Source organism: Pristiophorus japonicus, chromosome 3 (genome assembly GCF_044704955.1).
Source record: "Pristiophorus japonicus isolate sPriJap1 chromosome 3, sPriJap1.hap1, whole genome shotgun sequence".
Lineage (NCBI taxonomy): Eukaryota > Metazoa > Chordata > Chondrichthyes > Pristiophoridae > Pristiophorus > Pristiophorus japonicus.
Genome location: NC_091979.1, coordinates 234,540,778 through 234,652,443, shown reverse-complemented (window position 1 = coordinate 234,652,443; position 111,666 = coordinate 234,540,778). Strand labels below are relative to the sequence as shown.

Genomic DNA, 111,666 nt, shown 5'->3' with positions numbered 1-111,666 from the left:
TATCACCATCCCTGGGTATGTCTTGTCCCATCGGCAGGACAAACCCATCCGAGGTGGTGGCACAGTGGTATACAGTCGGGATGGAGCGGCCCTGGGTGTCCTCAACATTGATTCTGAATCCTGTGAAGTTGCATGGCTTCTGGTCAAGCATAGGCAAGGAAACCTCCTGCTGATTACCACCTACCCCTTCCCTCAGCTGATGAATCCGGCCTCCTCCATGTTGAACACTAGTGTCTCTGCACCTTGTTACAACCTCACACGAGGCATGTATATATCAGACAAGGTCACTCTGTGACCTTCACTTTATTCCCAGGACCAAGGAGTGCTGACCCTGGGTGGGACCTCCCCTTTTATACCTGGAAACCCAGGTGAGGAGTGTCTCCTGCAAGCTCACCCCCTGTGGTCAGGGTGTGCATTTCAAGGGTACAAGTACAGTGTGCATGAGTTACAGTTGCATAACTATTGTCATTGTAAGATGGTGAAATACATGACATCACCTCCCCCCTTAAGTCTTTTAGTTTCAGAGGTTAAGTCTATCGGGTGGTTGACGCGCTCTCGTGGAGCGCCACAGTTGTGGCTCTGGTGGGTGATTCTGGGCTGACTGCCGGGACTGTGCATGCTGTGAGGGCTGTCTTTGTTGCTTGTACGCTGGCAGTGGTGTGGGTGCTATCTCATCATGCTCTTCTTCCGGTTCTTCCGTGTCTATGCTGAACCTTGTCTTTACTTGGTCCAAGTGTTTGTGGCATATCTGCCCATTGTTTAGTCTGACCACCATGACCCTGTTTCCTTCTTTGCTGATTACAGTGCACTCAAGCCATTTGGGTCCCAAAGCATGGTTAAGAACAAATACCGGGTCATCTATTTCTATACACCTCCCCCTTGAGCCTCGATCATGGAGCCTGGTTTGGGACTGGCGCTTGCCCTCAACAATGTCTGCCAGGTCTGGGTGAATGAGGGACAGCCGCGTCTTGAGCGTGTGTTTTATGAGGAGTTCCGCTGGCGGGACTCCTGTGAGCGAGTGCGTCCGGGACCTGTAGGCCATCAGGAGGCGCGATAGGTGGTACTGAAGGGAGGGCCCTGCTTTATGACTTGGACCGCCCGTTCCGCCTGGCCATTGGAAGCCGGCTTGAACGGCGCTGTCCGGACTTGCTTGATACCATTGCCCGACATAAACTCCTGGAATTCATGGCTGGTGAAACTCGGGACATTGTCGCCGACCAGGATGTCCGGCAAGCCATGGGTCGGGAAAACTGTACGCAGACTCTCCACGGTGATGGATGTCACGCACGAGTTCAATATGATGCACTCGATCCACTTCAAGTATGCATCGACAACGATCAGGAACATTTTCCCCATGAACAGGCCCGCATAGTCTACGTGAATGTGTGACCAGGGCCACGGGCTGAGTGGAGCCTCCCTGGGGGCATTGCCCAGCTGAGCACACGTCATGCACCTACGAACCCAGTGTTCCAGATCTGAGTCAATCCCCGGCCACCATACATGTGACCGAGCAGTGACCGAGCAATGGCCTTCATTAACACGATGCCAAGGTGCTTGCTGTGGGAGTTCCCTGCTGAACGCTTCTCTTCCTTTCTGGGGTATGACTACTCAGCTGCCCCATAACAGGCAGTCGGCTTGGATGGAGAGTTCATCCAACCGTCTCTGAAATGGCCTGACTTCCTCGGCGCCCAATTCCCAGTCAGGACACATTTCTTTATCATGGATAGGAGGGTGTCCCTGTTAGTCCAGAGTTTGATCTGTCGGGCTATGATGGGAGAGCCCGCAGTGTCAAAAGCCTCAACGGCCATGACTCTCTCAGCGCTCTGCTCCGATGCCCCCTCGGTGGTGGCCAGTGGGAGCCTGCTGAGTGCGTCAGCGCAATTTTCGGTGCCTGGCTGGTGCCATATGGTGTAGTCATACGCAGCCAGCGTGAGGGCCCATCGCTGTATGCGAGCTGACGCATTAGCATTGACGGCCTCGCTGTCGGGACAACGGATGTTAACGGCTTGTGGTCCGTCTCTAGTTCGAACTGTCTACCGAAAAGGTACTGGTGCATCTTTTTCACACCGTACACACACCCGAGTGCCTCCTTCTCGACCATGCCGTTTCCATGCTCTGCCTGGGAGAGTGACCTGGAGGCGTAAGCCACCGGTTGGAGTCGGCCGTCATCGTTACCCTGCTGCAACACACACCCAACCCCGTAGGATGACGCATCGCATGTTAAAACCATTTTTTTTTTTTTACAGGGGTCATACAAAATCAACAGTTTGTTGGAATACAGCAAGTTCCTTGCCTTATTGAAAGCCCGTTCTTGACAATCCCCCCAAAACCATTCACAAACTTTACGGCTCCAACAATGTGCTTAAGTTCGGCAGAAAGCTCCCAAAATAGTTCAAAAGTCCCAGGAATGATCGCAACTCCGCCGTGTTGCCGGGCCTGGGCGCCCGGCGAATCGCCTCAGTTTTTGATTCAGTGGGCCGGATCCCGTTTGCGGCAACCCTCCTGCCCAGGAACTCAACCTCTGGGGCCAAAAACACGCACTTGGCTTTTTTCAGCCGCAAGCCTACCCGATCCAATCGACGTAGCACCTCCTCCAGGTTGCAGAGGTGTTCCTCGGTGTCTCGACCCGTTATAAGGATGTCGTCTTGGAATACGACCATTCCAGGGATGGACTTGAACAAGCTTTCCATGTTTCGCTGAAAGATAGCCGCTGCTGAACGAATGCCAAACGGGCACCTGTTGTAGATAAATAATCCCTTGTGCGTCGTGATGGTGGTCAGAAGCTTGGAATCTTCAGCCAGTTCCTGAGTCATGTAGGCCGAAGTGAGGTCCAGCTTCGTGACAGCTTTCCACCTGCCAGCGTGGCAAAAAGGTCCTCGGCTCTCGGAAGCAGGTATTGGTCTTGCAGCGACACTCGGTTGATGGTGGCTTTGTAGTCGCCACAAATCCTAACTGAGTCATCTGCTTTGAGGACGGGAACGATGGGACTTGCCCAGTCGCTGAATTCAACGGCCGAAATTATGCCCTCTGAGTAGCCTGTCCAGTTCACTTTCAATTTTATCACGCATCACGTACGGCACCGCTCTGGCTTTGTGGTGCACTGGTCTGGCGTTCGGAGTGATGCATATCACTACTTTAGTGCCCTTGAACGTTCTGACCCCGGGTTGAAAGAGTGACTCGCATTTTTGCAATACCTGCGAGCATGAACTTTGCTCCACAGATGAAATGGTGTGCACATCCCCCCCCCCCCCCATTTCCAATTCATCTCAGCTAGCCAACTCCTCCCCAAAAGCACTGGGCCATTTCCCAGAACAATCCAGAGTGGCAGCCGGTTCTGTAATCCATTATGTGTTACCGCCAAGTTTGCACTGCCCAGCACTGGGATTATCTCTGGTGTACATACATAGCTGCGTCTCAATGCATTCCAGTTTGGGCCTGCTAGCTCTGTGTGGCCATAGTCTCTCATTGTTGGGCGCTCATGAGTGACTGGCTAGCTCCCATATTCAGCTCCATGTGCACCGGGATGCCATTCAGTACGACTTTCATCATCGTGGGTGGCATTTTAGTGTATGAGCTGTGGATGTCAGCCACATGAACTCTCTGAACTTCAGCATCCATGGTTGTTCCCTAGGCCTCATCCTGCATTTCAGACCCCTCGTCTGCTTCCTCTGTCTCGCAGACTAGCCTCGCTGCTGCCTTTTTGCACATCCTGGCCAAGTGTCCACTGACATTACAAATCCTACAGGTATAAAGCTGGAACCTGCAGCTTTTGGCAGTGGGTATACCCCCACACCTCCAGCATGAGCTGAGAGTGCTGTTAACAAAAGGACGATTCCCAGGCATTCCTCTGATGGCCCGTTTAGCTGTTTCGAAGCACTTTGATGGAGGGTGTTAATGATCCCATCACTGGATGCATTGTTCCGCGTGATGGCATGAATTGCCGATCCCCTTTCCATTGTCCCTGTTGCGGACCCACCCTGGAGCTTACTGGCTGGGCGGTGTCGAATTGCCCTTGCCTGCCTGCCTGGGCGGTGTCGGATTGCCCTTGCCTGCCTGCGGGGTTCTGTATCATTTTTACAACAATAACTCCCTGGTTCATCGCAATGTTAAAACCAGGGCTGCGTGTGTAAATTAGCTTGGTCTGCCCTTCCCCTGCCATAAAGATCTGAGCCGCCCCTTTTAAAGTCAGGTCCTTGATCTTTTATGAGCTTCCTGAAAATGCTGGCATGATTAATGCTCTTGGAAGAGAAAGTCCCTCCTGCAGGCATCGGAGAACTTAGAGACTGGCCAAATGCCACAGTTCTGCCACGAAGTCAGAGACGTTTTGACCCTCCCGACGCCGGTGAGAGTAGAACTGGTGCCAGGCCATGTGTACGCTACTGGCCGGCTTGAGATGCTCACTGATCAACAGGCTGAGCTCTTCGAAGGACTTGTCCGCTGGCTTTTGGGGTGCGAGCAGGTCTTTCATCACCGCATACGTCTGTGGACCGCAGCTTGTCAGTAGATGTGCCCTCCGCTTGTCAGCCGCTGTCTCTTCCAGCCAGTCCTTTGTGACAAAGCTCTGCTGGAGTCTTTCCACAAAGTTGTCCCAGTCCTCACCCACACAGTCCTCTGTGCCACCGATGGCCATCCTCGTGGTTCGGTGATTCCTGTTTCTCGTCACCAAATGTGGTGTCTCTGCACCTTGTTACAAACTCACACGAGGCATGTATATAGCAGACACGGTCACTCTGTGACCTTCACTTTATTCCCAAGACCAAGGAGTGCTGACCTGGGTGGGACCTCCCCTTTTATACCTAGAAACCCAGGTGAGGAGTGTCTCCTGCAAGCTCATCCCCTGTGGTCAGTGTATGCATTTCAAGGATACAGGTACAGTGTGCATGAGTTACAGTTACATAACTATTGTCATTGCAATATGGTGAAATACATGATAAACACCACATGGAAGAAGTAATGACAGTAGCAAGGACACAGAATGTACTCTGGGTGGGGGACTTCAATGTCCATCACCAAGAGTGGCTCAATAGCACCATGACTGATCGAGCTGGCTGAGTCCTGAAGGACTTGGCTGTCAGACTGGGCCTGTGGCAGGTGGTGAGAGAACCAACACGAGGGATAAACCTACTTGACTTTATCCTCACCAATCTACATGTCTTAGATGCATCTGTCCATGACAATATTGGTAGTACTGATCACTGCACAGTCATTGGGGAGACAAAGTCCCATCTTCACACTGAAGACACCCTCCATCATGTTATGTGGCATTACCACCGTGCTAAATGGGATAGATTGAGAACAGATCTAGCAGTTCAAAACTGAGCATCTATGAGGTACTATGGGCCTTCACCAGCAGCAGAATTGTATTCCACTACAATCTGTAACCTCATGGCCTGGCATATCCCCCACTCCACCATTACCATCAAGCCAGGGGACCAATCCTGGTTCAATGAGGACTTCAGAAGAGCATGCTAGGAGCAGCGTACCTGACAATGAGGTATCAAGCAAGGGAAGCTACAACACAGGACTACGTGCATGCTAAACAGCGGAAGCAGCATGTTATAAACAGAACTAAGCGATCCCACAATCAATGGATCAGATCAAAGCTCTGCAGTCCTGCCACATCCAGTCGTGAATGGTGGTGGACCATTAAACAACTAACTAGAGGAGGAGGCACCATGAATATCCCCATCCTCAATGATGGCGGAGCCCAGCATGTGAGTGCAAAAGATAAGACTGAAGCGTTTTCAACCATCTTCAGCCAGAAGTGCTGAGTGGATGATCCATATCGGCCTTCTCCTGAGGCCCCCACCATCAATCAAGCCAGTCTTCAGCCAATTCAATTCACTCCACGTGATATAAACAGCTGAGCGCACTGGATACAGCAAAGGCTTTGGGGCCCGACAACATCCTGCCTGTCGTGCTCCAGAACTAGCCAAGCTGTTCCAGTACAGCTTCAACACTGGGATCTACTGGGCAATGTGGAAAACTGCCCAGGTATGTCCTGTCTACAAAAAGCAAGACAAATATAATCTGGCCAATTATCACCCTATCAGTCTACTCTCAATCATCAGCAAAGTGATGGAAGATGCCGTCGACAGTGCTAGCAAGCGGCACTTACTCCCAATAACCTGCACATCAGTTTGGGTTCTGCCAGGACCACTTGGCTTCAGACCTCATTAGTCCAAACATGGATAAAGGAGCTGAATTCCAGAGATGATTACCCTTGACACCAAACTCAATCAAATGCTGCCTTGATATCAAGGAGCCCTAGTAAAATTGAAGTCAATAAGAATTGGGGAAAACTCTTCTGGCTGGAGTTATACCTAGCACAAAAGACAATGGTTGTGGTTGTTGGAGGTCAATCATCTCAGACCCAGGACATCGCTTCAGGAGTTCCTCAGGGCAGTGTCCTAGGTCCAACCATCTTCAGCTGCTTCATCAATGTCGTACCCTCCATCATAAGGTCAGAAGTGGGGATATTCGCTGATGATTGCACAGTGTTCAGTTCCATTCGCAACTCCTCAAAAAATGAAGCAGTCCATGCCTGCATACAGGAAGATCTGGACGACATTCAGGCTTGGGCTGATAATTGGCAAGTAACATTCGCACCACACAACTGCCAGGCAATGACCATCTCCAACAAGCGAGAGTCTAACCACCTCCCCATGACATTCAACAGCATTTCCATTGTCAAATCCCCCACTACCAACATCCTGGGGGTCACCATTGACCAGAAACTTAACCAGCCATATAAATACTGTGGCAACAAGAGCAGGTCAGAGGCGGAGTATTCTGCAGCGAGTGACTCACCTCCCGATGACTCAAAGCCTTTCCACCATCTACAAGGCACAAGTCTGGAGCGTGATGGAATACTCTCCGCTTGCCTGATTGAGTGCAGCTCCAGCAACACATAAGAAGCTCGACACCATCTAGGACAAAGCAGCCCGCTTGATCGTCACCCCATCCACCACCTTCAACATTCACTCCCTCCACCACTGGTGCACCGTGGCTGCAGTGTCTACCATCTACAAGATGCACTGCAGCAACTCGCCAAGGTTTCTTCGGCAGCACTTCCCAAACCCTCGACCTCTACCACCTAGAAGGACGAGGGCAGCAGGAGCATGGGAACACCATTACCTGCAAGTTCCCCTCTAAATCACATACCAACCTGACTTGGAAATATATCGCTGTTCTTTCATCATTGCTGGGTCAAAATCCTGGAACTCCCTTCCTAACAGTACTGTGGGAGAAGCTTCACCAGATGAACTGCAGCGGTTCAAGAAGATAGCTCACCACCACCTTCCCAAGGGCATTTGGGGATGGCAATGATTGTCAGCCTTGCCAGCGATGCCCACATCCCGAGAATGATTAAAAATAAAGATGTGCTACATCTATATCATTTTACTTCACAATACAGACGATTAAACTTTTTTTAACATTTACGAAATTAATTGTTTTTTCACTGGTATGTTCCTGAGGTTCTTGATCTCGAAATTGGTTTCTTACTTACAATTGTAAGTCTTTGTCACGTTGTGGGAGTGTTGGACCATTTTTCTACAGAAAAAAGAACTTAGATTTATATAGCACCTTTCCCATCCTGAGGACATCATAAAGAATTGCTTTTGGTGTGCAGCCGCTGTTTTACAGCCAAATAAGGCAGCCAGTATGCAATACAGCAAGATCCCACAGCCAGTGCTGAAATAAATTACCCGCTAGTCTGTCAGATGGTGATTGAGGGATAAATGTTGGCAGGGGGCCGGGTACTATTCTTTGAATAGTGCCTTGGGCTTTTTTACGTCCACCTGAACATGCAGACAGTACCTCGCTTTAACATCTCATCCAAAAGAAGGCACCTCTAACAATTAGACATTTAGAGACGGCATGGATGAACTACAACAATTGTACATCCCTGTCTGGCATAAAAATAAAAAAAGGAAGGTGGCTCAACCGTGGCTATCAAGGGAAATCAGGGATAGTATTAAAGCCAAGGAAGTGGCATACAAATTGGCCAGAAATAGCAACGAACCCAGGGAATGAGAGAAATTTAGAACTCAGCAGAGGAGGACAAAGGGTTTGATTAGGGCAGGGAAAATAGAGTATGAGAGGAAGCTTGCAGGGAACATTAAAACGGACTGCAAAAGCTTCTATAGATCTGTAAAGAGAAAAAGGTTAGTAAAGACAAACGTAGGTCCCCTGCAGTCAGAATCAGGGGAAGTCATAACGGGGAACAAAGAAATGGCAGACCAATTGAGCAAGTACTTTGGTTCGGTATTCACTAAGGAGGACACAAACAACCTTCTGGATATAAAAGGGGTCAGAGGGTCCAGTAAGAAGGAGGAACTGAGGGAAATCCTTATTAGTCGGGAAATTGTGTTGGGGAAATTGATGGGATTCAAGGCCGATAAATCCCCAGGACCTGATGGTCTGCATACCAGAGTACTTAAGGAGGTGGCCTTGGAAATAGCGGATGCATTGACAGTGATTTTCCAACATTCCATAGACTCTGGATCAGTTCCTATGGAGTGGAGGGTAGCCAATGTAACCCCACTTTTAAAAAGGAGGGAGAGAGAAAACAGGGAATTATAGACTGGTCAGCCTGACATCGGTAGTGGGTAAAATGATGGAATCAATTATTAAGGATGTCATAGCAGAGCATTTGGAAAGAGGTGACATAATAGGTCCAAGTCAGCATGGATTTGTGAAAGGGAAATCGTGCTTGACAAATCTTCTGGAATTTTTTTAGGATGTTTCCAGTAGAGTGGATAAGAGAGAACCAGTTGATGTGGTGTATTTAGACTTTCAGAAGGCTTTCGACAAGGTCCCACATAAGAGATTAATGTGCAAAGTTATAAAGCACATGGGATGGGGGTAGTGTGCTGACGTGGATTGAGAACTGGTTGGCAGACAGGAAGCAAAGAGTAGGAGTAAATGGGTACTTTTCAGAATGGCAGACAGTGACTAGTGGGGTACCGCAAGGTTCTGTGCTGGGGCCCCAGCTTTTTACATTGTACATTAATGATTTAGACGAGGGGATTAAATGTAGTATCTCCAAATTTGCGGATGACACTAAGTTGGGTGGCAGTGTGAGCTGCGAGGAGGATGCTATGAGGCTGCAGAGTGACTTGGATAGGTTAGGTGAGTGGGCAAATGGATGGCAGATGAAGTATAATGTGGATAAATGTGAGGTTATCCACTTTGGTGGTAAAAACAGAGAGTCAGACTATTATCTGAATGGTGACAGATTAGGAAAAGGGGAGGTGCAACGAGACCTGGGTGTCATGGTACATCAGTCATTGAAGGTTGGCATGCAGGTACAGCAGGCGGTTAAGAAAGCAAATGGCATGTTGGCCTTCATAGCGAAGGGATTTGAGTACATGGGCAGGGAGGTGTTACTACAGTTGTACAGGGCCTTGGTGAGGCCACACCTGGAGTATTGCGTACAGTTTTGGTCTCCTAACTTGAGGAAGGACATTCTTGCTATTGAGGGAGTGCAGCGAAGGTTCACCAGACTGATTCCCGGGTTGGCAGGACTGACATATCAAGAAAGACTGGATCAACTAGGCTTGTATTCACTGGAGTTCAGAAGAATGAGAGGGGATCTCATAGAAACGATTAAAATTCTGACGGGGTTAGGCAGGTTAGATGCAGGAAGAATGCTCCCAATGTTGGGGAAGTCCAGAACCAGGGGTCACAGTCGAAGAATAAGGGGTAAGCCATTTAGGACCGAGTTGTGGTGAACCTGTGAAACTCTCTACCACAGAAAGTTGTTGAGGCCAATTCACTAAATATATTCAAAAAGGAGTTAGATGTAGTCCTTACTACTAGGGGGATCAAGGGGTATGGCGAGAAAGCAGGAAAGGGGTACTGAAGTTGCATGTTCAGCCATGAACTCATTGAATGACGGTGCAGGCTCGAAGGGCTGAATGGCCTACTCCTGCACCTATTTTCTATGTTTCTATGTAATACAGCACTCCCTCGGTACTGCAAAGAAAAGGTATCCATCTCAATGAGGTGTTGCGGTGTCTGGAGGGGGCTTTAAAGGATCTTAAAGGTTATTAATATGTTAATAGAAGCTGTTTCATGTCAGACCATAAATAATCAATTCATTAGGCTATCTTGGTCATGGGTAAACAATCACCCCCATTGTGTTGGGAAGTCTCTGGTCCTAGCATCTGTGAGGACATGTGTGAAGGGCACGATATCCAGTTCATGTGTCAAGCCTTGTTACATCCCCTGGGTTATGCTACCTACAAGTAAATATCAGGCAGAGTGACTCAACTCTGGCACATAGGTGTGGGATATGCTAACTGGAGCAACTGATGCCAGTGAGCTGGAGCAGGTTTTCCTTGTGTTCTTTATGTTGCCGTCACTGGTATGGCTGACCTTTACTGCCCATCCCTCGTTGCCCTGAGGTGGTGATGGTGGGCCTTCTCCCTGAACCTCTGCGGTCCATCTGCCAAGGTGCCATCTTTCGGATGAGACGTTAAACCGGAGCCCCGTCTGCTCTCTCGGGTGGATGTAAAAGGTCCCACGGCACATTTTCGAAGAAGAGCAGGGCAGTTATCCCCGGTGTCCTGGGCCAATAATTATCCCTCAATCAACATAACAAGCAGATAATCTGTTTAATGATCACATTGCTGTTTGTGGGAGCTTGCTGATTGTAAATGGGCTGCCGTGTTTCCTACATTTCAACAGTGACTACACTTTAAAAGTACTTCATTGGCTGTAAAGCGCTTATAGAAATGCAAGTCTTTCTATAATGTTTATGACCTATGAACAGCAGAGGATACAGAGGCATTCTCCAGAGCTGGGTTCTCCTTGAACTAAAACATAAGGACATGTTTTTGCTTAAGACAGCTTAAATATATTTTTTGTGCTGTTCGTTGCACAGTCTTCCTCCGTTACGCTCTGGAGATCTAATCATTTAGCAGACTCCCATCAGAAACCACTGGAATGGATGTGTAAAGATACACCACACCTTCCAGCATTTGCAGTAAAGAGCTCTGGCAAATTTAAGATCTGGACCGTGTCAAAACCTTATAATTAATAGGTTTGACAGTAGTTTCAGCAATTTTAATGTTTGATAAAGAGTTACATAGAATTTACAGCAGAGAGATGGGCCGGGACCCATCGAGTATAATCAATCATTGCCAACAAACAACTGATAGACATTTATATACTTACAAGCAGACAGGCAATCCTTTGGATGAATCTAGGATGCCCCGAGCTTTACATCTAGTGTCTTTTCAGTCTAAGCTGCCCACAAGATGCATCAACTTTTATATTCCCCAGTAAACAACCTGTGTTACCCGACAGGTTCCTGTTCTCGTAACTGTTTCAGTGCAAAACTATAGCTACCTCTGGGGCCCCATTCTTATCTGTGCTACTCAAGGTCGCATCCTTGCACTGACTCATTCCTTTTCCTCCGTTTCTTTCCCTTGTCCCTAAACTAGGTTACCTTGTGTTAGGTAAGGTAACATAGTGGATATGGTACAAGACCAATAATCCAGAGGCCTGGCCTAATGACCCAGGGACGTGAGTTCAAATTCCACCACGGCAGCTGGGGAATAAATTAAATTAATTACATTATTATGGAATAAAAAGCTATCATCAGTAATGGTGACCATGTAACTACCAGATTGTCAGAAAAACCCTATCTGGTTCACTGATGTCATTTAGGGAAGGAAATCTGCCGTCCTTACCCGGTCTGGCCTATATGTAACTCCAGACCCACAGCAATGTGGCTGACTCTTAACTGCCCTCTGATTTGGCCTAGCAAGACTCTCAGTTGTATAAGGCGGCTCACCACAACCTTCTCGACGGCAGTTAGGGATTGGCAATAAATGCCAGCCTTGCCAGCAACACCCACATCCTGTGAATGAGTCAAAAATGTTATTTTATTAAAATCATATCTAATCTATTGTTCATTCTCGATTTCAGTTTGCATTGTGGCTAACCATTGACTGGCTCACTTTGTTTTCTGCTTTCTTATTAATCTTCCCTTTTCTAACAGTGTCCCTTATCTGTACTGTGTCAGCAAACGTTGACTGGGCTATCTGTCTGCAGTACATTTCTTCCATTTGGGAAATACTGCAGGAAGAAGACCCATGTCACCATGTAGTTTGTGTGGAATTTCGCTACACTTGAACACGTTGAACACAATGTCGAGATGTTGATTGGTGGATACGTTATTGAAATTTTAGATTCTTTCCTTTTGTGTTAAAAAAGGTGGTTTTGGCTGTAGGTTGTGTGTTTCCAGTGTCCTCCTACCAGCTGACCCCACCAGTGAGGTCATTGACAACTTTCCCTTTCACCAAAGCAGCCAGGAAGAGTTTTTCTCCATTCACATTGTGCACAGCCTGGATGTTCATCATATCCATCCGCACAGTTTCATAATAGTGCAGAGGAAGGTCGGGGCGGCTCATGTCATAGCCAAAGCCAGCGAGGTTCACCTCATCACATAGGTGCAAGGCAATGATGATGGAAGTCACTCCCAGTGTTGGAACCACCTGGGGAAAAAACATAAAACGGGAGATGAGGGAAAAAAATGACCGAGTTACGCTCTGGAACGTACCGCCTGAAAGGGCGGTGGAAGCAGATTTAATAACTTTCAAAGGGGAATTGGATAAATATTCAGGGCTATGGGGGAAAGAGCAGGGGAGTGGGGCTAATTGGACAACTCTTTCAGAGAGCCGGCACAAGCATAATGGGCTAAATGGACTCCTATGCTAGATAGATTTTTGAACGATAAGGGAGTCAAGGGTTATGGGGAGAGGGCAGGGAATTGGAGTTGGGGCCAAAATCAGATCGGCCATGATCTTATTGAATGGTGGAGCAGGCTCGAGGGGCCAAATGGCCTACTCCTACTCCTATTTCTTATGATTCCATGACTTGTATAACAGTAGTTTCGCTGTTTGGATGTGTGGAACTTCAGCAGCGACTATGTGGAGTTTAAAGGTCATACCTGCTTCCACCTCCACTGGTTGTGGCGTGGCTCTGGGTAGCCCAAGAAGGTCAGCGCAGTTTCCCTTACAATATCTAAGTTTAGTATTCGATAGTTCTGTGGTTCTAAAGGGACTGACTCAACCACCGATTGCCAAAACCACATCTTCTGCCAAAGATTCTACAGAGGAAAAAAAATGAAATGGAACTCTGAAGATCTGCAAATCAGCACAGGCAAATGGGAGCATTTCACTTGGATTGAAAGAAAGGCTTGCATTTCTATAGCGTCTTTCACAACCACCGGATGTCCCAAAGCGCTTTACAGCCAATGAACTACATTTTGAAGTGTAGTCGCTGTTATAATGTGGGAAAAGCGGCTGCCAATTTGCGCACAGCAAGTTCCCACAAACAGCAATGTGATAATGACCAGATAATCTGATTTAGTGATGTTGATTGAGGGATAAATATCGGCCCCAGGATACCGGGAAGAACTCCCCTGCTCTTCTAAATAGTGCTATGGGATCTTTTACGCCCAACTGAGAGCAGACGGGGCCTCAGTTTAAGTTCTCATCCGAAAGATGGCATCTCTGACAATGCAGCACTCCCTCAGCCTAGATTTTTGTGCTCATGTGCCTGGAGTGGGACTTGAGCCCACAACCTTCTGATTCAGAGGTCAGAGTGCTACCCAGTGAGCAATGGCTAAAAGTGCATATCAGCGCGCTCCTGTAAATAGTGCCTCAGGCCATCCGTTACTGGAACCCATACCAATTCTTTTGTTAACTCCAGACCCGACTATTCCAATACTCTCCTGTAGACATGCAGTATGCAAATGGGAGTAATCTTTTATCGATGCTGTGTATGCCAGTGCACTAACTCCATATATGTACAATATATACCAGATAAAAGGGATACAATTTATCCACATCTGGTACTGTATGACTTGTGGCACTCCTGTATGCTGTATAGAAACATAGAAAATAGGTGCAGGAGTAGGCCATTCGGCCCTTCTAGCCTGCACCGCCATTCAATGAGTTCATGGCTGAACATGCAACTTCAGTACCCCATTCCTGCTTTCTCGCCATACCCCTTGATCCCCCTAGTAGTAAGGACTTCATCTAACTCCTTTTTGAATATATTTAGTGAATTGGCCTCAACAACTTTCTGTGGTAGAGAGTTTCACAGGTTCACCGCTCTCTGAGTGAAGAAGTTTCTCCTCATCTCGGTCCGAAATGGCTTACCCCTTATCCTTAGACTGTGACCCCTGGTTCTGGACTTCCCCAACATTGGGAACATTCTTCCTGCATCTAACTTGTCTAAACGGGGCACCTGTACTAAAATGCAGAACCTACTTCACAATACTCAATTCACACAAGAATTGGGACTGTAAACTATACCCCACTGTTTAAAATGGCTCTTGGCAGCTCCTGCATTTACTAAAACGCACACGCACCTCAATATAGCTGCTGAGGGTTACCAAGTGTTTGCCTAACAACTCTGTAGGATGTAATGTTAAGCGATTATCAGTGTGAGCTGCAATATGACAGAACAATAGTGCTCCTTCAACTCAGCAGCACCTGTCAAGTTTGACTAAGGTGATAGAACAAGAGTTGGTTTGGGACCAGCAAGATGTTTTTCATTAAGAACCCTAGGTAGGGGGTTAGGCCAAGGGTGCAGGACACCAGCAAAGGGCTAACATATGGCAATGACGGACAGGGTGGGTGGGTCCCGCTGGTCCCGCCAGCCTGGGTTGAAAAGTATAGGCAAGATGATTAAGTATAATGAGATGCAGTGGCTAGATAATGCCAAACTTGGGTTGTACAATCCTGTAAATTGTAGGATTATAAATTGCAGAACTGATCAGTTTTGAGGGCCTGAGAATGATTGAGTTGGGAGACTAGGCAATGACTCTTGATTTCAACACGAGAGAGAAGGGCGAGGAGACAAGAATGGTGTGCTTGCTGCTTGGAAAAGAAGGAAAGTTTAGAGGAGCATTGACTAGCAGCATCTATAAATTAGATGGAAACAAGAATGGTTGCAAAAGCAAACTACTGTGGATGCTGGAATCTGGAAAAAAAACAAAAAATACTGGAAATAGCGGATTAGGCAGAATCTGTGGAGAGAGAAACCGAGTTAACGTTTCGGATCAACGACCCTTCGTCAGAACTGGAGAGAATTTGGAAAGAACAGATTCTTAACAAGCACAAAGTGGGAGGGGAAGAAAGAACAAAAGGGAAGGTCTGTGATAGGGTGGAAGGCAGGAGAGATTAGAGAGACAAAAGGGATGATGGGCCGAATTGAAATAGTAATGCCAGGAGTTAGAAAAACATTAGTCAAGATAGGGTGTGAATGGCGGAATAATGACCAGCTGCCATTAGAGACAAGGAGAAAAAGGAGAAAAAAGAGAAAAAGGCTCCGGGCAGGGAAGGGAGACAAAGATTAGCAGCGGTTACACTCAGATTGTTGAACTCGATGTTGAGTCCAGAAGGCTGTAGAGTGCCTAAACAAAAGGTGGGGTGCTGTTCCTCAAACTTGTGTTGAGCTTCATTGGAACAGTGTAGGAGATTGAGGTCAGAGTGGGAGTGGAGTGGACAATTAAAGTGACAGGCGAATGGAAGCTAAGGATCACACTTGCAGACTGAACGGAGGTGCTCCGCAAAGCGGTCACCCAATTTACGCTTGGTCTCCCCGATGTATCTCCTGCGCTTGCATGGAAAGGTGCCGTGGGAAGGGGAGGAGGTGCTGGGGGTGACTGCGGAATGGATCAGGATGTCGCGGAGGGAGCGATCCCTTCGGAATGTTGAGAGGGGAGGGGAAGATGTGATTGGTGATGGGACCATGCTGGAGATGGCGGAGGATAATCTGTTGAACGTGGAGGCTGGTGGGGTGAAAGGTGAGGACAAAGGGAACCCTGTCATGGTTCTGAGAGGTGGGAAGGGGTGAGAGCAGAGGTGCGGGACATAGAACGGACACGGTCGAGGGCCATGTTAACCACAGCGGAGGGGAATCCTGTTGAGGAAAAAGGAAGACATGTCAGAGGCACTAGTATGAAAAGTAGCGTCGTCAGAGCAAATGCGACGGAGACAGAGAAACTGGGAGAATGGAATAGAATCCTTACAGGATGCGGGTTGGGAGGAAATGTAGTCCAGGTAGCTGTGGGAGTCAGTGGGCTTATAGTGGATACTAGTCGAAAGCCTATCTCCAGAGATGGAGACGGAAAAGTCGAGGAAGGGAAGGGAAGAGGCGGAGATGGACCATGTGAAGGTGAGGGAAGGGTGGAAATTGGAAGCAAAGTGAATGAAATTTTCTAGTTCAGGGCGAGAGCAGGAAACAACACTGTTACAGTCATCGATATACCGGAAAAAGAGGTGAGGGAGGGAACCTGAGTAGGACTGGAACAAAGAATGTTCCACATATCCCACAAAAAGGCAGGCATAGCTAGGACCCATGCGGGTTCCCATAGCAACACCTTTAATTTGGAGGAAGTGAGTGGAGTTAAAGGAGAAGTTGTTCAACGTGAGAACAAGTTCAGCCAGGCGGAGAAGGGTGATGGTGGATGGGGACTGGTTGGGCCTCTGCTTGAGGAAGAAGCGGAGCACCCTCAGGCCACCCTGGTGGGAAATGGAGATGTAGAGAGATTGGTGATGTCCATGGTGAAAAGGAGATGGTTGGGGCCGGGAAACTGGAAACTGTTAAAGTGTTGGAGGAGTTGCGGATGTAGGTGGGAAGAGAGTGGACAAGGAGAGAAAACTGGGGCAAGAACAGGCTGAAACGATGGGTCTACCGGGGCAGTCCTGTTTGTGGATCTTGGGAAGGAGGTAGAAGTGGGCTGTGCAGGAACTATGAGGTTGGTGGCTGTGGAGGGAAGATCTCCAGAGGAGATGAGGTCAGTGACGGTCTGGGAAATGATGGCTTGATGTTCAGTAGTGGGGTCATGGTCCAGGGGCAGGTAGGAGAAGGTGTCAGAGAGTTGGTGATCAGCCTCTGCAAGGTAGAGGTCAGTTCACCAAAACAACAACAGCGCCACCCTTGTCAGGACAGCTCTGAGACAGAGTGAGTCGGTGCTGCTGAAGAGAGAGGTCGAGAGTGTGCATATGGTGGCACATAGCATTGAGTGTGGATCCCAGGATACAGCGAGAGCAGTAGTTTGAGGAATGTTGAATATCTCGGAGATATCTGTAATCCTGGGTGGATCCAAAACATGAAGGGTGGAATTTCAGTTGGAATCCAAGCGGATTAAGTCTGAGGTGGAGACAGCTACTGAGGAAAGAGATGTGGCTGTGAAAGCGAGTCTTGGCAGATACTTGATCAAACACGAGAAGGGAAACAGAAAGCAAAGAAGATGAAAAGAGACAAGCGTAAATCCCACCTGAGGGAAGAGCAGAACTTTTGCAAGAATGGTTGGTTGCAGATGGGATTGGAAGCTGGAAGTGAGATCATTCAACAGACTTTCTATTGCATGCCGAGCTCGGTTACAAAATGGCAGCGGCGATGCAAGATTTTGGTTAAAAAGATAAGTTTCTGAAGGGGAAAAGAAATGCTTATTCACCATTGGCTCCTTGCTGACCATTGCGTTTAACCAATCAAGATCCATGCTTTTGTACGGTGCCACCACAAACAGCGAGCTCGGGTCATATTCCCGGGGAGACTTGGGAGCACCTTCTGGGTACGTAATCCGCAAAGTGGTCTTCCATCCCACATCGGCCGCATGATCCGCCACAGGCCCGTTATTCATCCTGGTGAAATCAAAGAAACAAAATCCCTCCATCACTGAATATGTGTCTGTGTCATACATTACTAAAAAAATCTTTCATATGTGTTTACTTCGTGTACACATTAACCTTACTTCCTATGTCACACTTAAAATGGAAAACCTGCATAATCAGCATCTCACAGTGGAAAAACCCAACGTCAACATTTTATAACGACGAAACCACATACAAACTTTTGTAGTCATGAATCATAGAAATTTACTGCACAGAAAGAGGCCATTAGGCCCATCGTGTTCGTGCCGGCTGTAAAGGCTATCCAGCCTAATCCCACTTTCCAGCTCTCGGTCCATAGCCCTGTAGGTTACTGCACTTCAAGTGCATATCCAAGTACTTTATAAGTGCGATGAGGGTTTCTGCTTCTACAAACCTTTCAGGCAGCAAATTCCAGAACCCCACCATCCTCTGGGTGAAAAAGTTCTCCTCAACTCTCTTCTAATCTTTCTACCAATTACTTTCATGGTTTGCTGATGAAATAAATTACTGAAAATGCTTTCTTAAAAATCGGTTCGCTATTTCTCAGTAACTGAAATTCTTCATGTCCAAAATAAGGTTTGAAACAATATAAACATTTCCAATAACGTGATTCAATGTTTCACTTGAATTGTTTTTGTGTCACAACACAAAAAGCATAACAAAAATAGTGGGAAGCCAAGGGGCCAATAAGAATGAGGAACTTAAAGCAATTAATATCAGTAGAGAAAAAGTACTTGAGAAACTAATGGGACTAAAAGCCGACAAATCCCCGGACCTGACGGCCTACAACCTAGGGTTCTAAAAGAAGTGGCTGCAGAGATAGTGTAATTTATCCAAGGAGGGAGAGAAAAAAGCAGGAAATTGCAGGCCACTTAGCCTGACATCAGTTAGCCTGACAGGAAGTGGTAAGGAAAATCATAATATGATTAGGCAGAGTCAACATGGTTTTATGAAAGGGAAATCATGTTTGACAAATTTATTAGCGATTTTTGAAGATGTAACTAGCAGGGTAGGTAAATCATCATCATCATCATCATAGGCAGTCCCTCAGAATCGAGGAAGAATTGCTTCCACTCTTAAACTGAGTTCTTAGGTGGCTGAACAGTCCAATACGAAAACCACAGTCCCTGTCACAGGTGGGATAGATAGCCGTTGAGGGAAAGGATGGGTGGGACAGGTTTGCCGCACTCTCCTTCCGCTGCCTGCGCTTGATTTCTGCATGGTCTCTGTGATGAGACTCGAGGTGCTCAGCGCCCTCCCCGATGCACTTCCTCCACTTAGAGTGGTCTTTGGCCAGGGACTCCCAGGTGTCAGTGGGGATGTTGCACTTTCAGGGAGACTTTGAGGGTGTTCTTGTAACGTTTCCTTTGCCCACCTTTGGTTTGCTTGCCGTGAAGAAGTTCCAAGTAGAGCACTTGCTTTTGGAGTCTCGTGTCTGGCATGCGAACAATGTGGCTTGTCCAGCAGAGCTGATCAAGTGTGGTCAGTGCTTCAATGCTGGGGATGTTGGCCTGGTCGAGGACGCTAATGTTGATGTGTCTCCCAGGGGAGTCATCGTTGGTGGTATTTCTCCAGCGACTTGAGGTGTCTACTGTACATGGTCCATGTCTCTGAGCCATACAGGAGGGCAGATATTACTACAGCCCTGTAGAGCATGAGCTTGGAGGCAGTTTTGAGGGCCTGGTCTTCAAACACTCTTTTCCTCAGGCAGCCGAAGGCAGCGCTGGCGCACTGGAGGCGGCGTTGAATCTCGTCGTCAATGTCTGCTCTTGTTGATAAGAGGCTCCCGAGATTTGGGAAATGGTCCACGTTGTCCAGGGCCGCGCCGTGGATCTTGATGACTGGGGGGCAGTGCTGTGCGGCGAGGACAGGCTGGTGGAGGATCTTTGTCTTACGGATGTTTAGCGTAAGGCCCATGCTTTCGTACGCCTCAGTAAATAAGTCGATTATGTCCTGGAGTTCAGCCTCTATATGTGTGCAGACACAGGTGTTGTCCGCGTACTGTAGCTCGACAACAGAGGATGGGGTGGTCTTGGACCTGCCTGGAGACGGCGAAGGTTGAACAAGTTCCCACTGGTTCTGTAGTTTAGTTCCACTCCAGCGGGGAGCTTGTTGACTGTTTGAACCAGTGAATGTAGTATATTTGGATTTCCAAAAGACATTCGATAAAGTGCCACATAAAAGGTTGTTATGCAAGATAAGGGCTTATGAGGTTGTGAGTAAAATATTAGCACGCATAGAGGATTGGTTAACGGACAAAAAACAGAGTCAGGCTAAACGGGTCACTTTCTGGTTGGGAGGCTGTAACTAGTGGGGTGTCACAAGGATCAGTGTTTGGCCCTCAGCTATTCACAAACTATATTAATGACTTAGATGAAGCGACCGAGTGTAATAATTTGCTGATGATACAAAGCCAGATGGGAAAGTAAGCTGTGAGGAGGACACAAAAGTCCGCAAAGAGACAACACCTCCCAAATCCGCAACCTCTACCACCTAGAAGGACAAGGGCATCAGGCACATGGAACACCAGTACCTTCAAGTTACCATTCTGACTTGGAAATATATCGTCGTTCCTTCATCATCGCTGGGTCACAATCCTGGAACTCCATCCCGAACAGCACCTTCACCACACGGACTGCAGCGGTTCAAGACCACCACTTTCTCAAGGGCGATTAGGGATGGGCTATAAATGCCAGCCGCGCCCACATCCCAGGAATGAATCAAAAAAAAGACAGGTTGAGTAGGCAATAATGTGGCAGCTGGAGTATAACGTGAGGAAATGTGTGGTTATTCACTGTGGTAGGAAGAACAGAAAAGCAGGATATTTTTTAAATGTTGGTGTTCAGAGAGATTTAGGTGTCCTAGTACAGGAAACACAGAAAGTTAGAATGTAAGTACACAAGCAATTAGGAAGACAAATTTCATATTGGCCTTTATTGCAAGTGGCTTGGAATACAAGGGTAAGGAAGTCTTACTACAATTGTACAGAGCTTTGGTTAGACCACACCTGGAGTACTGTGCACAGTTTTGGTTATCTGAGAAAGTACATACATGCCTTAGAGGTGGGTGCAAGAAAGGTTCACTAGATTGACCCCTGGGATGAGGGTTGTCCTACGAGGAAAGATCGAAAAGATTGGGCCTATACTCTAGAGTTTAGAAGAATGAGAATTGATCTCATTGAAACATACAAGATTCTGATTGATAAGGTAGATGGTGAGAGGTTGTTTCCCCTGGCCGGAAAGTCTAGAACCACGGGTCACAGTCTCAGGATAAGGGGTCGGTCATTTAAAACTGAGATGAGGAATTTCTTCACTCAGAGGGTGGTGAATTTTTGAAATTCTCTACCCCAGAGGGCTGTGGATGCTCAGTCTTTGAGTATATTCAAGACTGAGATCGATAGATTTTTAGACTCGAAGGGAATCAAGGGATATGGGGATCAGGTGGGAAAGTGGAGTTGAGGTCGACGATTGGCCATGATTTCATTGAATGGCGAAGCAGGCGCGAGGGGCCGGGCTGTATGGCCGACTCCTGCTCCTAATTCTTAGGTAATGTTTCAGGTACGTGACCTTTCGTCAGAACTGTCAAAAGTTAGAGATATAACAGGTTTTAAGCAAGTATAGCGTCGGGGAATGGAGGGCTGGCGGGAGGAAAGAACAAGAGGGAAGGTCTGTGATAGGGTGGAGGGCAGGAGAGATTAATTGGCAAAAGGAATGATTGTACAAGGCAAAAATAGGATGGTAGTGGGACAACTAAAGAGGGTCTAGGCCACCTGCTGTCAGAAAAAATTGCAGCAGTGGTTATGATCTGAAATTGATGTTGAGTCCGGAAGGCTGTATAGTGTCGAATTGCCCTAACTCTGTGATCTTATTGAACCAAAGCCAGGGCCAAGACCACCCCAGCCTCTGTCTTCGAGTTACAGTACGCGGACGATGCCTGTGTCTGCGCACATTCAGAGGCTGAACTCCAGGACATAGTCGCCGTATTTTCTGAGGCGTACGAAAGCATGGGCCTTACACTAAACACCCGTAAGACAAAGGTCCTCCACTAGCACAGCACTACCCCCCCCCCCCCAGTCATCAAGATCCACGGCACGGCCCTGGACAACGTGGACCATTTCCCATACCTTGGGAGCCTTTTATCAACAAAAGCAGATATTGATGATGAGATTCAACACTGCCTCCAGTGCACCAGCGCAGCCTTCAGCCGCCTGAGGAAAAGAGTGTTCGAAGACCAGGCCCTCAAATCTACCACCAAGCTCATGGTCTACAGGGCTGTAGTAATTCCTGCCCTCCTGTATGGCTCAGAGACATGGACCATGTACAGTAGACACCTCAAGTCGTTGGAGAAATATCAACGATGCCTCCGCAAGATCCTACAAATCCCCTGGGAGGACAGACGCACCAACATTAGTGTCCTCGTTCAGGCCAACATCCCCAGCATTGAAGCACTGACCACACTTGATCAGCTCCGCTTGGCAGGCCACATTGTCTGCATGCCAGACACGAGACTCCCAAAGCAAGCTCTCTACTCGGAACCCCTTCACGGCAAACGGGCCAAAGGTGGGCAGAGGAAACGTTACAAGGACATCCTCAAAGCCTCCTTGATAAAGTGCAACATCCCTACTGACACCTGGGAGTCCCCGGCCAAAGACCACCCTAAGTGGATGAAGTGCATCCAGGAGGGCGCTGAGCGCCTCGAGTCTCAACGCCGAATGCATGCAGAAATCAAGCGCAGACAGCGGAAAGAACGTGCGGCAAACCTGTCCCACCCTCCCTTTCCCTCAGCGACTGTCCCACCTGTGGCAGGGACTGTGGCTCTCGTATTGGACTGTTCAGCTACCTAAGGACTCATTTTAAGAGTGGAAGCAATTCTTCCTCGATTCCGAGGGACTGCCTATGATGATGATAACTCTGTGATCTTCCACAGTCCCGCCGAGATGTCTGCGCTCCTCTAATTCTGCCCTCTTGAGTATCCCTGATTGTAATCGCTCAACCATTGGAGGCCGTGCCTTCTGTTGCCTAGACCCCAAGCTCTGGAACTCCCTCCCTAAACATCTCCATCTCTCTACCTCTCTTTCCTCCTTCAAGTCGCTCCTTAAAACCTACCTCTTTGACCAAGCTTTTGGTCATCTGTGCTAAATTCTACTTACGCGGCAAATTTCTATTGCATGATACTCCTGTGAAGCGTCTTGGGATGTTTCACTACGTTAAAGGTGCTATGTAAATACAAGTTGTTGTTGTTGTTGTAAATGATGTTTGTTTATTTGGACACCAGCAGTACACTTGAACTGTACCTTAATGTACTGACATTTTGGTCACCTGATAACAATGTTGTGTTGGTCAATATAGGGGCCGAGCCTACTGCCACGCAGAATGCCACCATTTCCCACCACAATGCATCTCCTGCAGCTGGTTGATGCCAGGTTCTTCGGAAGCCCTGTTTGTGGCAACATCGCCATGACCTTCCGAAGTTGTTCCTCGCAACCTCTGAACCCAAAGGGCGGTTGGTAAAATGTGTTGCCCGGACGAGGGATCTTGCCTTTTTCCACAAACACTGGAATCCTGCCGAGTGGTTTCCCTGGATACAACACAGAGAGTTCTAACTGGCTGGAGTTTGGTTTGCAAGGGCTGGAAACTATCCTCTGACTTTGATTGTGGAGTCGCTAAAGAAAGAAAGAGGACATTTCGGTTAAAGTGACAATGTGTGCAAAAAAAAGAAAGACTAGGATTTATATAGCGCCTTTCACGACTACTGGATGTCCCAAAACACTTTACAGCCAATGAAGTACTTTTTGGAGTGTAGCCATTGCTGTAATGTGGGAAACGCAGCAGCTAATGATGCACAGCAAGCTCCCACACACAGCAATGTGATAATGACCACATAATCTGTTTTGTTATGTTGATTGAGGGATAAATATTGGCCCAGGACACCGGGGAGAACTCCCCTGCTCTTCTTTGAAATAGTGCCACGGGATCATTTATATCTATCAGAGAGCAGATGGAGCCTCGATTTAACGTCTCATCTGAAAGACGGCACCTTCGACAGTGCAGCACTCCCTCAGCACTGCACTGGGAGTGACAGCTTAGATTTATGTGCTCAAGGCTCTGGATATCGCATCCTCTGATGAGCTGAGCACCAGCTTAACGAGCTTAACGAGGGAATCCCAGTCTAGAAGAGAAACGGTCAGGGCCTATCACTTCAGTTAACCTATCTGGGCTGGTGAGTACAAGTAATAGGGTTCATGACAGAGTGGGCCAGTTTCTGCTGAATGCAATTTGTTGAATGATCCTTCTGTCACTTCGATTGGGCGGATGGACGTTCTCACTCCACTCCGCTCACAACAGTAGCTTGAGGCTGAGAATCCCAGGCCTTGACCGTTTCTCTGAATCACAGCCAGTTCCAGACCTAAACTCTAACACCAGCTACAGATTGCCTGATCCTCCCTAATGTTCCTCACTACCCCCGCCCTCACCTCTCACACCCTCACTACCCTCATCCTCACTATCCTCACCCTCACCACCCCAGCCCTATCCGAGTCGTAGTCTGCAACGTACCGCAATGCAGTCCTGTGACATGGTGTAATATCTCCAGATGTCCTGCTGTTTGTGGTAGGATGGGTAGAGCAGGACCAGGTAACAGATGGGCAGGAGCACCAGCGATGCGAGCAGTGACTGCTGCCTGGAGGGATGAGGAAGAAACTGAAGCGGGCACACAAGAGGCTCCGTGCGATCTGGTACCCACCCCAAAAGACAAAACAAGAATCAAACCTACCGAAAAATGGGTCTAATAAAGAACTGAGAAATACTAACAGACCTTCTGTGACATCTTCCACCCTGAGTCATAGGGTGTTTATAACACCAGGGCGGTGGGGCCAAGTAACACACAGTGCATTATTTGCACTGCTTTATAATGCCTGAATAAGCCAGATTCTGTTGTCTGATGTGGTCTTCATGAATGGAGAGGTTACACTTGCTACCTTCCAATCCACAGAGACTGTGTTAGTAGCTAGAGATGTTTGCAAGATCTAAACCAATGCATCCACTTGCAGCCACTTCTTTTAAAACCCTAGACTGTAGGCCATCAAGTCCAATGGATTTCCCATTAATTTCTCCAGTAGTATTTCTTTACTAACACTAATTTCTTTAAGTTCCTCATTTTCACTAGACCCTTGGTTCCCCATTATTTCCAGAATGTTTTTTGTGTCTTCCTTGGAGACAGATATAAAATATGTGTTTAATGTCTCTGCCATTTCCTTATTCCCTATTATGATTTCTCCTGTCTCTGCCTGTAAGGGACCCATGTTTACTTTCACTAATCTTTTCATTTTTACATACCTATAGAAGCATATAGAATCTGTTTTTATGTCTCTTGCTAGTTTACTCTCATTCTATTTTCTCTCTATCAATGTCTTGGTCCTCCTTTGCTGAATTCTAAAATCCTCCCAATCCTTAGGCTTACGGCTCTTTTCAGCAACATTATAAGTCTCTTCCTTTGATCTAATATTATCTTTAACTTCTCTTGTTAGCCACAGTTGGACCACATTTTCCGTGAGGTTTTTATTCCTTAAGGGCATGTATCTTCATTGCGAATTATGAATTCTTTCTTTAAACTTTTGCAATTGCTTATCAACTGTCATAGCTTTTCGTCTAGTTTCCCAACCTATCTTAGCCAACTCGCCCCTCATAGCTACATAGAATTACACAGAATATACAACAGGCCATTCGGCCCAACTAGTTGTGCTGGTGTTTATGCAGTTAAGGGAATAGACGGTGTTCCAGCTGACCGATTATTTCAACTAAATAGGCTAGGCAGGACCAGGGGGCACAAATTTAAGTTGTATAAAGCTAGATCTAGGTTAGACGTCAGGAGGTGGTTCTTTTCACAGAGAATAGTGGACCTTTGGAACAGGCTGCCGTCTCGCGCAGTGGATGCAGATTCGCTGAACTCCTTTAAACAAAAGCTGGATTTGTTTCTGGCTGCGGTGGAGATCACCTCTTACAGAAGGGTAGGTACTGCAGGGAATTTAATGGCCAGAGTGATCTCCTGGACTAGTTTCGATCGCCTGGCTGGGTTGGAGAGGAATTTCCCAGATTGTTTTTTTTCCCCAATTGGCCTGGATTTTTAAAATCTATTTTGTTGCCTCTCCCAGGAGATCACATGGTTTCGGGTGGGGTGGGGAGTGTAAATGTCGTGATACACAAGGTATCGCAATTGTATGGGACAGGCTCGATCGACCAGATGGTCTTTACCTGTCCGTCATTGTTCGTATGCACCACATGAGTCTCCTCTCATCCCATCTACCGCATCCCAGCCTTTTAGCATATCTTTCTATTCCCTTTGTGGTGGCTGGGGTGCAATGGCCACCACATGTTTTTAAAAAAATCAATGCACAGGCATCTTCCACCCTTCAAGATGTAGGTCGGGACCTGGATTATCATTGAAACACCTGTGAACTGATCCCTTTTGGCGTGGAAGCAAGTCATCCTCGTTTCGAGGGACTGCCTATGATGATGATGATTCCCTTTGCTCTCGTACTCGTCTAGTTTCCTTTTGAAAGTATCTAAACTATTCACCTCAACTACTTCCTGTGGTAGCAAGTTCCACATTCTTACCACTCTCTGAGTAAAGAAATTTCTCAATTGGATTTATTAGCGACTATCTTGTATTTATGGTGCCTAGTTTTGGATTCTCCCATAAGTGGAAACATTCTCTCTACATCCATCCTGTCCAACCTATTCATAATTTTAAAAACCTTTATCAGGTCTCCTCTAATTTTTCTCTTTTCTAAAGAAAAAAAGCCCCAAACGGTTAAGTCTTTCCCAATAGCTGTAATCTCTCAGTTCTGGTACCATCCTTGTAAATCTTTTTTGCACTTTCTCCAGTGCTTCTCTTTCCTATTACAGTACGGAGACCAGAACTGCGCACAGTGCTCTGTGTGGCTTGACCAGGGTCCTGTACAAGTTTAACATAACTTCACTGCTTTTGAATTCTATACCCGGAAATAAATCCCAGTGCTTTGTTACCATTTCTAATTGCTTTGCTGACCTGCAATGCTGCTTTTAATGATTTGTTCACCTATATCACCAGATCCCTTTGCTCTTCTACCCCATTCAGTTTCTTACTTTCTATGGTGTACGAGGAGTTGCCTAGGTTCTCTTGAGTAATATAACTGTGCTTACCTGTTACTGAACCAGATTTTCAGCGGACACATCCTCGTGAATTTCATCTTTTCAGAAGAGCCTGAGAACTAGAGGAAGCCTTTAGAAAGAGACATTCAGTGATAAAAGAACTTAAGAATTAGGAGCAGGAGTAGACCATTCGGCCCCTCGAGCCTGCTCTGCCATTCAATAAGATCATGGCTGATCTTTGACCTCAACTCCACTTTCTCGCCTGATCACCATATCCCTTGATTCCCTTAAGAGTCCAAAAATCTTATCTATCTCAGCCTTGGATATACTCATTGACTGACACAGCTCTCTGGAATGGAGAACTCCAAAGATTCACAACCCTTTGAGTGAAAAAATTCCTCCTTTTCTCAGTCCTAAATGGCTGACCAATTATTCTGAGACTGTGAACCCTTGTTCTAAACTTTCCAGCAAAAGGGAAACAACTTCTCTGCATCTACCTTGTCAAGCCCTCTAAGAAGTTTATATGTATAAACCAATTGCGCGCCTCTAACTTTCTGTCCTCCTCTTAAAGTTTCTGGATCATGCTGGGTCCATTAGGAACCAGCAGCCATCAATACTTTACCCAGCTGGCCATTATTTGCACACAAGCCTATGACAGTGACTCTCGGTAGGCTATTCCTCCATTGGAGAAGGGGGGTGGGTGCAGAATCTGTTTCGTCTTTAGATGCTCTGATAATGACTCCACAAGGCAATGTGTTGTACTTGAACTGTAGTGACCTTAGTCCTTTATTGATAACTCCAAAGTGAGGATCACACATGGTGGCCTGCCTTTTATATTAGGCCAGACACACTTGTACAAGTAACCTGCAAGTCTCCCACTGCCGTGCCCTCTGGTGGCACACCTTGTAATAGTAGAAGCAGGAACTATGTAGGATCACTCTCTCCTCAAGCCTTTAGTGCAAATCACCTCTGCATTGAGTGTGCTCTGGGCTTAGCTCTATCTGGTTGACCCTTGGCGGGTCGTTTCTATCTTGGGTGAGTGGTTGGTGTTTCGTTGGTAGTAGAGTGCTGGTGGTTTCTGTTTGTGTGTCCGTGACCACTCCATTCTCTTCCACCCCCCCCCCCACATATAGATTATGCCAGAGGCTCATTACATATATATACATTCAAGTCCAGAAAAAAAAGTTTGCATTAACAGCATTACATTTGTGGTTCAGTTGTGAGGCAAGTACATTCGACTGGTGAGATACATTCTTGATTCGTACTAGGGATCGGTAACTGCTGCGTAAGGACAAGCTAGTTCCAGAACTGCTGGATGGTGTCCAGGTAGTCTGGTGGCGGCGCGGTGCCCAGTGCTGGCAGTGGGAACCCGGTTGGCTCAAATTGTCTGCTCTCGGGGCTCTTGCCGTTGCTCCTAGCATCGGGCAGGTTCACAGATGCCTGTGACCTCCCCGTCCTTTCTTTGCACCCTGGGTCGCTGCTGCTCCCTGAGGAGCTGTCATCTAGCAGTACACAGGGAACTGCTGACTCGCTTGCCTGGGAGTTGTTTGGTTTGGGATCCTGGCTGGTCCCGGTCCCATTTGGGGGAACTGTTGCGGGTGACCCTTCGTTCCTGGGTATGGCTTTGGTGGCGATGGGGGTCTAGGGGCTGCACCTTAGCACAGTTCTTTCAAGCTCGTGGCGGTTGGTGCCATTGGGTGCCTGAGAGGTGGAGCCGATCAGGGGCAGGGTATCGATACCGGTGCCGTTGCCCTCCTGAGATCGCTTGCTCTGCAGCTCGTATGTATTGGCTGCTTGCGGCCACACTCCATGATGCATAACTCTGGTCCCAGGGATGCAGACTACTACATTAGGTAGCTCGCTGGACCTGTGTGCTCCCGATGGATGTCTGCCCGCTCCATTGACTGAATGCAGTTGAAATCCTACATCGCACAACGTTTCATTACACATTGTAAATAACTTGTAGCTCCGATCGCGCACCTTTTCATTGCTTATTGCATGTACACAATGCTGATCATCAGTTACACATCGTACATCTAACTCACAGTTGCTGTTACATTGAGACTCTTCTTTGCTTATTGCATGTACGCAATTCTGATCATCCATTGCACATTTTACATCTAACTCACAGTTGCTCTTACATTGTTTGAAAATGTTGAACTGTCCCTTTAAGTGTGGTGGGTTGCAGGTCTCCTTTAAGAGAGCCTTGCTAACTTTACTCCAATCCTCTTCTCCATTTGGTGCCACGAGTTGCTCCATCAGCGCTGCACCGGAGGGTCTAGTAAGGAGGAGGAACTGAGGGAAATCCTTATTAGTCGGGAAATTGTGTTGGGGAAATTGATGGGATTGAAGGCCGATAAATCCCCAGGGCCTGATGGACTGCATCCCAGAGTACTTAAGGAGGTGGCCTTGGAAATAGTGGATGCATTGACAGTCATTTTCCAACATTCCATTGACTCTGGATCAGTTCCTATGGAGTGGAGGGTAGCCAATGTAACCCCACTTTTAAAAAAAGGAGGGAGAGAGAAAACAGGGAATTACAGACCGGTCAGCCTGACATCGGTAGTGGGTAAAATGATGGAATCAATTATTAAGGATGTCATCGCAGTGCATTTGGAAAGAGGTAATATGATAGGTCCAAGTCAGCATGGATTTGTGAAAGGGAAATCATGCTTGACAAATCTTCTGGAATTTTTTGAGGATGTTTCCAGTAGAGTGGACAAGGGAGAACCAGTTGATGTGGTATATTTGGACTTTCAGAAGGCTTTCGACAAGGTCCCACACAAGAGATTAATGTGCAAAGTTAAAGCACATGGGATTGGGGGTAGTGTGCTGACATGGATTGAGAACTGGTTGTCAGACAGGAAGCAAAGAGTAGGAGTAAATGGGGACTTTTCAGAATGGCAGGCAGTGACTAGTGGGGTACCGCAAGGTTCTGTGCTGGGGCCCCAGCTGTTTACACTGTACATTAATGATTTAGACGAGGGGATTAAATGTAGTATCTCCAAATTTGCGGATGACACTAAGTTGGGTGGCAGTGTGAGCTGCAAGGAGGATGCTATGAGGCTGCAGAGTGACTTGGATAGGTTAGGTGAGTGGGCAAATGCATGGCAGATGAAGTATAATGTGGATAAATGTGAGGTTATCCACTTTGGTGGTAAAAACAGAGAGACAGACTATTATCTGAATGGTGACAGATTAGGAAAAGGGCAGGTGCAAAGAGACCTGGGTGTCATGGTACATCAGTCATTGAAGGTTGGCATGCAGGTACAGCAGGCGGTTAAGAAAGCAAATGGCATGTTGGCCTTCATAGCGAGGGGATTTGAGTACAAGGGCAGGGAGGTGTTGCTACAATTGTACAGGGCCTTGGTGAGGCCACACCTGGAGTATTGTGTACAGTTTTGGTCTCCTAACCTGAGGAAGGACATTCTTGCTATTGAGGGAGTGCAGCGAAGGTTCACCAGACTGATTCCCGGGATGGCGGGACTGACCTATCAAGAAAGACTGGATCAACTGGGCTTGTATTCACTGGAGTTCAGAAGAATGAGAGGGGACCTCATAGAAACTTTTAAAATTCTGACGGGGTTAGACAGGTTAGATGCAGGAAGAATGTTCCCAATGTTGGGGAAGTCCAGAACCAGGGGACACAGTCTAAGGATAAGGGAGAAGCCATTTAGGACCGAGATGAGGAGGAATTTCTTCACCCAGAGAGTGGTGAACCTGTGGAATTCTCTACCACAGAAAGTTGTTGAGGCCAATTCACTAAATATATTCAAAAAGGAGTTAGATGAAGTCCTTACTACTAGAGGAATCAAGGGGTATGGTGAGAAAGCAGGAATGAGGTACTGAAGTTGCATGTTCAGCCATGAACTCATTGAATGGCGGTGCAGGCTAGAAGGGCCGAATGGCCTACTCCTGCACCTATTTTCTATGTTTTCTATGTTTCTACCTCGTGGTCTGGCCGCCGCCATCTTTTTCTTCAGCGCATCATCTTGTGGTTTGGGCGCCATCTTTCCTCCATCCACGATGTCGCTTGCGGTGATCCTCTTCTCCCCGGGTTCTGCCACCGAAGCTGGGAAGTCGCCTTTGAATCCGATTTTCTTCCTCCGGAGTCCTGCCACTGGAGCCTGGAAGGTGCGTTCAGGTCATCTCAGCTGGATCATCAGCTGCAGTCGTACTGAGCGGTCTGTGCCTCGGGTGCTGTGCTGGTCTGCTCGCTGGTGCCGCGTCCACCCTCAGATGAGGGCTCTGAGCGCGGAGGACGTCGATCGCTGGAGGGGTGAAGTCTTCCCAACTCCAATGGATCTTCTCCATCTACCTTCTTCCGAGTAGCATTGGTCCATCACCTGCAACAATTCACAGAGGTAACTTGTGCACCACGCCATCATGGAGTACCTTTACATCCGCACTACCAACGACTGGGATAAGTTCATCAGGTGTAGGTGCGCAGCTTTGCCTGAACCGGGACCAACGTGGGTCGTTCAGTTTGACTGTCCTCTCAAAGGCTTCTTGATTCATTACTGACTGGCTCGCCCCCATGTCGACTTCCATGAAGAGTGGAACGCCATTTATCTCGACTTCCTTCCTCAACGGGGAACACTCGGTGGTGCAGGTAAACAGGCTATATGCCTCATCGTGGGGCTGAGCTGCCTCTCTGCCTATCCGCGCTGGATTCGTGGCCATCTGCAGACTCTTAATCAACACAGTCATATTTCTCTTACACATTCGCTGGAGGTGGCCCTTTGTGCTGCAGCCTTTACACACATAGTCTTTAAAACAGCACTGGTGAGCCCTGTGATTCCCTCCACAACACCAGCATGGAGCTACTCGGTTAGCCCCCCTTGGCGAACTCTGAGTTAAGGGCCTCAGGGGGGCCTGTTCTCTCTTCCCTGAGAAGGTTTGCGTTCTACAGTCCAGCCTCTAAAAGGCACCACTCTGTGCACAGTACTTGCCGGGTTTGATGCCAAAAATTGCTGGTCACGGGAATGTGGGAAGGGAGGACCTTGAGACAATCACTATCACTAGGGAGGTAGTGCTGGACAGGCTAATGGATCTCAAGGTAGACAAGTCCCCTGGTCCTGATGAAATGCATCCCAGGATATTAAAAGAGATGGCAGAAGTTATAGCAGATGCATTTGTTATAATCTACCAAAATTCTCTGGACTCTGTGGAGGTACCATCGGATTGGAAAGCAGCTAATGTAACGTCTCTGTTTAAAAAAAGGGGGCAGATAAAAGCCAGGTAACTATAGGCCAGTTAGTTTAACATCTGTAGTGGGGAAAATGCTTGAAGCTATCATTAAGGAAGAAATAGCGGGACATCTAGATAGGAATAGTGCAATCAAGCAGACGCAACATGGATTCATGAAGGGGAAATCATGTTTAACTAATTTACTGGAATTCTTTGAGGATATAACGAGCATGGTGGATAGAGGTGTACCGATGAATGTGGTGTATTTAGATTTCCAAAAGACATTCGATAAGGTGCCAAACAAAAGGTTACTGCAGAAGATATAGGTACGCAGAGTCAGAGGAAATGTATTAGCATGGATCGAGAATTGGCTGGCTAACAGAAAGCAGAGAGTCGGGATAAATGGGTCCTTTTCGGGTTGGAAATCGGTGGTTAGTGGTGTGCTACAGGGATCGGTGCTGGGACCACAACTGTTTACAATATACATAGATGACCTGGAAGAGTGGACAGAGTGTAGTGTAACAAAATTTGCAGATGACACAAAGATTAGTGGGAAAGCAGGTTGTGTAGAGGACACAGAGAGGCTGCAAAGAGATTTAGATAGGTTAAGCGAATGGGCTAAGGTTTGGCAGATGGACTACAATGTCGGAAAATGTGAGATCATCCACATTGGAAAAAAAAACAGTAAAAGGGAATATTATTTGAATGGGGAGAAATTACAACATGCTGCGGAGCAGAGGGACCTGGGGGTCCTTGTGCATGAATCCCAAAAAGTTAGTTTGCAGGTGCAGCAGGTAATCAGGAAGGCAAATGGAATGTTGGCCTTCATTGCGAAAGGGATGGAGTACAAAAGCAGGGAGGTGTTGCTGCAACTGTATAAGGTATTGGTAAGGCCGCACCTGGAGTACTGCGTGCAGTTTTGGTCACCTTACTTAAGGAAGGATATACTGGCTTTGAAGGGGGTACAGAGACGACTCACCAGGCTAATTCCGGAGATGAGGGGGTTACCTTATGATGATAGATTGAGTAGACTGGGTCTTTACTCGTTGGAGTTCAGAAGGATGAGGGGTGATCTTATAGAAACATTTAAAATAATGAAAGGGATAGACAAGATAGAGGCAGAGAGGTTTTTTCCACTGGTCGGGGAGACTAGAACTAGGGGGCACAGCCTCAAAATAGGGGGGAGACAATTTAAAACCGAGTTGAGAAGGAATTTCTTCTCCCAGAGGGTTGTGAATCTGTGGAATTCTCTGCCCAGGGAAGCAGTTGAGGCTAGTTCATTGAATGTATTCAAATCACAGATAGATAGATTTTTAACCAATAAGGGAATTAAGGGTTATGGGGAGCGGGCGGGTAAGTGGAGCTGAGTCTACAGCCAGATCAGCCATGATCTTGTTGAGTGGCCGAGCAGGCTCGAGGGGCTAGATGGCCTACTCCTGTTCCTAATTCTTATGTTCTTATGTTCTTAGAGTCCTGAGGATGAGTCATCTGCCTAGAGCCACAGGTCGAGGTCATGAATACCTGGCTCACGGAGATGGCTTTCTGCAGTGTGACTGCAGTATCCGCAGACAGTAGCTTATGAAGAAGGCCCTCATGGCCGATTCCAATGACAAAAATGTCCCACAGCGCTTCGGTGAGCTGGTTGCCGAAATCACACGGTGCCGCCAGCTTCCTGAGGTCTGCAGTGTATTTCACGATTTCCTGGCGTTCGGGCCATTAGTGGGTGTAAAACCGGTGTCTGGCTGCGAGGATGCTCTCTTTGGGCTTGAGTTGCTCTTGGATCAGCTTTACAAGCTCCTCGTACTTCTTGGTCGTTGTCTTCGCTGGTGCCAGCAAGTCCCTGACGAGGCCATAGACAGTGGGCCCACAACTAGTTAGCAGGATAGCTCTGCGCTTATCAGCCAGTGTGGCCGGATTGTCGCCTGCCAGATCATATGCTGTGAAGAAATGGTCGAGCCTCCCCACAAAGGCGTCCCAATCATCACCATCGGCAAACTGCTGCGACGTATTAGGGGTAGCCATTTTTGCGTGAAAGTCCGTAATCTCGTCGCCATGTCTTTAGATACTCTGATAATAACTTCACGAGGCAATGTGTTGTACTTGAACTGTAGTGACCTTAGTCCTTTATTGATAACTCCAGAGTGAGGATCACACATGGTGGCCTGCCCTTTATACTAGGCCAGGCACACCTGTGCAGGTAACCTGCAAGTCTCTCACTGTGGTGCCCTCTGGTGGCATACCTTGTAACAGTACAAGCAGTAACCATGTAGGATACATGACAGAATCACAACCAGATTCTGTCCTGCCCTCACCAGATGCACACACGTGAACTTTTGTAGCGGGGTGGGGGGGTCACTGTTCGAGCTTTGGCTGATGTTTCTTCCCCTCTCTAGCCCAGCAATGCTGAGGGGGATTGTAGCAGTTGTCCTGCAAACTGCGATCATCTTATTGAGCGCCTAATGTTGTACCTCTATCCGTATCCTCCTGGTTTTAGGAATGCTACCTTTTTCCATGTATAAAGAGGACAGGGCGAGGAGAAGGGGTCCAACCAGGACTCGTGATATTCGTTTTTCTGATAAGAATTCGTCGAAGACCTGGATGACTCCAGATCAGTTCCCGGACCCTACAATTACCCCCGAAATCCTGATTCCCATATTGCGTTCACTGAAGTCACGTGACGATCACGTAGAGAACCAAAAAACAACAACTTGCATTTATATAGCACCTGTAACGTAGTGAAATGTCCCAAGGCACTTCACAGCGGCGTTATCAAACAAAATTTGACACTGAGCCACATAAGGAGATATCAAGTCAGGTGACCAAAATCTCAGTCAAAGAGATAGATTTTAAGGAGTGTCTTAAAGGAGAAAAGAAAGGTAGAGAGTTTTGGGGAGGGAATTCCAGAGCTTAGGGCCCAGGCAACAGAAGGCATAGCCGCCAATGGCGGAGCGAGTAAAATTGGGGATGCGCACGTGGCCAGAATTGGAAGAGCTCAGAGATCTCGGAGGGCTTTGGGGCTGGAAGAGGTTACAGAGATACGGAGGGGTATGGGCTTGGAGGGATTTGAAAATGAGAATTTTTAAAATCGAGGCGTTAAAAGGAACCAACTCTGATCCGTCTTGGGCCCATTTCGGTAAAGTTTTATCGTACAAATATATATCTTGTGTGTAGAATGGAGATGTATTTTGAGCAAAATAGTCTCCCTTCCCCCTTCAAGCTGTATTTCCTCAGGCAAATCATCTTTTAATCATCCCCCTAAATGGCTGAGTGGCATCTCCTGGTCCCTGTCTTCTTATGTCCTGCTAGGATGACTTTGGCTAAAGTTGCTGGGTGAAGAAGGACCAAGGGTGGAACCATTCAGGTCCAAGTAGGAGGTGGGGAGTTGCCGGGCAGATTTGCGAGAGACCTGACTGAAGTGTTTCTTTGAAGAACTGAAAGGAATAAGATTTTTATTGCCCCAGTGAACAGCAGTGAGAAAGGACTAGAGGTTGTGCACTCGGAGGGCTTGCAATCTGAGTGATTAATTAAATCAAGAGAAAATAAGAACATAAGAAATAGGAGCGGGAGATGGCCATTCGGCCCCTCGAGCCTGCTCCAGCATTCAATAAGATCATGGCTGATCTGACCTTGGGCTCAATTCCACTTCCCCGCCCGCTCCCCATAACCCTTTGACTCCCCTGTAGTTCAAAAATTTGTCTATCTCCACCTTGAATATATTTAATGACCCAGCCTCCTCAGCTCTCGAGTAAAGAATTCCAAAGATTCACGACCCTCAGAGAAGAAATTCCTCCTCATCTCTATCTTAAATGGGTGACGCCTTATTCTGAAATTATGCCCCTTAGTTTTAGATTCTCCCACGAGGGGAAACATCCTCTCGGCATCTACCCTGTCAAGCCCCCTCAGAATCTTATATGTTTCAATAAGATCACCTCTCATTCTTCTAAACACCAATGTGTATAGGCCTAACCTGCTCAACCTTTCCTCATAAGACAACCCCTTCAACAACCTCGATAAAACTGACCATGGACCAAATTTGAAGTATTTAACCTAAGGGGTGTGACTGCCTCCTGGAACAAAATGTCCAGGTAACTCTCCCCCTCCCTGATGTATTGCAGTGTCTGAAGCTTGGAATCCAGCTCATCAACTCTGAGCTGAAGTTCCTCGGGCTGCAGCTACTTACTGCAGATAAGAACATAAGAAATAGGAGCAGTAGTTGGCCACCTGGCCCCTCGAGCCTGCTCCGCCATTTAATAATGGCTGATCTGATCTGATCTGCTCCCCATAACCCTTTATTCCCTTATCGCTCAAAAACCGCCTTAAATATATTCAATGACCCAGCCTCCACAGCTCTCTGGGGCAAAGAATTCCACAGATTTACAAACCTCTGAGAGAAGAAATTCCTCCTCATCTCAGTTTTAAATGTGGTTGTCGTGGATCACACTGGTGTCTGACAGCTCCCACATGCTAAAGCTGCAACATATCACCTGCCCTGCCATCTCTATTGTATTTTATTGAACTAATTAGGTTTTCAAGTTTTGAAATCACTCAGTTGTCTATTTATAGTTTTTAATCTAGGTAATAACCTTGTTTAATTCATTAAATTTAGTTATATGCTTTAGGTCTTTATTGTAACTTAGCTCACAGTCCTATGAGAAAATAGAGAAATACTCACCAGCCAAACACTTACCTGCTTTCCTGTGATGTCACATGTTGATTTATGCTGGTGTCTCCAATGTTGATGGCGTTTTGGAGACTAGAGAAACTGGGATTGTTTTCCTTAGAGCAGAGAAGGTTAAGCAGAGATTTAATAGAGGGGCTCAAAATCATGAAGGGGCTTTGATAAGTGTAAATCGGGAGAAACTATTTCCACTGCAGGAGGGTTGGTAACCAGAGGACACAGATTTACGGTAAGTGGTAAAAGAACCAGAGGGGAGGTGAAAATAATTTTTTGTACACAGCGAGTTGTGATCTGGAACGTGCTGCCTGAAAGGGCGGTGGAAGCAGATTCAATAGTAACTTTCAAAAAGGGAATTGGATAAATACTTGAAAAGGAAAATTTACAAATCTATGGGGTAAGAGCGAGGGAGTGGGACTAATTGGATCGCTCTTTCAAAGTGCTGGCACAGGCACGATGGGCCGAATAGTCTCCTGTGCTGCATCATTCTATGACTGCCCTGGATTGTGAGCGGATCAGACCTACACAATGGCAGACGATTCACCGAAGAGCTGAGCAGGAGAGTTCCCGAAGTGTGTAATGTAGAGTTAATTCTTCCAAACTCCTTTCGAATGTTATTGATACCTATATTGCAGACAATATTGAAGCTGTACCAGTAACCCACCACAAGCAACTGAACAAAGACATATAGGAGGGACCTGCCTGTGTCCGTACGGTTGTAAGTTGCTGAGACCACACTATTGGTGATAAGCACTCCCAATAATGGATTGAAAATTGTGGCCTCGCCGGGTGCGTACGATGTGTGCACGGACCTGGCGAGGCCTCGCAAAAGCTGGTTCTCAGGGCGCCATGCGCATGCGCCGGGAACCGGCTTTTTCCATCTGTTATTTTGACAGATCCAACGCATTCCCACAGGAAGGGCATCTGCGGGGCAGAGATTTGGGCTATTTGCCCGAATGTCCTTCAAACTCTTACGCCTGGTAAAAGCAGGACCACCAGTTATTTTCGTAGATTTTATTCGGATTGGAGGCGTTCGTCTGAAGGAAGCCTCCGACCGCAATTTTCCCCCCATTTTTCCACCCAGTGAAAGTGTAAGTGCAAGAAGTTTCATTCACAAACGCTAGCTCGATGGTTATAATTCCAAGACATGAGAGCTGAATTATTATCTTTTTAAAAAGATCAGCGCAAATAGATTCCTTGTCCAAAACTGAAGCTCTCAGATACCCACCGGAGTTTTCCAAAGGTTCTTTGCTGAGCCCCGCGCAGATTCATGTCTCTTACGTTGCCCCCTCTTTCTAAGAAACAGGGTAAACTTTAAAAAATGAAGGCTCCCTGTGTGGAATCTCATTCCAATGGAGGGGGAGGGGCATATCGGGAACTTGTGCCAACCCTGCTCCTCCCCACCACTTTTTATCCATTAAAGGTGCCACATTCAGAACATTTACCCCGTGTGTCCTCTCTAAGTAGGGAGAAAAATATTCAGATGGTGGTCATTTTACTGTGATGTCCCTGTCTCTCCGTCCCTGTCTCTCTCTCTGTCTGTCTCCCTCTCTCTTCCTCTCTCCGTCTGTCTCCCTCTCCCACTCTCCATCCGTCTCCCTCTCCCTCTCTCTGTGTCTATCTCTATCTATGTATCAACATAAAAACAGATGATCTGGTCATTGTAACATTGCTGTTTGTGGGAGCTTGCTGTGCGCAAATTGGCAGCCACGTTTCCTACATTACAACAGTGACTACACTTCAAAATGTACTTCATTGGCTGTAAAGCACTTTGAGATGTCTGGTGGTCGTGAAAGGCGCTATATAAATGCAAGTCTTTCTTTCTCTGTCTCTGGGTAAAATGTCAGATATGGCTGATATCCATTCTAATTGGTCTATGGGGAACTGACAGAATCAGGAGCAGCAGGGAGATAAAACACTTACAATATACAGTCTCTAGCAGCAGGTATCGGCTTATCAAATAAAAACACTCCTGCTTGCCTAATAAAGAAATCACCTTTCACACTTTATACAACGTAAATAAAGCAGTTGCCAGTGTCAGCATAATATTGTTTTTCCTGTAAAACAGGTGGATGGAGAAAGCACAGGAGATACAGCAACTGGCCGGCAACAATGATGTGCGAGGATTCTTCATCGCAGTCAAGGCCACCTATGGGCCAAACACCCAAGGCCTCACCCCACTGTTGGCCACGAACGGGGAAACACTCATCAAGGACACCGAGGCAGTCATGGCCCACTGGAAGCAGCACTTTGAAGATCTCCTCAATCGAGACTCTGCCTTTGACTCGAGTGTTCTCGACTCCATCCCACAGCATGCTATCCGCCACTACTTCAGTGAGACCCCAACATTGCACGAGGTAGAAAAAGCCATAAGACAGCTTAAAAACAAGGCTACGGGTGAGGATGGAATCCCTGCTGAGGCATTGAAGTATGGTGAAGTATGGTAAGCACTGCTGTCACGAATACACGACCTCATCTCTCTCATCTGGAGGGAGGAGAGCATGCCCGGGGATCTCAGAGATGAGGTAATCGTGACCATCTTTAAAAAGGGGACAAGTCCAACTGCGGCAACTACAGAGGAATCTCCCTGGGAAAGTCGTCGCTAGAGTCCTCAACTGTCTTCTTCCCATGGCCGAGGAGCTCCTCCCGGAGTCACAGTGCGGATTTCGTCTCCTACGGGACACAATGAACATGATTTTTGCAGCGCGACAGCTACAGGAGAAATGCAAGGAACAGTGCCAGTCCTGATACATGGCCTTCTTTAACCTTACAAAGGCCTTTGACACTGTCAACCATGAGGGTCTATGGAGTGTCCTCCTCCGTTTCGGATGCCCCCAAAAGTTCGTCACCATCCTCCGCCTGCTCCACGGCGACATGCAGGTCGTGATCCTTAACAACGGATCCATCACAGACCCAATCCACATCTGGACCGGGGTCAAACAGGGTTGCGTCTTTGCCCCAACCCTCTTAATCTTTCTCACCACCATGCTCCACCTCACAGTCAACAAGCTCCCTGCTGGAGTGGAACTAAACTACAGAACTAATGGGAACCTGTTCAACCTGCGCCGTCTCCAGGCCAGGACCATGACCACCCCAACCTCTGTCGTCGAGCTACAGTATGCCGACGACGCCTGCGTCTGCGCACATACAGAAGCTGAACTCCAGGACATAGTCGACGTTTTTACTGAGGCGTACAAAAGCATGGGCATTACGCTAAACATCCGTAAGACAAAGGTCCTCCACCAACCTGTCCTCACCGCACAGCACTGCCCCCCCAGTCATCAAGATCCACGGCGCGGCCCTGGACACCGTGGACCACTTCCCATATCTCGGGAGCCTCCTATCAACAAGAGCAGGCATCCACGACGAGATCCAACACTGCCTCCAGTGCAGCCTTCGGCCGCCTGAGGAAAAGAGTGTTTGAAGACAAGGCCTTCAAAACTGTCACCAAGCTCATGGTCTACAGGGCTGTCATAATACCCGCCCTCCTGTATAGCTCAGAGACATGGACCATGTACAGCAGACACCTCAAGTCGTTGGAGAAATTATACCAACGATGTCTCTGCAAGATCCTACAAATCCCCTGGGAGGACAGGCGCACCAACATCAGTGTCCTTGTCCAGGCCAACATCCCCAACATTGAAGCACTGACCACACTCGATCAGCTCTGCTGGGCAGGCCACATAGTTCGCATGCCAGACATGAGACTCCCGAAGCAAATGCTCTACGCAAGGCTCCTTCATGGCAAATGAGCCAAAGGTAGGCAGCGGAAATATTACAAGGACACCCTCAAAGCCTCCCTGATAAAGTGCGACATCCTCACTGACACCTGGGAGTCCCTGGCCCAAGACTGCCCAAAGTGGAGGAAGTGCATCCGAGAGGGCGCTGAGCACCTCGAGTCTCAACGCCGAGAACATGCAGAAACCAAACACAGGCAGCAGAAAGAGGGTGCGGCAAACCAGTCCCACCCCCCCTTCCCTCAACGACTATCTGTCCCACCTGTGACAGAGTTTGTGGCTCTCATTTGGAATGTTCAGCCACCAAATAACTTACTTCACGAGTGGAAGCAAGTCTTCCTCGATTCTGAGGGACTGCCTATGATGATGATGATGATGAATATTGTTTTATGAAGCTAGAAACATAGAAAATAGGTGCAGGAGTAGGCCATTCGGCCCTTCTAGCCTGCACCGCCATTCAATGAGTTCATGGCTGAACATGCAACTTCAGTACCCCATTCCTGCTTTCTCGCCATACCCCTTGATACCCCTAGTAGTAAGGACTTCATCTAACTCCTTTTTGAATATATTTAGTGAATTGGCTTCAACAACTTTCTGTGGTAGAGAATTCCACAGGTTCACCACTCTCTGGGTGAAGAAGTTTCTCCTCATCTCGGTCCTAAATGGCTTACCCCTTATCCTTAGACTGTGACCCCTGGTTCTGGACTTCCCCAACATTGGGAACATTCTTCCTGCATCTAACCTGTCTGAACCCATCAGAATTTTAAACGTTTCTATGAGGTCCCCTCTCATTCTTCTGAACTCCAGTGAATACAAGCCCAGTTGATCCAGTCTTTCTTGATAGGTCAGTCCCGCCATCCCGGGAATCAGTCTGGTGAACCTTCGCTGCACTCCCTCAATAGCAAGAATGTCCTTCCTCAAGTTAGGAGACCAAAACTGTACACAATACTCCAGGTGTGGCCTCACCAAGGCCCTGTACAACTGTAGCAACACCTCCCTGCCCCTGTACTCAAATCCCCTCGCTATGAAGGCCAACATGCCATTTGCTTTCTAAACCGCCTGCTGTACCTGCATGCCAACCTTCAATGACTGATGTACCATGACACCCAGGTCTCGTTGCACCTCCCCTTTTCCTAATCTGTCACCATTCAGATAATAGTCTGTCTCTCTGTTTTTACCACCAAAGTGGATAACCTCACATTTATCCACATTATACTTCATCTGCCATGCATTTGCCCACTCACCTAACCTATCCAAGTCACTCTGCAGCCTCATAGCATCCTCCTTGCAGCTCACACTGCCACCCAACTTAGTGTCATCCGCAAATTTGGAGATACTACATTTAATCCCCTCGTCTAAATCATTAATGTACAGTGTAAACAGCTGGGGCCCCAGCACAGAACCTTGCGGTATGCCACTAGTCACTGCCTGCCATTCTGAAAAGTCCCCATTTACTCCTACTCTTTGCTTCCTGTCTGACAACCAGTTCTCAATCCATGTCAGCACACTATCCCCAATCCCATGTGCTTTAACTTTGCACATTAATCTCTTGTGTGGGACCTTGTCGAAAGCCTTCTGAAAGTCCAAATATACCACATCAACTGGTTCTCCCTTGTCCACTCTACTGGAAACATCCTCAAAAAATTCCAGAAGATTTGTCAAGCATGATTTCCCTTTCACAAATCCATGCTGACTTGGACCTATCATGTCACCTCAATCCAAATGCGCTGCTATGACATCCTTAATAATTGATTCCATCATTTTACCCACTACCGATGTCAGGCTGACCGGTCTGTAATTCCCTGTTTTCTCTCTCCCTCCTTTTTTTAAAAGTGGGGTTACATTGGCTACCCTCCACTCCATAGGAACTGATCCAGAGTCAATGGAATGTTGGAAAATGACTGTCAATGCATCCACTATTTCCAAGGCCACCTCCTTAAGTACTCTGGGATGCAGTCCATCAGGCCCTGGGGATTTATCAGCCTTCAATCCCATCAATTTCCCCAACACAATTTCCCGACTAATAAGGATTTCCCTCAGTTCCTCCTCCTTACTAGACCCTCTGACCCCTTTTATATCCAGAAGGTTGTTTGTGTCCTCCTTAGTGAATACCGAACCAAAGTACTTGTTCAATTGGTCTGCCATTTCTTTGTTCCCCGTTATGACTTCCCCTGATTCTGACTGCAGGGGACCTGCGTTTGTCTTTACTAACCTTTTTCTCTTTACATATCTATAGAAGCTTTTGCAAGCCGTCTTAATGTTCCCGCAAACTTCTTCTCGTACTCCTTTTTCCCTGCCCTAATCAAACCCTTTGTCCTCCTCTGCTGAGTTCTAAATTTCTCTCATTCCCTGGGTTCGTTGCTATTTCTGGCCAATTTGTATGCCACTTCCTTGGCTTTAATACTATCCCTGATTTCCCTCGATAGCCACGGTTGAGCCACCTTCCCTTTTTTATTTTTACGCCAGACAGGAATGTACAATTGTTGTCGTTCATCCATGCGGTCTCTAAATGTCTGCCATTGCCCATCCACAGTCAACCCCTTAAGTATCATTCGCCAATCTATCCTAGCTAATTCACGCCTCATACCTTCAAAGTTACCCTTCTTTAAGTTCTGGACCATGGTCTCTGAATTAACTGTTTCATTCTCCATCCTAATGCAGAATTCCACCATATTATGGTCACTCTTCCCCAAGGGGCCTCGCACAACGAGATTGCTAATTAATCCTCTCTCATTACACAACACCCAGTCTAAGATGGCCTTCCCCCTAGTTGGTTCCTCAACATATTGGTCTAGAAAACCATCCCTTATGTACTCCAGGAAATCCTCCTCCACCGTATTGCTTCCAGTTTGGTTAACCCAATCTATGTGCATATTGAAGTCACCCATTATAACTGCTGCACCCTTATTGCATGCACCCCTAATTTCCTGTTTGATGCCCTCCTCAACATCACTACTACTGTTTGGAGGTCTGTACACAACTCCCACTAACGTTTTTTGCCATTTGGTGTTCTGCAGCTCTACCCATATAGATTCCACATCATCCAAGCTAATGTCCTTCCTAATTATTGCATTAATCTCCTCCTTAACCAGCAATGCTACCCCACCTCCTTTTCCTTTTATTCTATCCTTCCTGAATGTTGAATAACCCTGGAGGTGAGTTCCCAGCCCTGATCATCCTGGAGCCACGTCTCTGTAATCCCAATGACATCATATTTGTTAACATCTATTTGCACAGTTAATTCATCCACCTTATTACGGATACTCCTTGCATTAAGACACAAAGCCTTCAGGCTTGTTTTTTTAACACCCTTTGTCCTTTTAGAATTTTGCTGTACAGTGGCCCTTTTTGTTCTTTGCCTTGTGTTTCTCTGCCCTCCACTTTTCCTCATCTCCTTTTGTCTCCTTTTTGTTTCCCTCTGTCTCCCTGCATTGTTTCCCATCCCCCTGCCATATTAGTTTAACTCCTCCCCAACAGCACTAGCAAACACTCCCCCTAGGACATTGGTTCCGGTCCTGCCCAGGTGCAGACCGTCCGGTTTGTACTGGTCCCACCTCCCCCAGAACCGGTTCCAATGCCCCAGGAATTTGAATCCCTCCCTGCTGCACCACTGCTCAAGCCACGTATTCATCTGCGCTATCCTGCGATTCCTACACTGACTAGCACGTGGCACTGGTAGCAATCCCGAGATTACTACTTTCGAGGTCCTACTTTTTAAATTTAGCTCCTAGCTCCTTAAATTTGTTTCGTAGGACCTCATCCCTTTTTTTACCTATGTCGTTGGTACCAATGTGCACCACCACAACTGGCTGTTCTCCCTCCCTTTTTAGAATGTCCTGCACCCGCTCCGAGACATCCTTGACCCTTGCACCAGGGAGACAACATACCATCCTGGAGTCTCGGTTGCGGCCGCAGAAAGGCCTATCTATTCCCCTCACCATTGAATCCCCAATCACTATCGCTCTCCCACTCTTTTTCCTGCCCTCCTGTGCAACAGAGCCAGCCACGGTGCCATGAACTTGGCTGCTGTTGCCCTCCCCTGATGAGTCATCTCCCTCAACAGTACTGAAAGCAGTGTATCTGTTTTGCAGGAGGATGACCACAGGGGACCCCTGAACTACCTTCCTTGCACAACTCTTCCTGTTGGTCTTCCATTCCCTAGCTGGCTGTGGACCCTTCTCCTGCGGTAAGACCAACTCGCTACCTGTGCTACTCACGTCATTCTCAACATCGTGGATGCTCCAGAGTGAATCAACCCTCAGTTCCAATTCCGCAACGCGGTCCGTCAGGAGCTGGAAGCGGATACACTTCCCGCAGATGTAGTCGTCAGGGACACCGGAAGTGTCCCTGAGTTCCCACATGGTACAGGAGGAGCATATCACGTGACCGAGCGCTCCTACCATGACTTAACCCTTAGATACACTTAAATTGGTGACAACACTGTTACAGGTTACTTACTGATATAAAAAAGAAAAACTACTTACCAATCACCAGCCAATCACTTACCCCTTTGGCTGTGACGTCACCTTTTGATTCCTTTCTACTTCTTTTCTGCTTTTTCTCCCGGCTGGAGCTGCCCAAGCTCGCATTTTATAGGCCTCTCCAAGCTGCTCCCGCCTCTCGCCGACTGCCGCTGCCTGTGGAACACCCGCTGGGCCTTTTATAGGCCTCTCCACGCTGCTCCCACCTCTCGCCGACTGCCGCTGCCTGTGGAACACCCGCTGGGCCTTTTATCGGCCTCTCCACGCTGCTCCCACCTCTCGCCAACTGCCGCTGCCTGTGGGACACCCGCTGGGCCTTTTATAGGCCTCTCCACGCTGCTCCCACCTCTCGCCGACTGCCGCTGCCTGTGGAACACCCGCTGGGCCTTTTATCGGCCTCTCCACGCTGCTCCCACCTCTCGCCAACTGCCGCTGCCTGTGGAACACCCGCTGGGCCTTTTATAGGCCTCTCCACGCTGCTCCCGCCTCTCGCCGACTGCCACTAGTTACATCTCCTGCAATAACTTAGCAATACAATCTCTTGCAGTGACAACCTTATGTTGTGAATCCAGAGAACCCTGGTTGCTATGTTCTAAACCTCTCTCAAAACCTACCACTTTGACCAAGCTTTTGGTCATCTGCCTCAATATCTCCTTATATGGCTTGGTGTCAAATTTTGTTTTGATAACGCTCCTATGAAGTGCCTTTGTACGTTAAAGGCGCTATTTAAATGCAAGTTGTTGTTGAAGCAGTCACTGTTGTAATATAGGAAACTTAACCTTATTGACCTCAACGCCTAACTCGTGGGATTTGTAGAAACAAGGCCAGTCTAAACAGGCAAGTGTCCAGGGGAAGAAATGATTGGGGATTAAGGAGTAGCATATCAATGGGGATTACAAGATCCCACGCAACACCACAGTTTTCACGTTCATGACACCATCGATTGCTACAGCTGCATAAACATAGGACATCTGACAGAAAATCAATAATGTCAACTGGTCTTTTCTCTTTAGAGGTTCTGACAGGCTTGCTCTATATTCCCAGCACTTACGGTATTGATTAACCAAAAACAAATAGAAAGACTTGCATTTCTACAGCACCTTTCACGATCTCTGGGCATCCCAAAGCGCTTTACAGCCAATGAAGTACTTTTGGAGTGCAGTCACTGTTGTAATGTGGGAAATGCAGCAGCTAACTTACATAAATAAGATCCCACAAACTACAACGTGATAATGACCAGATAATCTGCTTTTTAGTCATGTTGATCGAGGGATAAATATTGGCCCCAGGACACCGGGGAGAACACCTCAGCGAAATAGTGCCGTGGGATCTTTTACGCCCACCTGAGAGAGCAGACGGGGCCTCGGTTTAATGTCTCATCCGAAAGATGGCACCTCCGACAGTGCGGCGTCCCCTCAGCACTGCACTGAAGTGTCAGCCTGAATCAGGTATGGTTTACCATTAACCCCTACCTGCCAGCTAGCTATCACCTGGCGTGGGTAAAGTGCGATTCTAGACTAGCAATCCAGCAATCATGAGTTCACCAATAAAAATTATGAAATTGCGTTCAATAAATCAGGAAAGCTGTCAGATGTTTGGAAATATTCAACTGGTTCACGAAGGGTTAGATTATGAAGAGATGTTACATTAACTAGGCTTGTATTCCCTGGAATATAGGTTATGGGGTGATTTGAGGTTTTAAAATGAATTGCTAGGGTAGATAGAGAGAAATTTTTTTCCGCTGGTGAGGGGAGTCTAGGACAAGGGGGACATAACCTTAAAATCAGAGCCAGGCCGTTCAGAAGGTAGGAAACACTCTTCACGCAAATGGTGGTAGAAGTGTGGAACTATCACAAAAATAATTTTAATTTTGCGAGACAAGGGTATGGAGCTAGGATACAGATCAGCCATGATCTCATTGAATGCCAAAACAAGCTCGAGAGGCTGAATGGCCTCGCTCTGTTCCTATGTCCTTCAGGGACGGGAACCCGCGCAGCCCAGGACTGGCTTTTTCAATGTTAAGCATGCGCGAAACTGTGAATGGGCGGCGCACCCAAAAAATTAAGAGGGAACATTAGTCCAGTCCCACTCTTATTTGGTTGAGTTTCAATGCCCTGAGGGCAAGTAAGGAAGGGCAATAAATGCCAGCCTTGCCAGTTTCAACTGCAGCCCAAACTGTAAAAAGATGAAGATTCAGGTGAGGCAGCTGGTTGCTAAGTTACGGCTGATTATTTTGAACAGCATGTGGACATTCAGTGACTAACCACAGCAAACAACTTCAAAATGCATAATATTTCTGGAGAGAGACAGCAAGTTAAGAACCGTAGTTATACAATATCTATTGCCAGGACAGACCTGACAAGCTCTGGCCCTTTTTTTCCCGCCATAGAATTGTGGTTGCAGAAATTTGGCCAGAAGTGTAACAGAACTTGAAGGGGATCCCTATCTCTGTAATCACCTCACATAAAAGGTTACTGCACAAGGTAAAAGTTCACAGGGTTGGGGATAATATATTAGCATGAATAGAGGATTGACTAATAGAAAATAGAGAATCGGGATAAATAGTTCATTCTCGGATTGGCAATCAGTAACCAGTGGGGTGCTGCAGGGATCAGTGCTGGGACCCCAACTATTTACAATCTATATTAACGACTTGGAAGAAGGGACTGAGTGTAACGTAGCCAAGTTTGCTGATGATACAAAGATGGGAGGAAAAGCAATGTGAGGAGGACACAAAAAATCTGCAAAAGGACATAGACAGGCTAAGTGAGTGGGCAAAAATTTGGCAGATGGAGTATAATGTTGGAAAGTGTGAGGTCATGCACTTTGGCAGAAAAAAATCAAAGAGCAAGTTATTTAAATGGAGAAAGATTGCAAAGTGCTGCAGTACAGCGGGACCTGGGAGTACTTGTGCATGAAACACAAAAGGATAGTATGCAGGTACAGCAAGTGATCAGGAAGGCCAATGGAATCTTGGCCTGTATTGCAAAGGGGATGGAGTATAAAAGCAAGGAAGTCTTGCTACAACTATACAGGGTATTGGTGAGGCCACACCTCGAATACTGCGTGCAGTTTTGGTTTCCATATTTACGAAAGGATATACTTGCTTTGGAGGCTGTTCAGAGAAGGTTCACTAGGTTGATTCCAGGGATAAGGAGGTTGACTTATGAGGAAAGGTTGAATAGTTGGGCCTCTACTCATTGGAACTCAGAAGAATGAGAGGTGATGTTATTGAAACGTATACGATTATGAGGGGGCTTGACAAGGTGGATGCAGAGAGGATGTTTCCACTGATGGGGGAGACTAGAACTAGAGGGCATGATCTTAGAATAAGGGGCTGCCCATTTAAAACTGAGATGAGGAGAAATGTCTTCTCTGAGGGTTGTAAATCTGTGGAATTCACTGCCCCAGAGAGCTGTGGAAGCTGGGACATTGAATAAATATAAGACAGAGATAGAGAGTTTCTTAAATGATAAGGGAATAAGCGATTATGGGGAGCAAGTGGGGAAGTGGAGCTGAGTATGATCAGATCAGCCATGATCTTATTGAAAGGCGGAGCAGGCTTGAGGGGCCATATGGCCTACTCCTGCTCCTATTTCTTATGTTCTTATGTACCCCACAGGATGTCTGCGTTCCTCTAATTCTGCCCTCTTGGATTCTAATCGCTCAACCCGTGCCTTCTGTTGCCTGGGCCCCAAGCTCTGGAATTACCTCCCTAAACCTCCTTTTTTAAGATGCTCCTTAAAACCTACCTCTTTGACCAAGCTTTTGGTCATCTGTCATGATATCTCCTTATGTTGCTCAAATCCCTCCATGGTCTCGCCCCCTCCTCCAACCCTACCGCTCTCCGAGATTTCTTCATTCCTCCAATTCTGGCATCTTGTGCATTACCAATTTGAATCGTTCCACCATTGGCGGCCGTGCCTTCAGTTGCTGAGACTCTACGCTCTGGAATTCCCTCACTAAACCGCTCCACACTTCTTCTCCTTTAAGTCTCTCCTTAAAATCTATCTCTTTGACCAAGCTTTTGGTCACCTGTCCTGATATCTCCTTATGTGGCTCGGTGTCAAATGTATTTGTTGTCTTATAACACTGCTGTGAAGAGCATTGGGACGTTAAAGGCGCTATATAAATAAAAGTTGTTCGTCCGACTGCATTCGCTGTCGTGTAGGAGGTGTACTTAAATAAAGTGGCTTCGTAATTCACCTGCTTGCGTGCAGTCAGTCCTGGACATCTCAGGTGAGCTGAGATATCTCTCACCTCACTAACCACAATAATTAACTTTACCCACCCCAAATAAAATACACATCATAAAATACTTATAGAAAATCATCGTTCAGATAATTCCCAAAACACTCGCGCATTACCTTGACGTGCAGTCACATGTTTATGTAGTCAAGCACACGAATATTATGTCGACAAACACTGAGGTTCCGTACTAGGAACAGCTCACCTTGTTGCTGAATAGATTTCCCCAGGTTGGAGAGAGCGCCTATTCCTACTCTGCAGTTCCTGCAGATACACAAGTAATTCATATTTTTTAAACTGCGCCTTTTAACAAAAGTCCCAAGCTTCTCTGATTTGCCCCTGCGTTGCCACAGATGATCTCATTTTCGTTCTAGGCACAGTGCTCCACCTGTCCTGACTACATTTGTTTTGGTACCTTTTTATGAATAATTTAATGGCTGCGTGCTAGCCTGTTCTGAACTGATGCCCGGATCGATAGTTGCTTGAACCCTGTGTCCTGCTGTGTGTTTGTCCACTATTCCCATTGTAGAGTCACGCTTGTGGCTCGACGCCTGAAGCAGCCTGGGTTTGTAATCGACATATGCTGTTGAATTTCCCGCAGCCCGCTTTCCCTTTGGTGAATCATTGACAGTTTTGTCTCGGTTTCTGTGGTAACTAATGTTCGATCAGCAGTCAAATATTAATCCCCCCCAAAATCTCCAGCTCGTTTTGTATCTTTTCTGCTGTGCTTTCTCAGAAGTTTCTGGTGTCAAAGTGATCTCTCCCACCCCATGATTCGGTCCGAAGCTGTACCGCCATCAAAATCACCAGATAAATAGGAATGAGGAAAGCCATTCAGCCCAGCGTAATTCATGCACCTTGTAGAAACATACAGTGCACCCCAGTACAGTCTCTCAAACAGCCCCAAGTTTTATTTCTCCACCATACCCTGCATCCATTCCATGTATTGAAAACTCTTGGCAAGAAATTCGTCTCGAGCAGGAGCAGCGACGCAAAATGGGCAGTATCGGATCGACTGCCCCTTATACGCAGCGCCCGATAGTCATAGGAACAGGAGGAGGCCATTCAGCTCCTCGAGCCTGGTCTGCCATTCACTGAGATCATGGCTGATCTGTGACCTAACTCCATATACCCGCCTTTGCTCCATATTCCTTAATACCTTTGTTAAACAAAAATCTATCAATCGCCCAACTTAAAATTAACAATTGATCTCATGCCATTTGCAGAAGAGAGTTCCAAACCTCTACCACCCTTTGTGTGCAGAAGTGTTTTCTAACTTCACTCCTGAAAGGCCTAGACTCCCCAATCAGCAGAAATAGTTTCTATCTACGCTATCTGTTCCCCTTAATATCCTGAAAACTGATCAAATCACCTTCTAAATTCCAGGAAATACATGCCTAGTTTGTGTAATCTCTCCTCCCAATCAGTTCCAGATCAGGTACTGCATACAGCAGGCAGCCGATCCAATACCGCCTGTTTTATGCCACCGCCCGCAACGAATTTCTAGGCCTGTGTGTGAAGGAGCTGCCTGACTTCGCCTCCTAAAGTTGTCTTACCCCCGATCTGAACTGGTGTCACCGTTCTCATGTTTTCTTACCTTGCAGTCGTGATCCAGATGGAACTTTACTATATTGTTCAATCTATTGCAGTGCTCAGGTACCCTCAGTCACCTCACCGCATGGCTTCACAACCCAGTTTTCTTCATCTTTCCCGTAATTCAATCATCTGATAGCAACGATTGGAATAATGGCTCCTTGCTGCACCTCGGTGCCATTTATTTTTGTGTGCGAGGCTCTTTAACTGGCAGCGCGGTTATTTCCGTTGTGAAACCAGCGAGCAGCCTGCGCGGGACCTCCACACTGCTGCACACAATATTGCTCTTTATCTCGCACAGCATCCTGTTTAATTCTTAACCGCTCCTCCCTCCAGCAACTGAACATATTTAGTTCAGAGTCCATCAGCAACTTTACATTGCATCTCTCTCTCACCTTTATCCATAGCTGGTACCGTGCTAGTCAGTGCATGGCCCCAGATTAAATCCCCACACTCTCATTGTGCAAGAGGCAATGTATCACTGAACCTACTCTCTTGCACATACTTTACCCGAATTATTGTCTGGGGTATGGTCTGCCACGTGCAAGGGCCACAGGTAAACGTTGGAACGACAAAGACAAGCAAAGGGTAAATCAGACAACTATCTAATCATAATTAAAACTTAGAGAAAAATACTTAATGGAATAAATGATGAAAGTTCAGTTGCTCCACTGATTAGTTTTTCTTCAATAAAAAAATTGCTGCCTTTGTGCGCTAACATCATACGAGAGTGTAAAAGCATTAAAAACCTACATGCAGGGCATGACTTTGTAACATTAACTTTACCAATGTTCCCTGCCATTTATTTGTGTGTGCGAGGCCCTTTAACTGGCAGCGCGGTTATTTCCATTGTAAAGCCAACGAGCAGCCGGCACGGGACCTCCACACAACATTGCTCTTTACCTTGCCTTAGTTCTATTAACCATTTCTGAAAGTATCAAGTATGTACAATTCTCCCAGGGCTGTATTAATTTCCAGTGACAGTTGCGGCTCAGTAGGCAGCACACTCACCTCTGAGTGAGAAGGTTGTGGGTTTGAGTCCCGAGTCCCACTCCAGAGACTTGAGCACAAAAATCTAGGCTGACACTCCCAGTGCAGTGCTGAAGGAGCGCCGCATTGTCGGAGGTCTTTCGGATAAGATGTTAAACGAGGCCCCATCTGCTCTCTCAGGTGGACGTAAAGGATCCCACGGCCACTATTTTGAAGAAGAGGGAGTTCTCCCTGGTGTCCTGGCCAATATTTATCCCTCAATCAACATCACTGAAACAGATTATTTGGTCATTATCACATTGCTGTTTGTGGGAGCCTGCTGTGCGCAAATTGGCTACTGCGTTTCCTAACTTACAACAGTGACTACACTAAAAAGTATTTCATTGGCTGTAAAGTGCTTCGAGTCGTCCGGTGGTTGTGAAAGATGCAATAGAAATGCAAGTTCTTTTTTTCTCCTTCACCCTACTTTTCCACAGCCATATTTATTCTGACAGATTTCCTCCTGTGTTATTCTAGAACCACTCTTTCTATCCCATCACTTGAAAATAAATGGTGTAATTACAAGCTGAACTGGTGGTGCACAAACTGAAGATTTGTAACTCTGGAATTGGCACTAAAAGCAAAAGCAACAGGACTTTATTCTCATAAGTAAAACTTTAAAAAATGCTGAATGGAATAAATGCACGGTGTACAGATTTGGTCTCCTTAACGAAGGAAGGATATACTTTCCTTCAAGGGGGTGCAACAAAGGTTCACGAGACTGATTCCTGGGATGGGGAGATTGTCCTATGAGGAGAGATTGAGTCGACTAATAATAAAAATATGACATCACAAGGATGGAGGACAGTGATTGGTTCTTCCAGATTAATTGAATCACTGGACAGGGAATGAATCTTAAAAGAAAGCTAATAACTGATTTAATTTGGTTCAACTGCTGATTTTCTAATTTTAAACAATTTATTATGGTATATATTATTTAATTATAATTAATCTTCTTATACTGATTTTACTATTGTATACTCCTTATTGTATTATTTACAATGTAGTTTGAAAATCTTTTTTTTTTTTTTTAAAGTTTTTTCGCTGGTGTCTTATCTGCATGCGCATTTTGGCTGCTGCTTCGGACCCGAGCCTTTAACCTCTTTTACACTTCCTTCTCACGCTTTTTCTCTTTCCCTCAATAGTCAATATCTAACATAATGTAAAATTGTTGTGAAGTGCCTTGGGATGTTTTACTACGTTAAAAGGCGCTATATAAAATTATTAGCCTAGACCTATATTCCCTAGAATTTAGAAGAATGAGGGGTGATCTCAATGAAACATAAAATTGTTAAGAGTTCAACAGGGTAGATGCAGGATGTTTCCCCTGGCTGGGGGGAGGGGGCGGGGTGTCTAGACCCAGAGGTCATAGTCACAGAATAAGGGATCGGCCATTTAGGACTGAGATGAGGATAAATTTCTTCACTCAGAGGGTTGTGAATCTTTGGAATTCTCTATCTCAGAGGGCTGTGGATGCTGAATCATTGAGCATATTCAAGGCCGAGATCGATAGATTTTTGGACTCTAGGGGAATCAAGGGGTATGGAGATCGGGCAGAAAAGTGGAGTTGAGATCGAAGATCAGCCATTATCTTATTGAATGGTGGAGCAGGCTCGAGGGGCTGAATGGCCGACTCCTGCTCCCATTTCTCATGTAATGTTGTAGATAGAAGTGGGGTGATGCACAAGTGGGATTTCCTCTCTGAGCAGAGGGGGACCTCGATCACCTTTGCCACTGCAGCAAAATAGATGGAGCTGCTAAATTCTGAAAGGTGGGTGGCGAGATAGTGGCAGTTTCTGAAGTTGGAGCATGTGGTATAAATCTAATTATCAAAGATTCTGTACATCAGACTGATTATGAAGAAGTAACTACTTTTAGAAAAAGGACTAAAGTGAGATTATGAACTGATTTGATGGCACTGAATGTTTAAAATGGAGTGGAAGAGCTGAGGGATCTTGATGTGCGGACAGGCACGTCATAAAAAGGCAAAGCAGAATCCTTGTGCCGAGAAGCACAGAAGACAAAAGCAGGGAGATAATGCTAAACTTGTACAAGACCTTAGTTGGAGTATAGTGTACAGTTGTAGTACTGTGTACAGTTTTGGGCACCTCCATTATCGGAAGGATCATCATTCGCAGTCCCTTGAAACAGTCCAATACGGGAATTACAGTCTCCGTCACAGGTGAGACAGACAGTGGTCGAAGGAAAGGGGGGTGGGGAGTCTGGTTTACCGCACGCTCCTTCCGCTGCCTGCGCTTGGTTTCTGCATGCTCTCGGCGACGAGACTCGAAGTGCTCAGCGCCCTCCCGGATGCTTTTCCTCCACTTTGGGCAGTCTTGGGCCAGGGATTCCCAGGTACAAAATAGGAAGGATATAAAAGCAATGGGGAAGCATTACAGGGCTGGGATGTTACCAGGGATTGGGGAAGGGGAGATATTACCAGGGATGGGGGGGGGGGGTATTACCAGGGATTGGGGGCGGGGGGGAAAGAGAAAGAGGAGATATTACCGGTGATGTGGGGGGGGGGGGGGGGTATTACCGGGGATGAGGTCAGTATGAAAGAGTACGGAAGATTGGGCTTTTCCCCACCGGAGTGGAGAAGGTTAGAGGGAGAAGAGGTGACCGAGTCTTCAAGCTCGCGCAGGGTTCGGATAAAGTGAACACAGAGTTCTAGCGAAGGGCCATCGACCTGAAACGTTAACTCGGTTTCGGTCTCCACAGAAGCTGCCTGACCTGTTCCAGCATTTTCTGCTTTTATTTCAGATTTGCAATATTATTGTAAATACTGAGGCGCTGGTTCTGGTGGTCAGGAGAAAAGAAGAAAAAACAAGTGTCAACCAAAGATCAGAATTTTTCCACAATATATTTTGGAAAAAAAAAGATTTAATTTAAAACAAATTATATTTGCTTTTGAAAATCACAAAATACAAGAAATGTCTAAAAGCAGCATTGGAATCATTGGTCCCTGGTCACATTCCAGTTGGTTAATCCTCAAATTATTGTTGGGATTCAGTAAAATGTGGCGTAATATTTTCCTCTTGAACTGCATGAAACACACACACCCCCCCAACAGTACTAAGGCTGGGTTGTGGCTGTGGCCGGAGATGATTTCTAGTTGCACAATAACAGGGTGTAGTACTGGCCCCTCACTAGCAGTGAGGGCAATCGGAAGGGGTTTACTGAAAGCATCAATATTAAAGCAGATTGGCTTGTGACTGCAGTGTGCTGGTACAACACGCAGAATAATGCGCAGTGACAGTCAGCGACTGTAACATGACCCATGTCACAACCAACATTACTTGCATCAGCAACATTGAGCCACAGCATTTCTGGTCTAACCATGTGGTGAACATGCAGGGGGCTGTCAACAGTTTGAACCAGGAAAGAATACACAGCATCAAGTCACGATTAAATGTTTTCTTTCTCCTCCCCCACCCAAAAGGCAGGGCACCTGGGAGGAGCAATGCAGCGGCATCCATCTGGAGAAACCCTGGGCACAATGACCAGCTCACAATCAGACCAATGCTGCGTGCATATAAAGTTTTCAGTCAGGCACCAACTCCTCTTCCCCAATATTCAAGTGCAGAGTAAATAGTTCAATCAATCGCCGCTGGCAATCCAAAACAAACTGTAGAAATAAAAGTGCGTGATGTTGGAGTAGGACTCTCCGAGCGAGTCCCAGGGGATCTCTGCAAGCTGTTGCATGTGCTGAATGGGAGCAGGCTTGGTTCGTCTGACGCTTCACTTTGGGAGCCTGCGGAGCTCGTGGATCAGCCAGAGGGCCAGACTGAGCAGCACCAGGGACCCCGACTGGTGTGTGGCTGCCAGGGGAGTGGGGACGTAGAGCAGCAGGGTGCTGATTCCCAGCCCAGCCTGAAACACGACCAGAAAGACAGTGAAATGCGATTTCCAAATCTAAAGCCACACACGCCCATCAGTTAGGTTTCCCCTCTATTCCACCCCCACCCCCGCCACTTCTCCCCCTTCTGTACCCGACGAGTCCTGCTTGACAAGACACGATAGCTCACCCCTGTACCAACCCAATGCCCACACTCCTTCAGTGCCCAGGCTGTTCATTGGATAATGAGGAGGGGAATTTTTGCTGATACCCCCTTCCCCTCTCAACCCACAGGCACAGAGGCCAGCTGGAACCTAGAATCGCTGCTCAAGAAGAAACCAGCAAGACCAGGGACAGAACCTGCAATCCCAATACCAGGTAAGGTAGCATTGTGATTATGTTGCTGAACCAGTAATCCAGAGGCCTGGACTAATGATCCAGAGACACGAGTTCAAATCCCACCACGGCAGCTAGGGAATTTAAATTCAAATAATTAGAATAAAAAACTATGGTGACCATGAAACTACCAGATTGTCGTAAAATCTGGTTCACTGATGTCCTTTATCGAAGGAAATCTTCCGTCTTTACTCGGTCTGGGCCTACACATGACTCCAGACACATCATCATCTGAAATGGCCCAGCAAGGTGGCTCATCTCAAGGGCAATTAGGGATGGGCAATAAATACCCAAGCCATTGCGGAGACTATATTTTTAAATATATTATATGTCTATTGGTTATCAGTCCTGTTGGTGCCACCTCGCCTGCAGCCGACGCAGGGACTTACTTTAAGCCTGATGAAATGTGGAGACCTGCCTCAACACAGTAGTGAGTTCACTGGGTATGGCAGAGTAGGGAGTATGTTATTGGTACTAAAATCGCGAGACCTTGAGTTCAAATCCCACCATGGACACTGAGAATTTGAATTCAGTTTAAAGATTCTGGAAAAATAAAGCTGGGATCAGTAAAAGTGACTGTGAAGCTGTCGGAGTGTTGTCAAAACCCAACAGGTTCACTAATATCCTTTCAGGGAAGGAAATCTGCCGTCCTTATCCAGTCTGGGCCTATATGTGACTCCAGACCCACACTAACGTGGTTGACTCTTAAGTGCTCTCTGAAGTGGTCTAGCGAGCCCCTCAGTTGTATTAAACCAGGGCAACTAAGGAGTGGACAATACAAGCCCTGCCAGCGACACCCACACACTGAGAATGAGTTAGCCCAGAAGACGGCCACTGCCCCCATTACCTGCACGTAAACCATGGCCAGCAGAGCAGATATTGCCACCTTGGTCCTCCGGGGCATTGGCATCCTACGAGAAAGTGCGTAGAGGATGGTCACTGCTGTCACCGAGGCAACCCCCTGCCAACACACATCGAGAATTACAGCATTAGAAAAGAGGCATAGCCGGAGGCAGAAGAACGGCCCCATGACGTATTCAAGCAAACAATCCACCACAATTTATCACAGAGCAAAATCGCCAATCTGAACTACGGACCCACAGCAGGACTGTGAGTGACCGAAGAGGAAAGACGGGATAATGTTGGGGACACGAACCACTTCAGGAGGGCGAGAAAGTCAGCGAGGGTTCCTGCTTCTCGCCATTGTTCAATGAACCTGCGCTGGAAAAGGGTGTGTGGAGGTCAGGCATAATATTCCAGCACAAAACAAAGCGCACGTCTATGCAAGGTCCCCAAGGTTCATCCGCTTTCTAACACTCACCGCGAGAAGGAGCAGGAGGAAGAGGGGAAACAGGATTTGGGGGGGGGGGGGGGGGGGGGTGTCGAGGGTCGAAAGCCGAAAAGTCCGTGGTTCAGATCACACCTTACCCAATGACAACGTTCCCCCTAAGCTGCGTGTGCGCGCCCAGCTGGACATTGATCGGGAGGTCTCGCGCAGGCCGCTCACCAGCTGCTGACGCTGGAGAAGATACTGCGCATGCGCGGCCATGCAGCAAATTTAAAGGGACCATGCACAAAGAAAATGAGAGAGAACATTGGTCAACGACCTGCAGCAGTTAGCAAACGTGCAAGTTCCAACAGATATTCAGTACTAAAAAGGGTTAATCTGCACCATTTCATTTCATTGAGGCATCCCCCAGTGGCAACACACGTGTTTTAGGTATTGTTTAAATATTGCAGTTCTCTGCTGTTGTGACGAGTTTAGTCTGAACATTCCCCCTGGAGTGATAATTATGCACTGTCTACGTCGTGGGGCCGAGGCGCCCATCGTCTCCATTCACCCAGTGTATCCATTCACCCAGTGTATATTGCAAGACACATTACAGAGCACCAGCAGAGGGCGCTTGTTATACCAACTATACAAGGCCCTGATTCGACCACAGCTGGAACACTGTGAGCAGTTCTGGAAACCACACCTTAGGAAGGATATATTGGCCTTGGAGAGTGCAGCGTAGATTTACTAGGATAACTAGACTCCAAGGGTTAAGTTACAAAGAGAGATTACACAAACTAGGATTGTATTCTCTAGAACTTAGACAGTTAACAACTTGTATTTATATAGCGCCCATTAACGTAGTGAAATGTCCTAAGGCGCTTCACAGGAGTACTATGACACTGTTTTGACACCGAGCCGCGTAAGGAGACATCAGGGCAGGTGATCCAATACTTGGTCAAAGAGGTAGGTTTTAAGGAGCGTCAGGCAACAGAAGGCACGGCCACCAATGGTTGAGCAATTATAATCAAGGGTGCCCAAGAGGGCAAAATTAGAGGAGCGCAGACGTCTCCCGGGGGGGGGGGGGGGGGGTTGTGAGGCTGAAGGATATTAGAGATAGGGAGGGGTGAGGCCATGGAGGGATTTGTAAACAAGGATGAGAATTTTGAAATCGAGGCGTTGCTTAACTGGGAGCCAATGTAGGTCAGGGGACATAGGGGTGATGAGTGAGCGGGACTTGGTGCGAGTTAGGACACGGGCTGCCGAGTTTTGGATCACCTCTAGTTTATGTAGGGTAGAATGTGGGAGGCCCGCCAGGAGTGCGTTGGAATAGTCAAATCTAGAGGTAACAAAGGCATAGATGAGGGCTTCAGCAGTGGATGAGCTGAGGCAAAGGGTGGAGACGGGCGATGTTACAGAGGTGGAAATAGGCGGTCTTAGTTATGCTGCGGAAATGTGGTCGAAAGCTCATTTCAGGAGTGATTTGATTGAAGTTTTCAAGATATTAAGGGGAACAGATAGGGTAGAGAGAAGCTATTTTCGATGGTTGGAGTGTCCCGGACTAGGGGGCATAATCTAAAAATTAGAGCCTGACCTTGCAGGAGTGAAATTAGGAACGTGAGTTACCTGCGGAGTCAGAGGATGGGCAATTACGGAAGGAATTTGTGCTGCCCCATTAGCACCCAAGTTGCCGTGTAACAATTCCACAATTCAACTTGGCGGGAGCTAATCAGTAAGGGAAGAACTTGGCGCCAACCTTGCACTTAGATTTGAAAATAGTTACCAGGACTCGGTGGTCGAACTGAACAGTGGTCGGGTTCTCAAAGAAGTTTTGGAGAACAGGGGAAAAGGCCAATAGGTCGTCTGGCACCCAACGCTCTCCCATCTTGGGGAAGGAGTTGTAGACGAGCCCAGCATCCAGCCCGGCAACAAACGCACCTGATAAAAGATCGAAGAGAAAACACAATCAAACACAAATCACGCCCTGCTGTATGGCCCCAAAAAACAAGACCCGGGGTTTCATTCCCTCAGCACTATTTTCGCAAGAGTCGAAATTAACAAGGTGGAAACGGGAGGAAAGGTGGGGGTTAATTGCCCTCGACATCAAGGCAGTATTTGACTCAGCGTGGAAGGCACCAAGGAGCCCGTGCAAAACGGAGGTGAAAGGGGTTCAAAGGGAAACTCCTCACATGGCTGTGGCATAAAGGAAGATGGCGATGGTGGTTGGGAGGCCAATGGTCAGAGCCCCAGGATATCACTGCAGCAATTCCTCCACCCAACTACCTCCATCACAAGCTGTTTGCAGACAATTCTAGTGTTCAGCTCCATTCACAACATCCACGCCTGGACTGAAATGGCAAGTAATATTCATGGCACACAAGAAACCACCAAGGGATACCCGTTCATCAATATTTTGGAGGTCACCGTTGATCAGGAAAGGCTTGCATTTCTATAGCGCCTTTCACGATGTCCAAAAGCACTTTATAGCTGATTAAGTACTGTAATGCTGTAATGCAGGGAAACACGGAGTCACAGCAAGCCTCCACAAACAGCAATGTGATAATGACCAAATCATCTGTCTTAATATGTCGATTGGGGGATAAATATTGGCCCCAGGACACTGGGGATAACTCTCATGCTCTTCTTCAAAATAGTGCCATGGGATCTTTTCCGCTGCCCACCTTTGGCTCGTTTACCATGAAGGAGCTCCGCATAAAGCATTTGCTTAGGGAGTCTTGTATCTGGGATGCGAACTATGTGGTCTGCCCAGTGAAGCTGATCGAGCGTAGTCAGTGCTTCAATACTGGGGATGTTAGCCTGGACAAACAACCTTTAAGAGTAGGCAAATAAAACTTCAAAAAAAGTACTTAATTGGCCTCAAAGCGCTTTGGGACGTCCGGTGGCTGTGAAAGGCACTATATAAATATATAAGTCTTTAGTAATGACGCTTCAGCTTGGCCTGTTCACCCTCCACTCTGATTCAGTCACAAATTCAACTGAAGGTATCCATTCAGCCCCACTGATAACACCAACCCTAACCACATCCCTTTATAGCTGCCTCGACAGACAGCCCATTACCTGAGAGCGCAGTAACAAACACCAGGACCCCGGTCCCACGGGCAAATCTCCTCAACAGCACCATCTGATGGCTATTGGGCATCTACAGTAAAAGAGGACATTAATTAACAAAACACGCTTACTTCAACTGTTTATCGAGAGTAGATGAGAACTTGACAGCAACATTTTTTGATTAAAACTTAAGGGGAGAGGGAGCTTTAATCCGTATCTAACCTGTGCTGTACCTGCCCTGGGAGTGTTTGATGGGACAGTGCAGAAACATAGAAAATAGGTGCAGGAGTAGGCCATTCGGCCCTTCAAGCCTGCACCACCATTCAAGATCATGGCTGATCATGCAACTTCAGTACTCCATTCCTGCTTTCTCTCCATACCCTCCGATCCCTTTAGCCGTAAGAGCCACAACCAACTCCCTTTTGAATATATCCAACGAACTGGACTCAACAACTTTGTGGTAGAGAATGCCATAGGTTCAAAATTCTCTGGGTGAAAAAGTTTCTCATCTCGATCCTAAATGGCTTACTCCTTATCCTTAGACTGTGACCCCTGGTTCTGGACTTCCCCAACATCGAGAACATTCTTCCTGCATCTAACCTGTCCAATCCCGTCAGAATTTTATATGCTTCTATGAGATTCCCCTCTCATTCTTCTAAACTCCAGTGAATATAAGCCTAGTCAATCCAGTCTTTCTTCATATGTCAGTCCTGCCATCCCAGGAATCAGTCTGGTGAACCTTCACTGCATTCCGTCAAAAGCAAGAATTATCCTTCCTCAGATTAGGAGACCAAAACTGAATCAATATTCCAGGTGAGGCCTCACCAAGGCGCTGTACAACTACAGGAAGATCTCCCTGCTCCTATACTCAAATCCTCTCGCTATGAAGGCCAACATGCCATTTGCTTTCTTTACTGCCTGCTGTACCTGCATGCCTACCTTCAATGACTGATGTACCATGGCACCCAGGTCTCGGTGCACCTCCCCTTTTACTAATTTGTCACCATTCAGATAATAATCTGCCTTCCTGTTTTTACCACCAAAGTGGATAACCTCACATTTATCCACATTATATTGCATCTGCCATGCAGGTGCCCACTCACCTAACCTATCCAAGTCACCCTGCAGCCTCTTCGCATCCTCCTCTCAGTTCACACTACTACCCAGCTTAGTGTCATCTGCAAACTTGAAGATATTACATTTAATTCCTTCGTCTAAATCATTAATATATATTGTAAATAGCTGGGGTCCCAACACTGAACCTTGCAGTACCCCACTAGTCACTGCCTGCCATTCTGAAAAGGACCCGTTTATTCCTACTCTTTGCTTCCTGTCTGCCAACCAGTTCTCTGTCCACTCAATACATTACCCCCAATTCCATGTGCCTTAATTTTGCACACTAATCTCTTGTGTGGGACCTTGTCAAAAGCCTTTTGAAAGTCCAAATACACCACATCCATTGGTTCTCCCATATCCACTCTACTAGTTACATCCTCAAAAAATTAAGAAGATTTGTCAAGCATGATTTCCCTTTCATAAATCCATGCTGACTTGGACCGATCCTGTCACTGCGTTCCAAATGCGCTGCAATTACATCTTTAATAATTGATTCCAGCATTTTCTCTACTACCGATGTCAGGCTATAATTGCCTGTTTTCTCCCCCCCCCTCTTTTAAAAAAAAAAAGTGGGGTTACATTAGCTACCCTCCAATCCACAGGAATTGATCTAGAGTCCATGGAATGTTAGAAAATGACCACCAATGCATCTACTATTTCTAGGGCCACTTCCTCAAGTACTCTGGGATGCAGACTATCAGGCCCTGGGGATTTATCGGCCTTCAATCCCATCAATTTCCCCAACACCATTTCCTGACTAATAAGGATTTCCCTCAGTTTCTCCTTCTCACTAGACCCTCGGTCCCCTAGTCTTTTCGGCAGGTTATTTGTGTCTTCCTTAGTGAAGACAGAACCAAAGTATTTATTCAATTAGCCTGCCATTTCCTTCTTCCCCATTATGAATTCACCTGATTCTGACTGCAAGGGACCTACATTTGTCTTCACTAATCTTTTTCTCTTCACATATCTATAGACGCTTTTGCAGTCAGTTTTTATGTTCCCCGCAAGCTTATCATGCTCTATTTTCCTCCTCCTAATTAAACCCTTTGTCCTCCTCTGCTGAATTCTAAATTTCTCCCAGTCCTCAGGTTTGCTGCTTTTTCTGGCCAATTTATATGCCTCTTCCTTGGATTTAACACTATCCCCAATTTCCCTCGTTAGCTACGGTTGAGCCACCTTCCGTGTTTTATTTTTACGCCAGACAGGGATGTACAATTGTAGTTCATCCATGTGATCTTAAAGGGTTGGCAATAGCAGACATTTAAAGCATCATTCACCAGTCTATCCAAGCCAATTCATGTCTCATACCATCGAAGTCACCTTTCTTTATGTTCAGGACCCTAGTCTCTGAATTAATTGTGTCAATCTCCATCTTAAAATGAAGAATTCTACCATATTATGGTCACTCTTCCCCAAGGGGCCTCGCACAACAAGACTGCTAATTAATCCTCTCTCATTACACAAGACCCAGTCTAAGATGGCCCGCTCTCTAGTTGGTTCCTCGACATATTGGTCTAGAAAACCATCCCTTATACACTCCAGGAAATCCTCCTCCATCGTATTGCTACCAGTTTGGTTAACCCAATCTATATGTAGATTAAAGTCACCCATGATAACTGCTGTACCTTTATTGGTAGCTTTACTCTGTATCTAACCTGTGCTGTACCTGCCCTGGGAGAGTTTGATGTGACAATGCAGACAGCAGTGTAAAATAAATAAAAAGAAAGTGTGTTTGCTCCTGTTCTCGGGACACAGCTCCAATACCAAGTCAGAGAATACGCCTGCACACCGAAGGACCAGTGCAGTTTACAGGATCACTTTGCCAATCAGCCACATAAATATTGTGGCTAGAAGAGGTCAGAGGCTGGGTATTCTGCAGCAAGTGTCTCACCTCCTGACTCCCCAAAGCCTTTCCACCATCTACAAAACACAAGTCAGGAGTGTGATGGAAATACTCTCCACTTGCCTGGATGAGTTCAGCTCAAGCAACACTCAAGAAGGTCGACACAATCCAGGACAAAGTAGCCCGCTTGATTGGTACCCCATCCACCACCGGCGCACTGTGGCTGCAGCGTGCACCATAGCAACTCACCAAGGTTTCTTCAGCAGCACCTCCCAAACCCACATGCTCTATCAACTAGAAGGACAAGTGCAGCAGGCGCACGGGAACCAAGATCCCCTCCAAGTCACACACCATCCTGACTTGGAAATATATCGGCCATTCCTTCATCGTCGCTGGGTCAAAATTCCTGGAACTCCCTCCCAAACAGCACTGCGGGAGTACCCTCACCACACGGACTGCAGCGTTTCAAGGCCGCGGCTCACCACCACCTTCTCAAGGGTAATTAGGGATGGGCAATAAATGCTGGCCGTGCCAGCGACACACACATCCTGCAAATTAATTTTAAAAATACATGCTTGGCTCTGCTCGCCTGCTCAAAAATACCAATGCATCGTCCTTGACCTTTTCTTTTAAAGTTACAATTTTAAAATTTAAAACAATGACCTGGGGCAGAGGGGAGAGATGCGGGTGGGTAAAACTGTACCTTGTTCGTGGGCAGGAGCAGGGACAGGCCTGTCCACAGGCTGGCACAGTACAGCAGCAGTGCGGATCCAAGGTGCGCAGCCAGGCGATACTGGCTGACCCGAGGGATGTCGTGCGAATCCTTCCTCTCCTCCAAGCCGCTCTTCACCATATACCAGCCCAGCAAACCCTGAGGGGAAACAACAAGGGCAGGCGATAAACCCCAGAGAGCTCTCAGCGTCATGAAGGTGAAAACATTTTCATAGGACGAGATGCTGGAGACGCACAGCAGGTCAGTCAGCATCCGCAACGGGAAAGGGGAACGTTTTGGGCGGAGAACAGAACTCGGACAGTGTATATTGTCTGTTCAGACTTGCTGTGCAGTTTTCTGTCCTCATTTCAGATTCACAGCAGTTTGTATTGCCCGTGTTTGCACTGTGTAGGGGCTCATACACACGTCAAATAAATCCATTTCTTCCCCTTGGGTTCACAGCCATTCTCTTTGCATGAGACAGTTTGGTATTTTTTTCCTGTGCTTCCCAAGTTTACAAAATGCAGTCAGGATTGTTCCCTTTAAGTTGCACGGCGTTCCGGAACTCCCGCGCAGCCGACTCACCGGCTCTTAAATGCACAAAACGCAAATGGGCCCAAAAACAAATTAGAGGGAACATTGGTCAGGACACTTCTTAAAGAAGCCACACATCCATTCCCCTCTGCACCCCCCCCCGCACCCCCCCATTTGTGTCTTACGATGTTCTGAAGGTTTCTAATAAACGTTCCACGAGCTCCAAACAAACACCAGAACTCAAACCACAGCCTCTTGCCTCCCCATCACCCCCGCTAACCATTCGCCCCGTGCCACCATGACCCCCCCAGCCCCATTCCATGCCCTGCCTGGATGTGTTAATTTTGACAAACCCTTGTAAAAACCATTTGTATTTCTAGTGGTTAATGCTGCTGCTGAAACATTGTAAAGTCCATTATCTCATGGTATTTTTGGAGAGCAGCGAACAAGGACCTGGTTTCTCCAGCGATGGCCCACAAACAGCAAGAGGGACGGCCAGTTCAGCTATTTATAGCGGGGGTTTGCCGAGAGAGAATGTTGGTCAGGACAGCAGGGGGGCAAACTCCCTGCTCTTCGTCAAATGTACACTTCCGGCCATCACTGAAACAGGGATTCAAAAGCAACTGGTTAGCTGAAGCAACAGGAACTCCTCACTCCCAAAGGAGGACCAACCGTACCAACTCACCCGCATCGCTTCCTCCATGGAAATATTACCATAAGAACCAAAAGAGAAGCTATTTGGGCCCATGAAGAATGTAAGTACACATTTCCAGCTTGGGGGACGGGGCGTGTGGGGCAGGGGATTGCCGGATGAAAATTAGAAGAGGGAACGCTGATTAATTTCCTCTTCTGAACTAGTCCACCAGTTGTTGCCCGTGCCAATTGTAGCACCATCCCCTGTAAGCTGCGCGGCCCGTTCAAATTTCTGTGCATGCGCAGTCTCGACAATGGAACAGCCGGTGAGCGGCTATGTGTGGAACCGTGCCGATGACTGCGCAGCCTAGAGGGATCGTCGATCGCGGGAAACATTGACTGCAGCACCGTGCCCCTGCTAGAGATCAGCTTTCTCAGCATCGGCCACAAAACCGAACCCGAGACTTTCCTGCACTGGGCAGTGCATTTACCAGCAGTCATCGGGGCGGTGGGGGAAATGGGGGGGGCCTAATGCCCAAGGGGCGTAAAAGGGAACTGAACCATTCTGAACTACCAGCCCCTGACCCTGGTTATCACAGCAGGGTTAACGTTTCGGGAAACGCCACAAGCTAAATGTCAGCCTCCGCCAGGAAAAAGGAAAAGTACTTTTGGAAATCTGACATAAAAACAGAAGATGCTGGAAATACTCAGCAGGCCAGGCAGCATCTATGGAGAGAGGAAGAGAGATCAGGTCTCAGCGAGACAAGACGTGATCTCTGTTCCTCTCTCCACAGATGCTGCCTGACCTGGAGTGTTTTCCAGTTCTCTCTGTCAAATGCTGATTTCCAACATTTACCGACTGGGCTTGTCCCTTTCAATCTCTCGCCACGGCGGCTGACTGGTATCCCGACCCGACACAGTGTAGCCCTTCACCCACCTGGAAGCACACGAACCCGCAGAGGCCCGTCACGCGCAACTTCAAGCTTCTCGAGAACCAGCCCTTTCGCCAGAAGTAGACGGCAGGCAGGATGTAGGCCAGCCCCACTGCCCGACCCCACATCCGGTGGGAGTACTCCATGTGCCAGATGAACTTGAACTCATTCAGAGTCATGTCATGATTTAAGCTGAGGGAAGGAAAACAGACAGAAGAACATAAGAAATAGGAGCAGGAGTCGGCCATATGGCCCCTCGAGCCTGCTTCATCATTTCATCATCATAGGCAATCCCTCGAAATGAGGGTGACTTGCTTCCACGCCAAAAAGAGGATGAGTTCACAGGTGTTTCAATGAAGGACCTAATATTCCAGGTCCCAAACTACATGTTGAAAGGTGGAAGATGCCTGTGTGTGGATTTAAAAAAAAAAAAACGTGTGGTGGCCGTTGCACACCAGCCACCACACAGGCTTGACAGAGCTAGGTCTTGGTCTAGTGGCAAGGATTAACCAAGACGACAGAAGACCTGCTCTGCTGCATGAACCTAGTGCTCACACATCACAGTGTGGGCAGGCCCATGCTGCCCCTGGGCCCTCGCCTCTCCATGGCCCCAATCACATCCCTCTACAATCTCTCGCTGCTCCCTTCGCCTCAATCATGGCTGATTCGATCATGGACTCAGGTCCACTTCCCTGTCCCCTGACCGGGTGAGGGGCGAAGATCCACAGACCATTGCTTGCAAACTGTGGATAATAACTCCCGCTTCACTAATAGAGACCACACACAATGCCGATCTCCCCCTCCCCCAAGCCTCATTAGAAACTTTTTATTTTGTTATTAAGAAATGGAGGTGAAGGGTCAAGCGGCATAATAAAAGGTCATGTCGGGGGGGGGGGGGGGGGCGTTGAAGAAAATAGTGGGATCACAATTATCCAACCTACTGCTGTGACTCCAACGCCCGGCATATAACGGAACTTACGGGACAGAGTCCCCAAATTAAAACTCTCAACCACTGCTCTGAATGTGGTCAGACACAAGGCATGGGGCGGGGGAATGAGTGGGGGAGCACAGCTAAGATTTAAGGTAATTGGCAAAAGGGCCAGGAGAGAGATGAGCGAAGTTCCCTGTGAACTGCACGGACGGCTTGCGGGCTTTTCAATGTAAAAACCAGGCATGCGTGGTATTCCGAATGACCCACGCAGCCAGCAAAACATTACGGGGAATGTTGGGGATGATTTATGTTACGCAGCGGTTTATGGTGATCTGGAATGCAATGCGTGAAAGGGTGGCGGAAGCAGATTCAATTACAAGGATACCAGAAATGCGAGGGTATACACATCAGGAAAGGATGAACAGGCTGGGTCTCTTTTCTCTTGAACAGAGAAGGCGGAGGGGTGACCTAATAGAGGTCTTTAAAATTATGAAAGGTTTTGATAGAGAGAGAATGTTTCCACTTGTGGGAAGAGCAGAACTAGAGGCCATCAATACAAGATAGTCACCAAGAAGTCAAATAGGGAATTCAGAAGAAACTTCTTTACCCAGAGAGCGGTGAGAATGTGGAACTCGCCACCACAAGGATTGGTTGAAGCGAATAGTATGGATGCATTTAAGGGGAGGCTGGACAAGCATATGAGGGAGAAGGGAATAGAGGGTTACGCTGATAGATTTAGACGAGGAAAGACTGGAGGAGGCTCAAGTGGAGCATCAACACCGGCATGGACTAGCTGGGACAAATGGCCTGTTTCTGTGCAGTATATCCGATGTAATAGTAACTTAAGGGAATTGGATAAACATTTAAAGGGCTATGGGACAAATCAGATCGCTTTTTCAAAGAGCCAGCGCCGGCACAATGGACCGAGTGGCCTCCTTCTGTGCTACACGATTCTCTGACACGGGCGGTTTGTGATGTAATGACATATCCGCAGTCACCTGACTGCCGATCGGATTCTTCAGAGAGCCACAGGAGATTGGAACCTGCGTCCCCGATCACTGTGGCAGAGTTGCTCGATGCTCCGGGGCATTGCCAGCACAAACACGCATCGTCACTTTTATCGTTACGCAGTGGAACTTCTGAACATTGCAATGGTTACATGAATAAATGCTGTGACATGGGACTGGGGTTCAATATTCAGCTTCTATGTATAGGGAACAATGGCGGGTTACTTGGACCGAGAGCCTGGCATTGACACCTCTGCACCCGTGGTACAAATCCAGTGAGGCTGCCAATGGGGTAAAACTTTCTTCCATCCGTGATCTGCAAGCATTACCGTGTGCAATTGGTGTTTCACCGTCTCAACCCAGATCCCAGCAGGCAACAAAAACTGCCCACAAAGAAGCTAAACGTATGACCACTGTGGGGAAGTATAATGCCATACAGGCCATAATAAATAATGGTAAGACTTGCATTTCTATAGCGCCTTTCACAACCTTTGGACGTCCCAAAGCGCTTTACAACCAATGAAGTACTTTTGAAGAGTAGTCACTGTTGTAATGTAGGAAACGCAGCAGCCAAATTACAAGCTCCCACAAACAGCAATGTGATAATGACCCAGATCATCGGTTTCTGCTGTTGGTTGAGGGATAACTTTTGGCCAGGACACTGGGGATAACTCCCCTGCTCTTCTTCCAATAGTGCCACGGGATCTTTTACATCCTCCCCGAGGGGGAACTCAGAACCTTGATTTAACATTTCATCCGAAAGACGGCACCTCCAACAGTGTAGCATTGCACTGGAGTGTCAGCCTGGATTTTTATGGAGTGGGACCTGAACCCACAACCTTCTGACTCAGAGGCGAGGTGTCAAGAGGGGAGCACGTCTGAGTTTGTGGTTAAAAGCCGAGGGGGCTGCCATGTTGATCTAAACCGCGCTGTAGACAACCAGGCTGAGGTCCAGATGTTGCCATGGTAACTTACATCTTAAATTCTGGGAACTGCTGGTACTTCTGAAACTCGGCCTCCCATTCAGCCAGAGTGCCTGGAGGCTTCATCTCCTTGATCAAGTGCCAGTCCACCATCGATAAGCCAGACTCGGTCAGCCTATAGGAAGGAAGCAACACCCTTGCAATACTCACACTTGACAAACGTACAATAACCTCGGCCCCCTCGGCCAGTGCTAGCGCTAGTTTTAGTTGCCGCAGGTTTGTAAGTCAACCGTGTTTAAAACTCAACAGACTTTTCCAAGTAATGCTCTTCAATTCTTACTGCAATTATATAAGGCCCTGGGTGAGACCACACCTGGAGTATTACGTAGTTTTGGTCTCATAACATAAAACATAACCTAAGAAATAGGAGCAGGAGTAGGCCATACGGCCCCTTGAGTCTGCTCCACCCTTTTATACAGTCATGGCTGATTCGATCACGGACTCAGGTCCACTTCACTGCCCGCTCCCCATAACCCCTTTTTTTTTTTTTTTTAAATCGGTTAAGAAACTGTCTATTTGTCTTAAATGTATTCAACATCCCAGCTTCCACAGCTCTCTGAGGAAACAAATTCCACAGATTTACAACCTTTGCTTACCCAAGGAAGGATACACTTGTTTTAGAGGAAGTGCAACAAAGGTTCACCAGACTGATTCCTTAGATGGGGAAGGTGGGGGGGGGGGGGGGGGGGGGGGCGGTCCTAGGAGGAGAGATAGACTAGACCTATATTCCCTAGCGTTTGGAAGAATGAGAGGTGACCTCATTGAAACGTATAAAATTCTTCAGGGGCTTGACACGGTAGATGCAGGGAGGATGTTTCCCCCGGCTACAGAGTCGAGAACCAGGGGTCAGTCTCAGGATAAGGAGTCGGCAATTTAGGACTGAGATGAGGAGAAATTTCTTCAAAGGATTGTGAATCTTTAGAATTCTCTACCCCAGAAGGGAAGAAATTTGAATGATCATTTCAGCTCGATCATCGCTGGGTCAAAATCCTGGAATGCCCTCTCTCACAGCACTGTGGGAGTATCTTCACCAAACTGACCACAGTGGTTCAAGATGGCAGCTCACCACCACCTTCTCAAGGGCAATTAGGGATGGGCAATAAATGATGGCCTTGCCAGTGACACCCACATTCCGAGAATGAATAAAACATGAATATCCCGCATTACTCCACAGCTGGACTGACTGCCTTTAAACACAGAAGGTTTGCACTCACCTGGTCACTCCGCCAAGGACCACAGCCCCTACAACCATCCCACTGCACACAATCATCCATTTCCCCACGATTCGGTCGGTGGCGGCATTGGGTACAGAGGTTGCCCCCGACTGCGGCGAGACATTCGTAACAACAGAACTTTGTCTCTTTCTCGCCACCCATTGTTTCCATGGGTGACGTGTCTGAGGAGAAAAATGGACAAAAACGTGTGACTACCTGCCTCTCCTACTGAATCAGATTAAGATCACAGCAGTCACAGAATCTTGCAGCACAGGAGGCCATTCGGTCCATCGTGTCTGTGACGTCTCTTTGAAAGAGTGATCCAATTAGCTCCACTCTCCCATACCCTTTCCTCATAGCCCTGCAGAAATTTCTTTTCAAGTATTTATCCAATTCTCTTTTGAAAGTTACTATTGAATTTGCTTTCACTGCCCTTCCAGGCAGCACGTTCCAGATCACAACAAATCACTGCATAAAGAAAATTCTCATCTCCCTTCTGGTTCTTTAGCAAATTATCTTAAAACTGCCTCTTCAGAGTTACCAATCCTCCTGAGAATGGAAACAGTTTCTCCCTATCTACCCTATCAAAACCTCATAATTTTGAACACTTCTAGTAAATCTATCATTCTATGATGTCCCTCATCCCTGGTAACATTCTAGCTGAGTATAACCTGGGGCAGTGAGTTGCCGGAAGGAAAATGCAGCTTCCCTTTAACAAACTAAGTGAGTGTTGCATACTCAGGGGCTACTGGGTGCCAAAACACCATCCTCATATATCCAAATTTGCCAATGACATAGATAGGTGGTACTGTAAGCAGCCCACACCCCAACTCCCCCATTGTGATAAGACATGCATTTTTATGTAACTCGTCTCACACCCTCAAGCCTCTCAAAGCGCTTTACAGCTATTTTTATAGTCTTTTGAGGTGAAATGAATTGAAATCTCCCTACCCCCTTACCCCCCTGCCCCTCACCACTCTCTCCCCTTCCTCTTCCCCACTTGCCCCACCTCTCTCCCCTTACTCTTTCCCCACTCTCTCCCCTGCCGGCCTCTTTTCCACTCTCTCCCCTGCCGGCCTCTTTTCCACTCTCTCCCCTGCCCCTCTTCCCACTCTGTCCCCTCCCTCCCTCCCTCCTTCCCACTCTGTCCCCCTCCCTCCCTCCTTCCCACTCTGTCCCCCTCCCTCCCTCCTTCCCACTCTGTCCCCCTCCCTCCCTCCTTCCCACTCTGTCCCCCTCCCTCCCTCCCTCCTTCCCACTCTGTCCCCCTCCCTCCCTCCCTCCTTCCCACTCTGTCCCCCTCCCTCCCTCCCTCCTTCCCACTCTGTCCCCCTCCCTCCCTCCTTCCCACTCTGTCCCCCTCCCTCCCTCCCACTCTGTCCCCCTCCCTCCCTCCTTCCCACTCTGTCCCCCTCCCTCCCTCCTTCCCACCCCCTCCTTCCCACTCTGTCCCCCTCCCTCCCTCCCTCCTTCCCACTCTGTCCCCCTCCCTCCCTCCCTCCTTCCCACTCTGTCCCCCCCCTCCCTCCCTCCTTCCCACTCTGTCCCCCTCCCTCCCTCCTTCCCACTATGTCCCCCTCCCTCCCTCCTTCCCACTCTGTCCCCCTCCCTCCCTCCCTCCTTCCCACTCTGTCCCCCTCCCTCCCTCCCTCCTTCCCACTCTGTCCCCCTCCCTCCCTCCCTCCTTCCTTCCCACTCTGTCCCCCTCCCTCCCTCCCTCCTTCCTTCCCACTCTGTCCCCCTCCCTCCCTCCCTCCTTCCTTCCCACTCTGTCCCCCTCCCTCCTTCCCACTCTGTCCCCCTCCCTCCCTCCCTCCTTCCCACTCTGTCCCCCTCCCTCCCTCCCTCCTTCCCACTCTGTCCCCCTCCCTCCCTCCCTCCCTCCTTCCCACTCTGTCCCCCTCCCTCCTTCCCACTCTGTCCCCCTCCCTCCCTCCCTCCTTCCCACTCTGTCCCCCTCCCTCCCTCCCTCCTTCCCACTCTGTCCCCCTCCCTCCTTCCCACTCTGTCCCCCTCCCTCCCTCCTTCCCACTCTGTCCCCCTCCCTCCCTCCTTCCCACTCTGTCCCCCTCCCTCCCTCCCTCCTTCCCACTCTGTCTCCCTCCCTCCCTCCTTCCCACTCTGTCCCCCTCCCTCCCTCCTTCCCACTCTGTCCCCCTCCCTCCCTCCCTCCTTCCCACTCTGTCCCCCTCCCTCCCTCCCTCCTTCCCACTCTGTCCCACTCTGTCCCCCTCCCTCCTTCCCACTCTGTCCCCCTCCCTCCTTCCCACTCTGTCCCCCTCCCTCCTTCCCACTCTGTCCCCCTCCCTCCTTCCCACTCTGTCCCCCTCCCTCCTTCCCACTCTGTCCCCCTCCCTCCTTCCCACTCTGTCCCCCTCCCTCCTTCCCACTCTGTCCCCCTCCCTCCTTCCCACTCTGTCCCCCTCCCTCCTTCCCACTCTGTCCCCCTCCCTCCTTCCCACTCTGTCCCCCTCCCTCCTTCCCACTCTGTCCCCCTCCCTCCTTCCCACTCTGTCCCCCTCCCTCCCTCCCTCCTTCCCACTCTGTCCCCCTCCCTCCCTCCTTCCCACTCTGTCCCCCTCCCTCCCTCCCTCCTTCCCACTCTGTCCCCCCTCCCTCCTTCCCACTCTGTCCCCCTCCCTCCCTCCCTCCTTCCCACTCTGTCCCCCTCCCTCCCTCCCTCCTTCCCACTCTGTCTCCCTCCCTCCCTCCTTCCCACTCTGTCCCCCTCCCTCCTTCCCACTCTGTCCCCTCCCTCCCTCCTTCCCACTCTGTCCCCTCCCTCCCTCCTTCCCACTCTGTCCCCCTCCCTCCCTCCTTCCTTCCCACTCTGTCCCCCTCCCTCCCTCCTTCCCACTCTGTCCCCCTCCCTCCCTCCCTCCCTCCTTCCCACTCTGTCCCCCTCCCTCCCTCCCTCCCTCCTTCCCACTCTGTCCCCCTCCCTCCCTCCCTCCCTCCTTCCCACTCTGTCCCCCTCCCTCCCTCCTTCCCACTCTGTCCCCCTCCCTCCTTCCCACTCTGTCCCCCTCCCTCCTTCCCACTCTGTCTCCCTCCCTCCTTCCCACTCTGTCCCCCTCCCTCCCTCCCTCCTTCCCACTCTGTCTCCCTCCTCCTTCCCACTCTGTCCCCTCCCTCCCTCCCTCCTTCCCACTCTGTCCCCCTCCCTCCCTCCCACTCTGTCTCCTCCCTCCTTCCCACTCTGTCCCCCTCCCTCCCTCCTTCCCACTCTGTCCCCCTCCCTCCCTCCCTCCCTCCTTCCCACTCTGTCCCCCTCCCTCCCTCCCTCCTTCCTTCCCACTCTGTCCCCCTCCCTCCCTCCTTCCCACTCTGTCGTCCCTCCCTCCCTCCTTCCCACTCTGTCGTCCCTCCCTCCCTCCTTCCCACTCTGTCGTCCCTCCCTCCCTCCTTCCCACTCTGTCCCCCTCCCTCCCTCCTTCCCACTCTGTCCCCCTCCCTCCCTCCCTCCTTCCCACTCTGTCCCCCTCCCTCCTTCCCACTCTGTCCCCCTCCCTCCTTCCCACTCTGTCCCCCTCCCTCCCTCCTTCCCACTCTGTCCCCCTCCCTCCCTCCTTCCCACTCTGTCCCCCTCCCTCCCTCCCTCCTTCCCACTCTGTCCCCCTCCCTCCCTCCTTCCCACTCTGTCCCCCTCCCTCCCTCCCTCCCTCCTTCCCACTCTGTCGTCCCTCCCTCCCTCCTTCCCACTCTGTCGTCCCTCCCTCCCTCCTTCCCACTCTGTCGTCCCTCCCTCCCTCCTTCCCACTCTGTCGTCCCTCCCTCCCTCCTTCCCACTCCCTCCCTCCTTCCCACTCTGTCCCCCTCCCTCCCTCCTTCCCACTCTGTCCCCCTCCTTCCCACTCTGTCGTCCCCCCCCCTCCCTCCCACTCTGTCCGTTCTCACACTCACACTCTCACTCACACTCACACTCACACTCACACTCTCTCACCTTCACACTCTTCTCACACTCACACTCTCACCACCGCCCTGCCCCTCACCGTGCCGGGGTTGACAGCCGCCCGGAGCCGCGCGCCGCCGCACAGTCCCACCAAGCCTGCACGCAGCATGACCTCCCACAGCCCGGGGTCAGGGGTCGGCGGGTCAGCCTCCGCAACCAATCACAGGCCGCCACACTGCCGCCTGCCTGGCCCGACTCTCGATCAAAACAACTCTCACTGCCGCCGTCCCCGATTATTTTTAAAATCGCTGCACGGCCCGCAGAAGAAAAAGATAAACCCGAGTCGGGGAATAATCCCGGAGCCGAGCCTGATTTGTGTGATTTCCCCCTGAGGAGGACTTGGTCACATGACGCGGGTCGGCGCTCTCCGCCAATCAGAGTAAAAGGATAAAGTGAGTGATGGTCTTTCTCATGTTTCTCTCACTGCCACAGGCTGAACAATACAGACTTTTACTCTGATTCATTGCTGGTTATCTGGCAAACATCGCGGGGCAGCCGTTATACTTTGAAATTATCACGTGGCGCAAACCCGAGTTTATGATTGGCCGACCGACATTTCCCCATTTACCCCAAAACCCCCAATTACCTCCTCCCCCATCCTGAGGCCTCACCATTCTTTTCATCATCCCCCTCCACCCCCTAACCCTCAATTACCTCCTCCATCCTCTCCCCATCCGGAGCCTCCCCTCACTCACCCTGAGTCCTCACCCTCTTCATCACCCCATCTCTCATCTACCCCTAAACCCCCCCCAATTACCCCCTCTCCACCCTTCACTCACCCCACCCTGAGCCCTCACCTTCCTTTTCATCATCCCATCCCTCATTTACCCCCTAAACCCCCCCAGTTACCCCCATCCTGCGCCTCCCCTCACTCACTCACCCCTTCCCCTCCCTCACCCCCTCCTGAGCCCTCACCCTCCTCTTCATCCCCATTCCTCATTTACCCTCTAAGTCCCCAATTTTTCCCACCCCATCCTGACCCCTCCCCATCCTTCCCTCATCCACCCCTTCTGCCAAAATTACCCCTTCTGCCAAAATTACCCCTCACCCTCACCTCTTCACCTATCCCTCACCATCCCTCTCATTTACCCCATGACCCCCAATTACTCCTCACCCCATCCTCCCTCCCCTCTCACCTCCTTCCTCTCTCCCTCATCCTCACCCATTCCCTGATCCGCACCCCTTCCTCATCCTCCCCATCCTCTCGCCCCTCCCTCATCCTCTCCCCATCTTCATCACTCACGTCTCTTCCCCCATTCATAGAAACATAGAAAATAGGTGCAGTAGTAGGCCATTCGGCCCTTCGAGCCTGCACCGCCATTCAATGAGTTCATGGCTGAACATGCAACTTCAGTACCCCATTCCTGCTTTCTCGCCATACCTCTTGATCCCCCTAGTAGTAAGGACTACATCTAACTCCTTTTTGAATATATTTAGTGAATTAGCCTCAACAACTTTTTGTGGTAGAGAATTCCACAGGTTCACCACTCTGGGTGAAGAAGTTTCTTCTCATCTCAGTCCGAAATGGCTTACCCCTTATCCTTAGACTGTGACCCCTGGTTCTGGACTGCCCCAACATTGGGAACATTCTTCCTGCATCTAACCTGTCTAAACCCGTCAGAATTTTTAACATTTCTATGAGAACCCCTCTCATTCTTCTGAACTCCAGTGAATACAAGCCCAGTTGATCCAGTCATTCTTGATATGTCAGTCCCGCCATCCCGGGAATCAGTCCGGTGAACCTTCGCTGCACTCCCTCAATAGCAAAAATGTCCTTCCTCAAGTTAGGAGACCAAAACTGTACACAATACTCCAGGTGTGGCCTCACCAAGGCTCTGTACAACTGTAGTAACACCTCCCTGCCCCTGTACTCAAATCCCCTTGCTATGAAGGCCAACATGCCATTTGCTTTCTTAACCGCCTGCTGCACCTGCATGCCAACCTTCAATGACTGATGTACCATGACACCCAGGTCTCTTTGCACCTCCCCTTTTCCTAATCTGTCACCATTCAGATAATAGTCTGTCTCTGTTTTTACCACCAAAGTGGATAACCTCACATTTATCCACATTATACTTCATCTGCCATGCATTTGCCCACTCACCTAACCTATCCAAGTCACTCTGCAGCCTCATAGCATCCTCCTCGCAGCTCACACTGCCACCCAGCTTAGTGTCTTCCGCAAATTTGGAGATACTACATTTAATCCCCTCGTCTGAATCATTAATGTACAATGTAAATAGCTGGGGCCCCAGCACAGAACCTTGCGGTACCCCACTAGTCACTGCCTGCCATTCTGAAAAGTACCCATTTACTCCTACTCTTTGCTTCCTGTCTGCCAACCAGTTCTCAATCCATGTCAGCACACTACCCCCAATCCCACGTGCTTTAACTTTGCACACTAATCTCTTGTGTGGGACCTTGTCGAATGCCTTCTGGAAGTCCAAATACACCACATCAACTGGTTCTCCCTTGTCCACTCTACTGAAAACATCCTCAAAAAATTCCAGAAGATTTGTCAAGCATGATTTCCCTTTCACAAATCCATGCTGACTTGGACCTATCATGTCACCTCTTTCCAAATGCGCTGCTATGACATCCTTAATAATTGATTCCATCATTTTACCCACTACCGATGTCAGGCTGACCGGTCTATAATGAGGATCGGTCCTCACCACTCTCGCCCCTCCCCCAGCCTCATCCCTCTCTTTATCCTTCAACCATCACTAAAACAGATGATCTGGTTATTCTCATCTTGCTGTTTGTGCGATCTTGCTGTGTGCAGATTTGCTGCTGAATTTCCTTCATTGCAACAGTGATTATACTTCAAGAAAAGTATTTCATTGACTATGAAACACTTTGGGACGTCCTGTGGTCATAAAAGGCACTGTAGAGGTGCAAGTCCTTTCTTTCATTCAAAAGCTAGTTAGAAAACTATCTGGTCATGCTTTCGATACCTCTGGCCCTTTATGTTTTTTTGTGCCATGTCTTCAGCTCAGCAGTGACTTCCTTTCCCATGGCAAAAATGGTGCAAGACAATATTCAACATTCAAACATTCAATATTCAAATGCAAGAGCTTGTCATCTAAATTTAGGCTGGAGGGTGACACTATGAGTGCAGATTATGCGTTCACCTACACTACGATCTCTGAAATCCAGGGAGAGAGGAGGTCAGTAGGAACGTGTGTGTGTGTGTGCGCTAGGCCTATGCAGCAAAGCCTGGTCTCCAATTGTCTTGGATCCACTTGCCACTGGACCAAGACCTTGCTCTGTTAAGTTCGTGTGGTGGCTGGTGTGCAACGGCCACCCCACGTTAAAAGAATTCACGCACAGGCATCTTCTAAGCTTTAAAATGAGGTTCGGGACCAGGACCCTCATTTGGTCTCATCAGTTACCTTAGAACTCATTTTAGTGTGGAAGCAAGTCATCCTCGACTCCGGGGGACTGCCTAAGAGAAAGAGAAAGTGCTGGGGGAGCAATGCATAAGAACATAAGAAATAGGAGCAAGAGTAGGCCATACGGCTCCTCGAGCCTGCTCTGCCATTTAATACGATCATGGCTGATCCGATCATGGACTCAGGTCCACTTCCCATAACCCCTTAATCCTTTATTGGAGGTGCCATCTTTCGGATGAGATGTTAAACCGAGGCCCCATCTGCTCTCTCAGTCGGATGCAAAAGGTCCCATGGCAGTATTCAAAGAAGAGCAGGGGGAGTTCTCCCCGGTGTCCTGGGGCCAATATTAACTGTGTGTTGCTCTTTAACTTGAAGTCGGTATTTTATCCCTCTTCACATGATCAGAATGGCAGCCCCCACGCTGACTTCAGCCCTCCTCTTATTAACTGAACGTGAGCCACTCGGAGGCTTTGATACTAGAGCAGTAAATGTTGACTGCCAAGCAGAGAATCCCACGCCGACAGGTAATGAGCACAACAGCAGCCCTTGCTGAGACTTTTAAGAACTTTTCATTTCAACCCCAGGCATTTAAGACGGGACCTGCTCTGAATCTGCACCTTTCATGGCTGCAGGACGTCCCGAAGCACATTCCACGGCCAATGCAGTAGCATTTTTCTAAAGCACGGGTCGCTGTTGCAATTGTGGGGAGATGCGGCAGCCAATTTGCGCACAGCAAGCTCCCACAAACAGCTACTCCCTTTTCAGCCACGCCGCTCGAGGGATTGAGGAGGAAGGCTGCCTAGAGTGTGAGGTGAAACTGCAGCTTTGGCCGGGTCTGTGTGCAGCTGTCAACAACAAAAAAAAGGCCGTCCCACGCCCTCAAACTGTTTCCTGTTGAATGAGCTCTTGTGAAATGCAGTGTAGTGCTCCAAGGCAAAATCCACAGCTGGCGCTGCCAATGTCGAGACTTTTATCACCAGGACATTCTGTGCCAAATGGGAAAGGATTAGAGGGTTAGATCGACACTCCTATTTGCTATTCACCCGTGGTGCTGACTGATTTCTGATATCAACGGCCACGTTTCAGATCAGGATCATGCCTCTTGTATTTAATTTGCTCCCAACCCACCTCCCCCCCCCCCCTCCACCACCATGTGTGTTCCGATAAATCCTGATCCGTCCTGCACATTTGCCATGGAGAGCTTTGTACCCCTAAAAATTTCAAATTTTTGTGTGGATTTATATTCTAAGATAAAAGAAAGACTTGCATTTCTATAGCACCTTTCACGACCTCAGCACGTCCCAAAGCAGCTTTACAGCCAGTGAAGTACTTTTGAACTGAAGTCACTGTTGTAATGTAGGAAACGCGGCAGCCAATTTGTGCACAGCAAACTCCCACAAACAACAATGTGATAACAACCAGATAATCTATTTTTTAGCTGTTGATTGAGGGATAAATATTGGCCCCAGGACACCGGGGATATCTCCCTTGCTCTTCTTCGAAATAGTGCCACAGAATCTTTTACGTCCACCTGAGAGGGAAGACGGGACCTCGGTTTAACTTCTCATCTGAAATATGGCACTTCCGATAGTGCAGCGCTCGCTCGGTGCAGCACTGGATGGGTCAACCTAGATTTTCATGCTCATTTTTCTGGAGTGGAACTTGAATCCATAACGTTGTGATTCAAGCGAGAGTGCTACTCACTGAGCCACAGCTGACACCTTTATTATATAGATAAAATGATCAACAAGATATATCGATAAAAAGTTAATCAACTGCTGAATAGTTCCCCTAATGATTGAGTGTCCCAAGGCAGGAAGAAAATTAGAGGGTGGGGGAAAATCCCCCACAAAAACTGGGTCATGATTATAACCTGAAGAAACCATGAAAGAAAAAAGAAAGACTTGCATTTATATAGCGCCTTTCACGACCATCATCATAGGCAGTCCCTTGGAATCAAGGAAGACTTGCTTCCACTCTTAAAATGAGTCCTTAGGTGGCTGAACAGTCCAATACGAGAACCACAGTCCCTGTCACAGTTGGGACAGATAGTCACGACCACTGGATGTCTCAAAGCACTTTACAGTCAATTAAGTAGTTTTGGAGTGTAGTCACTGTTGTAATGTGGGAAAGCCTGCCTCTCTTCCGCAGTTACATCCGAGCCAGGGTGTCCCTGGAGATGGAGCACGCGGTGTCCACCGGTACGCTCGCGGCCTTCTGCGAGAGGTGGGCACCGGAGTGACTGGAGTGCATCATCACCCCTGGCAACCAAATTTTAATTTGATTTGTTTAACGTCCAAAGTTTAATTTGTTTAATGTGTCGGTTTAGTACCCCTTTAATAAGGGGACACTTGTATTAATGTTTCAACTTAAAATAGTTGCAATGTGGGAAATGCGGCAGTCAATTTGCACACAGCAAGCTCCCACAAACGACAGTGCTACCCCCTGAGCCACGGCTGACACCTTTATTATGTAGATAAAATGATCAAGTAGATAAAGCTGCTGAATGGGTCGCCCAATGATTGAGCGCCCCAAGGAAGGGAGAAAATTAGAGGGTGCGGGAAAAAAATCCCATAAAAACGAGGTCATGATTATAAGCTGAAGAAACCATGGGCTAAACTTAAAGGAGGTGGACGTGCTTTGGGGAGCACTTTTAGTGCAGGTTACTCCCCATTGCTATCATTTAGGAAATAAAAGGGGATCAACGCTCCTTCTATCTTTTTTCTGTGCATGGTCCCCTTAAATTTGCTGACAACGGTCGCGCATATGCGACATCTTTTCCAGCAGCAGCAACAACTTGTATTTATATAGTGCCTTTAATGTAGTGAAGGAGGAAAGAGAGGTAGAGAGGCGGAGAGGTTTAGGCAGGAAGTTCCAGAGCTTAGGGCCTCAGCAACAGAAAGCACGGCCACCAATGGTTGCTCAGGGATGCTCAGTAGGGCAGAATTAGAGGAGCGCAGACATCTCGGGGGGTTATGGGGCTGGAGGAGATTCATCATCATCATAGGTAGTCCCTTGAAATCGAGGAAGATTTGCTTCCACTCTAAAAGTGAGTTCTTAGGTAACTGAACAGTCCAATACGGGAATTACAGTCTCTGTCACAGGTGGGACAGACAGTCGTTGAAGGAAAGGGAGGGTGGGACTGGTTTGCCACAAGCTCTTTCCGCTGCCTGCACTTGGTTTCTGCATGCTCTTGGCCACGAGACTCGAGGTGCACAGTGCTCTTCTGGATGCACTTCCTCCACTTAGGGTGGTCTTTGGCCAGGGACTCCCAGGTGTCGGTGGGGATGTTGCATTTTATCAAGGAAGCTTTGAGGGTGTCCTTGAAACGTTTTCTCTGCCCACCTTGGGCTCGCTTGCCATGTAGGAGTTCCGAGTAGAGCGCTTGCTTTGGGAGTCTTGTGTCAGGTCATTGGAATTCAGAAGAATGAGAGGTGATTTTATCGAAACATATAAGATTATGAGGGGGCTTGACAAGGTGGGTACAGAGAGGATGTTTCCACTGATAGGGGAGACTAGAACTAGAGGGCATGATCTTAGAATAAGGGGCCGCCCATTTAAAACAGAGATGAGGAGAAATTTCTTCTCTCAGAGGGTTGTAAATCTGTGGAATTCGCTGCCTCAGAGAGCTGTGGAAGCTGGGACATTGAATAAATTTAAGACAGAAATAGACAGTTTCTTAAATGATGAGGGATTATGGGGAGCGGGCGAGGAAGTGGAGCTGAGTCCATGATATGATCAACCATGATCTTATTGAATGGAGGAGCAGGCTCGAGGGGCCGTATGGCCAATTCCTGTTCCTATTTCTTATGTTCTTATTTCCTTCCCTAAAGGACATTAGTGAACCAGATGGATTTTTCTGACAAGCCAGAAGTTTCATAGTCACCATTACTGATACTAGCTTTTTATTCCAGATTTATTTAATTAACTGTTGTAATGTATTTGCTTCATGGGTTCTTTACTTAAGAATTCACATTGCTATTAAGAACTAGTTGGTTTATTAACAAATGTTTAACAATCACACTGCACATTAGCAGTTCATCCACCAAGCTCACAACCACCTGCCTCATCGTGGATCCCCCGAACCTAACTGGCTCGGGTTTTATTGAGTCTTGTGAACACTATGTGACTGGCTAAGCCACTCACAGCTCAACAGCTCTACCATTTTTTTTCACCCTGTGGGCATCCTCACAGGTGCATACATTGCAACTGTATTTAAATTCCCCAGCTGCCGTGGTGGGATTTGAACTCATGTTGCTGGATCATTAGTCCAGGTCTCTCGATTACTAGTCCAGTAACATTAGCACTGTGCTACCGTACCCACGGAGGTGCCTTTTGCTATGGGCCTTTGCTTTTTAAAAAACAGGGATTAGCTAGGAGGCTGATCAGATGCACATTGGAAAGTGTTGATTTATGGAGTTGCTCAACATTTGCATGCGTTAACAATTGGGGTCTTTCAACTCTGCTGTCTGTTGCTTTAACAATACCGTCTATTTGATCCCTAGGATTGGATATCAATAGGCGCTCTGATGGAGGTGTGTGCAGATTCATTGGAATCTGCTGTCAATGCCGAGAGGGGAGGTACGTACTCTACTCTTCTTGAGTTGTCCACTGGACTGAGGCTGTATCACCTGAACCCGTCGTCAACCATTCTTCGTAGGTTGGACCTCTCCAGTCCGGCACCCTCGGGACCTGACCTGTGCCGGAATAGAGAATTTGCCGAACCATGGGAGGTCATGCGAAACTCGGGCCTCGTTATTTCCGTGTTGGTTTTTTTTTTTTTTTTTTAAGGTCGTGTCGATTCGCCCCTGGACCCACCCCCGCTGCCCCTGGAACCACCGTCCCCAGACCCACCGCCCCCTCCCCCCACCCGCCCCTCAGATCCACTACCCCCAGACCTACCGGACCCTGCCGCACCCGGACCCTGCCACACCTGGACCAGTCTCCAGACACCCCCCCCCCCCGGAACCCTGCAACCCCCGCACCCTGCCGCCCCTGGATCCACCTCCAGTCCCGCCCCCCCACCCCCCGGACCCTGTCGCCTCCGGACCCCCCATCCACCACCCCACCCCCACTCCAGACCCGCCGCCCCCGGACCCACTGCTCACAGACCCTGCTGCCCCCGGATCCCCCCCCTCCCCCCAGACCCGCTACCCCCAGAACCACCGCCCATAGACCCACCGTCCCCGAACCCTGCCGCCCCCGGACCTGCCCTATCCCCCCCCAGGACCCACACCCCTGCGGACCTGCCGCCCCCGGACCTGCCCCTTTCACCCCCCCGGGCCCACTCCCCCTAGACCCGCTCCCCCGCGGACCCGCTGCCCCTGGACCTACCACCCCTGGACCCACCGCTCACACTCCAGGCACAGGACTGATGCCGAATCACGTTTGGTGCCGGGTCAGAGAGTCCCAGACTGGAGAGTACTTTCAGTCCAAACCATGTCTTAACCCACCTCGGCCCAGCCTCCTCCACATCATGGAGCGACCGAGGCAGCTGAGGATGTGAACTGGGATTGGACAGGGAGCGGGTAACATCATGCAGTCACAGTCTGCACAGCCTACGCAACAATAACTTGCGTTTATATAGCGCCTTTAACATAGAAAAACATCCCAGGGTGCTTCACGGGAGCGCTATCAAACAAAATTAGACACCAAGCCACATAAGGAGATATTGGGACAGATGACCAAAAGCTTGGCCAAAGAGGTAGGTTTTAAGGAGCGTCTTTGTAAAGTCTCTTTCAGTTTCCCGGCAGGACAGTGCATGTATCTTTAGTGAAAAATTGGGAATACGCTAGTCAGTCAACATCTGAAGGAGAAAAGCAGGGTAATGTCTAAGCTGAGTCCCGTCATCCTCTCGCAGGGATTAACCCAGTTATTGTCTGAGTTGTTGATTGTTTTCCAGAATTTCCTGGAACTCGCTGTTTTTGTTTTGGTCTTCATGCCTTTAAGCTTCCTCGACCAGTTAATTTTTGTGATTGTTTTCAGGGGCAAGTCGGATTGAACTGTGTTCCGGCCTAATGGAAGGAGGCATCACGGCCAGTATCGGTGAGTGCCAGAGCCAGCATTCGCTGGGAGGTGCTGCAAATGTTGGTAAAATGCTAACTGGAACTACCTAAGCCTTCACACCAATAACTGAGCGTGCATCTATCACATGGACTGGAGAGATATTAATGTAGGCATTCCAGAAGGCATTTGACAAGGTGCCACATAAAAGATAACTGCACAAGATAAAAGTTCACGGGGTTGGGGCAATATATTAGCATGGATAGAGGATTACCTGCCCATCGCTGCAATCCTCGCTGTCCTGCATTGGCCATTGGCTTCATATCCCCCAATCCTTGTCCTCGTCTGCAAATTGTAATCTCCTCTTTGCTTCTGCTTGTCTTTGTTCCTCCAGCTCTGCCCTTCTGTGCATTCTCCCTCCCTTCATTCTACAATCTCCGGCAGGGTTTTCAGGCCCTATACTGTGGAATATCCTCCGTAAACCCCCCTCACTTCTTCTCTCTTTGTCTTTAAACAGCTCTCAAAAACAACCCGTTGGACCATACTTTAAGTCACTCCTCTCCCGACTGTCTTGGGATATTTTTCTCTATTAAATAAAGCTGCTACACAATTGCAAGTTTTTTCTAATTAGCTCATTTGGAAAAAGAACTGTGATAAAAATTTGGTTATAAGTAGGATTGAATATTCAAAGTATAGAAGTACTTACTCACTGTAAAGGTATTCAAAATTATGAGGGGTTTTGATGGAGCAAGCAGGGAGAAACTGTTTCCTCTGGCAAGTGGGTCAGTAACCAGAAGTCACAGATTTAAAATAATTGGCAAATGAGGGGAATGTTTCCACACAGAGGATTGTGCTTTGGAACGCACTACAACAACAACTTGTATTTATATAGCGCCTTTAACGTTGTGAAATGTCCCAAGGCGCTTCACAGGAGTATTATGAGATAATTTGACACCGAGCTGCATAAGTAGAAATAGGGCAAGTAACCAAAAGCTTGGTCAAAGAGGTATGTTTTAAGGAGTGTCTTGAAGGAGGAAAGCGAGGTAGAGAGTTTTATGCAGGGAGTTCCAGAGTTTGGGGCTTAGGCAACAGAAGGCACATCGCTCAACCTCGGTAGCCGTGCCTTCTGTTGCTCAGGAGGGCAGAATTAGAGGAGTGTAGATATCTCGGAGTGAGGGGAGGAGGTTGTGGGGCTGGAGGGGATTACAGAGATATGGAGGGATGAGAAATTTTGAAATCAGATTTGGAAGCAGATTTCATCGGAACTTTCAAAGGGTAATTGAACATGTATGTGAAGAGGACTAATTTACAGGGTTGTTGGGAAAAAGGTGTGATGTGGGACTAAAGTGGATGGCTCTTTCAAAGAGCCGGCACAGGGAAGAAAATGACTATTCAGGGTCAAAGTGGCCTCCTCTCATTTGTTGTGTGTTTTCTGATACCGGTGGGCCGCGGCAGGTCTGCTGCAGGTGATTAAACAGTACGTGCGGATCCCGGTCTTTGCCATGATTCGCCCGCGAGGAGGGGACTTCCTGTACACCGACAGCGAGATCGAGGTAATGAAAGCCGACATCAAGATGGCCAAAGCCAACGGCGTGGACGGCATCGTGTTTGGGGCACTGAGAGAGGACGGACATATCAACACTGAAGTGTGCATGGATTTGATCGGTACGAGCCTTAGACGTAGGTGGTCTGATCGAGGTGTTTAGGATAATCAAAGGAATTTGATAGGGTAGATAGGCGAGAGCAATTACAGTGTCAGCTGTGGCTCAGTGGGCAGCACCCTCGCCTCTGATTCAGAAGGTTGTGGGTTCAAGTCCCACTCCAGAGACTTGAGTACAAAAATTTAAGCTGACACTCCAGTGTTGTACTGAGGGAATGCTGCACTGTCGGAGGTGGTGTCTTACAGCTGAGGCATTAAACCAAGGCCTTGTAACCTTCTCTAAAGGTATGGTGCGGACACAATGGACCGAAACGGCCTCCTTCTGTGCTGTAAATTTCTATGATTCTATGATTCTGTCTGCTCTCTCAGGTGAATGTAAAAGATCCCACGCCACTATTTGAAGAAAAGCAGGGGAGTAATCCCTGGTGTCCTGGCTAATATTTATCCCTCAACCAGCATCACAACAACAGGTGATCTGTCATTATCCCATTGCTGTTTGTGGGAGCTTGCCATGCGTAAATTGGCTGCCGCGTTTCCTGCATTGCAATAGTGACTACACTCCAAAAAGTACTTCATTGGCTGTAAAGTGCTGTGGGATGTCGTGAAAGATGCTGTAGAAATGAGATCATTAGATTTGTGCTTCTGGAGAGGGAAGGGAATGATGAGATGATGGGTAGGTGAGCTTGAGAGCAACTAAAAATGTCTATTGAGCAGAATGGTCTTTTCTAGTTCTTAATTCTTTAAGAAGTTTTTTTTTCTTTTTAAGTGAGCTGATAACCATTCAGCATGTTTAAATATTTTTTCCTCTGTTGCAGCTGAATCACGACCTTTGCCTGTAACCTTTCACAGAGGTGAGTACGTCTGAGAAAAGAAAGAATGACTGTTGGGGGTAAGATTGGGGGGGTGGGGGGTCATAAGGATAACCTGAGGTGATCAAATACTTCAAGGGATGTAGTAACCTGGACATGGCCATGGTGGCCATTATCCGGTCCAGGCAGCGGGCGGTCGAGGGGGTCGTTCAGCCCGACTGTCTGCCTCTCTTCCGCGGTTACATCCGAGCCAGGGTGTCCCTGGAGACGGAGCGTGCGGTGTCCACTGGTACGCTCGCTGCCTTCCGCGAGAGGTGGGCGCTGGAGGGACTGGAGTGCATCATCACCCCCGGCAACCAAATTTTAATTTGATTTAAGTTATTGTCTAAAGTTTAATTTCATTAACTGTGTCGGGTTTAGTGCCCCCGCTTTAATCAGGGAGCACTTGTATAATTTGTGTTTTTGGTGCCCTCAAAAATAAACAAGGGGGCACTTGACTGAAAGTTTTTAGAGTGTGACCCCGCCTTTAATCGGGGGGCATTTGTTTATTGTCTTCAACAAAATAGTTGTAGTAACCTGGAGTTAAGAGTTTTTGTCATACCGTCCTCTGTTGGCGATACTCGCAAAAGCATTTGCAGTAGTTATGATGGCATCCATCTTGTCTGGCAGAATTTGATTAAACCCACAAGTTATTCACCCTAACTCAGTTGTATCAAGTGTATTTTGCAAGGGAAACAATGGTTCCTCTGTTGCAAGGGCAGGGCCGGGAGTAGGTGCATAGTGCCATGGGATCTTTTGCAAGATTTGCAAGGATGATACCAGAACTGAGAAGTTAAAACTATCAGGAAAGACTGAACAGGCTGGGGCTCTTTCCACTAGAAAAGAGAAGGCTGAGGGGTGACCTGATGGAGGTCTTTAAAATTATGAAAATGTCCGATAGGGTGGACGTAGAGAAGATGCTTCTACTTGTGACGGAGACCAGAACAAGAGGCCACCAATAAATCCAATAGGGAATTCAAGAGAAACTTCTTTACTTAGAGAGTGGTGAGAATATGGAACTCACTACCACAGGTGTGGTTGAGGTGAATAGCATAGATACATTTTAAGGGGAAGCTAGATAAACACATAAAGAAGAAAGGAATAAAAGGATATGTTGATGGAGTTAGATGAAGAGGGTTGGGAGGAGGCTCGTGTGGAGCTTAAACACCAGCATGGACCTAGTTCTGTAAATTCTATGTAAGACAAACAATGGTTGAATAATGAAGCTGTGCAGATGGATAAATATTTGAGAATTTTGCTTAATTTGGGCGTCAAACTATTCTCGTGTAGAAAATGCAAGGTGTTGGGTAGAATCTACGATAGCATAGATATCATAATCTGGAGAAGAAGGAGTCTTGATGTGCCAAGTTTCCATTGCCTGATTCCTCTGGTTCCGGTGATTGAGCTAATTCTCTGACACCAGCCGCTGTTTGTGTACCCACAGCGTTTGATATGGTGCAGGATCCCATAACGGCCCTGGAGTGCCTCATCTCGTTGGGCTTTGAGCGGGTTCTCACCAGCGGATGCGACAGCACGGCTCTGGAGGGACTGCCGACAATCAGGCGCCTGGTAGAGCAGGTAAATTTATGGGTGCGCGTGGCGTTTTTGTTTAAACGAGTACGACTGAGCCACTTGAGATATTGGGACAATAAGAACATAAGAACATAAGAAATAGGAGCAGGAGTAGACCTTACGGCCCCTCGAGCTGCTCCGCCATTTAAAACTGTTGTATATGCAGACTATGGATGTACTCTCAGTGTAGTCACTGTGTGGTTGCATAAGATGGAGACTGGTTTACCTGATGTACTATCAATAAGGTTTACACTGTGTATATACATGCTGGCACCACGAGAGGGTGCAACTGGTGGAGACCGGGTGTTTCCTGCCCTGGTGGCAAGGCCCAGTATAAAAGGCTGCACACCATGCTTGTGCCTCACTCTGGAATTTGGCATAAAGGACCAAGGTCACTACAGTTTGAGTACAACACATTGCCTCGTGAAGTCATTCATAAGTACATTACAGACATAATAACTGGCGACGAGATTAAGGAATTTCACACGATCATGGCTACCTTTGGCACACGAAAAGACTTCGCAGAGGGTGATGATTGGGATGCCTTCACGGAAAGGCTTGAGCTATATTTCGTGGCAAACGACCTGGCAGGGGAGACGGACGCATTAGCGGAGAAACGCAAGGCTATACTGCTGACCAGTTGCGGGCCCGAGGTCTATCGCCTCATCAGGGACTTGCTGGCACCCACGAAGACCAAGGATAAGACATACGATGAGCTGACTGAACTAATTCGCGACCAACTAAAACCAAAAGAGAGCATCCTCACAGCCAGGCACAGATTCTACACTCACCGCAGACCTGAGGGCCAGGAGATTGCAAAATATGCAGCCGACCTCAGGAGACTTGCGGCACCGTGTGATTTTGGTACGCACCTCAACGAAGCTTGCGAGACATCTTTGGTGTAGGATTTGGCCTCAAGGGCCTCCTTCACAAGCTATTATTTGACAGTCAACCTGCAGAAGGCCATCAGCATCAGCCAGGCGTTCATGACCTCGACCTGCAGCACCAAGCAAATTATTCATCCTGTGGACTCAAACCCGGCAAGTACTGACACAGAATGGTGCCTTTCACAGACAAAACCGTAGAACGTGGCTCTGCCCAGGACAGAGAGCACAGACCTCAGGGTTCCAGAATTCACAGTCCGCCGAGGGGTGCTAATCGAGTAGGCTGGTGTTGCGGAGGAAACCATAGGGCTCACCAGTGTCAGTTTGCTGAGTACGTATGCAAAGCCTGTAACCCGAAGGGCCACCTCTAGCGTATGGTAAAAGAAAAAAAGAAATCTAGCAGAGGGGTCGGTAGATGACTTTGAATCCAGCGGGGAGTATGATGATTTGCCCAGAGAGCAGCTCAGCCCCAAGAAGAAGTGTATGGAGTGTATACCTGCATCACCGATTGTCCTCCAGTGAAGATGGAAATCGAGATAAACGGCGTTCCAGTCTTCATGGAAGTGAACACGGGAGCGAACAGTCAGTGATGAGCCAGGATGCCTTTGAGAGGCTATGGAACGAAAAACGACCCGAGCTGGTTTCAGTACAGGAAAAGTTGCACACCTACACCAAGGAGCTGATCCCAGTCCTTGGTAGTGCGGATGTAAGTGTAATCCATAATGGCGTGGTGCACAAGTTACCTCTGTGGTTTGTTGCAGGTGATGGTCCAAATCTACTCGGAAGAAGGTGGATGGAGACGATCCAGTGGAAATGGAAAGACCTCTTCACTCCAGCAATCGATGTCGCCCGTGCTCAGGGGCAGAACAAAACCTCACCTTTGCTTGGGCCAGGCACTAGAGAACAGACCAGTGCAGTACCTGAGGCACAGACCGTCCATCACGACTGCGTGGCAATGATCCGACCGGAACGACCTAAAAGCACCTTCCCGGCTCCAGTGGCAAGACTCCTGGGGAGGAAGATCGCATTCACAGGCACTCTTCCAGCTTGTGTGGCAGAATCATGGGAGAGAAGGATCAAGGCAGTTGACCTCAAGGACAGAGGCAAGATGGCATCCCTGATGCAGCGAGCGGAAGCATGGCTGAAAAAAAAGATGGCCGCGGCATATCACGAGGGACCAACACGTGGTGTCTAACAAAGGTTTTGACTGGGGTAAAGCCAGCAGGGTTCTCTTAAAGGAGACCTGCAACCAACTGAACTTAAAGAGACATTGTATGCATGTATGCATGGCAATCAATGTAACAAACCGATTAAGATGGTGAACAAAATGTTGCGAGATGTCGGGAATAGAGTGTTCCCAAAAGTAGCAAGCGAGCGATCCTGATACCCTGTCCCAGGTCTATTCCACGCTGCAGGCACCCGATGGCCATGGACCCCGAAACGAAAATGGCGCCAATACGCGCAGTCGGCCGCCGTTGCCCACCACCCGGGTGGAGACGGCACAGCCCCCCAGACCCAGTCGCTGCCTCGGCCATGTCCGGGAGCAAAAGGTCAGAACCAACGAGTTCCCCAAACGGGACCTGGAACAGCCAGGTTCCCAATACCGTTAGAGAGCAGGCTGAAGACTCTTCAGACCTCAAAGGAGGACAGGGAGGCCACACACACCTGTGGCTCTGCCCACCACTAGGCAACGGCAAAGGCCCTGAGTCCTGGCTAGGTGAATGAACCAAGCCCACCTCGCTATCAGGGGTCACGGCGCCGCCATCAGATGACTTAGGACCCCGTCTGGTTGTTCTGGAACTAGCGTCCTTGCCTACCTTTACTGCTACCTCAGTACTGACCATGACTGAACCATGAATGCAATCTACCCAATCTGGCGCACGACCGTAAAACGTAACGAATGTAAGTCACTGAATCAAGGTGTCACGATACAAACTGTAAAAAAAAAAATGTTTTCTTCCTTTCTTTGTACTTGCACTGTGTACAATCCAGTATATTAATGTAACGGGCATGATCTCGCTGGGGTGGGGGGGGAAGGAAGGGAGGGGAAATGGATGTATGTAGCCATGGACACACACATGGATCACACCCAGAACCCACTGGAACCTCCACTGCATCATCGAACCATTCAATCTGGTAACCACCACCCAACGTTGTGGCAAAAGGACTTGGGGGTTAACAGGGAGAGAGTCAAGCCAAAGCACAGTCAAGGTGCAAGGGCTATTGGCACTTAAGTTTGGGGCGAGCTAAGCCAGAGCACATAGTGCAAAGGTAATTGGCACAAAGGACTTGGGGGAGAGTGATGTTGTATATTCAGAGTATGGATGTACTCTCTGTGTAGTCACTGTGTGGTTGCATAAGATGGAGATTTGTTTTCCTCATGTAGTATCAATAAGGTTTACACTGTGTATATACATGCTGGCACCACTAGAGGGTGCAACTGGTGGAGACCGGGGGTTTCCTGCCCTGGTGGCAGGGCCTAGTATAAAAGGCTGCACATCATGCTTGTGCCTCACTCTGGATTTTGGAATAAAGGACCAAAGTCACTACAGTTTGAGTACAACACATTGCCTCGTGAAGTCATTCATAAGTACATTACAGACATAATAAATACGATTATGGATTCAGGTCCACTTATCCCCTTATCGGTTAAGAAACTGTCTATATCTGTCTTAAATCCATTCAGTGTCCCAGCTTCCACAGCTCTCTGAGGCAGCGAATTCCACAGATTTACAAACTCTGAGAAAATAAATTTCTCCTCATCTCAGTTTTAAATGGGCGGTCCCTTATTCTGATTATGCCCTCTAGTTCTAGTCTCCCCTATCAGTGGAACCATCCTCTCTGCATCCACCTTGTCAAGCCCCCTCATAATCTTATACGTTTCAATAAGATCACCTTTCATTCTTCTGAATTCCAATGAGTAGAGACCCAACCTACTCAACCTTTCCTCATAAGTCAACCCCCTCATCTCCGGAATCAACCTAGTGAACCTTCTCTGAACTGCCTCCAAAGCAAGTATATCCTTTCGTAAATATGGAAACCAAAACTACACGCAGTATTCCAGATGTGACCTCACCAATACCCTGTATAACTGTAGCAAGACTTCCCTGCTTTTATACTCCATCCCCTTTACAATAAAGGCCAAGATTCCATTGGCCTTCCTGATCACTTGCTGTACCTGCATACTATCCTTTTGTGTTTCATGCACAGGTGATCAAAAGCTTGGTCAAAGAGGTGGGTTTTAAGCAGTTAAAGGTTAAAGAGGCGGAGAGGTTTAGGGAAGAAATTCCAGAGGTTAGGGCCCAGGCACCTGAAGGCACGGCCACCAAGGGAGCAGCGATTAAAATCAGGAATGCACAAGAGGCCAGAATTGGAGTAGCGCAGACATCTCAGTGGATTGCGGGGCTGGAGGAGGTTACAGAGATCGGGAGGGGAGATGCCATGGAGGGATTTGAAAACAAGGATAAGAATTTGAAAATCGAGGCGTTGCTTAACCGGGAGCCAATGTAGGTCAGCCAGAACAGATGGTGATGTTTCCATTGATAGGGGAGATTAGAACTACAGGGCATAATCTTAGAATAAGGGGCCGCCCATTCAAAACTGAGATGAGGAGAATTTCTTCTCAGAGGGTTGTAAATCTGTGGAATTCTCTGACCCAGAGAGCTGTGGAAGCTGGGTCATTGAATATATTTAAGACAGAGAGTGACAGTTTCTTAACCGATAAGGGAATAAAGGGTTATGGGGAGCGGGCAGGGAAGTGGACCTGAGTCCATGATCAGATCAGCCATGATCTTATTCAATGGTGGAGCAGGCTCGAGGGGCCATGTAGCCTACTCCTGCTCCTATTTCTTATGTTCTTATGATAGGTGAATGTGATTTGGTGCGAGTTAGGATACTGGCAGCAGAGTTTTAGATGAGCACACGTTTACAGAGGATAGAACATGGAAGGCTGGCCAGGAGTGCATTGGAATAGTCAAGAGAGGGGTGAGGGATAAACCTGGTGATTACACTGGTATTGTCACTGGTGGGAAAACTACTATTGCTCATTTGGAGAAGCATGGGTTAATAAGGGACAGCCAGCACAGATTTGTTAAAGGCAAACCATGTCTGACTAACCTGATTGTGTTCCTTGATGAAGCAATTGAAAGGGTTGATGAGGGTAGTGCAGTAGATGTATATATGGATATTCAAAAGGCATTTGATAAAGTACCACATTACAGACTTATTCGGAAAATAGAAGTGCATGGTATTAAAGGGACAGTGGTAACTTGGGTACGTAATTGGCAACGGGATAGGAGGCAGAGAGTAGTAGTGAACGGATGCTTTTCTGAGGAAGTTACAGGCGAAGCAATGGAGGGATTTGAACACAAGGATTAGAATTTTAAAATCCAGTCGTTGCCGAACTGGGAGTCAATGTAGGTCAGCATGGGTGAACGGGACTTGGTGTGAGTTAGGACAGGGACAGCAGAATTTTACAGCATGCTAGAGGGTTGTTTTTTTTTTATTCGTTCCTGGGATGCCAGCATTTATTGTCCACCCCTAATTGCCCCTGAGAAGATGGTGGTGAGCCGCCATTCAAAGAGCAGTTAAAAATCAACCACAATGCTGTGGCCTGCAGTCACGTATAGGCCAGACTGGGTAAGTACAGCAGATTTCCGTCCCTAAAGGATATTAGTGACCCAGATGGGTCAGTTTTGTGGTCACCATTACTCAAAAGAACATAAGCAATAGGAGCAGGAGTAGGACATTCGGTCCCTTGAGCCTGCTCTGCCATTCAATAAGATCATGGCTGATCTTCTACCTCAACTCCACTTTCCTGCACTATCTCCATATCCCTTGATTCTCTTAATATTCAAAAATCTATCGACCTTTGTCTTGAAGACTGAGCCTCTGGGTAGAGAATTCCAAAGATTCACCACCCTCTGAGTGAAGAAATTTCTCCTCATCTCAATCCTAAATGGCCTACCCCTTATTCTGAGACTGTGACACCTGGTTCCAGACTCCCCAGCCAGAGAAAACATCCTCCCTGCATCTACCCTGTCAAGCCCTGTAAGAATTTTGTATGCTTCAATGACATCACTTTTCATTCTTCTAAACTCTAGAGAATATAGGCCTAGTCTACTCAATCTCTCCTCATAGGACAATCCCCCCATCCCAAGAATCAGTCTGGTAAACCTTTGTTGCACTCCCTCAATGACAAGTATATCCTTCCTTAGGTAAGACCAAAACTGTACACAATATTCCAGGTGTGGTCTCACCAGGGCCCTATATCATTGCAGTAAGACATCTTTACTCTTATACTCAAATCCTCTTACAATAAAAGCCAACATACCATTTGCTTCCTTAATTGCTTGCTGTACCTGCATGTTAACTTTCAGTGATTCATGTACAAGATCACCAAGGTCCCTCTGAACACCAACATTTCCCAATCTCTCACCATTTAAAAAATACTCTGCTTTTCTAATTTTCCTACCAAAGTGGATAACTTCGCATGTCTCCAAATTATATTCCATTTGACATGTTTTTGCCTACTCACTTAACCTGATTATATCCCCTTGAAGTCTCTTTGCATCCTCCTCACAACTTACATTCCCACCTATCTTTGTATCATCAGCAAACTTGGATACATTACATTTGGTCCCCTCATCCAAATCATTGATATAGATTGTGAATAGCTGAGGCCCAAGCACTGATCCTTGCGGTACCCCACTAGTTACAGCCCGCCAACCCGAAAACAACCTGTTTATTCCTACTCTCTGTTTTCCGTCTGTTAACCAATCCTCACTCCGTGCTAATATATTACCCCTAATCCCATGAGCCCTAATTTTGTTTAATGATTTCTTGTGTGGCACCTTATCAAATGCAATCTGAAAACTAGCCTTCTGATACTAGCTTTTTAATTCCAGATTTTTATTTAATGAATGATCTGGAGATGTGAGTTCAAATCCCACCAGTTACCATCTCCAGATCATTAGTCCAGGCCTCTGGATTACTAGTCCAGTAACATAACCACCGTGCTATTGTACCCCGCTAGAGGGCTGTGCCCTGTACTTTTACTTCATTCCCGCCTCCCCAATTTCATCCTCAATATTGACATTGTTTCTGGCTCAACCACTAATCCTGGGAGTGAATTCCACAACCTCGCAGCTCTCGCTGCGTGAAGCTGTTACTCCTACCCATTGTTCTAAACCTGTCCTCCAGTTCTGGATGAGCAGAAATTTTCTCCAATTAAATATTGGGAAGACCAAAGCCATTGTCTTTGGTCCCCGCCACAAACTCCGTTCCCTAGCCACCGATTCCATCCCTCTCCCTGGCATCTATCTGAGGCTGAACCTGACTGTTCGCGACCTTGCTGTCATAGTTGACCCTGAAATGAGCTTCCGGCCATATATCCGCAGCATAACTAAAACCGCCTATTACCACTTCCGTAACATCGCCCTCCTCCTCCCCTGCCTCAGCTCATCTGCTGCTAAAAACCTCATCCATGCCTTTGTTACCGCTAGACATCGTTTCTGGCTCAACCATTGACTCTGGGAGTGAATTCCACAACCTCGCAGCTCTCTCTGTATGCAGCTGTTCCTCTTACTCATTGTTCTAAATCTGTTATGTTGTGTCTTGTGTAAACAGTAGTAACTCATCATAATCTTAGGCGGTCCCTCGAAATCGAGGAAGACTTGCTTCCACTCTAAAAGTGACATCTCAAGTGACTACAGTCCAATGCGGGAATTACAGTCTCTGTCACAGGTGGGACAGACAGTGGTTGAAGGAAATGGTGGATGTGGAGCCTGGTTTTTCGCTCCTTCCGCTGCCTGCACTTGTTTTTTGCATACTCTCGGTGACGAGACTCGAGGTGCTCATCGCCCTCCCAGCTGCACTTTCTCCACTTAGAGCGGTCTTTGGCCAGGGATTCCCAGGTGTCGGTGGGGATATTGCACTTTATCAAGGAGGCTTTGAAGGTGTCCTTGAAATGTTTCCTCTGCCCACCTGGGGCTCGCTTGTCGTGTAGGAGTTCTGAGTAGAGCGCTTGCTTTGGGAGTCTTGTGTCGGGCATGCGGACAGTGTGGCCTAAAGTAGTAACTAAACTCCTGCAGTAATCCTCTCCGTTCAGCCTCTAATATTGCTCCCTATTTTTGTTTCCATTTGCATTATTCAGGCGAAGCGAAGAATTATTGTCGTGCCAGGTAACCCACTTTTCTGTCGTCTTTTCAATTATTTTGCGATTTCAAACTTTTTTTTATTGCTGTGTGGAGGCTGGAATCTGGAGGGGTGTAACAGATTGTTGTAGAAAAGGATTATGCCAAAAATGGAATATTATTGTCTGTGATCTATCATGTTTTGACCTTTATCTTTTATCCCACTCCAGAGACTTGAGCACAAAAATCCAGACTGACATTCCAGTGCAGTACTGAGGGAGCGCTGCACTGTCAGAGATGCCGTCTTTTGGATGAGACGTTAAACCTGAGGCCCCGTCTGCTCTCTCAGCTGGACGTAAAAGATCCCATGGCACTATTTTGAAGAAGAGCAGGGGAGTTATCCCCGGTGTCCTGGGGCCAATATTTATCCCTTAATCAACATAACAAAAACAGATTATTTGGTCATTATCACATTGCTGTTTGTGGGAGCTTGCTGTGCGCAAATTAGCTGTCATATTTCCAACATTACATAAGAACATAAGAAATAGGAGCAGACGTAGGCCATCTAGCCCCTCGGGCCTGCTCCGCCATTCAATAAGATCATGGCTGATCTGATCCTGGCCTCATATCCACTTTCCTGCCCTCTCCCCATAACCCTTGACTCCCTTATCTCTCAAAAATCCTTCTTATCTCCACCTTAAATATATTCAATGACCCAGCCTCCACAGCTCTCTGGGGCAGAGAATTCCAAAGACTCACGACCTTCTGAGAGAAGAAATTCCTCCTCATTTCCGTTTTAAATGGGCAACCCCTTATTCTGAAACTATGCCCCTGAGTTCTAGATTCCCTCACGAGGGGAAATATCCTCTCTGCATCTACCCTGTTGAGCCCCCTCAGAATATTATATGCTTCAATAAGATCACCTATAAGATTATAAGAGTACTTTTGGGACTCTTTGGGACGTCCTGAGGTCGTGAATCGAGCTAGAAAAATGCACGTTTTTTTCCTTTTAACCATATGTACACCGTTTGTTTTTGTGTGTTGCTTAGGGGGTGGAATAACGGAGAGAAATGTGCAGCGGATTCTGGAAGGTTGCGGTGCCCGGGAGTTTCACTGCTCTGCCCGATCCTCTCGAGACTCTTTGATGAAATTTAGGTAGGATAAATGGAATGATTGACTTGGGAGAGGTAGCGACGGGTGTGTGAAGGGGAAAAGATCATCTCCATCAACCTCATACAAATGCTTAGCAAGAGCTCAAACAATCACTGACCACTAGCCCGATAATTTTGCCCAATAAGCCACAGTCTAATTACGTACCTGCTGGCCTGATCCCTGAACAGTACTCTATTGTTCCCAATCTGTTAACTCCAATATGTGTGCGCACTAGGTCTATGCAGCAGAGCTGATCTCCAGTCGTCTTGGTTAATCCTTGCCACTGGACCAAGCTCTGTCAAGCCTGTGTGGTGGCTGGTGTGCTATGGCCACCACACATTTAAAAAAAATTCATGCTCAGGCATCTTTCACCCTTCAATATGTAGTTTGGGACCTGGAATATTAGGCCCTTCATTGAAACACCTCTGAACTCATCCCTTTTTGGTGTGGAAGCAAGTCATCCTCGACACGAGGGACTGCCTATGATGGATGATGATCTCTAAGTGTCTGGTTTTTGCAGCTTGTTCCCAAACTAAACTTGAAAGCTCAGCTTCTACAGCAAAAGCCAGCATAAGATCAACAGCAACAATCACCTGTATTTATATAGCGCCTTTAACATAGTGAAACGTCCCAAGGCGCTTCACAGGAGTATTATGAGGCAAGAAATTTGACACCGAGCCACATATGGAGAAATCAGCACAGGTGACCAAAAGCTTAGTCAAAGAGGAAGGTTTTAAGGAGCATCTTAAAGGAGGAAAGAGAGGTAGAGAGGCGGAGAGGTTTAGGCAGGGAGTTCCAGAACTTGGGGCCTCGGCAACAGAAGGCACGGCCACCAATGGTTGAGCGATTATAATCAGGGATACTCAAGAGGGCAGAATTAGAGGAGCACAGACATCTCTTGCGGGGGTTGTGAATCTGAAGGAGATTACAGAGATAGAGAGGGGCAAGGCCATGGAGGGATTTGAAAACAAGGATGAGAATTTTGAAATCAAGGCATTGCTTAACCGGAAGCCAATCTCGGTCAGCGAGCATAGGGGGTGATGGGTGAGCGGGACTTGGTGCCTGTTAGGACACGGGCAGCCGAGTTTTGGATGACCTCAAGTTTAAGTAGGGTAGGATGTTGGAAGCCAGCCAGGAATGCGTTGGAATAGTCAAGTCTAGAGGTAACAAAGGCATGGATGAGGATTTCAGCAGCAGATGAGGCAAGGGCGAAGACGGGCGATGTTACGGAGGTGGATATAGGCAGTCTTAGTTATACTGCGAATATGTGGTTGAAAGCTCAAATATGACACCAAGGTTGTGAACAGTATGGTTCAGCCTCAGACAGATGTTGGAGAGAGGGATGGAGTCAGTGGCTAGGGAATGGAATTTGTGGTGGGGACTGAAGACAATGGCTTTGGTCTTCCCAATATTTAATTGGAGATCATTTCTGCTCATCCAGAACTGGATGTCGGACAAACAGTTTGACAATTTAGAGACCATAAAAGGGGCAAGAGAAGTGGTGGTGAGGTAGAGCTGGGTGTTATCAGTGTACATGTGGAAACTGATGCTGTGTTTTCAGATGATGTTGCCAAGGAGCAACATGTAGATGAGAAATAGATCCTTGGGGGACACCAGAGGTAACGATGCAGGGGCGGGAAGAGAAACCATTGCAGGTGTTTCTCTGGCTACGATTAGATAGATAAGAATGGAACCAGGCGAGCGCAGTCCCACCCAGCTGGACGATGGTGGAGAGGCGTTGGAAAAGGATAGAGTGGTCAACCGTGTCAAAGGCTGCAGACAAGTCAAGAAGTTCGAGGAGGGATACTTTGATCATAAGAATATAAGATATAGGAACAGGAGTAGACCATTTGGCACCCATGAGCCTGCTCCGCCATTCAGTAAGATCATGGCTGATCTTCTACCTCAACTCCACTTTCCCGCTCAATCACCACATCTCTTGGTTCCCTTAGTATCCAAAAATCTATTGATCTCAGCCTTGAATATACTCAATGACTGAGCATCCACAGCCCTCTGGGGTAGAGAATTCCAAAGATTCACAACCTTCTGAGTGAAGAAATCTCTCCTCATCTCAGTCTTAAATGGCTGATCCCTTATTCTGAGACTGTGAATCCCTAGTTCGAGACTTCCCAGCCAGAGGAAACACCCTCCCAGCATCTACCCTGCCAAGCTCTGTAACAATTTTATGTTTCAATTAGATCACCACTGATTCTTCTAAATTCTAGGGAATATAGGCCTAGTCTACTCAATCTCTCCTCATATGACAATTCACCCCCCCCCGCCACCCCAGGAATCAGTCTGGCGAACCTTTCTTGCACTCCTTCTAAGACAAGTATATCCTTCCTAAGGTAAGGAGACCAAAGCTGTACACAGTACTCCAGGTGTGGTCTCACCAAGGCCCTGTACAATTGTAGTAAGACTTGGGGCCGAAATTGCCTCTCTCCTTAAGACCGGCGACTTTTCGTGGAATGGCGACTGCTAGCCTAATTGCCCTTCCGAGTTCTCCCGGCGGTGCCCCGACCCCCCCCATTCCCCACCGCTCCACTGCTGCCGATCCGTGGTAAGCGCGGCATCACCGTGCGCACCACCGATCTCCGACGGCGACATTCCCCTGGGAAAAGCTTTGACCCGCCCGGCGGTGCCAAAACCTGTTTTTCCCCAATGGTCCAGTGAGGCTGTGGCCTTCTGCAATGGTGGAGTGGCTTCCTTTAAAGGGGAGGGCGCACTGCCACGGCCGCCATGTTTTTTTTGGCGGCTGACAATTATGCCCCCCAGGTTCGGCCGGGCTGCCAACAAGCACCCCCTCTTGGGTGCCAGCCTGCTGGCCCAGCCGAAACTCTCACTGGTGGACCAAAGTTTTTTAAATCGTGGAGGCTGTCCCCTTTAAGTGAGGGCCGTTGTGACGCGGCGCCGTGATGACGTCATTGCGGTGGTCACTCCGCACCGTCCCCAACTTCCGCCCCTTGTGTACTCACCGCCCTGTATCCGCCCCTCTCGTGTACTCATCGCCCCGTATCCGCCCCTCTCGTGTACTCACCACGCCCCTCTCGTGTACTCATCGTCCCGTATCTGCCCCTCTCGTGTACTCACCGCCCTATATCCGCCCCCTCGTGTACACACCGCCCTGTATCCGCCCCTCTCGTGTACTCACCGCCCCGTATCTGCCCCTCTCGTGTACTCATCGTCCCGTATCTGCCCCTCTCGTGTACTCACCGCCCTATATCCGCCCCCTCGTGTACACACCGCCCTGTATCCGCCCCTCTCGTGTACTCACTGCCCTGTATCCGCCCCTCTCCTGTACTTACCGCCCCGTATCCGCCCCTCTCCTGTACTCACCACCCCGTATCCGCCCCTCTCCTGTACTCACCACCCCGTATCCGCCCCTCTCGTGTATTCACCGCCCCGTATCCGCCCCTCTCGTGTACTCACCGCCCTATATCCGCCCCCTCGTGTACACACCGTCCTGTATCCGCCCCTCTCGTGTACTCATCGCCCCGTATCCGCCCCTCTCGTGTACTCACCGCGCCCCTCTCGTGTACTCACCGCCCCGTATCCGCCCCTCTCGTGTTCTCACCGCCCTATATCTGCCCCCTCGTGTACACACCGTCCTGTATCCGCCCCTCTCCTGTACTCACCGCCCCGTATCCGCCCCTGTCATGTAGTCACTGCCCTATATCCGCCCCCTCGTGCACTCATCGCCCTGTATCCGCCCCTCTCCTGTACTTACCGCCCCGTATCCGCCCCTGTCATGTAGTCACTGCCCTATATCCGCCCCCTCGTGCACTCATCGCCCTGTATCCGCCCCTCTCCTGTACTTACCGCCCCGTATCCGCCCCTCTCCTGTACTCACCGCCCCGTATCTGTCCCTCTCGTGTAGTCAATGCCCCATATCCGCCCCTCTCGTGTGGTCACTGCCCCGTATCCGTCCATCTCGTGTAGTCACCGGCCTGTATCCGCCCCTCTCGTGTACTCACCGCCCTGTATTCGCCCCTCTCGTGTACTCACCGCCCCCATTAAGAGTGACTTCTGGATCCAAGTAAAAAAAAACAAAGAGCGGAATTTCGCTCAAGAGGAGACCTGAACTGCAGCTGCGGTAAAAACCATTCAAACGAGGTGCGGGGGGCAATTTCGGCCCCCTTTACTCTTATACTACAACCCCCTTGCAATAAAAGCTAATTAAACACATCACAAGGACACTTTTATTTGCCGTACACAGGCAGGGTCTGATGTGAAAATGGCCAACTAGCAATGGTCAATATTCTAATACTCCGAGCGGAGGTGGGATGATACCTGTGTGTTTCTCCTTTTCTCATTAGAAACTGCTGTGTCTCCATGGGTGCGTCTCTCACTCCGCCAGAGTACAGTGTGAAAGTGGCAGATGTCTGCAAGATAAGAGCATTGATTTGTATTGCCAAGGACACTGTATAAATACCGAGAATATTGCAATTGGGAAAAACAGGGAATATATACTGCCGCAAGGAAGATACACAGAAGCATTTATCTGATCGAATACGGGTCTAATCGGTTCAAAAACTGTGACTTTTTTACGACCTGGGAGAGGAACAAATAAGAGGTTTGGATTGAACACAACTCATGAAAGAGGGAATCTTGTGCCCCAGGAACCTTTCTACATCACTTTTGCATGTCACAAAAAATTGGCTCTGTTTTCAAAGCTGTGTAACTGGAAGCCATTGTCTGGTCGTAGGAAGACGGAGCTCTACTTACACACTCAAAACGCAAGAGGGGTGCGATCTACCGCCAGAGATCGCAGCTTACCTTTAGAGCAATTGAAGATTGTTGATTAGATTCCACAGTTTCTTTCTTCCCTACCAGTGTTCTCCCTTTCCCTTCCCCTCCCCTCCCCCTCCTCTCCCCTCCCCTCCTCCCTCTCCTTGCCTTCCCCTCCTCTCCCGCCCCTTCCTTTCCCTCCCCTCCCCTCCCCCTCCTCTCCCCTCCGCTCCCCCTCTCCTCTCCTTCCCTCCCCACCCCTTCCCTCCGCTCTTCTTCTCTCCGCTCCCCTCCCATTCCTTCCCCTTCTCTCTCCTTCCCTCTCCCCTTCCCTCCTATTTTCTTCCCTTCCCTCCCCTCCCCTCCTCGCCCATCCTTTCCACTTACCTCCCCTCCCTTCCCTCTTCTCTCCCACCCCTCCCCTCCCCTCCCCTCCCCATGTTTGAGTCCTTGCCGGGGTACAGTTCCATAGTCACCCTCTGGTATCTGTCTCAGGTGGCCATTCTTCACGTTGACCCATGTACGGGGGAGGGGTGCGTCACTGTAGTGCTCAATTCTACCCTCATCCGGCATCGCCGATCAGGGAACTTGGCCAGGGATCAGCTGCAGCACTCCTCCTCCCGCCCCAGCTGAAGTCAGCAAACTCAATGTAGGCTAGGGACCGTAGCTGGGGCTTGTCCTGCGTGACTGCGTTACTCACTGGATAAAATCAGTGAGCCATCAGGGAAGCATTGTTATCATGGCGAGCCCTGGTTCATATCCACTCGATCCTGAAGGACCCCGGGTAAATTGATAGCTTTCATCAGAACATAAGACTTATGATCAGGAGTAGGCTATATGGCCCTTCAAGCCTTCTCTGCCATTCAATATGATCATGGCTGATCTTCGCCCTCAAAACCACTTTCCGCCCGATCTCCATATCCCTTGATTCCTCTAGAATCCAAAAATTTATCGATCTCAGCCTTGAATATACTCAACGACTGAGCAACCACAGCCATTTGGGGCAGAGAATTCCACAGATTCACAACCCTCTGAGTGAAGAAATTCCTCCTCATCTCAGTCTTAAATGGCCGACCCCTTATCCTGAGACTATGTCCCCTAGTTCTAAACTCTCCAGCCAGGGGGAGACAGCCTCTCAGCATCCACCCTGTCAAGCCCCCTCAGAATTTTATATGTTTCAATGAGATCACATCTCATTCTTCTAAACTCCAGAGAGAGTATTAGCTCAATCTACTCAATGCCTCCTCATAGGATAACCCTCTCCTCCCAGGAATCAATCTAGTGAACCTTTGCTAATTATTTTTTTATTGTTCATGAGATGTGGACATTGCTGACAAGACCAGCGTTTATTGCCCATCCCTAATTGCCCTTGAGAAGGGGAGGGGAGGGGGGCTGGGCCGCCAGAGGTGGGGCTGAGGCCGGGTTGCGGGGGGGGAGTGGGGTGACGGGGGAGGCCGGGGGGAGGTCGGGCCGAGACCAGGGGGAGGTCGGGCCGAGGCCGGGGGGATGTTGGGCCAAGCCCGGAGGTCGGGGGAGTCCGGATTTCGGAACATTTTTCGGGCGACCCCACCACGGATCGGTCCGTATTCCGGAACTCCGGATTTTGGACGTCGCACCTGTATATAAATATCGGCCCGGAACTTGCGGTTGGTAATCACAGCGAACAAACGGCTGATTGCCCCTTCAGGATGTAGTGCATCTAACCCGCGGAAACCCTGAGTCACTCACTGCTCCGACACTGTCCCCCTCCAAAGCCAGCAATCATTGTAATCAGGGAAAGTCAGTGAAACTGATGCAAACTTGGGCTTTTCCATGGTAATATTGCTGTTAAATACCCCATTAAAAGTTAGACCTTGTTGGATTGGGTGTAACTGGGGTTTTAACTGCGTATTGATTGCTAAACAAATATTATGTACCCTGAAAAACATATTTTAATTTTGTGGAGTGTCAAATTTCCCCATTTTAATAAAAATTACAATTTTTAAGAAACTTTGGAAAAAAAATTGTATTTTTTTAAAAGTTTGTTCCTCTTTATTTCAGGTTTGCCTTTTCCCCATGTGAGAGAGAGCCCCACTCTTTCTTTTGCTCTCTAACAGTTTTTTAAAAATGGAGATAAAAGCAGCTTTTCACTTCCTGGTTCCCAGTCTGTGAGAATTCTGCCTTGTGATTGGCTGCTCAGACAGCTTGTTGACGTCACCGCAGCTCGCGTTCGGGATTCCCCATTAACTTGCGTTGATTTCAATTGCGCGTCGGAAAAGTCGAACTTCCCGCCACAGAGATAGCGCGATCTTTGTGGGACACTTACTTCGGAGCCAGCGGCGAAAGCCTTTGCTTCGTAGCTGACCGCAAATTACGGACCATTATATGACACAGCACAGAAGGAGGCCATTTGGCCCATCGTGTCTGTGCCAGCTCTCTGGTAGAGCTGTTAAATTAATCCCACTCCCCTGCCCTTTCCCCATAGCCCTGCAATTTTTTTTCCTTTCAAATATTTATCCAATTCTCTTTTGAAAGTTACTATTGAATCTGCTTCCACCGCCCTTTCAGGCAGCGCATTCCAGATCACAACAACTCGCTGTGTAAAAATAATGTTTTCTCATCTCCCCCTCTGGTTCTTTTGCCAATCACCTTAAATCTGTGTCCTCTGGTTACCGACCCTCCTGCCACTGGAAACAGTTTATCCCCATCTACTCTATCAAAACCGTGTGTGATCTTGAACACCTCTCTCAAATCTCCTCTTAAACTTTTCGAAGGAGAGCAACCCCAGCTTCTCCAGTCTCTTCACATAACAGAAGTCCCTCATCCCTGGTACCATTCTAGTAACTGAGCGTTAAGGGAGTAAAGGATTATGGGGAGCAGGCAGGGAAGTGGAGCTGAGTCCATGATCAGATCAGCCATGATCTTATTGAATGGCGGAGCAGGCTCGAGGGGCCAGATGGCCTACTCCTGCTTCTATTTCTTATGTTCTTATGTTTAACTGTCCTCTGTACCCTCTCTAAGCACTTGATATCCTTCCTAAAGTGTGGTGCCCAGAATTGAACACAATACTCCAGCTGAGGCCTAACCAGTGATTTACAATGGTTTAGCATAACTTTCTTGCTTTTTTACACTATGCCTCTATTAATAAAGCCAAAGATCCCATATGCTATTTTAAAAGCCCTCTCAACTTGTCCTGCCACCCTCAAAGATTTGTGTATGTACACCTCTAGGTCTCTCTCTTCCTGCACCCCACTTTAAAATTGTACCATTTAGTTCAGATTGCCTCCCCCTCATCTTCCTACCAAAATGTGTTGTACCTCACAGTGCAAAACATGATCAAAAAAGGTTGGTAGGTAGATGGGCTTCATCACAAGTACTACTGGCTTGGTACAGAATGGTGGTCAGGTCTCATTGTGAATATTGGGGCTCGACCTGGCATCATCGGAACGGAGAGGACCGAACTAAAACTTGTCCTCTGGCCTCATCGGAATAAATCGGGGGAGCTACAGGCGCTAATCAGGCTCCAGACACTGCTGCCCATTAATCCCAGCTCCGAGGCAAATCCAGGGAGGGTTGGGGATGGGTGCGATCGGACAGAGGGAGGTGGTAAAACAGTGCCCCCCCCTGCAGTTTTTTGTGAATCCAGGAGGAGGCGCTCCTGCTCCTTCCAACTCCGCAAAATACCAACGTTTGCAAAGACCTTGGGCCTTTTTCAGAAGAAAGACTTGCATTTCTGTAGCGCCTTTCACAATCACCGGACGTCCCAAAGCATTTCACAGACAATGAAGTACTTTTGGAGTATAGTCGCTGTTGTAATGTGGGATGTTTTAATGATCTGCTTCCCAGTGGTCCCTTTAAAGATCACAATCTCCGACTGGGGCAAACCAATTTCTTACCAATCCGGGCCTGAAATATTGACACAAGGCTCCTGCGCGCATTTCAGACGGTTACCGGGGGACGGCAAAAAATTTAGCAGTTGCCCGATTGGATGTGTACAGATTAGATGGGAGCCTCCGCCCTGCGAAATTGGTGATTATTGCGTCTGTTTTAGGCCCATGTTTAGACCCTATCGTGTTGAGTTTGTGTTGACCCACTTTAGCAAGGATAGACTGGCCTTGGAGAAAGTCCAGCTTCGATTCACTCAGGATGAAGAGGGTCAGCTGCGTGACTGGTTAAACCTGGGGTTGCATTCTTTGGAGCTGAGGATGCCAATCCGATGTTGAGGCGTTTAGAAGGGTGAATAGAGAATAACTGCTCCCCGTCAGGAGAGGAATGTAGGACTAGAGAACATAATCCTGGAATCCAAACGAAACCAGGTAAAAACAAAGGTGTTTCCACTTGTGGGCAAGTCCAATACTAGGGGGCCATAAATATAAGATAGTCACGAATAAATCCAGTAAGGAATTCAGGAGAAACTTCTTTACCCAGAGAATGTGGAACTTGCTACCACAGGGAATAGTTGAGGCGAATAGCATAGCCTCATTTAAGGGAAGCTAGATAACCATATGAGGGAGAAAGGAATAGAAGGAAATGTTGACTGGGGGGGGTGCGGGGGGATGAAGTAAATAGTGGGAGGGGGCTCTTCTGGAATAAAAATGCTGGCATAGACCAGTTGGGCCGAATGACCAGTTTCTGTGATGTAAATTCAAATGTAAATCCACAAAAAATGTTCTTCACGCAAGAGCGATAGGATTGTGGAACACACTGCCCCAGAGGGCAAATTGATGCAGAATTAATTAAGGTGTTTAAAAGATAGACAGATACTTAATTGGGAAATAAGTACGTAAAGGTATGGGGTATAGAGAAAAGATGCGGGATTGCGGTTCAGAAGGTAAGAGTGGCCACAGGGTTGCCAACTGTGGTTGGCTGTTTTCATGAAGGTTTCATCAGATCATCTTCCTGCCTTCACCCGCCCCCGCCCAGTCAAACAGCCTTTTTCCTCCCCATCTCCAATCTTTTTATAACTAATAAACAAAAGCATTCAAAGAAAATTATAAAAACACACAATTATCTTTTAATGCCTCTATGATTTTTTTTACCTGCCTTGGCCGCAGCAGTGAACAGGAGATTAGGTTTAATTTCCGGAGACTCCAGGACAACCCTGGAGGGTTGGAAACCCTTGGCTGACGTGGCTAACAAAATGGCGGGGCAGGTTCAATGGGATGAGTGACCCACTCTTGTTCCTATGTTCATGTGGAGCTGTCAGCGAACTGCCACCAGTAATCCAGATCCTCAGATTGGAGACTGGTAAGGTATGTGTAATGTATTTGCTTCATGGGTTCTTTGCTTAAGAATTCATAGCAACACATTGCTAATAAACCAACTAGTTCTTAATAGCAAACGGTTTAACAGTCAAACTACACATTACCAGTTCATCCACCAGGCTCACAACCACCTGCCTCATCGTAGATCCCCCAAACCCAACTGGCTGGGGTTTTATTGAGTCTTGTGAACATCACGTGTGCCACTCCCTACTCAACTATTTTGAGTTAAACCTGTAAAAACATAAATCATTAAATCAAATGCCCCCTGGCTAAAAGGGGGTGGGGGGGGGGCACTAAAATCGACAAACTTAAACAAATTAAACTTTAGACATGTGGTTCAAATTAAAATTTGGTTGCCGGGGGTGATGATGCACACCAGTCCCACCTCTCACGGAAGGACACCGTGTACTCCATCTCCAGGGACACCCTGGCTCGGATGTAACCGCGGAAGGGAGGCAGGCAGTCGGGCTGAACGACCCCCTTCAACAGCTCTACAACTATTTTGAGTTGTATCAGCAATCAAATGCCTCCTGATTAAATTTGGGGGAGGGGCACACTCCAAAAATTTTTCAAGTGCCCCCTTGTTTTTCTTGGGGGGGGGGCGCAGAAAAACAAATTATACAAGTGCCCCCTGGCTAAAAGTGGGGGGGGGGGGGCACTAAAACCGACAACTTAAGCAAATTAAACTTTAGACATGAAAATCAAATTAAAATTTGGTTGCCGGGAGTGATGATGCACTCCAGTCCCTCCGGCGCACACCTCTCGCAGAAAGCCGCGAGCGTACCGGTGGACATCGTGTATACCATCTCCAGGGTCACCCTCGTTTGGATGTAACTGGAAGAGAGGCAGGCAGTCGGGCTGAACGACCCCCTTAAACAGCTCTACAACTATTTTGTTGCAATCAGAAAATCAAGTGCCCCTTTTTTTTTGAAGCCACTAAAACACAAATTATACAAGTGCCCCCTGGCTAAAAGGTGGGGGTGGGGGGAGGGGGCACTAAAACCAACACAATAAACAAATTAAGTTTTAGACATTAAAATCAATTTAAAATTTGGTTGCTGGGGTTGATGATGCACTCCAGTCCCTCCGGCGCCCAACTCTCGCAGAAGGTCGCGAGCGTACCGGTGGACACCGCGTGCTCCATCTCTAGCGACACTCTAGCTCGAATGTAACCGCGGAAGAGAGGCAGGCAGTCGGGCTGAATGACCCTCTCGGCCGCTCGCTGCTTGGACTGGCCGATGGCCCCCCTGGCCATGCCCAGGATCAGTCCTACGAGGAGGCCCTCGGACCTGCCCGCTCCCCTCCGCACAGGGTGCCCAAAGCTCAGGAGTGTGGGACTGAACTGCAACCAGAATTTGAGGAGCAGCCCCTTCAAATATTAGAACAGGAGCTGCAATCTCGCACATTCCATAAAAACAGGGAGCACGGACTCTTCCAGACCGCAGAAATTGCAGATGGCCTGGGAGCCCGTGAACTGACTTAAAAACTTATTGCACGGCACTGCACTGTGCACCAATCTCCAGGCCGAGACCCAATAAATAGTGGGAGGACTCCCGCGTAGAGTGCACTACATTGTGGACCCCCGCCTCCTCCGGACGGCAAGATGTTGTGCCATGGCGTGTCCAGACGGCAGACGAGGATGCCAAGGTGGAGAGTGTGCAGGAGCAGCCCGTACAGGAAAGGCACGGAAGGGATTTCCCCGAGGCGGCTCAAGTTGTGAAGCGCCGGCTCCCAAGGGAGGTTTCGGGGCTTGGCGCCGGTGAGGAATTCCGTCCGGACGGGGGTCTGTTCAGACGGGACCTCCCCATGTGCTTGAGCTTCCTCGACACATCTAACGGAGTCAGGGCCCAGCGCTGTTTTTAGCGACTCGATGGCATCGGCCGCGCGCCGGACGTCGGCCCAGTTTAGGCGCCGTGCCAGCAGGTCTGGCGCCATCCAGCCCGCTCCTCCGCCATCAAGCAGGTCCGTGACCCTGGTCACCTCGTCAGCCACAGCCATCACGTCCGCCTGCCACCTAAAACCGCGGTCGTGGAGGTACGGATTCCTGAGCAGCGGCTTCTGCAGGACAGCCGTTACTCCAGATGGTGGAGAGCTGCGCTTGGTGGCGAATCTGTTCCAGACCCTGATGAGTTCCTGGTAAAAGACAGGCAGACCCCGCATGGCGGTCCTGACGCCCCCCAGGCTCACAAACAGATGCTGCGTGTTGTAATTGAGGCAGTACTGCTGGCAGAAGACGTAGAGGTATCTCTGCAGGGTCTGAAGACAGAAAGTCGCATCAGCAGCTCTACAACTCTTGTTGCAAAACAAAAATAAACGTTAAATCAAGTGCCCCCTTATTAAAGGGGGGGCACTACAAACAGTTTACAAGTACCTTTTTTGTGGGTTTTTTTTGTGGGTTTTTTAATGGTCTTTTTTGTGTTTTTTCCTTTTCTTTTGACACTAAAACCACAGATATATATATATGTATACAAGTGCCCCCTATAAAAGGGGAGGGGGACACTAAAACCGGCAATAAAACAAATTAAACTTTAAAACAATTAAAATTTGGTTGCCGGGGGTGACGATGCACTCCAGTCCCTCCGGCGCCCACCTCTCGCGGAAGGCCGCGAGCGTACCGGTGGACACTGCATGCTCCATCTCCAAGGACACCCTGGCGCGGATGTACGCGCGGAAGAGAGGCAGGCAGTCAGGCTGAACGACTCCCTCGACTGCCCGCTGCCTGGACCGGCTGATGACACCCTTGGCCATGCCCAGGAGCAGTCCTACGAGAAGGCCCTTGGACCGACCCGCTCCCCTCCGCACAGGGTGCCCAAAGATCAGGAGTGTCCAATAAATAGTGGGAGGACGCGCGCGTAGAGTGCACTCCATCGGTGCAAGATGGTGCGCCATGGCGTGTCCGGACGGCAGACGAGGATGGTAAGGTTGAGAGTGTGCAGGAGCACCCCATACAGGAAACCCCTCTGCGCAGAACTGAAGGGCACGGAGGAGATTTCCCCGAGGCGACTCAAGTTGTGAGGCGCCGGCTCCCGAGGGAGGTTTCGGGGTTTGGCGCCGATGAGGAATTCCGTCTGGACGGGAGTCATTTCGGACGGGATCTCCCCACGTGCTAGAGCCTCCTCGACACACCTAACAGAGTCAGGGCCCAGCGCTGTTTTTAGCAACTCGATGGCATTGGCCGCGCGGCGGACGTCGGCCCAATTTAGGCGCCGCGCCAGCATGTCTGGCGCCATCCAGCCCGCTCCTCCGTCATCGAGCAGCTCCCTGACCCTGGTCACCTGTTACGGAGTTACGGATTCCTGAGCAGCGGCTCCTGCAGGACAGCCGCCACTCCAGATGGTGGAGAGCTGCGCTTGGTGGCAATTCTGTTCCAGACCCTGATGAGTTCCTGGTAAAAGACAAGCAGACCCCGCATGGCAGTCCTGACGCCCCCCAGGCTCACAAACAGGAGCTGCGTGTCGTAATTGAGGCAGTACTGCTGGCGGAAGAAATAAGTTGCCAGTGCACGCCACCTAGGAGAGGGCTCGACATAGAGGTATCTCTGCAGGATCTGAAGACAGAAAGTCGCATCAACAGCTCTACAACTCTTTTTGTTGTAAACAGAAAATCAAGAGCCCCCTGATTAAAGGGGTGGGTGACACTCCAAAAACTTCTCAAGTGCCCCCTTTTTTTTTAGGGCAGTAAAAACACACATTATACAAGTGCCCCTTGGCTAAAAGGGCGGGGGCACTAAAACCCGGCACAATAAACAAATTAAACTTTAAACATATAAAATCAAATTAAATTATGGTTGCCGGGAGTGATGATGCACTCCAGTCCCTCTGGTGCCCACCTCTCGCAGAAGGCTGCGAGCGTACCAGTGGCCACCGCGTGCTCCATCTCCAGGGACACCCTGGCTCGGATGTAACTGCGGAAGGGAGGCAGGCAGTCGGACTGAACGACCCCCTCGACCGCCTGCTGCCTGGACCAGCCGATGGCCCCCTTGGTCGTGCCCAGGAGCAGTCCTATGAGGAGGCCCTCGGACCTGACCGCTCCCCTATGCACAGGGTGCCCAAAGATCAGGAGTGTGGGACGGAAGTGCATCTAGAATTTGAGGAGCAGTCCCTTCAAATAATGGAATAGGGGCTGCAACCTAGCACATTCCATAAAAACAGGGAACACGGACTCTTCCAGACAGCAGAAATAGCAGGCGGCCTAGGAGCCCATGAACCAACTTAAAAACTTATTGCACGGGACTGCTCCGTGTACCACCCTCCAGGCCAAGACCCAATAAATAGGGGGAGGACTCCCGCCTAGAGTGCACTCCATTGGGGACCGCCACCTCCTCTGGACGGCAAGATGGTGCGCCATGGCGTGTCCGGACGGCAGATGAGGATGGCAAGGTTGAGAGTGTGCAGCAGCAGCCCGTACAGGAAATCCCTCCGCGCAAAACTGAAATGCACGGAGGGGATTTCCCCGAGGAGGCTCAAGTTGTGAGGCGCCGGAATCCTAGAAAGGTTTCGGGCCTTGGCGCCGATGAGGAATTCCGTCCGGACGGGGGTCAGTTTGGATGAGATCCCCCCACGTGCTTGAGCCTCCTCGACACACCTAATGGAGTCAGGGCCCAGCGCTGATGTTAGCGACTCGATGGCACCGGCCGCGCGCCAGACGTCGGCTCAGTTTAGGCGCCATGCCAGCATGTCTGGCACCATCCAGCCCGCTTCTCCACCATCGAGCAGGTCCCTGACCCTGGTCACCTCGCCAGCCACAGCCCACTCGTCCGCCTGCCACCTAAAACCGCGGTCGTGGAGGTACGGATTCCTGAGCAGCGGCTTCTGCAGGACAGCCGCTATTCCAGACGGTAGAGAGCTGCA

General features: G+C 48.4%; 3 protein-coding genes across 6 annotated transcripts; 1 reads left to right on the top strand and 2 right to left on the bottom strand.

The window, feature by feature from the left end:
• Nucleotides 1-12,260: 12,260 nt before the first annotated feature.
• Nucleotides 12,261-31,522, bottom strand: LOC139255462 (lactosylceramide alpha-2,3-sialyltransferase-like). Its single transcript, XM_070873943.1, has 7 exons — nt 31,285-31,522; nt 26,864-26,924; nt 24,239-24,362; nt 23,003-23,346; nt 17,489-17,675; nt 12,965-13,123; nt 12,261-12,509 (listed from the first exon to the last, which is right to left on the bottom strand). Exons 1-7 carry the CDS (start codon nt 31,520-31,522, stop codon nt 12,267-12,269), a joined length of 1,356 nt encoding a protein of 451 aa, XP_070730044.1. The 3' UTR covers nt 12,261-12,266.
• A 23,087-nt stretch (nt 31,523-54,609) lies between these two features.
• Nucleotides 54,610-74,539, bottom strand: cox15 (cytochrome c oxidase assembly homolog 15 (yeast)). Its single transcript, XM_070876417.1, has 9 exons — nt 74,239-74,539; nt 70,247-70,428; nt 69,025-69,147; nt 66,117-66,303; nt 64,004-64,171; nt 60,351-60,432; nt 59,056-59,210; nt 56,847-56,960; nt 54,610-55,638 (listed from the first exon to the last, which is right to left on the bottom strand). The coding sequence occupies exons 1-9, from the start codon at nt 74,305-74,307 to the stop codon at nt 55,507-55,509; spliced, it is 1,212 nt and encodes a 403-aa protein (XP_070732518.1). The 5' UTR covers nt 74,308-74,539; the 3' UTR covers nt 54,610-55,506.
• On the top strand, nt 55,896-102,966 carry cutc (cutC copper transporter homolog (E. coli)). Of its 4 annotated transcripts, none has more exons than XM_070876421.1 (9): nt 55,896-55,981; nt 82,099-82,174; nt 83,579-83,638; nt 85,052-85,261; nt 86,072-86,107; nt 87,549-87,682; nt 95,714-95,741; nt 96,743-96,848; nt 101,162-102,966. In XM_070876421.1, the coding sequence occupies exons 2-9, from the start codon at nt 82,123-82,125 to the stop codon at nt 101,271-101,273; spliced, it is 738 nt and encodes a 245-aa protein (XP_070732522.1). In that variant the 5' UTR covers nt 55,896-55,981; nt 82,099-82,122; the 3' UTR covers nt 101,274-102,966. The 4 variants fall into 4 exon arrangements, with proteins under 4 accessions (XP_070732522.1, XP_070732521.1, XP_070732519.1 ...); XM_070876420.1 differs by lacking the exon at nt 55,896-55,981 and adding an exon at nt 74,343-74,590; XM_070876418.1 differs by lacking the exon at nt 55,896-55,981 and adding an exon at nt 78,049-78,117.
• Nucleotides 102,967-111,666: the final 8,700 nt, after the last annotated feature.

What these genes read in the sequence shown, in the direction of transcription:
- cox15 (XM_070876417.1), bottom strand. Translation starts at nt 74,307, where the DNA reads ATGCTGCGTGCAGGCTTGGTGGGACTGTGCGGCGGCGCGCGGCTCCGG. An exon ending in CAGTTCCCAGAATTTAAGAT is followed by an intron (nt 66,304 to 69,024) that starts GTAAGTTACCAT and finishes TCCTTCCCTCAG; the next exon opens with CTTAAATCATGACATGACTC. An exon ending in GTTTGTTACTGCGCTCTCAG is followed by an intron (nt 59,211 to 60,350) that starts GTAATGGGCTGT and finishes ATCTTTTATCAG; the next exon opens with GTGCGTTTGTTGCCGGGCTG.
- LOC139255462 (XM_070873943.1), bottom strand. Translation starts at nt 31,522, where the DNA reads ATGACTGTGTTGATTAAGAGTCTGCAGATGGCCACGAATCCAGCGCGG. An exon ending in TGTCACAGGACTGCATTGCG is followed by an intron (nt 23,347 to 24,238) that starts GTACGTTGCAGA and finishes TTCTTTCTTTAG; the next exon opens with CGACTCCACAATCAAAGTCA. An exon ending in CAACACAACATTGTTATCAG is followed by an intron (nt 17,676 to 23,002) that starts GTGACCAAAATG and finishes TGATTTCACCAG; the next exon opens with GATGAATAACGGGCCTGTGG.
- cutc (XM_070876418.1), top strand. Translation starts at nt 78,082, where the DNA reads ATGTTGACTGCCAAGCAGAGAATCCCACGCCGACAG. An exon ending in TCAGGCGCCTGGTAGAGCAG is followed by an intron (nt 87,683 to 95,713) that starts GTAAATTTATGG and finishes TGCATTATTCAG; the next exon opens with GCGAAGCGAAGAATTATTGT. An exon ending in AAGAATTATTGTCGTGCCAG is followed by an intron (nt 95,742 to 96,742) that starts GTAACCCACTTT and finishes TGTGTTGCTTAG; the next exon opens with GGGGTGGAATAACGGAGAGA.